The sequence below is a fragment of the Trichomycterus rosablanca genome, chromosome 9, assembly GCF_030014385.1.
Source record: "Trichomycterus rosablanca isolate fTriRos1 chromosome 9, fTriRos1.hap1, whole genome shotgun sequence".
Lineage (NCBI taxonomy): Eukaryota > Metazoa > Chordata > Actinopteri > Siluriformes > Trichomycteridae > Trichomycterus > Trichomycterus rosablanca.
In genome coordinates this window covers 25115636-25247973 of record NC_085996.1, presented here as the reverse complement: position 1 = coordinate 25247973, position 132338 = coordinate 25115636, and the positions used below count along the sequence as shown (strand labels likewise).

General features: G+C 41.1%; 3 protein-coding genes across 5 annotated transcripts; 2 read left to right on the top strand and 1 right to left on the bottom strand.

Annotated features, from left to right (window-relative positions):
* The first annotated feature begins 15235 nt into the window (after positions 1–15235).
* vamp4 (vesicle-associated membrane protein 4) lies at positions 15236–43243 on the top strand. 3 transcript variants are annotated; one of them, XM_063002149.1, is made up of 8 exons: positions 15236–15388; positions 19728–19829; positions 28295–28341; positions 28482–28532; positions 30599–30699; positions 39581–39660; positions 40571–40622; positions 40779–41172. In XM_063002149.1, exons 2-8 carry the CDS (start codon positions 19764–19766, stop codon positions 40916–40918), a joined length of 537 nt encoding a protein of 178 aa, XP_062858219.1. In that variant the 5' UTR covers positions 15236–15388; positions 19728–19763; the 3' UTR covers positions 40919–41172. The 3 variants fall into 3 exon arrangements, with proteins under 3 accessions (XP_062858219.1, XP_062858220.1, XP_062858217.1); XM_063002150.1 differs by lacking the exons at positions 15236–15388; positions 40779–41172 and adding exons at positions 18843–18934; positions 41352–43243; XM_063002147.1 differs by lacking the exon at positions 15236–15388 and adding an exon at positions 18843–18934.
* Positions 43244–52560: 9317 nt separating this feature from the next.
* myoc (myocilin) lies at positions 52561–71690 on the top strand. The gene is made up of 4 exons (XM_063001293.1): positions 52561–53343; positions 61795–61857; positions 62592–62690; positions 70584–71690. Exons 1-4 carry the CDS (start codon positions 52881–52883, stop codon positions 71369–71371), a joined length of 1413 nt encoding a protein of 470 aa, XP_062857363.1. The 5' UTR covers positions 52561–52880; the 3' UTR covers positions 71372–71690.
* Positions 71691–74520: 2830 nt separating this feature from the next.
* Positions 74521–108210, bottom strand: prrc2c (proline-rich coiled-coil 2C). Its single transcript, XM_063002146.1, has 34 exons — positions 107913–108210; positions 98616–98786; positions 97983–98160; positions 97270–97385; positions 95947–96072; positions 95575–95864; positions 94373–94452; positions 93975–94114; positions 93743–93830; positions 92490–92676; positions 91805–92369; positions 90040–90206; positions 89607–89850; positions 89250–89460; positions 86634–89099; positions 86306–86466; positions 86037–86191; positions 85168–85558; positions 84899–84984; positions 84611–84802; positions 84013–84261; positions 83049–83141; positions 82861–82962; positions 81768–81954; positions 81471–81668; positions 81203–81324; positions 79439–79581; positions 79072–79306; positions 78793–78900; positions 78501–78707; positions 77554–77657; positions 77297–77417; positions 76970–77194; positions 74521–76181 (listed from the first exon to the last, which is right to left on the bottom strand). Exons 2-34 carry the CDS (start codon positions 98728–98730, stop codon positions 75921–75923), a joined length of 8313 nt encoding a protein of 2770 aa, XP_062858216.1. The 5' UTR covers positions 98731–98786; positions 107913–108210; the 3' UTR covers positions 74521–75920.
* Positions 108211–132338: the final 24128 nt, after the last annotated feature.

Here is a 132338-nt window from a genome sequence, read left to right as displayed (position 1 = left end):
GGAACCAGAGCTGGATCTCAAATACATTGTATTGAATCTCAGCTCTGCCTGCCGGCTAGGCTGTGCAGCCACATGAACAACGATTGGCCTGTTGTTCAGATATTGTTGGGACTAAGCCGGATGGGGTCTCTCTCCCATGACTGCAATTACGACCTCTGCTGGCTGATTGATGGCGCCTGCACAGAGATGAGAAAAGAGTGCTCTTAGGGTGTGTCTCTCCGTACACAATGCTGAGCTGCACTGCACTCGTCAAAGTGCAGGTGATAAGATGCATACGGCATGCTGCCCACGTGTAGGAGGGGGCATGGGTTAGCTTCGTTCTCCTCAGTCAGAGCAGGGATCGGCATTGGTGGAGAGGAAGCATGACGCAATCGGGCAATTGGACACGCGAAAGAGGGAGAAAAAGGGAGAAAATGCATAAACAAACAAAGACAAATGTCAGAGCAAAATAGTGTTCTCAATTCTTATAAAGTATAACCCTGTTAAAACCCAATTGCTAATAATAATACGAGGGATCTTCAAAAAGTTTCCGCACTTTTATATTTTTGTTGGAAACAGTGAGGGTGGGAGGAGTAGTAATTGGTCGTGTCTGGATTTAACACCATCTGATTTCCACCTTTTCGGACCACTCAAAGAAGCTTTAAGAGGAAGAAGATTTTCATGTGATGATGATATGAAAGCAGCGGTGCATCAGTGGCTACACGCTCAACCAAAAACATTTTTTGCTGATGGCATTAAAATGGTATGACGCTGGGAAAAAATGCATCACAAAGGAAGGTGACTATGTAGAAAAGTGATGTGATTTGTTTTTGAAATTCTTAATAAAGAGTTTTAAAAGTGATCCAGAAGCAATTTGGTGAATAATGCTGTTTCCAGGATGACAGAGCCAAAACCAAAATTTGTGTCAGCCTCAAAACTTTTGGCCAAGACTGTATAGTTGCCTCTACATTTTAATGGTTGATGTTTTTATTATTTAGACATTTAACCTGCACACATTCTTATCTGAAGATCTGGAGAGATTTTGTAAGGCAGAATGATCTCAAATGCTCTGCTCTGCATTCTCAGAATTTGGAGAAGACTAAGTGCTGTATTAGTGGTAAAGGGAAAGTTCTACTCTAAATGTGGCACATGTGGGGCCGCTCAGGTGGCACAGCGGTAAAAACACACGCTGGAACCAGAGCAGGGATATCAAATACATCGTATTGAATCTCAGCTCTGCCTGCCGGCTAGGTTGTGTGGCCACATGAACAACGATTGGCCTGTTGTTCAGATATTGTTGGGACTAAGCCGGATGGGGTCTCTCGCCCATGACTGCAATTACGACCTCTGCTGGCTGATTGATGGCGCCTGCACAGAGATGAGAAAAGAGTGCTCTCAGGGTGTGTCTCTCCATACACAATGCTGAGCTGCACTGCACTCGTCAAAGTGCAGGTGATAAGATGCATACGGCATGCTGCCCACGTGTCGGAGGGGGTGTGGGTTAGCTTCGTTCTTCTCAATCAGAGCAGGGATCGGCATTGATGGAGAGGAAGCATGACGCAATCGGGCAATTGGACACGCTAAAGGGGGAGAAAACAGGGGAGAAAATGCATAAACCAAATATTAAAAAAAAAAAGTGGCACATGTGGTTTTGTTACTGATAAATCTTTTAATGAGCTAATTTTCTTACAAATAAATTACATTTTGTTTAATGTTGGAAATTTCTTATAACCATTTACTCTTGTTTTCCCAGTAAGCACCAATAAATATGGAGGGAACTGTATAAACCGTTATTTGCAGGAATGTATAGTTGCTTTGAAGGTGTTCCTGTTTAGTGATGCATTGTTGAAAGTCTTGCATTTTGTCAAGCAGCTGGTTAACATCTGTTCGACCACTTTTGCTCTCTGCATGGTGCTCTGCTATGTGACAGCTCCCGGTAATTAATTTGACCTTTAAAAAATGCAAATCTTTTGCCAATTACCCTCAAACATGATACAAATTCAAATAGTTTCTGAGTTGGCTCTGAATTCAAAGCGTTCTTCTAAACAATAAGCAGAATAATAAACATAGTCTTCAAGGTCCTTCACTTGTGTTGCTGTATGGAGCATTTTGTGAACACTACATGACCAAACAATTTGTAAACACCCAACTAGACATTACATCTAAAACCTTGGGCATAACTATGGTCTAAATTTTACTAGATTCGGTTTATTGACTATACAAGGATTCATAACATTTTACCACCATCATCTTGAGCACTGATGTGGGGTAACATGGTCTGTGTAATTAATCCAGTTGGTGTTTGATGTGGTTGAGTTCAAGGCATAGCCATGGCCAGTCATGTTCTTTCACACTAAACTCAGCACAACATCTATTTATGGGCCTTGTGCACTGTTCACAGAGGAACTGCTATCTTGAAATGTGTATGTTGTAGAATTACATTTACGGCATTTAGCAGATGCTTTTATCCAAAGAGACTTACAGTCTAAGCAGTCTAAGCTCAAGGGCCCAACAGTGGCAACCTGGCAGTGGGGTTTGAACCAGCAACCTTCTGCTTACTAGTCCAGTACCTGAACCACTAGGCTACAACTGCCCTATAATTAAAATTATTTTTATTTGATCATAAACATTATGTAGTATTGTGAGATTTTGCAATCACACTAATCAATACTGAACTTTAAAAATAATCAAAGAGCCGCTCAGGTGGCGCAGCGGTAAAGCACACGCTGTTCACCGGAGCTGAGATCTCGAATACATCGTATAGAATCTCGGCTCTGCCTTGCCGGCTGAGGCTGAGTGGCTACATGAACAACGATTGGCCTGTTGTTCAGATAAGGGGCGGGACTAAGCCGGATGGGGACTCTCTCTCAGACTAGTGCGATTACGATGGTTGGCTGGCTGGTTGGTGGCGCCTGCACAGAGATGGGGAAGGAGTGCGGTAGAGGGTGTGGCCCTCCGTGCACAGCGCTGTACCGCACTGCACTTGTCAAGTGTAGGTGATAAGATGTTCGATTGCTGTGCACTTGTCAGAGGGGGCGTGGAGCAGCCTCGTCCTCCCCAATCAGGAGCAGGGACAAGCATTAGTGAGAGGATGATTGACGGGTAGAAATCAGATGCGCTAAAAGTGGAAAAACAAAAAAACAAAAAAGGGGTAAAACAAAAAAAATCTAAGAATGTATTCCCTGCTCTACAGTCCAATTACAGTGTACATTTTATCACTTTAGCAACCAAGCCTTTAAGAGAATTGGAGGTTGTTAAATCTTCAAAATATGTGACGAGTACCATATTTTCTCCATGGTTTTGGAATAAAAAGTTTAACAAGGTGTCCACATACTTTTGGCTATATTAAATACTTTCGGCGTATCCTAACAATCTCAGGCCGCTTAACAGAAGGCTGTCTTCTCCTGGCATCAGATGAGCTTTTCCATTCCGCATCCTTTCTTCTCAGCTTCTTTCACTTGTTTACACTAATACACAAACAAATGCACAGAAAGCCTAAATACATTGTCATCCGCACAGCGAAGAGCAGTAACATAGTGAATGAAACACAGCCGACAGCAATTAAACAGGAATAAATAATCAGAAAAGAATTACTGCTTGCAACAGTGGCTGGATCGGGTTTGTTAGTCCAGCTTGAGTTGAAACCTGACTCATTTTTTCCACAGCAATTCTGATCAATCATCAACATTCTAGGAAAGTTTACAACTGTTCAGTTAGATTAAATATTTAGTTCATTAGACAGGTGATCCAACAGCTGGCTGTAAAATTAGTCTAACTAAAAGAAGAGGACCAGAATTAAATAATTAAATCCCTCCATTATTATTCTTCAAGTTTCATTAAAGAATAAGTTTTTATTTTGTGTAATATAATGATGTACCTAATGCAAATTTATTAATAAAACCCTTATTATTACTTTGTATTTACTACACTCCATATCCTTTTGACAAGTGTTGCATGCTGGCATAGTAGGTAGTCTTGGTGCTGCTTTTATTTTTCTTTGTTCATGTAATCAGCAACTAACCTAACTTGAGCTTTAATAGGCCACTTTTGGAGTAGGTTTACATTTTTGGCATTTAGCGGATGCTTTTATCCAAAGTGACTTACAATTATGAGTGAATACAATTTGAGCCATTGAGGGTTAAGGGGCTTGCTCAGGGGCCCAACAGTAGCAACTTGGCAGTGTTAAGGCTTGAACCAGCAATCTTCTCATTGTTACTTCAGTTCCTTAACCACTGAGCTAAGAATGACTATAGAATGTCTGGAAGCTTCTGAACCTATTTCAATGTCAAACTTAGGTGAAAGTCCAGCTGGACTCCGTTGCAGAATCTTGCTTCATCTGTGATGACAGTTATGGCTGGCAGACTTGCCAGCTTCTCTCTGTGGAAACACACTCTTTCTCTGAAACAGTGATGCTAGGCTCAGTTTGGTCCGATATTCTGCTGGCATATGAGACCAGCACACTTTTTTCTTTCTTGAAACTTATCCTGGTGTTGTGGTACTTTTCAGCCATCACAAGTGGGTAGTTAGGGTATTCATAAAGCATTTATGAACTTTACATTCTACCTAAAAGTGCTTTTATCAAGCCACAATATGGTGAACATAATAAAAAGTTGACATGAATAGTTGTTTCATGATACTGTTAGGACAGTCTGTTCCTACTGTGAAATTATTTAAAACTAGACTTTGATCACAAAGGATTTGAGAGGACTAAGCGAGCAGGAAAGAATGATGGTACTGCAGTGAATTACATACCTTGAATCAGAGCCGAAACCATCTCTTAGGGACTTAAAATAACTCTAAATGTCATAGAGCATGGAAAAAACACCTAATGAGAGAAACAGCGAAATGCAGCCCGGCATCTTTATTTAGCTTATCTGAAGTGATGAGCTAAATAAACTTATGATAACATATATTAACATCATTTAACTTTTTTAGACCCTTAATGTTACCCATAGACCACATAAGCACTGTTATATCTTACATCTCCAGTCATTTTATTAACTTTGGTTAATACCCTAAACATGCCATTACACTGACTGGCTGCTGTAAATTGTTCAATAATCTTCCCTTTTGATTTATAAATAATTTACAAGCGCAGTCAGTAATTGTATACCCACAAAGTTTATCAGTGTGTTAGGTTTGGCCTGTATAAAAAACACTGAATGTACATACCAAATAGGTGTATCTAATACAGTGGTGAGGGTATGTGCATATGCATTGTTAGGGGGTCTGCGGCGTCTGATGGACTTACCACCTGTTCTCAGCGTCGCAGATCTTACAGAACAAAGAGCAGCGTGGCTTCTAATAGAGAAGCACGCTGATTAGTGCGAATGACCGGCACCTGCGCGTCCACTATATAAGTGGGCGTCGCCCGATTACCGGCGTCGCACCGTTTGTTCTCTTACCTGGTTAATGGCTGCCTCGCACCAGCCTCTTTCTTTTATAGCTTAGGTGGTTCTCCTGGCGCCGTATGGTGGCAGGATGGGTAGGTCGTAAGGCCGAGGTAACTAGACCTAGCATTTTCAGTCTGGTGCGACTGTCGTGCAGCCCTCGCGCTGCTGTTTATTTAACCAGCGTCCCCTCTTTGTCAGCCGGTTAGCTGCCGGCTAAGTGCTAGCGCCGCAGCACTCGCCCAGCAGCGCTTTGAGCGCTATCCACTCCCCGGGGTATTCAGTAGCGTTATTGGCTCCCGCCTAGCGAGCCGCGCTCTCCCTGGAGCGACCCAGGTTCGATACCGGGCTTCGCTAATTTTTCTCTATTACTCTTGTTACCGGCCGCTTCCCAGCCTTACGCTGGTGACAGTGCCGTTCGGGCTCCCTGCTAGCCCGTCTTTTGTTTTCGCCCTTCTACCAAGTCTCGGTGGTTTTTTCCGAGCGCGTTCACGCTTGGCGCCCCCTCATAGACGCCTGAGTCCCCGCCTCCTCTAAGCCTTGCTGTAGCGAGCTGTGTCGGCGCGGCTCCCGCGAGTGAGCGACCAGGGTTCGCGACTCGCGTTTTCCGTTTTGTGGGTTTTTGTTTTCTCTGTTTATATTTCAGTTAGCCAGGACGATTTCGGCTTTATTCGGGATCCCCGGATTGTTTTTGGTTTATTGCCCTTTGTTCTCTGTTCGTTTCGGTTTACCTTGTGTACCTTTTAAAATAAAATCTGTTATTTTTGAAATCTCTGCATCTTGGGTCCTCTCTCTCTGCATACACGTAACAGTACGGTGCGACCACCATGGACCCAGCAGAGATTCCGCCCATGGCCGATGCCCTCCGGCATCAGGGGGTCGCTTTGGGGAGGCACGAACAGGCCCTCACTGAGCTGACGCAGCAGGTTGCTGAGATCGCCCGGCTGCTGTCAAACCTGGCGGCCAGCCCGACGCTCCCCGGCCCCCCCCCCGTTTCTTTACCTCCTCCGGCTCCTCCTGTAGGAGTGGAAACCTCCATTCCGCCCCCCGAACGTTTTTCAGGGGAGGCGAAGAAATGTCGAGGCTTCCTCCTACAGTGCTCCCTCACGTTCGAGCTCCAGCCCTCCCGCTTCCCTTCGGAGCGCTCCAAGGTGGCCTTTATAACATCCCTGTTAACCGGCAAGGCCCTAGAATGGGCGACAGCTCTTTGGGAGCAGGGTGCCCCTGAGTGCGCTTCCGAGGCCGCCTTCAGGGAGGCCCTGAAGGATACCTTCTTTCACCCCACCGAGGGGAGGGAAGCGGGTCCGCGACTGCTCGAACTGTCCCAGGGGGGACGCTCAGTCGCCGAATACGTCATCGAGTTCCGCACTCTGGCGGCTGAGTGCGGATGGGACGAGGGAGCATTAGTCGCCATTTTCCACCGCGGGCTAGGAGAAAGAATTAAAGACGAGCTGGCTGCTCGAGATCTTCCCACATCTCTCAAAGCCTTCTATCTCCTAGCAACCTCAATTGACACCCGACTCCGACAACGCGTCCGGGAGCGAGGGTCCCACCAACCCTTTTTCCGGCCTCAAGGTCCGCCCCGGGCCGTTTCGGGAGATCAGGGCCCGGAGCCCATGCAACTAGGGTCAACCCGGGGGGGCGCCCAACATCCATCCGGCCCCTCCACGAGAGCTCGCCCTCGGTTAAACGAGTAGGCCGCTCTCGTGGTAGGGAGTCGAGGGCGTGCCACTCCGCCATCCCTGGGCAAGGCCTATTTCTCAGCGCATTGCTACGCTGGGAGTCCGGGTCCACCGATCTCAAAGTCTGTGTCGATTCAGGCGCGGTGGAAAACTTTATTGACCACAACCTGGTACACAGGTGGGGGATTGAGCTTCAGCCACTACGGGTCCCCATTGCGGTTCACGCCGTGGACGACCGGGCGGTGGCCGGGAGTCCAATCACGCATCAAACGTGTCCTCTCACGATGCGTTTGGGGAGTCATGAGGAACGGGTCACCTTTTTAGTGACCCAGGTTCCCCAACTTTTAGTGGTACTGGGGCACTCATGGCTTAAGAAGCACAACCCCCAGATCGACTGGCAGACCGGGTCAATCTTTGCGTGGGGTACTAGGTGCCAAGATGCTTGCCTGTTGCCAGCAAGCTTGTCATCGGCCCCAACAGCGTCCTTAGAGGCGGCCCCTGATCTGACCCGGGTGCCCCCTGTGTACCATGACCTACAGGAGGTATTTAGTAAGTCCCGGGCGCGGGACTTACCCCCACACAGACCTTTTGATTGCGCCATCAATCTGCTTACTGGCACTTCTCCTCCTAGGGGGCGCCTCTTCTCCCTGTCGGGACCGGAGAGGATCGCCATGGAGGAGTATGTCAGAGGGGCGCTCGATCAGGGGTTCATCCGACCCTCGACCTCCCCAGCTGGGGCGGGATTCTTCTTTGTGGGAAAGAAGGATGGGACCCTGCGCCCCTGTATCGATTATCGAGGTCTTAACGCTATAACGGTTAAGGATCGTTATCCGCTGCCGCTGATGGCCACAGCTTTTGAAGCTCTTCAGCGGGCTTCCATTTTTACGAAGCTGGATCTACGCAGCGCGTATAACTTGATCCGTATCCGGCGAGGGGATGAGTGGAAGACTGCGTTCATTACGCCCACGGGACACTATGAATATCTGGTGATGCCCTTTGGGTTAATGAATGCCCCTGCGGTCTTCCAACGCTTTATCAATGAGGCCTTACGGGAGGCCCTTGACCGATACGTCTATGTCTACCTAGACGATATCCTGATTTTTAGCCGATCCATCAAAGAACATGTCAGGCACGTCCGTCAGGTTCTTCAGCTTCTGCTCGACCACCATTTGTTCGTCAAGCTGGAGAAATCCGTGTTTCACGCCCCATCAGTCTCCTTTTTGGGGTTCGTAATCTCTCAGGGCGCCCTGCAGATGGACCCGGCTAAAACTAAAGCAGTGGAGGCTTGGCCGACTCCCAGTTCCGTACGCCAAGTGCAAAGATTTCTGGGCTTTGCTAACTTTTTTAGGCGGTTCATTCGGAACTTTAGCACGGTCGCCGCTCCTTTGACGGTCCTGACGGGCAAGGGTCCGTTCAAGTGGACGGTGCAGGCCCAACAAGCCTTTAACAGGCTTAAATCTCTCTTAACGACTGCTCCGGTCTTGCAGTTATCTGACCCCGAGGAACCCTTCATAGTTGAAGTGGATGCCTCGGACGTCGGAGTAGGGGCAGTATTGTCCCAGAGAGTGGGTCCAGAAAAGAAGCTCCACCCCTGTGCCTTCTTTTCCCACCGTTTGACTCCTGCCGAGCGTAATTACCCGGTAGGAGACAAGGAGCTTTTGGCCATCAAGTTGGCACTTGATGAATGGCGACACTGGCTCGAGGGGGCTAAACATCCCTTCCTTGTTTGGACAGACCACAAAAACCTGTCGTTTATCCAGCAAGCGAAGCGGATGAACTCTCGTCAGGCCCGCTGGTCTCTTTTTTTCAGTCGGTTCCACTTCACCCTGTCCTACAGGCCAGGGTCGAAGAACACTAAGCCGGATGCGTTGTCCAGGCAGTGGGACCTGACTAGACCCGAAGCGGAGCCTGTTCCCATTATTCCCCCGAGCCAAATAGCAGCCCCTGTAACTTGGGGCATATTCAAGACTGTTCGGGACGCCCAAGCAGCTGAGCCCGACCCAGGAGGGGGTCCGCCTGACCGACTGTTCGTACCATCGACAGTTCGCCGTCAGGTGTTTGAGTGGGCTCATGCGTCATCATTTGCGGCACATCCAGGAGTCTCTAAGACCCTGATCCTACTGCGCCGAAAATTCTGGTGGCCACGGATGGAGGGGCAGGTCAAGGACCTAGTCCGAACCTGCGCAGTCTGTGCTACTAACAAGAGCACAAGAGAGCGTCCTCGCGGGCTCCTCCGTCCATTGCCAGTCCCTTCGAGACCGTGGTCCCACCTGGCACTGGACTTTGTCACAGGGTTGCCAAGATCCAGGGGATTTACGGTGGTACTGGTAATCGTAGACCGGTTCACCAAATCTTGCCTCTTCGTTCCGTTGCCCAAGCTCCCGTCTGCCATGGCCACAGCACAGGCTGTTCTGCAACATGTGGTGAGAGCACATGGGGTCCCATCCGACATTGTCTCGGATCGGGGTCCGCAGTTCATCAGCCAGTGTTGGCGAGCCTTTTGCCAACTCCTGGGCGTGACGGCCAGCTTATCCTCGGGGTATCACCCCGAGTCCAACGGGCAATCAGAGCGGGTTATTCAAGACCTAGGCAAGATGCTTCGGTGCCTAACAGCAGGGAATCCAGCCACTTGGGCGGATAAATTATTGTGGGCCGAATTCGCCCACAATACCCTGCACCATGCCGCATTGGGTATGTCACCATTTGAGGCACAGTACGGCTACCCGCCTCCACTGTTTCCTGATCAGGAACAAGAGGTTGCGGTGCCGTCTGTGCAGCAACATGTCCGTCGCTGCCGCGCCGCCTGGCGGAAAGCAAGACAGGCCCTCTTGGTCTCTCAGCGCTCCATGAAGCGCAATGCCGACCGCAGGCGACAGCCGGCTCTGACGTTTCGGCCAGGCCAACGTGTCCTCTTATCGACGAGGGATCTCCCCGTCAAAGGTACCACACACAAGTTGGCACCGAGGTACATTGGCCCGTTTAAGGTAGTCAGACGGATCAACCCGGTGACATATAGGTTGGAGTTGCCTCCCAGGATGAAGGCACACCCAACCTTTCATGTCTCCCAACTGCGCCCGTTCGCGAGCGGGGGAGCTTTACCCCTCCCACAACCTCCCGCCCCTCGTATCATCCAGGGTGCCCCTGCATTTACGGTCCGCCGCCTCCTGGATAGCAGGAGAGTGCAGGGTAGCACCCAATACCTGGTGGATTGGGAAGGTTACGGCCCCGAGGAACGTTCGTGGGTACCGGCTCGACAAATCCTGGACCCCGAACTGATCCGTGAGTTCCGTAGGAACCGGTCTGCGGGTCTTGGGACCTCGGGTGCTGTCCCTAGAGGGGGGGGTCCTGTTAGGGGGTCTGCGGCGTCTGATGGACTTACCACCTGTTCTCAGCGTCGCAGATCTTACAGAACAAAGAGCAGCGTGGCTTCTAATAGAGAAGCACGCTGATTAGTGCGAATGACCGGCACCTGCGCGTCCACTATATAAGTGGGCGTCGCCCGATTACCGGCGTCGCACCGTTTGTTCTCTTACCTGGTTAATGGCTGCCTCGCACCAGCCTCTTTCTTTTATAGCTTAGGTGGTTCTCCTGGCGCCGTATGGTGGCAGGATGGGTAGGTCGTAAGGCCGAGGTAACTAGACCTAGCATTTTCAGTCTGGTGCGACTGTCGTGCAGCCCTCGCGCTGCTGTTTATTTAACCAGCGTCCCCTCTTTGTCAGCCGGTTAGCTGCCGGCTAAGTGCTAGCGCCGCAGCACTCGCCCAGCAGCGCTTTGAGCGCTATCCACTCCCCGGGGTATTCAGTAGCGTTATTGGCTCCCGCCTAGCGAGCCGCGCTCTCCCTGGAGCGACCCAGGTTCGATACCGGGCTTCGCTAATTTTTCTCTATTACTCTTGTTACCGGCCGCTTCCCAGCCTTACGCTGGTGACAGTGCCGTTCGGGCTCCCTGCTAGCCCGTCTTTTGTTTTCGCCCTTCTACCAAGTCTCGGTGGTTTTTTCCGAGCGCGTTCACGCTTGGCGCCCCCTCATAGACGCCTGAGTCCCCGCCTCCTCTAAGCCTCGCTGTAGCGAGCTGTGTCGGCGCGGCTCCCGCGAGTGAGCGACCAGGGTTTGCGACTCGCGTTTTCCGTTTTGTGGGTTTTTGTTTTCTCTGTTTATATTTCAGTTAGCCAGGACGATTTCGGCTTTATTCGGGATCCCCGGATTGTTTTTGGTTTATTGCCCTTTGTTCTCTGTTCGTTTCGGTTTACCTTGTGTACCTTTTAAAATAAAATCTGTTATTTTTGAAATCTCTGCATCTTGGGTCCTCTCTCTCTGCATACACGTAACATGCATAAAGCATAATTTAATAATATGGAACTAAGCTGAATGGCAAAAATCATATAGATTAGTCATAGATCATAGTTATAGATTAAATAGCTTAAATTATGTTGTAAAACAATTATTAATACTATTTAAGTTTATGTACTTCATGGTAGAACCAAGTTTCCTGTCTTTAATGAATTGTTTTTAAGGACTCTAAATCTCATTTCACATCATTCCAGGTATTTCTAACTCTCCTGAGAAACAGCTGGTCATTTCTGCTTTTGCAATTTTTTTGCTAGCATATGAAAAATATTTCAGTATTGTGCAATAAACCCCCCCAAAGAGCTGCCCTACTTATTTTGTGCTTTTTGCTGATGTCTGTCGTCAAACAAATTTACAGCACAACTGGGATCTAGTTTGGATAATTAGTTGTCTAGTTCAGTTTCTGCTAACACATTATGGGCTTAATAAGGCCCAATTTAATAAATATTTTAGCCCCCTTTATTGATATTATGAAGTGACTAAGTAAAACAGTACGTGCTGTGCTCTACAACGGATTGCATCTCTATTCAGGGTGTATATCTGCCTTGTGCCTAGTGTGTCTGGGTTGGGCACTAGAATCTTCAATAACCATTACAAGAATGAAGCAGGTCCTGCATATGGATTACAAATCAATGAATACAAATTAATACATGAATGCATGAAAAGCTATTAAGTTATTTTATTAACTGACATGGAATTAAATATATACTTAGCATGCTGTATTTGCCTATTTCTGCTTTCTTAAATGTTTGCATAATTGTTATTGTTGCAGGTCTTCAAACAAAATGTTATTTAAGACCTAAACTTTAATAAGCACAAAGCCATTATTTAATAAGTACATTTAATACATTTTATTTAGTAAAGGAAAAAGTTATCCAACACCATCTGGCCCTGTGTAATAAAATAACTGACACACTAGTTACTCAATCAACCAATTAACCAAATGTAATTGATAATTGGGTGTGACTTGATTACTGCATTCCTGTTGAATTTTAAAATCACTTAAATAGAAATTCAAATGAATATAAAGTAGGTGGAAAGGTCTCATTAGGTACACTCTAAAAAATAAAACACTGGGTCAACAAAATAAATTAAGGCAACGTTTGGCATTAGTCTTTTTGAGTTATGCCAACTTTTCGTAGAATTACGTTGATCCAACACAATATTTTAAGTTTGGTGGATTAGCTTTTCATAATTTAGTAAAAAGGATTTTTAAAATAACATGAACTTAATAACTGTCAACACGAACAGGTATTTTTAAGTTGGATGAATATGAAAGAAATAAAGTAATGTAGCAACTATGCCGAAATGAAAATAAATTCTGAAAGAGATTGAAAAGAAATTATTAAAAGCAATTATTATTATTATCTCTAAAAGGTAACAAAAAATTTCTATGGCTCTGGAACTCCACTATTATCCCCAAATGGAAAAAAACTTGTAACTGTGACAAACCTGCTGGATGTGGAAAGTAGCAACTAAAATTTCTTCCAATAACACATCAATGGCTCATCCAGTCGCCAAAAAACCCAGATGAACATCTGAGAAACTGTAGCCCTTGCTCACCTCTGAGAATACCTTTGCTAACAAGGGAATCATAAAGGTTAGTCTTACTTTTACCAAAAACCCCTTGATGACCCCAGTCATGTAAAAAATAATGTTGTGTAGACTGAATACTTAAAAATGAGACTTTTGAGAGAGTGAGACAAAACATTTCACACCAAATCATACCAAAAATCAAGCACGGTGGAGGTAGTATGAGAATGCTTTGCTGCTTCAAGTCCTGGGCAACTAGACTAAATAATGAAGTCTCCTCTCTCACAGAAAATTCTGAAAAAGTGTTTGGTCATCAGTCAGTGACCTAAACTATGAGCACTATTAGGTTATAAAACAAAACAATGAACGGGCGGCACGGTGGCTAAATGGGTAGCACTGTCGCCTCACAGCAAGCAGGTCCTGGGTTCGATCCCCAGGTGGGGCAATCCGGGTCCTTTCTGTGTGGAGTTTGCATGTTCTCCCTGTGTCTGCATGGGTTTCCCCCGGGTGCTCCGGTTTCCTCCCACAGTCCAAACACATGCTAATGAGGTGAATTGTTGATATAACCTTGTGAACTGATGAGTCTTGTGTAATGAGTAACTACCTGTCCTGTCATGAATGTAACCAAAGTGTAAAACATGACGTTAAAATCCTAATAAACAAACAAACAAAACAATAAACACAAGCAGTGCTACCACCCATTGGGTTTTTCCCAAGATCTTGGGATTTGGGGAAATTTGCACTGAAGCACATAAAATCTGCATGCAATTTTATGTTTACAGTCACAAATAGGGAAGGACAAAGCATACTACTACTAAATATTATTTAGTAAATAATAACCTTTGGTTGCTTTGGTATTTCTATGGCTACTGTACATTTACTTCTTTATTTACCTACATTTTCTTGGCCGAGAGAACATGGCGTCACATCTGTTGTCATCCATGCATTGTACTTTTGTTTTTTGGTAATTGTTGTGAGGGTGCATGGTGGCTCAGTGGGTATAGCACTGTCGCCTCATAGCAAGAAGGTCCTGGGTTAATGCTGTTTAAAATATAATTGTAATATCTCTAGCAACTTCTATTGATATTAAAGTCTTAAATATCTGGTAGGTGTTTTTAGAAGGCAAGTTGAGATTTGTTTTGAAAACCCCAAATCTCCTAGACTCCTAGACGGACGGCACGGTGGCTAAGTGGGTAGCACTTGCCTCATAGCAAGAAGGTCCTGGGTTTGATCCCCAGGTGTGGCGGTCTGGGTCCTTTCTGTGTGGAATTTGCATGTTCTCCCCGTGTCTGTGTGGGTTTCCTCCGGGAACTCCGCTTTCCTTCCACAGTCCAAAGACATGCAAGTGAGGTGAATTGGAGACACTAAATTGTCGATATAACCCTGTGAACTGATGAGTCTTGTGTAATGAGTAACTATCTGTCCTGTCATGAATGTAACCAAAGTGTAAAACATGACATTATCCTAATAAACAAACAAACAAACAAACAAACAAAACAATGAACACAAGCAGTGCTACCACCCATTGGGGTTTTCCCAAAATCCTCAGATTTGGGAAAATTTGCACCAAGCACCTAAGCTTTGGTTGTCGCTGACCATTTCTACGGCTACTGTACATTTACTTCTTTACTTTCTTTCATTTTCTTGGATGCGAGAACATGACGCCACATCTGTTGTCATCCTTGCATTGTACTTTAGTTTTTTGGTAATGGTGTAACCATGGTGGCTCAGTGGGTAGCACTGTCGCCTCATAGCAGGAAGGTCCTGGGTTCGATTCTGTGTGGAGTTTGTATGTTCTCCCCGTGTCTGTGTGGGTTTCCTCCGGGAACTTCGGTTTCCTCCCACAGTCCAAAGACATGCAAGTGAGGTGAATTAGAGATACTAAATTGTCCATGACTGTGTTTGATGTTAAACTTGTGAACTGATGAATCTTGTGTAATGAGTAACTACTGTTCCTGTCATGAATGTAACCAAAATGTGTAAAACATAACGTTAAAATCCTAATAAATAAATAAATAATAGCTCAGAAGAAACAAAATTCAGGTGGATAGTCAGGAGGAATGTATGTTTTTTTTCAGACATTACTTTTTTATTTAGTTTGTTCAGAAATTGTTTCTTATTCTTTATGATTAATAGACCTGCTTTATTTGTAATATTATGAACCATATAATATTGACCATTAAAACTTTAACTTTATTGGTAAGTGTAATCTAGCTATTAGCACAAATAGCTCAATGCTGTATAATCGCGGTCATAATAGGGGTGATACCGCTAATCCACATCAGTTCACTTCCTGGTCATCTGATGTGAAATCACAGCACTGACAGTTCCAGTTCCTCCTGATCAGACTGATCCTGTATTCACACACCGACAGTCGTCTGATTTAAACACATCATTCATCATCTGAGCTGTAATCATCATTTAACCGACACTCGTCCTACAGAGGAAGAAATTACAGGTACACGATGAGTTTGTATGTGTGATCTAATGTCTCTATACAGGCCTGTTTGTTATAGCTGTGTGTAGTTAGGAACCGTTGCGAGACGCTATCGCTGCTAGAGACTAAACAATATCAACAGGTTTGATATGAGTTTTATTTTCTATAATCAATTTTATCTCGCCTCACAAATATCCGTGTAATTGTTTATTGTTTGTGCTGACTTAAAATGTACTAGCTGAACGGTGAACAATTATGGCTAACGATGTTAGTTAGCTACTCACAGCAAAACCAGCTGACTGAATGCTTGCATGTAAAGCGTCATACTACCATACTAAGTAGTAAGTAAACACACTACACCATTCATTCTTTAGTACTATTCTGGCGTACTACGCAGAAAGCTAGTGTGCTGCTTCAGACGTAGCCTGTGTTTGACATATAGGTATCATGCTAACTAGCTAGTAGCATCTAGCTCCATGTCTACCTGCAGTATCAGCATTTTATAAGCATTTTAACATATTAAATCATTTTATTTGTTATTGAATTACATTAAAATTTTCACTGCATAGTCTCTGTTTAACCAGAAATTGTGTCGTTAGCGAAATAGATGTGCTAACTAGGCTAAAATTGCTTTAGCCAAAGTAGTCTTATTAGCCAGAATTAAAAGTCGTCAGTGGTTCTGTAATTGAATTATTGGAACACGTTTGAAACATGAACAAATATAATTAAAAACATAAAACAAATATTTAAATTTATTGTCGATTTAGATTTCATTCGTTCGTCTAAAAATCAGGCTTCTTTTATGCTTGACAGCCCCTAAGCTCATGCTAAAAAGCTTGCTTGACCGTTGTCAGTGTCACCCATGTTTCCACAGCTCATATTTGTGATAGACCTGTTATGGTGGTTTTTGGGTTACAGTACATCTGAACATCAGAATTTAAATTTTCATCTTAGTCTAAGTTAAATTTGGGCTTTCTTTCTTGTCTTCTGAATCAATACTGTTTTATTCGTTTTATTTAAGTAAAATGAACAAATAATAGTTGATATAGTAGTAGCTGATGTGAATATATACCCAATCATGATCACTCAATCCCTCACTTTTGACTAATTCACCTGCGTATTGTAGAATATTTCAATAAAAATGTAACCTGGATACTGTTATTTCCCCGCTGTCCCAGTTTTGTTTTGCAGGCATTTAATTCTAAATTCAAGAAATGAACAAACCACAGATTCCTCTTTTTACTGCGTTTTACTAAATGTCCCAGCTTTTCTGGGAAATGGTCACAGTACTAGGGTTGAGCGATATTGCCGATATGGCAATACGGTATACGATACGGCTCTTTCAAATGAACTGAGTCGCATCTCTGGGAACCGTTATATATATGTTTTATATGTTCTTTTCATTTTTGCGCTGTTCTTATTGGCTGTAATACACCCATTCTGCTTCACATCAGTACGGGGAATTAATCAGTCATAATAAAAGCTGTTTATTGTCGGAATTCAAATCCGAAATCCGAGTATCGCGAAGAGTGAGCGAGACACACACACACAGAGATAACATTATACTGTATAAACTTGCGTAAGTGTGTTGTTTTTTTGCAAGTTCGGGCTAGTCAGTGAATGTAACTGTATTCAGTACAAAGAGATGCTATATTGACAAGCAAAACCCGATGGAATCGCTGTCTAAGTAGCGCATTCGAATAACCTGCCTTATAATAAGTCATTGACTTATTAGAATCCTCTCTACTGAGGCAGCTGCCTTTTTTAAATACTGCGATATACCGTAATACCGTCATACCACCCAACCCTACACAGTACTCAGTTTTAATTTATTATTTTCTATACTGAAGGTGCCTGTATTCACACAATAATTTCATATTTTACTTTTAAAATGCCTTTAAAAAATATATTTGTAATATGTCTAGCAACTACTATTGATATTCAAGTCTTAAATATCTGCCGTATTGGGTGTTTTTAGAAGGCAAGTTTTGAATTGTTTTGAAAACCCTAAATCTTCCAGAACCTTTCAAATGGTCGATTTTGAAATAATTTTAAATTTTTCTTCAGAGCCATTCTTCTGTTTTATTACAGTACACTTGCTTACCTTACATTGCTTACCATTGGCCATTCAATTAGGTACAACACTCACTGTCTATTTTATCAGCCCCACTTTCTATATAGAAGCACTTTTTAGTTTTACTGACTGTAGTCCAACTATTTCTCTACATACCTTTTTAACCTCCTCTCACCATGTTCTTCAATGGTCAGGACTACGACAGAGCAGGTATTATTGAGGTGGTGGATCATTCTCAGCACTGCAGTGACAATGACATGATGGTGGTGTGTTAGTGTGTGTTGTGCTGGTATGAGTGGATTAGACACAGCAACGCTGCTGGAGTTTTTAAATACTGTGTCCACTGACTGTCCACTCTAGTAGACACTCCTACCTAGTTGGTCCACCTTGTCAGAGATGATTGCTCATCTATCGCTGCTGTTCGAGTTGGTCATCTTCTAGACCTTCATCAGTGGTCACAGGACGCTGCCCACGGGGTGCTGTTGGCTGGATATTGTTGGTTGGTGGACTATTCTCAGTCCAGCAGTGACAGTGAGGTTGTGTCTTATCCACTCATACCAGCACAACACACACTAACACACCACCACCATCTTAGTGTACCTAATAATATAGGCAGATCGGTGTAAGTGTACCTGATAACATAGGCAGTAATCACAAGCTCACTGGACAAAAAAAAGCTGCGTTCACATTATTGGTCATTATCCGGTTTTCTTCCACATTCCAAAAACATGCAGTCAGGTTAATTGGAGACATTGAATTTCCCTATAGGTGAATGGATGTGTGTGTGTGTTTGTATGTGTGTCTGCCCTGCAATGGACTGGCACCCCATCTAGGGTGTTACTGTGTGCCTTGTGCCCATGGAAAAGCTGGGATAGGCTCCAACACCCCAGGCGACCCTAATAGGATAAGCGGTTAAGAAAGTGAGTGAGTGAGCTCCAGAAAAAATGGTCAACAACCTATCACTTATGGCTGAAAGCCACTGCCCAGTGCCTGGTATTATGGTGAGATGGTTTGTGGTTTTACATCACGATTGTGTTCAGTTCATTTGCAAGCAGAACACGAACAGTTGTGCATTTCAGGATGAAAGGTAGGATGCTTAGGTTGGAACATATTCCCTATCTAGCAAAATCACCGGACCCTAATCTTTTCAGAAGGTGAAACACCAAAATAGGCACCAATAACTCTTTGCTGAACTGTGCACACAGTGAGTAAAATATGGTGCTAAAATTAACATCTCAACTCCGTTTTTGGTCCAGGAAGCTTATGTCTATAGTCAGTCTGCTTTTTCCTTTCTTTCTAACAAGCTTGTCCTAAATTCCTTCTCTTACTTCCTCTCTTGTTTCCCTGTTTCTGAATCCCTATCCCTAGCCTCTCTTTTTCTTGTCCTAATTTCTGGATCATTTCACAGTGCTCTTGGCCTGAAGAGAGCCTGTTTCATTTTTCCAACACAACAAGAAGAAAGCAGTCTCAGAGAAAGCACCTTGGATTCAATGGTACATAATATATGGTATTATATTGCAGAAGATGGTTTACAGGGTTTAAAACGTTAATATGTCTAAACATTTACATTATTTCTGCAAATGTCTTTGTTTTTATCAAGTAATTTATTTCAACCAAGATTCTATTGGCTATATTTTACAGCCCACAGGAGACAGAAGTTGCTGTTAGGCAGTGCAGCTGTTCTGGTATTGGCCACTTGTAATTGCTATAATGAACCAGTGGATCTTAAAATATTGCTTAGGTTCTGGGGTTTGAATATTGGGCTGGGCTCACATGGCGTAACATTTACATTTACATTTTCAGCATTTAGCAGACGCTTTTATCCAAAGCGACTTACACAATGAGCAGAGAACACGATGAGCAATTGAGGGTTAAGGGCCTTGCTCAGGGACCCAACAGTGGCAACTTGGTGGTGGCGGGGCTTGAACCGGCAACCTTCTGTTTACTAGTCCAGTACCTTCACTGGCCCGTAACATGAAGCTAGCTATTGGCGGGACACATCACTTTACCATTATTACCAGTCCCAAGCCTAAATTAATAGGAGGGTTGCATCAGGAGACGCGTCTAGCAAAAACACCAAAAAGCCAAATCAAATATGCGAACAAATGATTCACTGTGGTGAGGGACGACTTGAAAGGAATCATTCACAGAAGTGACTTGCGTTCATGGCAAGTTTGGTTCCTAAAAATACAGTCCGGGGACCGTGGTTGTTTGCATATTGATTTATAACTCCTTTGATTTTTTTAGTGTGTTAGCTATAATTATATTCTTTTGTTCTTTTGAAAGAGGGAGCCAGAGAGGGAGGAGCAGATTGATCCCGACATGCCTCCCAAGTTTAAGCGGCACCTGAACGATGATGAAGTGACCGGCTCTATTCGAAGTGAGAGGGTAAGAAATGCCACATCATTTTGCTTAGTGAGCCACCAAAGCAGGTTTTGAAGTGTTTGGTATAGGGATGCAATGATTGCCATTAGTCAACAGTTAACTGACAGTCTTATGGCTGTTGCATCAAAACATCAAGTTTCATGTTAGTTTGTTTTAGATAATAAAAACATCTTAATGTAGCAAAAACTACAGTGGTTAAGAACAGTATCATAGGCATTATTACCAGAACTATTTACTGTTACAAGATGGGACAATAATAGCAGTAATAACCCAAAAACTAAAGCAACTGAAAAGCTGTGGCCATGACATCAAGTTCTGCTGGATCCCTGGACACTGTGGCTTTAAAGGAAATGAAAAAGCAGACTTGACAGCAAAGCAAGCTGTAGCATCCCCACTCCAACAATGTCCTTACCCACCATCTGATCTCAAACCAACCATTCAAGCATACACTGCAGAAGTTTGGCAAAGAGAATGGGAAATGCATGCCAACAACAAACTATACGAGATCCACCCTACCATAAACGCTGATAAAGCTCAATACCCCAAGAAACGATGGGAACAATGTATATACACGAGATGCCACATAGACACACCGAACTGACCCATACACACCTGCTTAAAGGAGACCAGGCCCCCACCTGCCCCCTCTGTAAATCAAGAACTTCTATCAAACATATTTTGGAGGAGAAGGGGATGACGACTTGATCAGGGTTGTCATCACACCTCTACTCATGCCAACAAATGAACACCATTAGAACACAGTTCAAGTACAAGGAAATCTTCACATCAGTACCCTGCTTAAATTCTTGGAATCACTTGCAGTTACAAACACCAAATAAGTTAGACCCTCACAGTCACACAAACACTCTTAACCCACCACCTTGACGTTCACATAATCTATTAGTTAGCCATGATAATAGCCATTGCAGCTGACATGGCGTTAAGAAACAAACAAACAAGATGGGACTATCTAAACATGGTAGCAACAAACAGAGGTGCGGTTGGTATCTCAAAGCTCTTACCGACAACATTATGAGTTCTACCTTCATCCTGGGACATGATGCTGATTAAAAATGTTTTTCAATCAGTCTGAGACCTGTGATTAATGTAAATAATCAGTATGTCTATTGTTAAAGACTCATCACTGCTGTCTTCTGTTTCCTGTTGTGGGAGGATTTTAAAGAGAGTAAAGGCTGTTGTCCATTTTTATAAAACTGCTTCCAAGTTTCCCTGTGATGAGCACAATGGGTCTATTATAAAACAGAATGTCATGCATGCATACTTAATCCGTTCCTCCACCTTCCCGGTTACTGTTAATGACTACCAGTACACATCCTGGAACACACTTCTGCATCCTGATTGTCGTTTTTTCCCCCCTTCTTCCATGTCTCAGATGTTTTCTTCCATACTTGGATTGGACTAATCTGTTTAAAACATGGCTTTGATATGCAGAGACAGAAAGATGGTACATATAGAAACAGGGCTCTAGACTAACGTTTTGCACTGGTTGCACTGGTGCACCTAACTTTTTTTCTTAGGTGCACCAGCACAAAAGTTAGGTGCACCCAAATTTTCGACCGCATCGCATTTAACACCGCAGTTTTACAGGTTCACTTTTTTTTTTTTTTTTTTTTTTTTTTTTTTTTTTTTTTTTTTTTAATCACTGTCCATACAGGCAATATTGACTTGGAAATAACTAACAATATGGTCAACATGGCCTCGTCTGATGATCTGTTTGCTGCTGCCTGCCGCTGAAAGGCAGTGGGGAGAGGGGACACTTGGGCAGTGCATTTATCGCGGCATGTAATGTGTTTTATAGATGCATTGGGCTTTTTCAGCCTTTCAATTCGAAATGTATTAGAACCAGTCACAAATATACTATTGCCGGCCACTGTCTTCTTTACAGTTAATTATAGTATTACAGACTAATTATAGCACACTTATAAAAATTATAAAAATAATAGAGCAAATGTGTATGTATGTGTGTATATCTATTTATATGTGTGTGTATATTTAACATTATATGTATATGTTTGTGTGTGTGTTAGAGTGTAATCTTAAATGCAGTGCATTATATTATCGGCTTTACTGAATCTTTTACACAGATTCCCAAAATCGCTTGCGGTGCACTCACTGTGTATTTTGACATGTATTGTAATATATTTTGGTCTTTTAGTTATTTTTATATTTTACTTAACGAAAATATTGTCGTGTTTTTACTTTCACTATCGCGGCACTTTACCGCTAGCATTAGCCCCTTGCTACTGTAGAGGGTCGGCTCACCTAGCCGCTGTCCGGTGGGGATGCTGCGGGTCTTTTGCTGTGCGGTGGTGGAGGTGTGGGAATAAAGGCACACGACAGGGTAGACTCACTTTAACTGTTTAGTCAGGACTTAAGTGAGCGTTACAACACTTTACACCGCCGAGCTCCAGAACCCGAACTTCCATTCTGGAACATCCGGCGAGTCTCATATACAAAACTAAACTAACTGCAGAACATCCGAACGCACGTGTATAAACCTGGTGCTGCATTCTGATTGGCTGAGCTGAATGTCGCTCACATCACAGCTACAATATTGTCCCGCCCTTCACTATCTCTGATTGGTTTAGACCATGATATTGGCCTAATGTGTGTCGTTTTTTTACTCCCTCGGACGCCTGGTCGCACCGGTGCGACCTGAGATTTTTTTTAGTCGCACCATTGAGAAATTAGGTCGCATGTGCGCACTCTAGAGCCCTGAGAAACAATGAAAATAATTACTGGCTGTAGAGACAGAATGATAAATGAGATGAATTTAGATGAAGCAGATAATTTATTATGTGATATATTTTTATTTTTTTTGGGGGGGGGGGGGGGGGGGGGGGCAGAATTGCTAGGTGACTAACTGCAATAACTTGCTGCAGGGCTTTATCATTACATAATTCCCTTTGACCTATAATGCTAGTAACTAATACACCACTTCTTTTTTTTTAAATTATTAGTCATTCGTGGGCTGAGTGTATTGGTTTGCCGATCTGCTGTGGTGTTTAAAATGTGTAGTTGTTAAAAATGACTTGAGTGAGTAGTCGCCATGTGATATTTTTCCCTTTTTCATCCGATCCTGTCCTGTCCAGTTGGCAGAGGTTGTGATTGCAGCAGGCTAAATGAACCCTGCTTTAGCCCTTGTCCTTCCTCCCTACAGCCAGTTGTGTGTCTTTGTAGGCACCTGGCCGGTAGATAGCATAGCTGGGATTTGAACATTAGAATTTTAGCTAGTGCGTTAGATTGCTGCGCCACATGAGTTTTATGAGTTTTTACATTTTTTACAAAGCCCTGGCGAGTTTCCATTTCCACAGATTCCATTTTAGCAGTCGCTTATACCATTTTGTGATATTATGGTGCACTACGCAATAGTTCTAAGTTGGTGCTCAGGTGGCACAGCGGTAAAGCATGCTAGCACACCAGAGCTGACATTTCTAACTTGTCATTTCTAATCTCAGCTCTGTTATCCGGCAGTCTGGGCGCCTACATGAACAATGTTTGGCTGTTGTTCATACAGGGTGGGAGGACGGATGGAGATTCCTCATAACTGATTCAATTACGACCTCTGCTGGCTAATTGATGGCACCTGCACAGAGACGAGGGATAATGCGTTGATCAGGGTGTGGCTGTCCGTACACAAAGCTGATCGGCATATGAATGCAGTCGGCTAGTGCACACATGTCGTGTCAGTCTCGACTCTCCTCAACCAGGGTGGAGATCAACATCAGTGGAGAGGAAGAATAATGTAATTGGATATGCTAAAGTCGGGAGAAAATGCATAAGCAAAATTTAAAAAAAATTTGTTCTAAGTCGACTAGACACAACTGATTGAGTCTAGTATTATGATTACCGTTACTATGATTAATACACATACTGTATATATATAGGCTAATGCTGAAGCTTAATGCAAGGCATCTCCAGCTTGACACAATAGGCTTAGACTCCTCCTTAGACCACTTTAGAGACTAAACTATCTGCACAAACAAACTATGGTCTTATAACTTTTGGTACAGTGAACAGTTAACCAAGTTTATTCCAGTTATGATCTCTGTCAGGCAGTTGTAGCCTAGCGGTTAAGGTACTGGACTAGTAATCGAAAGGTCACTGGTTCAAGCCCCATCACTGCCAGGTTGCCACTGTTGGGCCCCTGAGCAAGGCCCTTAACTCTCAATTGCTTAGACAATATACTGTCACAGTATTGTAAGTCGCTTTGGATAAAAACCATCTGCTAAATGCTGAAAATGTAAATGCACTACCAGACACTGACATGATATGGCATTAATGAGGCTCTTAGCTCACAGTCTTTAAATCATATGACAAACACTTTTCTCTTGGGTCAATTTGGAGCCTTTAATATGACACTACACAATGGAATGTCTGGCTTGTGTGCAAAGCTTGTTGTGATTGTTTTTCATCAGATTATTTAGATAAACTGGAACTTTCTTGAGAATGAGCTAAAAGATATTGGTTTACAATCTAGAGCTGCAGTGCATCCAAAGAAAAGTGTTCACAGTTTTTCCTTACGGTAATCCAATAAGAAAGACGAAATGATAACGTCTAACCAAACTTTAGCTAATTCTAATAAAAACAACCTTTTTTTATATTGGCCCGCACATCATATACACAAAATACACAAAACGTAACCTGGAGTCTACTCTCTAAGTCTGGGTGCAGTTAGAGAGTTATGTGAGGATGCTAAACCCCTAAATGACTCTTGATCATTTGTACATCCAATCTCCCAATAGCGTGTATTTAATCACAGTAGCACAAGTAAAGCACCACAAAAAAAAGATAAAGTGGAGTAAATGTGAACCAGATGTTCCTTACCAAATCTCTGTGGTCTCAAAGTACAAACAGATCCTGACAAAACAAATACTGTGCTGACAGTATCAGCATGCCAGCTTCAGTATATAAACGTGTTTATTATATTACAAGTGCTAGTCATGTTGCTATAGACTACATTTATAGTGCAAAATTGATTTTGCCTGATATAATACTGTGTAGAGCCGTGTTATGGATACGTCTTTATCAGCTTAGCATTCCTAAATTTCATGGTGAGTGCCTTCAAGTCCATCAACTGGGTTTTTGATTGAAGTTGGTGCTCTGACAAGGTCACTAAAGGACATGCCCTTTTCTATTCCTCCAATAAAATATTGCCACTGCTTCACTGTAGGCATGGTGTGCTTTGGGTTTCGTTTATGTAAGTCTATATTTGTGTTTGTGTTTGTTTCAGTCAAAAAAGCTCAAGTTTGCTCTTACCCAACCATAAAGCCTTTTGCCACATGGCATCAGTGTGGCACATTTTGAAAAGACATTTTTTTCTTGTCTGTTGAGCTTATGAGATTGTCACGTGCACAGACCGATTTCAGGTGTAAAGACCTTCTTGGTAGTTTCTCTAATCAATATCCTTCAGGCTTGGCTATTCGGTTTGGACTGGCCTGATGTAGGCAAGGTGTTGGTGGTGCCATACACTTTCCACTTAATAATACTTTGTCTGTTTAATGTGTCATAAGATGGTTGCCATTAGACCCTTTTTTCCCAATTTTCCTGCCAATCTAGTCATGTCCGATTACCCGATTGCATTACGCTGCCTCTCTATCGATGCTGAGTTCCACTCCTGATTGAGGAGAGCAAAACTGACACACGCCCCCTCCGACATGTCTGTAGTAGCCGACTGCATCTTTTTCACCCACACGAGATGAGTTTATATGTGGATTAGCTTTGTGTACGGAGAGCCACACCCTGATCAACGTATTATTTCTCGACTCTGTGCAGGCGCAATCGATCAGCCAGCAGAGGTCGTAATTGCATTAGTTATGAGGTCCTGGCTAAGGCTGCCACCCTGTATGAACAAAAGCCAATCGTTGTTCGTGTAGCCGCTCAGCCTGTCGGATGGCAGAGCTGAGTTTCGAACCGATGTGTTTAAAATGTCAGCTCTGGTGTGCTAGCATGTTTTACTTAACAATACTTTACGAAAGCTGCATTAGGAGTACATTTCAAAGTTATATAACTATATATAAACTACCAAAAAAACTAAAATTAGAGCTTGTTGTTTGTTTACCTAAACTAATATGTTCAACTTCTAGGGGCTGTCAATAGTGGTTAGCATTAGACCCTTTTCATCATCTCTGTGTCTTGGGTGTTGTTATTTTTGGGTGGTGAACATGTTTTACTCTTTGAGCCAATGACCCAAGTCACACAAGGCTGAAAGCACTTTGTAAGTAGGAAAAATGAACTAGGTTATTGGGTGCTTTACATGCCTTCCTAAAAAGAAAACTGGAAAAATAAATGACTAATAAAACATGTGACATTTTGTCATGGCAGTTAAAGCATTATTTTTTATTGCACCAAAATGGGATTTTACACCCTACCAGCTGACACCTGCCCTATTATTTAGATATACATTTACACGAAGTTGGTAATTGATCAGCATTTTATACTCATACAGGTCATTTTTAGATATGACCTTGAAAGTCATTTGTAAAATTTCCTTCAAAGTGCTTGCTTGAAAAGCTTGACTAAGGCCCTACCTAATTCACAGCTGTGACAATCACATCACGGACCGTGAAATGAGCCGTTTTCCATTATATGCAATTTGCTGTGAAATTCAAAGGTTGTGTTTAACATTTTTTTATTCACGTAACATTCAAGTGCCACAGGTTTACTGGTTAATTTGAGGCGGTCTTAGGATTTTAAACTTTATAAAGTAAGAAATAAACTGTACATAGACAAATTATCGGGAGCATAAGACTTTACTGGCTTGTTCTGTTGAGGTGCAGTACAGACTACAGAGAGATGATCACATGTGTGAAGAACACTTTCATGGAACCCCCAAAGGGACAAAATGCACTCAGTATGTAAACACACACTAGATTGCCAAAAGTATTCACTCACCCATCCAAATCATTAAATTCAGGTGTTCCAATCACTTCCATGGCCACAGGTGTATAAAACCAAGCACCTAGGCATGCAGACTGCTTCTACAACATTAGTGAAAGAATGGATCGCTCTCAGGAGCTCAGTGAATTCCAGCGTGGTACCGTGATAGGATGCCACCTGTGCAACAAGTCCAGTCGTGAAATTTCCTCGCTGCTAAATATTCCACAGTCAACTGTCAGTGGTATTATAACAAAGTGGAAGTGGTTGGGAACGACAGCAACTCAGCCACGAAGTGGTAGGCCACGTAAAATGACAGAGCGGGTCAGCGGATGCTGAGGCGCATAGTGCGCAGAGGTCGCCAACTTTCTGCAGAGTCAATCACGACAGACCTCCAAACTTCATGTGGCCTTCAGATTAGATCAAGAACAGTGTGTAGAGAGCTTCATGGAATGGGTTTCCATGGCCAAGCAGCTGCATCCAAGCCTTACATAACCAAGCGCAATACAAAGCGTCGGATGCAGTGGTGTAAAGCACGCCGCCACTGGACTCTAGAGCAGTGGAGACATGTTCTCTGGAGTGACGAATCACGCTTCTCTGTCTGGCAATCCGATGGATGAGTCTGGGTTTGGCGGTTAACAGGAGAACGGTACCTGTCTGACTGCATTGTGCCAAGTGTAAAGTTTGGTGGAGGGGGGATTATGGTGTGGGATTGTTTTTCAGGAGTTGGGCTCCGTGCCTTAGTTCCAGTGAAAGGAACTCTTAATGCTTCAGCATACCAATAGATTTTGGACAATTTCATGCTCCCAACTTTGTGGGAACAGTTTGGGGATGGTCCCTTCTCGTTCCAACATGACTGCACACCAGTGCACGAAGCAAGGTCCATAAAGACATGGATGAGCGAGTTTGGTGTGGAAGAACTTGACTGGCCTGCACAGAGTCCTGAACTCAACCTGATAGAAAACCTTTGGGATGAATTAGAGTGGAGACAGGCCTTCTCATCCAACATCAGTGCCTGAACTCACAAATGCGCTTCTGGAAGAATGGTCAAAAATTCCCATAAACACACTCCTAAACCTTGTTGAAGCTGTTATAGCTCCAAAGGGTGAGCCGACATCATATTAAACCCTATGGATTAAGAATGGGACGTCACTCAAGTTCATATGCGTGTGAAGGCAGACGAGCGAATACTTTTGGCAATATAGTGTATATCAGACATTGTCAGAACACTACACCACAGAAAAGTCTGTTACTTTAGCAATCTTATGGCAGTTCAGTTAGCAATTGGTCCAACCAATTTTGTGGATGCAGGGTGTGTCAAAACATGGACGAAAATTTTCAACTAGTAATTAAACCATGCTATAAATTTTCGCCTCCATTTATTCTATAGTTCAATTTATCATTATGTAATGAAATGTGGCACAAAATTTCTAAATTCATTTTCTAAATTAAAGTTTTTTAAATCTAATTTCTCAAAAACGAGCTCTTTTAAATTAAGCACATTTTGCCATGAATTTAGTTGGACCCTAAGCTTGACGTTAAATGGGATTTGTTTGTTTTTTCCCCCACAGCGGAACCTACTGGAGGAAGACTCTGATGAAGAGGAAGACTTCTTCTTGTAAGTTCAACTTACAGTTTCACAATGCTTTAAGAACCTACTATTTAGCTTCTCATCCTCAATTCCTTAGAATAACGTTCTTTCTTAGGCTTTGATTATTGAATCAAATTTTTAAATGCTTTATTATTGTTTGATTACAGACGAGGACCGACTGGACCCAGGTTTGGCGGTCAGAATGACAAAATCAGACAGTAAGTTGTACCAATTAAATGTGCACAATGTTTGTGATTATCTATCTTGTAAAACCAGATGGTGTGTTCAATGTGCCAGAACTGTGTTCCTGCAACGTGTACACAAATAGCTTGTTGATATGAGAACTTTCTGAAGCGATTCATTGGTCCCTTATTCTGCACGTGGCTTAAAGCCTGGTCCTGGTGACCTTGCATAACTCGAATAGAGCTCTAACACACACATGCTACTTCAGTGATGACACATTATTGGCAGACTTGCGCGGCTTGTATTCACATTGATGGTAAGAAACAAAAGGTGAAAATTGTTGGGTCTGAAGGGTGGATCAGGGGATTTTAAACACCCTTTTAGTTTTACCCATGACCCGAGTGGTATGCACCTTGTTTTGGTTTACAACCATGTCTGTTCCACTTGTTTTTGCCAAGGGACTGGTATGGTTCAGCCCAATAAACCTTGTTTCAAGTTATGTAACACAGCATGAACCATTTTAACCAGAGTGTGCCACCACTCTTTGCGCAACCACTGTTTTTGTGTCTTTGAGTGGTTTGCCAGCGTAATGGAGCGAGAAGTACAACTGTGGGTGGCATGATTTGCCCATTTACTGCAGATGGTTGACATGCTCTGTGGGCTTTCAGGTAAACTGTGGCTTCTGCACAGGTGTAAGACACAGACGTTGTAGCTAATTCCTAGAAACCTGAATGTGTATTTTTTTGTAGTCATTTATCATTTAAGCTTCACTTGTAAATGAAAAAATTGTACTTGCGTATGCCGAAATCAGGAACACATTGTTTCCTTTCAGTGCTAGCATGATGAAACCTTGGATCCTAAATGTTTTTGTGTAAATCTACCCAGAGCATAAGGACACCCCATCTAATTAGTTGGTTTGAGTATTACATCCAAACCTCTACCCTGCAACTTTACTAGAAAAACACTGGCAGTGGAAGTCATACCAAAAACCTCACTGTGGCATTATCCTTTTGTGTCACCTTTCCAGCTAGTAGGTTCCTCAAAATTCATCTAGAGCTGCCCTGTTCAACTGTAAGTGCAGCCATAAAACTCTAAGAATGGGTTTGCAAAGTGATAAAATGGTTACCAAAATGTGGACTTCGGCTGCAACACTTACAACCAGGGTCCATGCTGCCTCTGCCAGCAACATCAGCAGCAACCGCGTTTTTACTTGTAATTGGCATTCTATGGCTGATCGGCTATTCTTAGGTCTCGTGCATTGCCAGTTGTTAAATGGGAAGGTGTAAAGCACACCACTTTTGAACTATAGAGCATACTATAGAGTATTCGCTAAAGTAGCAAATCACACTCACCATCTTGCAGTCTGATAAATATATTTGTGGTTGGTGGGTGCCAAGAGAACACTACCTGTTTAAATAGTAAGTGGCTACTGTAATGTTAAATGGAAAATGTTGCATTTGGTTCAAAGTAACTTGACGTTTTCAGCTTATAATCATTAGGATCATAATTAGCAACCAGATGGTACTACTCAAATTTCACAACAAAAGTTAATCAGTGGGAAGTGTGACTAGCTCTATAAAAGTAGAACTTTTGACTGGAGAAAGATGGGTGGCTATGAGAGTTTCCTTTCTTGCAAAAAAAAACCCTAGGAGAATGGTAGCAAAACAGCATCTGAAGCAATCATACCATTTCACAATACCATTTATTGAACATGGACTGATGAGACGGTGGTGGCCAATATAGTGACCATGGGTGTTTTTTTTTTTTTTTTTGGCCAACATAGTGCTGTGCTTAATGACAGAACACATTACTACAAACACCTCAACTGTCAAAGTGATGGTGGGTTTATTAGGAAGCTTTAAACAACGATGAACTTGACAAATGTGATGCCATCTGTCCAGCAGGCGAAATTGATTCATGCAACAGGACAGTGATCCTAAGCGCACCAGCAAAATGACTTTTGAATGTCTAAAGAAGAAAAAAGAAATCAAGTTGTTCATATGGCTAATGTCCATACCTGAATCTCATTGTTTTTCCCATGACTCTATGCTATACTGCAAAAACTGACTTGTAAAATACTCTGCTCTTTTGTCTCTGTCAGTGTGCAGTCACAAGTTGATGAAGTGATCGATGTGATGCAGGAGAACATCTCAAAGGTGATAGAACGGGGAGAGCGCCTGGAAGACCTGCAGGATAAATCTGGTGAGACTCTTATTCTTCTGCCACATGGAGTACAGTGGACCCTTGACTTACGAATTTAATTGGTTCTGAAGGGCTGTTCTTCAGTCAAAATGTTCGTTAGTTAAACCTATTTTTCCCATAAGAAATAATGTAATAATGTAATCCGTGCCAGACCTCCCAAACCACCCCCTTACCTAACCTTTCTAATGTCTTAAATGGTCTTTTTTGTTATAAATACAAGTATATTTCCCTTAAATCTTAAATTATAGAATAGACATTCCTGTAATAAACAATAATAAACAACAATACACAGTACAGTACGTGTGCTGTACCACACACCATAATACATTTCCGTCTTTTTTTATAAAATGTATCTACCAGAAACAACAATAACACTCATATTTCTCTATTATTTTCTTCTTTATTTCAACAGTGTTGTATTTTGTAGGTGTAATTGCACGAAAGAAAGTACTTTACTCAGCCGAATTCCTTCTTCTCTCTCACTCACTGTCCCCGCTGTCTGATACACAGTGACAGCTACTGGCAGGAGTAATTATACAACACAACAAATGTAATAGATTTTTACATTTTCTCAGCACTGCGCTTCCTCTGCACATTTTTTGGGGACATTTTAATATTGAATTTTACAAAATATAAAGAAAACATCAGAAAACATTCGCTCACTGAAAACATCAGAAAACATTCGCTCACTGTATATATATATATATACATATATATATATATATATATATACATATATATATATATATATATATATATATATATATATATATATATATATATATATATATATATATATATATATATATATATATATATATATATATATATATATACAGGTCCTTCTCAAAAAATTAGCATATTGTGATAAAGTTCATTATTTTCCATAATGTAATGATAAAAAATAAACTTTCATATATTTTAGATTCATTGCACACCAACTGAAATATTTCAGGTCTTTTATTGTTTTAATACTGATGATTTTGGCATACAGCTCATGAAAACCCAAAATTCCTATCTCAAAAAATTAGCATATCATGAAAAGGTTCTCTAAACGAGCTATTAACCTAATCATCTGAATCAACGAATTAACTCTAAACACCTGCAAAAGATTCCTGAGGCTTTTAAAAACTCCCAGCCTGGTTCATTACTCAAAACTGCAATCATGGGTAAGACTGCCGACCTGACTGCTTTCCAGAAGGCCATCATTGACACCCTCAAGCAAGAGGGTAAGACACAGAAAGAAATTTCTGAACGAATAGGCTGTTCCCAGAGTGCTGTATCAAGGCACCTCAGTGGGAAGTCTGTGGGAAGGAAAAAGTGTGGCAGAAAACGCTGCACAACGAGAAGAGGTGACCGGACCCTGAGGAAGATTGTGGAGAAGGGCCGATTCCAGACCTTGGGGGACCTGCGGAAGCAGTGGACTGAGTCTGGAGTAGAAACATCCAGAGCCACCGTGCACAGGCGTGTGCAGGAAATGGGCTACAGGTGCCGCATTCCCCAGGTCAAGCCACTTTTGAACCAGAAACAGCGGCAGAAGCGCCTGACCTGGGCTACAGAGAAGCAGCACTGGACTGTTGCTCAGTGGTCCAAAGTACTGTTTTCGGAAATCAAGGTGCCAGAGTCTGGAGGAAGACTGGGGAGAAGGAAATGCCTAAATGCCTGAAGTCCAGTGTCAAGTACCCACAGTCAGTGATGGTCTGGGGTGCCATGTCAGCTGCTGGTGTTGGTCCACTGTGTTTTATCAAGGGCAGGGTCAATGCCGCTAGCTATCAGGAGATTTTGGAGCACTTCATGCTTCCATCTGCTGAAAAGCTTTATGGAGATGAAGATTTCATTTTTCAGCACGACCTGGCACCTGCTCACAGTGCCAAAACCACTGGTGAATGGTTTACTGACCATGGTATTACTGTGCTCAATTGGCCTGCCAACTCTCCTGACCTGAACCCCATAGAGAATCTGTGGGATATTGTGAAGAGAAAGTTGAGAGACACAAGACCCAACACTCTGGATGAGCTTAAGGCCGCTATCGAAGCATCCTGGGCCTCCATAACACCTCAGCAGTGCCACAGGCTGATTGCCTCCATGCCACGCCGCATTGAAGCAGTCATTTCTGCAAAAGGATTCCCGACCAAGTATTGAGTGCATAACTGAACATAATTATTTGAAGGTTGACTTTTTTTGTATTAAAAACACTTTTCTTTTATTGGTCGGATGAAATATGCTAATTTTTTGAGATAGGAATTTTGGGTTTTCATGAGCTGTATGCCAAAATCATCAGTATTAAAACAATAAAAGACCTGAAATATTTCAGTTGGTGTGCAATGAATCTAAAATATATGAAAGTTTAATTTTTATCATTACATTATGGAAAATAATGAACTTTATCACAATATGCTAATTTTTTGAGAAGGACCTGTATATATATATATATATATATATATATATATATATATATATATAGAGAGAGAGAGAGAGAGAGAGAGAGAGAGAGAGAGAGAGAGAGAGAGAGAGAGAGAGAGAGAGAGAGAGAGAGAGAGACGGTCGGAGTAAACTTGTTCGTGTTTCACGAATTTCTGTTCGTAATCCCAAATTTGTTCGTACGTTAAGTTGAAAAAGATCGTTCGTAACCCGAAATGTTCGTATGGTAAATCGTTCGTAACTCAAGAGTTCACTGTATATAAAAGCATGATTGCATACCCCAGCAATGTTGATACTAATTGGGGTTACTAACCAGGATACACACACACACAGTCATTAATGCAGAAGTCCCTCCTTCACATTGCTATAGCCATTTTCAGACATGATCCATCCATTAATTATCAATCTTCTGATTTCGACAGATGTTTTACAGAGTTGACATTTAATAGATCAGATCTGATCTGCAGGAGATAAAACCCAGGCAGCTTTAGGACCAGAAACAAACATCTTTGTTGGTTATGTGTTAGTCCAACCATCCTCTTCAAAAGCAGTGCAGTAGTTTTCCAGACAGTGGTATGTGTTAACATTAAGGTAATTGAACCCACTCTCAGATCTGTATATAGGGAAGTGTTTCCCCATTATGGTCTTCTAGGACTGCAAGCTGGTCCAAGTTTTTGTTCTATTTCAGCTACCAACAGACCAGCCCTTAATATCAGCTAACAACACTGGGAGAGAAGGCAAAGATTTATGGACCTGGAAACAAACAGTGCGTCACTCTAAGCATAGACTGCGTAACTCATTTAATAGTACCTTTGGTTTGCAATCCAGACTTTGTGAACTTTATTGTTGAAAGGAACTGTTGTATTTGATGAAAAAGGAGCCAGTGTGTGGAAAGCTGTTAGATTCTCAGAAGAGCAGGCAATAGGGATGTACTACACTAATACTGGCTGTATCAAATCTGTATCAGATTCAAAAAAATATGTTTTCAGTCCGTCCACTGTCCTATATTCTGCTTTATGATATGGCGAAGGTTCATCAGTTCACAAGGTTATATCGAACACAGTCATGGGCAATTTAGTGTCTCCAATTCACCTCACTTGCATGTCTTGGACTGTGGGAGGAAACCGGAGCACCCGGAGTAAATCCACGCAGACACGGGGAGAACATGCAAACTCCACACAGAAAGGACCCGGACCGCCCCACCTGGGGATCGAACCCAGGATCTTCTTGCTGTGAGGTGACAGTGCTACCCACCGTGCCACCGTGCCACCCTCCTTTTAGTGCTAAAATGATGAAACCTAGGATCCTAAATGTGTATGTATATATGTACCTAAAACACCACTACCCTGCAATCTCACTAGACAAACATTCACTGTTCCATCTAGTAGGTGTGAAAAGCTGTTAGATTCTCAGAAGAGCAGGCAATAGGGATGTACTACACTAATACTGGCTGTATCAAATCTGTATCAGATTCTAAAAAATATGTTTTCAGTCCGTCCGTATTTTCTGCTTTAATTGCTTTTGATGTTAGTTATAAGTCACAGTAATCTTACTGAAAATCTAAATGTAGCTTTGAACTGGTCATTTTAAATTGAAGCCACATGATATTGGCAGCAAAAATCCAGAATTATAAGATCCAAAATTTTTTGCATAGTAGTATAATAGTCAAAAATATGAGACAATTTTACAGGACCAGGTGCAAACACACTGAAAATGCTTAAATTATATTGGATAACTCTCTGTCCTTCTTACCTACTTCCAAAATGATGTGAACATCAGAATGAAATCAATGGTATGCTATGACTGGTTATGTTAAATAGGACAAAGTGCCAAATTTCCACCATATTCACCCCTCTGTGGAATGAAAGATTTTCTCTTAAAGATTTCTTTTCTTTTTTTTATCTTTCCACAAACTATTCGGAAAATAGTCTTCAGAGAATTATTAAAGCTGGAGAATAAAATTGGTTGTCTTATTTAGCTACTTGACAGTATTATATTATTTGCCATTTTCCTTGAATATGTCAATCCCTGAATATAAGCTATTCCTGAAATAAAAAAGACATTATTAAACCAAAAATCTATAGCGAAAACTAATATATACATGGCAAATAAAAGTGTGCCAACACTCCTCCACATCAATGTAAAAGACTCCCAAGAAAACGAGGGGCGGCTCAGAGGGTAGCACTATTGCCTCACAGCAAGAAGGTCCTGGGTTCGATCTCCATGCGGGGTGGTCCGGGTCCTTTCTGTGTGGAGTTTGCATGTTTTCCCCATGTCCGCGTGGGTTTCCCCCGGGAGCTTCGGTTTCCTCTCACAGTCCAAAGACATGCAACCAGGTTAATTGGAGATTCGAAATTGTCCATGACTGTGTTTGACATTAAACTTGTGAACTGATGAATCTTGTGTAATGAGTAACTACCGTTTCTGTCATGAATGTAGCCAAATTGTGTAAAACATGACGTTAAAATCCTAATAAATAAATATGTCTTATTAGCTACTTGACAGTATTATATTATTTGCCCTTTTCTTTGAATATGTCAATCCCTAAATATGAAAGCCATCCCTAAAATAAAAAAGACCTTATTAAGCAAAATATCTATAGCGAAAACTAATATATAGCACTAATGGGTAGCACTGTTGCCTCACAGCAAGAAGGTCCTGGGTTCGATCTCCATGTAGGGTGGTCCAGGTCCTTTTCTGTGCGGAGTTTGCATGTTCTCCCATGTCTGCATGGGTTTCCTCCGGGAGCTCCGGTTTCCTCTTACAGTCCAAAGACATGCAAGTGAGGTGAATTGGAGATACAAAATTGTCCATGACTGTTTTTGTCATGAATGTAACCAAAGTGTGTAAAACATGATGTAAAAATCCTATATAATAAATAATAATAAATAAATATGGCAAACGTTTGTTTGCAGCTGTTACTGACAAGGGTGGCACAACCTGTTATGTTTAGGGGGCAATTACTTTTTCCACATTGGTGATATAAAAATGATAATTTAAAGCTGTATTTTGTATTTACTTGTGTTGTCTTTATCTTATATTAAATTAGTTGGAAAGTCTGGGAAGTTTGATTATGAAAGAGTAACAAAAATAAAAGAATCAGTTGAGGTGCAAATACTCTTTCTCAGCACTGTAGCAGTACCAGTCCTGAGAGAGTTTAAAGCTATTGAATAACTTGCCAAATGTCATGTGTTTCTATCATTAGATGATAAACGTCACTGTTAATGCCAAACTAGTGATAGTGACAAAAGCAGTAGCTCAACACCCTACTGCTCTTTAGGCTGCTATAGGTCATGCCAGAATCAGTGATCACCCTACAGATCTCCTGACCAAAGTACTATTGTTTTTGTTATTAAAGCATCATTAGTCAAACCATGTAATCACAGTTGAAAACTAACAAAAACAACATTTCCCATTCAGTACAATTCCGTGCCAGTATGTTGCCTTTGGGAAATTTGTCAAGGTTCTTTCTGCTCCTGCACTCAGTAATGTCCCGACATCGTCTCTTGAAGTTAAACATTGTTATTGCAATCACTGCTAGCTTGTTAACGAAGGTTAAGATGAATCCCAGATAAAGAAAGAGAGCCAAATCGGCAGCCTGGAGCGCTCTGCTTTCCCAGCAGGCCAGTGAATGTCAACAAGCGTCTTCTGGAAGCAAGCAGGGCCAATATAGTGGCAAAGTGGAAAAAGAGCTCAAAGTCTTCATTCTTTCAGACTCTAAACTGTCTGTTCTACAGCTTGTCTATAGTGGATATGCTATTGTTTGCTTAGATTTTTATTGCATCAAAATATAGAGAAGCCAATGTTTTGTTTTTGTTGTAAAGTTGTTTATAGTATATTTTAAAAGCAGCTTATCTATGACAGTTTTTTTTTTTAAAGATATTGCACTGCTTACTGTCCCACATTCTTAAATTTCAATGTCCAATCCCATTTTAAAAATGTAGCCTTCATAACAAATTTCAATCTAAATATTGAATTGTTTCTCATGATTCACTGGAATCATTGAGCTACTATATTTAATTTAATTTAATTTATTTATTTATTAGGATTTTAACGTCATGTTTTACACACTTTGGTTATATTCATGGCAGAAGTGGTAATTACTTGTTACACAAGATTCATCAGTTCACAAGTTAAATGTCAAACACAGTCATGGACAATTTTGAATCTCCAAATGATCTCACTTGCATGTCTTTGGACTGTGGGAGGAAACCAGAGCTCCCATAGCAGACATAGGGAGAACATGCTAACTCCACACAGAAAGGATTTATTAATGTGTGCTTCCCAGACTTTTTGGCCTAATAAGGCCTGATATAAAACATTTTGTCTAAATTAACGGATCCCCTTGAATACATACAGTCCTTAATTTTTTTTTAATTTATGTCTTTAAACCACTGCTGACTCACATTTGTCAAAAGCATCTAGATGACCCCCACGACTTCTGGGATAACATTTGTGGACTGGGCCGCTCAGGTGGCGCAGCGGTAAAGTACGCTAGCTCACCAGAGTTGGGGTTTCGAATACATCGTATCGAATCTCAGCTCTGCCTTTCCGACTAGGCTGGGCGGCTGCATGAACAACGACTGGCTGTTGTTCAGGGTTAGAGGGTAAGAAAGTCGGATCATAGGTCCTCATAACTGGTGCGACTGCACAGGGCTGAGGAATAATGCTGATGGGGGTGTGGCCCTCCGTGCACAGTGCCCGTCAAGTGTATGAACTCGACTCGTGCAGTCGCACCAGTTATGAGGACCTATGATCCGACTTTCTCGGAGGGGGCGCAAGTCAGTTGAGAGGCGTCCTCAGTCAGGGGTGAAGGGTCAAATCAGTATAGAGGACGCATTCAGGGTAATTAGACACGACTAGACTGGGGGATAAAAATTGGGGGGAAAAAGAGGGAAAAAAAAAAACATTTGTGGACTGATAAGTCAAAGCTGGAGCTATTGGAAAAACATTGGTCTCGCCACATTTGATGTACAGCAAGAGCCACATTCCCTAACAAGAACGTCATATGAACAGTCAAACACGGTGGTGGTAGTGTGATGGTATGCAGCTGCTTTGCTTCTGCAGGACCTGATCGACTTTTTATAAATGGTGGAACCATGAATTCTGATTTTTGTCAGAAAATCCTGAAGAAGCGTCTCTGCCTTTAGTTTGTTGCCTAATACTGAAACACTGGGTTACGCAGCAGGACAATGATGTAAAGTTTGGCCACTCTAAAACCTTAATTTTGTTTCTTTTGAGCTACTCAGCTATTCAAAGTCCTAACTTGAATTCCATTGCGATGCTGTGGTAAAATGATCATGCTCGAAAAACCCTTCAGTGTAGCCGAATTAAAACCATTCTGCAAAGAAGAGTGGACCAAAATTCCTCCACAGTAAAAGACTCCTTGCAAATTATGGCAAACGTTTGATTGTGTGATAGATTTTAGATAAATCTTCATCTTCAATTAATGGAATGTCCATTTATCATTTATAACATTATGACCACCTCCTTGTTTCTACACTCACTGTCCATTTTATCAGCTCCACTTACCACGTAGAAGCAATTTGTAGTTCTACAATTACTGATTGTAGTCCATCTGTTTCTCTAAATACTTTTTAGCCTGCTTTCACCCTGTTCTTCAATGGTCTTCCCCCCCGGACCACTACAGAGTAGGTATTATGACACTGACATGGTGACACTGACGTGGTGGTGTGTTAGAGTGTGTTGTGCTGGTATTAGTGGATAAGACACAGCAGCGCTGATGGAGTTCTTAAACACCTCCCTGTCACTGCTGGACTGAGAATAGTCCATCAACCAAAAATATCCAGCCAACAGTGCCCCTTGGGCAGCGTCCTGTGACCACTGATGAAGGTCTAGAAGATAACCAACTCAAACAGCAGCAATAGATGACCGATCGTCTCTGACTTTACATCTACAAGGTGGACCAACTAGGTAGGAGTGTCTAATAGAATGGACAGTGAGTGGACACGGTATTTAAAAACTCCAGCAGCACTGCTGTGTCTGATCCACTCATACCAGCACAACACACACTAACACATCACCACCATGTCAGTGTCACTGCAGGGCTGAGAATGATCCACCATCTTAATAATACCTGCTCTGTGGTGGTCCTGTGGGGGTCCTGACCATCGAAGAACAGGGTGAAAGCAGACTAAAAAGGTATGTGGAGAAACAGATGGACTACAGTCAGTAATTGTAGAATTATGCATATATACTACTTTTTTTTTGTAGAACTATGTATAAATACTACATTTTATAAAAAATTTATATAAATAAAACAAATTTCCTCAGACACAAAACAACTTAAAAAAAAAAAACTTTAATCCCAAAACCTTGTTTTCATAAAATAAAAGGATCTTGTTTGAGATGTGTATTTCATAATTGTATTTTACATGGATAACGATCCATTGTTTTGGTGTTTACATCATCTACCTCTTTTCTTTTATGTAATTACCAGAGAGCCTGTCAGACAATGCATCTGCATTCAGCAGTCGGGCCAAACAGCTACACAGGAGGATGTGGTGGAAAGACATGAAGGTAAGTCTCTCACTATCCCAGAACCACCTGGGAATGACATTTGTACTATGGATGGGGTACATTAATTAGAAGGGGGCATTGGTTAAGGTACTGGCCTAGTAATCTGAAGCTTGCCTAGACTTTACATAGCTTTGACCTCAATCCTATCCATCTGTTTTGGGAATAATAAAAAAAATGCAGACTGCTGACCAGGTCTGTATTGCTGGATGCATCATGGATATGGACATAGGGGCAGTGGTAGCTTAGTGGTTAGGGTATTGGACTAGTAATCAGAAGGTTGCTGGTCCAGTCCCCACTATCATCAAGTTGTCACTTTGATTGCTTGAATTGTATTGTATTTTAAGTTGCTTTAGATTTAAAAAAAGGCTGAATGCCACAAATGTGAATGTAATGTTAAAGGTGTATCCACTTACTTGGCTTTAAAATATATACAAACCCCATTCCTGAAAAAGTTGGGACATTTTGTAAAAGAGTTTATGATTTTTTTTAATTCTCCTGAATCTTTATTTCACTGGTAAACGTGGAAAAAAAGACTTCTAATGTTTTCACTGATCAATTTCATTCTTTTTTGTAAATAGAAACACATTTAGAATTTGATGCCAGCTACACACCACAACAGGTGGTAACAGAAAATCATGACATGACATGTTTACAAACTACAATGACGCTGATCAGTGAAAAGACTGGAAATTGTTTCTTTCTACTTTGTCAGTTAAATAAGGATTCAAAAGAAGAAAACAAGTCACAGATTCTTCTCAACTTTTCTGAAAATGGGGTTTGTAGATTAACCAATACTATATTTAAAATGCACTGTTTTCCCCCATGAAACAGCATTTGTTTTCAGAATGATGTGGTTTTTATATGAACATAATCTGAACGTACATAAATATGAACCTTCTCTTTTCCTCAGATGAAGATGATTGTGGCGTTAGTGGTAGTCATACTGCTACTCATTATAATCAGTAAGTATAAATCTGATCTTGATTAGTTGCCAATCCTTAATTTATTAAATTTCGCAGATAATTTTAAATGCAGAAATATCTGGAGCTTAGAGCTCACTAGATGCTACTTAAACTTTGACTGGAACAGGAATTAATGGTCCGATATGGTCAAAATAGAGGTACATTTGGTTCGAAACTCGGTGTTGCCTCCGGTCGGCTGGGCGCCATCTAGCGGGCATAATTGGCAGTGCCTGCAGCAGATACTAATTGGCCACCGTATCTGCAGGGTGGGGGCGGGACTATGTGTGTGTGTGTAGGTCTTCATACACTGTGTAAGGACCCTGATTGGTGGAAGAGGCGCCTGTGCAGAAAGCAGGGGCGAGAAGAGGAGGGCTGTGCACGTGTCAGAAGAGGTGTGTACAGCGACGTGCTCTCCTCGGATGCAATGTGGTATCTCTGGTGGCAGCGGGAGACAATATTGAGTGTGCTAAATCGGGAAGAATATTTAAGAATTATTAAGTAGCTGGATATTTTTTTATATGGATTACACTGATAACTAAAAAGTTACATTTCCCCCAATTTTAATGTGAGAGCTGATTAACCACAAATAAAAATTTTCTTTCGTTATTAATTTTTTTTATTCTTTTTATTTTGACACATCTATCATGAATGCCAAAGTTTTTGGAGCTGCACTTATTAATGTCGTCTAATACCTCTAATATCTGTCTCTCTTTCTCTTTCTCACTTCAGTTCCAGTCATACTGAAGTATCACTAGTTCTCAGGTGGGAGGTAGGAGGCTTTAACTGTTCTTTTACCCTCCTCCTCCTCCCTTCCTGTCATTTCTCAGAATGTGAAACTGCTGGCCCCGTAATTCATCTAAAGCTTCAGGAGGATCGTCTTCATAAGAAAGCAGCAGAGTGCGTGTGTGTATGCACGTATGTATGAATGTGTTGGAATGTGTGTCTGAGTGAAAGTTTTATGGACCCTTCATTGATTGACAACAACAAGGTCAAGGTGATGGCACAGCATATCACTGTCACGGCGTAAAGTGAGGCGTCACGCACCAGTTTATTCACACGCACACAAACTCTGCTGGACACTCTGCTTTATTCAGAAACTTAAGTTATTTATATACTGTTGTCTAAAATATTTGCACATTCCAAAACCATCTGCATTCTGCATTAATATGAAGTGTTTTCCCACTTCTGGGAAGGCTTTCCAAAAGGTTTTTTGATCTATTTGCCCATTTAGTCAAAATAGTGTTTGTGATTTAAGCCACTGATATTGGATAAAAAAAGGCCTGGCTCGTAACTGACTTTCCAATTCAACCCAGAGTTCCTTTTCCCAAACTGACACCTAAACATAGTAACTAGCAGAGATGTCCACATACCTTCAGACTGATGATCGGTGTTAATATTTTTTGTGTTATTTTGTGTATTTATGACCAATCAGAGGCCAAAACCATTGTACCCATGCCTACCAGCAAGACTACGAAGCATATCCTTACAGGTTCACCCTTTACCTTGATTTTACCCTTGAAATCTTGATTTTACCCTTTTGCACTCTGTATGTAGTCTAATATTCTGTTTCAACATGTACAACTTTGTCTGGAGAAAAAAAGAGATGCTTTTAAATTTCAGCTGCTACTACCATTTTCAAGTTTCAAGTTGTTACGAAAGTCTTCAAAGCAAGGTTAAATGAGCACGGTTAATTGTGGTGAGTTTGATTTTTAGGTGTTCTAAAGGCACTTCAGTTAAAATCTATGTTTCCTTTTATTAACTGGTTTAATTCAGAAAGGTACCTTTGAGGGGCATGCTGGTTTTATGAACCTTTTTGCTGTAAAGCTATGCAAACTTGAATACTTATTTGACTTGTTTTATCGACCAGGGGCGAATTAAAATCTGTATAAAACCATACTGACTGGGATATGAACTCATCTGACACAAAATGCATTTACACCGATCAGCCATAACATTAAAACCACCTCCTTGTTTTATCAGCTCCACTTATCATATAGAAGCACTTTGTAGTTCTACAATTACTGACTGTAGTCCGTCTGTTTCTCTACATACTTTGTTAGCCCACCACAGAGCAGGTATTATTTATTTGGTGGGTCATTCTCAGCACTGCAGTAACAATGACATGGTGGTGGTGTGTTAGTGTGTTGTGCTGGTATAAGTGGATCAGACACAGCAGCGCTGCTGGAGTTTTTAAATACCGTGTCCACTCACTGTCCACTTTATTAGACACTCCTACCTACTTGGTCCACCTTGTAGATGTTAAGTCAAAGGTTATCGCTCATCTATTGCTGCTGTTTGAGTTGGTCATCTTCTAGACCTTCATCGGTGGTCACAGGACGCCACCCACGGGGGGCTGTTGGTTGGATATATTTTTGGTTGGTGGACTATTCTCAGTCCAGCAGTGACAGTGAGGTGTTTAAAAACTCCATCAGTGCTGCTGTGTCTTATCCACTCATACCAGCACAACACACACTAACACACCACCACCATGTCAGTGTCACTGCAGTGCTGAGAATAAACCACACCCAAAATATAAACTACTCTGTAGTGGTCCTGGGAGAGTCCTGACCATTGAAGAACAGGGTGAAAGCAGGCTAAAAAAGTATGTAGAGAAACAGATGGACTTCAGTCAGTAATTGTAGAACTACAAAGTGCTTCTATATGGTAAGTGGAGCTGATAAAATAGACAGTAAGTGTAGAAATAACGAGGTAGTTTTAATGTTATGGCTGATCGGTGTATCTAATCATCTAGATATAGTGTGAGCTTCCCAAAATTCTTTTGGAGTCCATGAGAGAAGCATTGCTTACTGCTCCTCCAAGTTTCGTCTATCACTGATGTGACCCCTAGCCACCCCAGTCTTGTGCATCTTTAAAGTAATTTATGGAATAGCACAGGCACAGGTTGCACCGTACATTGTTCCAAGTGCGACGATCTTTCTAAAAGTGAACTGCACAGGGTGCCAAACGAGGGCGACTGGCTTTATGTATTTTTGATAAAGCACTTGTTGGCTCTCACCCTCCCATGGTAGTTGGTAGCTGTTGTGTGATACGAGAGTACAAGAGTCGTGTGATGAGAGATACATTCCTTATAACTGAATCAATCTGGTTAAATGTGTAATCAAGTCTGTATAGCGTAGGTAAGTGATGGCATGGGCAACATCTGTAGAGACACCTGTACATTTGTATTGCTTCAATTACTATTATTTTGTATTTAATTTATACGTAAATATTTATTACCTACTGGAATTGCTTTGACGAACTGTGAACTACTTTTGTGTTTTGAAATAAATTGGCTGTAAAACTGAATATGTGTGGTCAGTGTGAATTGATCAATCTAGCAGACGCCGCGCAGTTTATCAGATGTTATCATTTACAGTACAGCCATTGTATTTCTAAATTAAACAATAACAAGGCGGGCGGCACGGTGGCTAAGTGGGTAGTACTGTCGCCTCACAGCAAGAAGGTCCTGGGTTCGATCCCAAGGTGGGGCGGTCCGGGTCCTCTCTGTGTGGAGTTTGCATGTTCTCCCCGTGTCTGCGTGGGTTTACTCCGGGTGCTCCGGTTTCCTCCCACAGTCCAAAAACATGCAAGTGAGGTGAGTTGGAGATACAAAATTGTGCAAGACTGTGCTTGATATAACCTTGTGAACTGATGAGTCTTGTGTAATGAGTAACTACCGTTCCTGTCATGAATGTAACCAAAGTGTAAAACATGACAATAACAAGGCAGGTGATAATATACTTTACAATTTGCACCATGCTGTTGTAGTAGACTACAAAATGGAATATGTTCCAGTACAAGACTTAGACATCAAACATGGACTACACAAAGTCTCTGATAAAAAAAATATATGCACTGTCGAGTCACATTATTATGACCATCAGTTAATATCCAGAGTAACCGCCGTGTGCAGCACGGGCAGCAGCTACACAGGCTGGGAGTGACTCAATAAGGTCCTGGTAGGTTGTCACAGGTGTCTGGAGCCATGCTGACTGCAGTGCATTCCACAGCTGCTGGAGGGTGTGTGGGGGAGGATCCATAGAGTGAACACGACGATCGAGGTGGTCCCACAGATGCTCAATTGGGTTCAAGTCTGGGGAATTTGGGGCCAGGGTAATAGTACTAGGAAGTCTTGGTTATGCTCTTCCAACCAATGTTGGACATTTCTAGCCATGTGACATGTCGCATTGTCTTGCTGGAAGATCCAGTCTGTCCCAGGGAAGACAATCGGCATGTGTGGGTGTACATGATCTGCAAGGATGCCCATATTGGTTAAGAGTGCCTAACACAACCTATATGCCCACCAAGCCGGCTCACGAAACGTGACTTCCTTCATGAGCTATGCGCTGCGTCTGTCAAAAGTAGGAAGTGGTCATAATAATGTGACTCGACAGTGTATATACACTGATCAGCCATAACATTAAAATCCTTGTTTCTACACTCACTGTTCATTTTATCAGCTCCACTTACCATAGAGAAGCACTTTGTAGTTCTACAATTACTGACTGTAGTCCATCTGTTTCTCTGCATGCTTTGTTAGCCCCCTTTCATGCTGTTCTTCAATGGTCAGGACTCTCCCACGACACCACAGAGCAGGTATTATTTGGGTGGTGGGTCATTCTCAGCACTGCAGTGACAATGACATGGTGGTGGTGTGTTGTGCTGGTATGAGTGGATCAGACACAGCAGCACTGCTGGAGTTTTTAAACCCCTCACTGTCACTGCTGGACTGAGAATAGTCCACCAACCAAAAATATCCAGCCAACAGCGCCCCGTAGGCAGCATCCTATGACCACTGATGAAGGTCTAGAAGATGACCAACTCAAACAGCAGCAATAGATGAGCGATCGTCTCTGACTTTATATCTACAAGGGGGACCAACTAGGTAGGAGTGTCTAATAGAGTGGGCGGTGAGTGGACACGGTATTTAAAAACTCCAGCAGCGCTGCTGTGTCTGATCCACTCATACCAGCACAATACACACTAACACACCACCACCATGTCAGTGTCACTGCAGTGCTGAGAATGATCCACCACCTAAATAATACCTGCTCTGTGGTGGTCCTGACCATTGAAGAACAGGGTGAAAGCAGGATAAAAAGGTATGTAGAGAAACAGATGGACTACAGTCAATAATTGTAGAACTACAAAGTGCTTCTATATGGTAAATGGAGCTGATAAAATGGACAGTGAGTGTAGAAACAAGGAGGTGGTTTTAATGTTATGGCTGATCGGTGTAGTGGGGTATTGGGGTTTCAGTGACAAATGTACAAAGAACAACATAGAACTTTGTACACCATTACTGTTGTCTTCACATTGTTTGATTGTGCTGTCATTTATGCAGTTTTTCCCTAAAAACACCCACAACACACCCACAAATCTGTCTGATTAATTTATAATCTAAACTAAGCACAGAAATACTTTATCTAAACTAAGTGCTCTGCTGCCTTAAATACTTCACCTAACCTTTCTTTCCTGGCATTTTTAAAGCCCTTTCTTTTGCTAAGTCCCTTGTCACTACTAAACCTGCTTTGATCTGAAGTCTGTCTTTCCCTGCCAGGTCTGTGTGCACGATTTTTCCTTTTAAAAGCTCTTCTTTTATTACATTTGCCCTTTCTCCCAGGTTGACCCCTTTAACTATGTTCTTCATGCCAGTGTTGTTTAGTGCGACTTACAAAAGTTTATTTAATACCTGATCACTAGAATCTATACACCAGTAGATGGTTTTCTTTAATGTATATTGAATGTACAAACCACATTTTCAGAAAAGTTGGATAAAAACAAGATTTGGAACTCAGCTTTAAATCTGAACTTGACATCCATACCTGTTACAAATTCACCTGCTTATTGTGGAATGCTACAATGGTCACTTTTTTATAACTTAAATATTCTATAAACAGAGGTAGCTCAGCAGTTAAGGTATTAGTCTAGCCCTACCGCTCCCAGGTTGCCACTGTTGGGCACCTGAGCAAGGTCCTTAACCCTTATTGCTTAAATTGTATTCAGTCTAATTGTACGTCACTTTAAATAAAAGCGTCTGCTAAATGCTGCAAATGTACTTATGTACAAATAAACTTTTCATTCTTATTTTGCCTGTCCCAACTTTTTTGAGTGTTACAAGCATCAATTTTAAAATATTTTCACACTTACAAAATACAGTATTACATTTATGACATTTAGCAGAAGCTTGTATCCACAGCAACTTACAATTATAACTGAACACAAATTGAGCAACAGAGAGTTAAAGGCCCTGAGGCACCAAAGCATCTAAAGCACGATGCTTCTTTCACCATACTTCACAGCTGAAATTAGAGGTCAGTGTTGGTGTGCAAGTTTTTGTGAAGTACTGGAGTATGCAATGGAAACCCCAATTGATGAGGTTAATGAGGGTTTATGTTCTACAGACTGAGTGTAAGGGTGAGGTTTATTACTATTGTTATTATTACTACATTAGGAGGACACTTTTAGCCAACATGATTTTTAATTGTGACTGCATACATGTCAGCAACTGGATGTTAAAGGCCTTGCTAATGGGCCCAACACTGGCAACTTGTGAACCTCTCAAACAGTAGTTCAGTAGTTTAACCACTAAGCTGCCTCTTAATTAATCAGTTATTAAATTAAGGGGGGTGGCACGGTGGCTCAGTGGGTAGCATTGTCGCCTCACAGCAAGAAGGTCCTGGGTTATGTGGAGTGGTCTGGGTCCTTTCTGTGTGAAGTTTGCATGATCTCCCTGTGTCAGCGTGGGTTTCCTCCAGGAGCTCCGGTTTCCTCCCACAGTCCAAACACATGCAAGTGAGGTGAATTATTCATTCATTCATTAATTTTCTTATCCTCTTATCCACTTAGGATCGCGGGGTGGGGGTGTGTGTGCTGGAGCCTATCCCAGATTTTCAATGGGCGCAAGGCACACAGTAACACCCTGGATGGGACGCCAGTCCATCGCAGGGCAGACACACACATACACACACACACCCATTCACAATTCAGTGTCTCCAATTAACCTGACTGCATGTTTTTGGACTGTGGGAGGAAACTGGAGCTCCTGGAGGAAACCCACACAGACACGGGGAGAACATGCAAACTCCACACAAAAAGGACTCGGACCACCCCGCCTGGGGATCGAACCCAGGACCTTCTTGCTGTGAGGCGACAGTGCTACCCACTAAGCCACCGTGCCGCCCCGTGAGGTGAATTAGAGATACAAAATTGTCCATGACTGTGTTTGACATTAAAACTTGTGATCTGGTGACCTGTTCTGTCAGGAATGTAACCAAAGTATGTAAAACATGATGTTAAAATCCTAATAAATTAATATTAATTTAAGGAACTTAAGATACAGTATTTGAGTAAGTGTGTGTGTGCTTGAATGTTCACAAGTTTGCTTTAATATTTGTTAAAATTGGTCTACGCTACCTCCTTATACTCATGTTTAAAGGATAAAAAGGACCCTATTTGTGTATAAAATGTAGTAACATTGCTCTGTACTAATGGCAGTCTTATATAAAAATAGTCACAGGGCTGCAGGTTTTTTGAATATAAAACAGGCATGAGCCACACCTGATTTATTTGCTTAATCAGTTGATCTTTATGTTACTGAGTAGTAAAATCAAGAAAATTGCCTGGATGGTTGGTGTGAGGTATGATTGAGCATCATTGCTCTATACGAATGTAAGAGTGCTGTGTCCCGTTCTGGAAACAGGGAAGAATGGCTCAATAGCTGGCTTAAATAGAGCAACATTTATTAACTTTAGCAGATTTCCCTAGTGTCGAGCCACGGGACCAATAAAGCGTCCTTTTTTCCCAGCAGTTACATAAGTCAGTTTTGATTTTTATTGCTCTCCTTGTGCAAGTGTGAGAGTGTTTATTCACTTCAAATCAAGCAAGGAACCAAGCAAACATAAACCACAGGAAACCCTTACTGACATGCTGGAGGTACATCATTCACAACACTCTACCAAGAGTTCCTCATCATACGTTCATGCTACTCAAGTTCAATCAGGAGAAAACATTAGCTAACATCTCAATATGCCAAAAGCTAACAAAAGACTTCTGTCAGTCTGTCTCCCACATTCCATGATATTTGTCTCTTGTTTTATGATGATTCCAGACTATTTAAGTGTTGTTCAGTGAGAACACACACACACACACACACACACACACACACACACTTCCAGCTCAGGTCAGTCTGGAAAATATTTAGTATTACTGACAGCTGCTAAAAAAGGAATTCATTTCACCTGTCGTAGGTGTGGGTGTGTTTTTTCAAATGTTTTTTAAACATTTAATAAAACATCTGACTGCCTCATCCTGGTCAGGGTGGTCGAAGTTCTGGTGCCACCCAGAAACACTGGGCACAAGGTAAGAATTTACCCTGGAGAGGGTGCAAATCACTCACTCACCAAATAATGTTTGCATGTTTTTAGAAGTGGGAAGGAGTCCATGTGGGCACAGGGAGAATAGGTAGAACCTCTCACAGACAGTGACCAAATCAACAATCAAACTTGGGTCTTCAAGACCAATGTTGGAACACACTTTATTATCTGTGCCCCAAGCCACACCATGATGGTGTTTTTTTTCATCGTTGGTCAACCAGAAAAATGTACACCAGAAAACTCGAAGGCACAAATCCATCACAGGGCAACTCACTAAAGCATTTACCTACAAATTTACTAAAGGCATTAGAGTAGCCAATCCACCTTCTGTATGTTAAACACATGCAGGCAGAGAGAACATGGCAAACGCCTTACAAACATTGACTGTAGGTGAGGAACTCTATATCCAATGTTGTACTGGCTGTGCCACTGTGCAAATGTTTTCATTGTATTTTTATCACTGTTTTATTCTGGTCAGGGTAGCGGTGAGTGTGAGGCATAAACATACCCCAGGCAGGGCACCAATCCAGCCCAGAACTTCAGTCACCCCCCTCTCCCTTCTCTATTTATATATTCACCAAGTACGTAAATGAGTAAATCTATCTGTTACATATACTGTATGTAAGTTAAAACATTTGTAATGTGCTCTTTAAAAATTGATATGAATGATCTTTGCCATATTTAAGGTCTGAAAACACTGTGTACATTCTGTAAATAAATGCTGTAATTGACAATATTTTACCAGGACTTGAAAAAGGAGTGAAAGTTTACTTAAACACACACCTATAACTCATAAAACCAGACAAAATGATAATTTTGCTATACATATACAATTTATAACTAGCCAATTTGGTCCCAAATGCCACACTGTTGTGCCCTTCTGTACATCTGCAGTTCTCAAGTGGTAGGGGGGTAACCCAAGCTCTTAACAGTGTATGTCTAAAATGTCCTACTGGAAGGTTCCCCCCTATGACGAAGCATCAGCAGCAAACCGATAGGGCCACAAAAACCACACAGCACCAGAATTAGAAAACAGTACAGAGAACTCCATACTCACTATCCTCATCTGACTCTCTTTAAACATTAACACGTTCACAGTAACACAGACAGAAACCGTACACAATTTGTTGTTTACCACCAACATTAACTAGCAACTGGTTAAAGTTAAAATAATTGAAAATAGGGGCAAGCTTTATATTGAATAAATATTTAAATTATTTTCCTAGGCTAGAAGTAAGTCCACAATATGTCTTTATTCAATGTATTAATTTATTTTAGTAGCATCTTCATATAAGCTGGGTCACAGTAGATCTGGAGTCTTTTCTGGAACACTTGGTGCAAGGAAGGGACATACTGTGAAAAGGGCACCACTACATCTTCATACTCACACCTAAAGGCAACAATTTCACAGGGTTAGATGTCTTTAACAAACCTAAACATTTATGTCTAATTAGTGCTCTACAAATAGTATAGTTGCACATTAAGTAGAATGGAGGGTGCAGTCAGGCGTAGCCTTGATGTCACTAAAGTTGGACTTGAAGACCTGGATTGCAATCAACATCCCAGTACATCCAAACAAGTGGTTAACTGGGTTGAGGTCAGGACTCTGTGCAGACTATTGGAATCCCATCTTTAAAAAAACTTGTCAAAACCATGTCTATATGATCCTTACTTTGTGTACAGGTGCACAGTCATGCTGGAACAAATAACAGCCTCCCTCATACCCTAACTGCTACCAAGTTACCACGGCTTCATTAGTCACATCAGGTGTGTATTAGTTAAAACACATTGTTGACTATGTCAAGTCAAGTGAGATACCAAAAAATTAAGAAAAGAGAAAACTACCTTGCATAAACAATCAGAAGAATACAAAAAGATAGAGATACTGCTGGAAGCATAGTTTGTATATTCTAAGTTAAAGAAACACTGGTTACACTAGCTGGATGTGCAAAAAGAAGTTATCATCAGCTGCCTCTAGATTCCTGAGGAGGCAGGTGGTCATAAACCCTTAAATGACTTCAAAAAACCTGCAGCAAGATTTGGTGGCAGCAGGCACTGTGATTTCAGATTGCACAGTAAGGCGCATAATAAACACTGAAGGTCTCCATACACCTCTGCTGACCCAAAGGCACAAGAAAATTTGCTGCCAATATGTTTAAAACCATATAAATAAGCCACAGAAGTTTTGGGGTTCAGTTCTGTGAAGCAATAAAACAAAACTGGAACTTTTCAGGCCACTTGAACGGTGGTATGTATGGAGAAGGAAAAATGAAGGAAATAATGAAAAGAACACCCTGTCTAAAGTGAAGCATGGTGGTGGCTCAGTGATGCTCTGGGGCTGCTTAGCTTCCTCTGGCACTGGAAACCTGCAGCATGGGCGGCACGGTGGCTAAGTGGGTAGCACTGTCGCCTCACAGCAAGAAGGTCCTGGATTCGATCCCCAGGTGGGGCGGTCCGGGTCCTTTCTGTGTGGAGTTTGCATGTTCTCCCTGTGTCCGCGTGGGTTACCTCCGGGTGCTCCGGTTTCCTCCCACAGTCCAAAGACATGCAAGTGAGGTGAATTGGAGATACACAATTGTCCAAGACTGTATTCGATATAACCTTGTGAACTGATGAATCTTGTGTAATGAGTGACTACCGCTCCTGTCATGAATGTAACCGAAGTGTAAAACATGACGTTAAAATCATAATACACAAACAAACAAACAAACAAACCTGCAGCATGTGGAGGGCAAGATGGATTCAATTCAATATCACAAAATCCTAGGAGAAAATGTCATGCCTTCTGTGAGGTAGCTGAAGCTTGGGCAGCATTGGACCTTCCAACAGGACAGTGATACCAACCATACCTCAAAGTCCACCAAGGTTAGGTCTCAAAAGAAGTCCTAAAAGATACTGGAGTTGCCTGATTTGAACCTCACAGGAAATCTCTGGTGGAATTAAAAAAAAGGTGATTGCAGCATGCAAACCCAAGAATATCAGTGAACTGGAGGCCATTACCAATACAGAATGGGCTAAGCTTCCTTAGGAACACTGCTAGAAGTGGGTGTTTGGCTATGCATCACGTTTATGACAGCAAAAGTGTGCTCTACTAGGTACTAAAGATGCTTGACATGACTGCAGTAGTCATTAAAAGTGGCATCTTGTGTTAAATTTAGAGAAACCACTTGTTATATAAGTTGTGTTGAGCTATTTACATTGTTCTAGCTTAAGTGGTTTATTGCAAAAAGCTGAAAGTTTGTAAGTTTGTCTAATAAACCAAATTTGTAATGAGTATTTAATGATTTTGATTGGAACTGTATGTCATATTTGTTCATTCCAAACTGTTCTATAGTTAAACCCAACAAAAAACTGCACAAAAATATAATGAAGTGGTAAACAAAACCCACATACCTCTCATCCACATCTGAAAAACACTTGAAGAAGAAAAAAATGGATGGAATCTTTCTGGCTGAAAAATCCCTCCCTTGCCCGTTCCCTCCTATGTCCCCACCTTCTCTCCCCCTTTAAGACTGTATAAATAACCACTGCCTGGTGTCCCCAGGCTCAGACGATCTTCAAAGCTTACAACGCGAACTGATCCAGGATCACAAAAATCACTCACCAATAAACTTGGACTTGACAGATCTGATGCCAACTTGAAGAACCTGAGAAAAGGCAATGGTAGAAGAGAACTAAGAAGAATAAAAAGACTAAAATAAGCCTACAGACAGGTGCTTATCCATCTGTCTCTATTTTGGAAGAGTAGAGAACAGATCTCTGACAAGCAGAACATCAAAGAGACGTCAACAAGGTACTAAAGAGAAGTGTTAACATTTCTCAGGACAGCATCCTGGTGTAACCAAGACACAGAAAAGGAAAAAGAATCCTGCGCATTTCAGCTATGTGGTTCCTGGCTGTTGTTGTAACCTGCAGTCTGCTTGTGGGCACACAGGCTCAGGGCACTGCCAACCTTAAGAGGTGGAATGACCAAAACAGGCGCTGCCAGTATACCTTTACTGTGGAAAGCCCCACTGAAGCTAGCTGCCCCTCTTCAGGCTTCAGTCCCGAGACGGAAGCCCTCAAGTCCAGGCTTGGGCTTGTGGAGGCTCTAGTAGCTCGTCTGGCTGGAGGTGAGACTCTGGGAACTGAGGCTCAAATGGGACTTCAGGAGGCCTACAGTCAGGCAGTCAGGGAGAGGGACAGGTTGCAGCAAGAGAAAGATAGATCGACTGAACAGATGGAGGAGCTCCAGCAGATGGTTGAGGAACTCCAACAGGAGGTGCTGAGGCTAAGGAACAAACCATGCCCACAGCAGGTTCCACCAGGTGTGCCACTCAGCGATAGCAGGGTCCAACCAGGAACAGGTAATTAGCCATCTCTGGCTTTGATCTTTGGCTAAAGTTTGATTTAAAATAGCTAGATACTAGAACTGCCAATTAAACAAACTATAAGCCCACCTACAGTTGCTTATTCTTCCATTTGCAGTGTTGTATTGATGTAGTTAGGGGATGTTACATCATTTTTGCTTTTTCCAGTGTTCCTGTTTGCTTGTTTGGCAGAACATTGTTCAAAAAACTAATTCTGGTTATTGAATGTTACCCTGCAATGTTCTGCAATTTGTCAGTCAACTGCCCACCAAACAAACTGCATGGTCACTTACAGCTGCTAATTTTGCCATTTGCAGTGTTGTATTGATGTACAGTAGTTAGAAATGAAAAAATAAAAGGAAAATTAAATACACTGAAACACTTTTAGGGGATGTTACAGCAAAAATTTTTTTGCAATGTTATACAGTATATATACATGGACCAGGCATAACATTATGACCACTGACAGGTGAAGTGAATAACCCTGATTATCTCTTCATCACAGCACCTGTTAGTGGGTGGGATATATTAGGCAGCAAGTGAACATTTTATCCTCAAAGTTAATGTGATAGAAGCAGGAAAAAATGGGCAAGCGTAAGGATTTGAGTGAGTTTGACAAGGACCAAATTGTGATGGCTAGACGACTGGGTCAGAGCATCTCCAAAACTGCAGCTCTTGTGTGGTGTTTCCGGTCTGCAGTGGTCAGTGTGGTCCGATCCAACAGATGAGCTACTGTAGCTCAAATTGCTGAAGAAGTTAATGCTGATTCTGATAGAAAGGTGTCAGAATACACAGTGCATCGCAGTTTGTTGCATATGGGGCAGCAAAAGGGGGAACAACACAATATAAGGTCATAATGTTATGCCTGATCGGTTATATAGTAAAAAGTTCCTTTTTGCTTGTTTGGCAGAACATAAAATTAGTACTGGATATTTAATTTTACTCTGCAATGTTCTGCAATTTGTGAGTCAAGAACTTATTAAAAGTAAATTTTTTGTCTCAAAAGTTTCAGTAAGTAAAATTATACTAACAAGTCTGCTGTATTTAAAAACAGTTTATTAAATACATTGAACAAAGTGTGGCACATTACTACCCACCTTTAATTAACAAATAAATTTTTTTTAACTACCAATATATATTTCAATAAAAACTTTGTGTTATCTAAAAAGCATTACAAGTTTTAAATTATGCTGCTACATTTGTTAAGCTCGTTAAAAAAAGCAATTAAATTTTACTAACTGACAAGTTGAAATATGCTTGACAGGAAATGTTGTCAGAACGTAATTAGTTAGTTATGTTGGCACCAAAACACAGGATACAGAACTGCTATTTTTTCCAAAGTTGACGTAAAGGAAAAATATTGTGAGCAACCTGAATGCACATCTTTGTGACATTGTAAATAAGTGAATGTTATATAATGTTGGTACCAACCTATTTATAACTTACAAGAATATAGGCTGTGTGTTTGTTAGGTCGTCTAAGTCATTTAAAATGTCAAGATAACTTAAGCTGTCCAGTCATGATCAACATCTTCAGTTTTATACCCTGAATTGAGTTGCTCTGGTTTGTTTAGAAGATGATGAGGGAGACGGCTTTGTTTGCAGATTCTTTATGTGTCTGCAGGTGTAGTTCAAAGAAGCTTTCATTCTAAGCTGGTAATGACTGGGTTAATACTTATGAATTAAAAACTTAGCCCTCTCAGACTCCATAACACTTGGCCAGTACAGACATTACAAAAGCTAGCATGCATTTATATAATTTATTTATTTTCAATTTAACTTCTTTATCTTATTCATGGTCATGGTGTATCTTTGCACTCCTACTAAATATTATCTTAGGTGTTTTAGCCACTAACAGGTAAATAAAACCAATTACTTTACCGTTTTTAATGCAAATGTTTTGTGGCAAATGTTTAGAGAAGGTTTTTATTGCTGTTTCATAATGACTATGCCCTAGTAAACAAAGCAAGGCCGCTCAGGTGGCGCAGCAGTAAAAACACGCTGGAACCAGAGCTGGGATCTCGAATACATCGTATCGAATCTCAGCTCTGCCTGCCATCTAAGGCTGAGCGGCCACATGAACAACAATTGGCCTGTTGTTCAGATATGGGCGGGACTAAGCCGGATGGGGTCTCTCTCTCATGACTGGTGCAATTACGACCGCTGGCTGATTGATGGTGCCTGCACAGAGATGAGAAAAGAGTGCTCTCATGGTGTGTCTCTCCGTACACAACGCTGAGCTGCACTGCACTCGTCAAAGTGCAGGTGATGAAATGCATACGGCATGCTGCCCACGTGTCAGTGTAGAGAGGAAGCATGACACAATCAGGCAATTGGATGCGCTAAATGGGAGAAAAAGGGGAGAAAATGTATAAACTATATATGTATATATACTGTATATGACCCTGCACTCTGACCCCAGCTTCCAAACAAGCTGGGATACACGAAGAAAGAATTTCGTTGTACTGTACACCTGCATATGTATTGTATATATGACAAATAAAGGCATTCTATTATTATTATTATTATTATTATGTAAGGAAACCAGAGTACAATGAAGAAAGCAACATGGTCACAGGAAGCACATGCCAAACATTTCACCAACCCAAGCCAAGGTTTAAAGCTATGTATTCTTATTTACAATAGAAAAAGAACTTTATTTTTATATATTAAAACATCATATTTGGATTTGGAAATCTTTTTATATATTCTGGTACTGCAGTCCTAAAAACAGACCTGCCCATAATGACTGTGACTTATAATAAATGTTCGTGCCAGTAGTAGTGACTCACTTACCCTTGAGATTACTGCAGCACTAAGAGTCATGCCTGACTGGTAGCATTAGTCACACAAAGATGGGTTCAATTACCGTCAAATAAGGTGCATTTAGTTTCATACTGGTAACTAACCACTGGGATAGCCTATAGCAGGAATTTCTTAGTTATTTACATGTCAGGGCCAACTTATTTATCAAGAGTGTCCAGGTGCAGGGCAGGTGCAGGGCCCCAAACAAATAATCTAGCACTACATACATACATTACTACAATTGTTTTGAAATTGCAGTTATATTTATGGGACATGTGGTGGGATTTTATTTAAGAAATCATTAGTAAGTCCAGCTTACTTATCCTAAAGGTGGGACTACGGACCACTAGAGGTCGCTTTGCGGCCCAGTGATTGACAAACTTGGTTTATGACGTTTGTGATGAGTATACTATAGATAGATAAGTCATCGGTCCCAAAAAGTATCAATCAGATTTGTCAATAAAATGCTTTGACGAGGCAATATTTCATGGGCCTTTATTGTTTGGTTGTAATGAGGGCTGGTCTTAGTGAGGGCTTAATGAGGGCTTGTCTTAGTGTGTTATCCATTCTGGTATATAACCTGGAATCCTTTTCATGTGGACATGCCTCCTTAATATTTTGTTCAGCTGTTTCAGGCACCAATTGATAAAATATGCATGAAGCATAAAGCCATGCAATGCCATTTATCCATATACTAACAAAGTAGTAGAGCAGGTAACATTAAAGGCCTTAGCAGCTAGGTGGTAGTTACAGAATGCCACCCTTCCAAGTTAATTAAATCAAATTTCTGCCCTTCTAGTCAACTGGCACACACAAACATCAGATCAACATGCATAATACCAGGTGTTGGCAAAATGGTTTTAAAGCACACTGCCATTAGACTCAGCAGAGGTATTTTGATAACAGTCATTAAGGTCTGGGCCTTATCATTTTCTGTCCTTAGTTTAACAATGTGTTCAAACGGCCGCTCAGGTGGCGCAGCGGTAAAAACACACGCACGATTTTGAATACATTGCATCAAATGTCAGCTCTGCCTGTCGGCTAGGCTGAGCGGCCACATGAACAACAATTGGCCAGTTGTTCAGATTTGAGTGGGATTAAGCCGGATGGGGTCTCTCTCTCATAACTAATGCAATTACGACCTCTGCTGGCTGATTGATGGCGCCTGCACAGAGATGAGAAAAGAGTGCTCTCAGGGTGTGTCTCTGCGTACACAGTGCTGAGCTGCACTGCACTCGTCAAAGTGTAGGTGATAAGATGCATACGGCATGCTGCCCACGTGTCGGAGGGGGCGTGGGTTAGCTTCATTCTTCTCAATCAGAGCAGGGTTCGGCATTGGTATAGAGGAAGCATGACGCAATCGGGCAATGGGACGCGCTAAAAGACAACACACTAAACATGTACCCATTTATTCACAGCATGGGGCAAGAAGTCTAACTTCTGTGTGTTTTCGGCAGGTTGAAGAAAACCAAAGTGTAATGAGGACACCCACATGTGTCTGTGTAAAACATACAAAGCTTCTAACTTAAGATGATTGGAGACAAGGATCAAACCCAGGTCTCCAGGACCCATGTATATCACACCATGAGTTTTGTTGTGAACGACTAGCACAAAGACCTGACCTTAGTTGTGTTTAGTACCATTAGGATTAACTGAAATGGGATTGTATCAGACCTTATCATTCCAATTGCAAGCCAGGCCTTGGTACCCAGAATCAGTACTGAATATTTACAATGCTCCTGTTGCTAAATGGCTGCAGTGATGTTCCACAATCTTGTGGAAATAAGTCAAGTCAAATTTATTTATATAGAGCTTTTTACAATGGACATTGTCTCAAAGCAACTTTACAGAATCCAGGACCAGCAGACCAAAAATCCCTAAAAACCCCTTTTGAGCAAGCCGAGGGCAACAGTGGCAAGGAAAAACTCCCTTAAAATTACAGAAAGAAACCTTGAGAGGAACCAGACTCAGCAGGGACCCATCCTTCTTGGGTGGAGGATACATTAAATAAATAGGATTTACACAAATCATACAAACACAAAATTAAATTGAACTGAAAGTTGTAACTAGCAAAAAAATAACTGGAGTTCTTCATTGTTCAGTCCAGTCTGTGATAAAGTCTGTTGTAAGTTCTGGACATTTTTGGTGCAAACACACCAGGGTGCCGTCACATCTGATAGGAGCAGCATTGTTGGCACTGTAGCCTCGACTTGCAGTCTTTAACCTCGAGAAGGTAAACACTATTCCGTCAGAACCACCTCGGGGTAAAACAACAGAAGGTGTAGTTACAATGTGAAACTGTTAAAAGTAAAATGTCAGTTTTAGAGAGTAGCTTTAGACTCCGGCACCCCTAATTATTACAGCATGACTAAGTTTGCTTGTTTAGTTTGACAAGACTAATCAAAAGCCTGAGTAAATAAATATGTTTTCAATCCAGACTTGAACATCGAGACTGTCTCTATGTTCCTCCCAAAAAAGTAATTTGTTGTTATGGCAGAAAAGGGAGGATCCATATAAAGACCCCAGATAATAGACCTATGCTTATGTAAAAATTGTCATAACATAATAGATAACTGGGTTTAATAAAGTGTTAATAAAATGTTATCTCTTATGACAATCTTAATTTTTTTTTTTTCCCTTCTTTCTTCCCCCAATTTTTCTCCCCTAATCTAGTCGTGTCCAATCACCCTGAATGTGTCCTCTATACTGATTCGACCCTTCACTGCTGACTGAGTACTCCTCTCAACTGACTTTTTGCCCCCTCCGGTACGCACAGTCAGTACAGACTGCATTTTTTCACCTTCATGAGTCGAGTTCATACACTTGACGAGCACTGTGTATGGAGGGCCACACCCCCATCAGCATTATTCCTCAGCCCTGTGCAGGCGCCATCGGGCAGTCGCACCGGTTATGAGGACCTATGATCCGACTTCCTTACCCTCTAACCCTGAACAACAGCCAATCGTTGTTCATACAGCCGCCCAGCCTAGTCGGAAAGGCAGAGCTGAGATTCGATACAATGTATTCGAAACCCCAACTCTGGTGAGCTAGCGTACTTTACCGCTGCGCCACCTGAGCGGCCGACAATCTTAATTCTTAATTTCTTTCCATTTTTTGTCCATCTCCAGCATCTGCTGAACTCTTCATGTTTACAATTATGCTCTTAAGACCAAGTACTGTCAAGTCTGGTGGCAAATAGATGGAAAAATTCAGGTGGACTTAAACCAGAGGGAGGAAAGATGTAGTGAACTGTGGCAACACTTTTGAGGGGGAGCAGGAAGATTTTTTTGCTCTCAGGGGTCTTCTTAATAAGAAAAACACTAACACATTATCTTTCCTTATTTTTGTCTTTGGTTTTTCAAATGAGAAATGCCCATTGGTCCCAAACGTCCTAAAAACTCAGGGAGAGGACAGGATCTTATGTGATAATCAAGGAATTCATGAGCCAACATGTGGAACAATATTTCTTTTGGCTGTCTGTAATGCATAAACATGTACTAAAAACTTAACTACATGAACATAAAATGTACTAGTTAAACATATGCTGAATATATCTACAGTTCAGATGTTTCTCTCAAAATGTCATCAATACAGCATGTATAATGAATTCATTTGATGTCACAAGATTTGTATCACCTGCGATAGAAATTGTTTAAACTTGAGGGGTATTCAAAAAAGCAAGATTTGTGCTATAGTAAGTTAACTTTGGGGTTTACTCTTTTTTTGCTCTATCTGTCACAAAGGCCGTTCAACATCAAACCAGTATTATAAAACGGATAGTTCCGGTCCTAAAATCTGATTGGCTGAGCCGCGTTCGAAGCCGTTGTAAAATCCCCGATAAACGCACACCTATGACCACCTCACATCATTCCATATTAATACGCCACTGAATAGAAAAAATTAATGTTATTTTCGCCCTCATGTTGCCTAGCAACACTGTTAATCGAACTATTTTGCGTCGCGGAAGAATGGTTTATTGTAAGTTTATACACAATAAATACATTTATGAATTAAACATTGTTGTATTTATTATATTTTATGTTGACCGCCGTTTTATAAAAGCAATAAGCCACTCGAGACCGTGCATTACTGTTATGATTTTAGCACGGGGAAAGAAGTTTTAGACGTCAAAAACGTCATCCCCGTGCTAAAATCACAGTAATGCACGGCCTCTCGTGGCTTATTGCTTTATTTTATCATGGCAACCTAATGGCATCATGTGCAAAGTGGGATTACACCCTGAACAGGCTGCCAGTTAGTTACAGGGCAACATATACACCGATCAGCCATAACATAAAAATCACCTCCTTGTTTCTACACTCGCTGTCCATTTTATCAGCTCCACTTACCATATAGAAGCACTTTGAAGTTCTACAATTACTGACTGTAGTCCATCTATTTCTCTGCATGCTTTTTTAACCTGCTTTCACTATGTTCTTTATTGGTCAGGACCCCCACAGGACCACCACAGAGCAGGTATTATTTAGATGGTGGATCATTCTCAGCACTGCAGTGACACTGACATGGTGGTGGTGTGTTAGTGTGTGTTGTGCTGGTATGAGTGGATCAGACACAACAGCGCTGCTGGAGTTTTAAATTGGCACCTAGTTGGTCCACCTTGTAGATGTAAAGTCAGACTCATCTATTGCTGCTGTTTGAGTTGGTCATCTGCTAGACCTTCATCAGTGGTCACAGGACGCTGCCCACGGGGAGCTGTTGGCTGTATATATTTTTGGTTGGTGGACTATTCTCAGTCCAGCAGTGACAGTGAGGTGTTTAAACTCCATCAGCGCTGCTGTGTCTTATCCACTCATACCAGTACAACACACACTAACACACCACCATCATGTCAGTGTCACTGCAGTGCTGAAAATGACCCACCACCCAAATAATACCTACTCTGTAGTGGTCCTGGGAGAGTCATGTCCATTAAAGAACAGCATGAAAGGAGGCTAACGAAGCATGCAGAAAACAGATGGACTACAGTCAGTAATTGTAGAACTACAAAGTGCTCCTATATGGTAAGTGGAGCTGATAAAATGGACAGTGAGTTTAGAAACAAGGAGGTGGTTTTAATGCTGTGGCTGATATGGCAATTGTCATGTTATACATAGACATGTTTTTATGCAGTCTGTGAATGAAGCTAATCTAAGACAGCTTTCAGGCATTAGCAACAGAGAGTGTATATTAAGGTCCAAAATAAACACTCTAGCCTGGGGAAAACACCATTCAGACTGTAAACATGAAACCTCAAACTTAAAAAGGAATCAACATGTTTCAAGTTGAAAGGTTAGAGCCAGTGATTAACGCTGAACTGCAATGGGGGGGTGTATGTGATGGCAAGCGGCCATCATTACAGCTGGTAATTTACTCAGCACTGTTTATTATTTGCAGTTATATTCCTGTCTGCCATCAAATTTCACCCTGCGCTCATAAACACAAGCCTCTACGTGAGCGGAGGATTAGCAGGACCCAACCTAAACACTGCCATATCACCCCACTGCTGCGTTTTCTTCACTGGCTTCCTGTAGCTGCACACATTCAGTGAACCACTGTTCAAAAACTCACTTACAATATTACTTCTGTAAATGTTCTTATAAACTTACTATATTTTTATTATTTGTTTTGACTTTTTGTTCTCTAGGCATCACCCACTCAAATCTGATGGCCAGACCGGGCAGGACACAAGACACAGGCAGAGTAAGAGGTAAATCTGCTCTCTCCTCCTCTCCTCTGTCTGACATGTCCCCCATGCCAGCTATAACATATTATACCCGTCTGAAAAGACTTTTAACAAGATTGTTACATGATTGTGTGTTTCACTAAAGTTGGACAGGAAGGCCGACCCCCAATCAGTGTTCCAATTCATCCCAAATATGATCAGTTGGGTTGAGGTCAGGGCTCTCCTATCAGAACAAATAACATTTGTTTCACACTCACACACCAATGTGATAATGTCAATAAGAAAGCTAGGACTTGGGAGCTTAGAAGTCAAGGAAGGGACATGGTGGGTGGTGGAGTCACAGCAGATTTCTTCTTTTGGCTGTGTGTTTATACAGTGGATAAAAAAGGATTACACACCCCTGTTAAAATGGCAAGTAATTTTATAATGTAAAAAAAAAAAATAATAATCAAGATAAATCAAGATGTTGACCTTTATTGTGACCTATAATCTATGCAGTTCCATTGAAAAACAAACTAAAATTGTTAAGAAGGGAAAATTCCCCCTTCTAGAGTCTACCAGTGCCTCAGTGGCTTTCCTGCTCAACCTCTATACTAATAATGACAAAAAAATAAGTGGTGAACATTTGTGCAACCAGTTCCATATCTTGCACTGTGGGGATTCATAACAGCTGAGAAAATCAAGGTTAACACATTAATATAAGCTTATCTGGAATATTGCCCTATTATTTGCTAATTGAATAATTTGTTCTCTCTCAGACCCATCTTGGTCTTATGGCAGCCCTGCATACCAGGAGTTAAAGGCTGAAGTTGCTGAGTTTCCTGCCCCAAATACAGATGAAACTACAGATAGTAGAGGTAGGTTAACTATTCCTGTCTTTCTCACACACACGTACATACAATATACACTGACTAGGCATAACATTATGAACATTGACAGGTGAAGTGAATAACACTGATTATCTCTTCATCACGGCACCTGTTAGTGGGTGGGATATATAAGGCAGCAAGTGAACATTTTATCCTTAAAGTTGATGTGTTAGAAGCAGGAAAAATAGGCAAGCGTAAGGATTTGAGCGAGTTTGACAAGGGCCAAATTGTGATGGCTAGACGACTGGGTCAGAGCATCTCCAAAACCGCAGCTCTTGTGTGGTGTTCCTGGTCTGCAGTGGTCAGTATCTATCAAAAGTGGTCCAAGGAAGGAACAGTGGTAAACTGGCGACAGGGTCATGGGCGGCCAAGGCTCATTGATGCACGTGGGGAGCGAAAGCTGGCCCGTGTGGTCCGATCCAACAGACGAGTTGGTTAATAAGTTAATGCTGGTTCTGATAGAAAGGTGTCAGAATACACAGTGCATCGCAGTTTGTTGCGTATGGGGCTGCATAGCCGCAGGGTGCCCATGCTGACTCCTGTCCACCGCCGAAAGCGCCAACAATGGGCACGTGAGCATTGGAACTGGACCACAGAGCAATGGAAGAAGGTGGCCTGGTCTGATGAATCACGTTTTCTTTTACATCACGTGGATGGCCGGGTGCGTCTCTTACCTGGGGAACACATGGCACCAGGATGCACTACGGGAAGAAGGGATGCCGGCGGAGGCAGTGTGATGCTTTGGGCAATGTTCTGCTGGGGTCCTGCCATCCATGTGGATGTTACTTTAACATGTACCACCTACCTAATCATTGTTGCAGACCATGTACACCCTTTCATGGAAACGATATTCCCTGATGGCTGTGGCCTCTTTCAGCAGGACAATGCACCCTGCCACAAAGCAAAAATGGTTCAGGAACGGTCTGAAACTAAGCAGATTTGTCTTTGTGAATGATGCATGAATCAAGCACCATAAAGAAAACTGCTTTCTTCTGCTCTGATGATGTTCCACAACTTTGAGGATTGTGTTTTTTCAGCAGGACAAAGCTTTATGCCACACAGCCAGGTCGGCCATGTATGGATGGAGGACCACTAGATCAAGACTTTGTCATGGCCAGACCAACCTCCAGACCTAAATCCCACTGAAAACCTCTGTAATGTGATAAAGAAGAAGATGGTTGATCACAAGCCATCAAACAAAGCTGCAAGAATTTTTATGCCTGGAGTGGTATAAAGTCATCCAAGAGCAATGTGAAAGATTGGAGAGCATGCCAAGACACATGGAAGCTGTTATTCCACCAACTGTTTAAAAACATTAGAATTGTGTTCTTTAAATATGAATGTTTTCTTTGCATGTTTTGTTTTTGACCAATTGTCAATTTCTGCAAATAAATGCTCTTATTGACAATATTTTTATTAAGAATTCATGAGCAATATCTGCAAAAATGTTAATTATACAGCAACCCATACATATAAATAAAAACAAAACAGAGAAACTCATCATTTTGCAGTGGTCTTTTTAAATCTCTCTCTCTCTCTCTCTCTCTCTCTCTATATATATATATATATATATACAACCCCTGGCAAAAATTATGGAATCACCACTCTTGGAAGATGTTCTTTCAATTGTTTAATTTTGTAGAAAAAAAATAAATCACAGACATGCCACAAAACTATCATTTCTCAAACTGTCAACCCTCTGGCATTAAGAAACAATAAAAAAAGAAACAAATATAATAGTTGTGGTCAGTCACAATTGCTTTTTTTTAGATCAAGTAGAGGAAAAAAATATGGAATCACTCAAATCTGAGGAAAAAATTATGGAATCATTAGAAAACACTGCACCATTATTACTTTGTTGCACCACCTCTGGCTTTTATAATGGTTTAAACTCTCTGAGGCATGGAGTTAACTAATGACAAACAGTATTCTTCATCAATCTGCCTTCAACTGTCTCTTATTGCTGTTGCCAGATCAGCTTTGCAGGTTGGAACCTTGTCATTGACCATTTTCTTCAATTTCCACCAGAGATTTTCAAATGGATTGAGATCCGGACTATTTGCAGGCCATGCCATTGACATTATATGTTTTCTTGAAGGAAAGTTTTCACGTCCTTTGCCCTATGGCAAGATGCATTATCATCTTGAAAAATGAAGTCATCATCACCAAACATCCTTTCAACTGATGGAATAAGAAAAGCGTCCAAAATTTCAATGTGGACTTTGGCATTTATTGAAGACCATCTCCCCTGTGCCTTTACCCGACATGCAGGCCCATATCATCAACAACTGTGGAAATTAACATGTTTTCTTTAGGCAGTTATCTTCATAAATTTCATTGGACAGACACCAAACAAAAGTTCCAGCATCATCACCTTGCCCAATGCAGATTCGCGATTCATCACTGAAGATCACTTTTATCCAGTCACCCACAGTCCACGATTGCTTTTCTTTAGCCTACTTTAACCTTGTTCTTTTCTTTTTAGGTGTTAATGGTGGCTTTTGTTTGGCTTTTCTGTATGTAAATCCCATTTCTTTTAGGTGATTTCTTACAGTTCGGTCACAGACATTGACTCCACTTTCCGGCCACTTGTTTCTCATTTGTTTTGTTGTGCATTTTCTGTTTTCAAGACATATTGCTTTAAGTTTTCTATGTTGATGCTTTGATGTCTTACTTGGTCTACCAGTATGCTTCCCTTTTACAACCTTCCCATTTTGTTTGTACTTGGTCCAGATTTTAAACACAGCTTACTGGGAACAACCAACATCTTTTGCGACATTCCACAATGATTTATCTTCTTGAAGGAGTTTTATAATCCTCTCATTTGTTTCAACTGACATATCTTGTGTTGGAACCATGATTCATGACAATCTGCTTTGTGCAACAGCTCTCCGAGGTGTAAGCACTCTTTTTAAACTGAAGAATAATTAGCAAATCTAATCTGCTGCAGATGTTTTGTTTTTAAACTGCAAATTACAGAGTGATTCCATAATTTTTTCCTCAGATTTGAGTGATTCCATATTTTTTTCCTCTACTTGATCTAAAAAAAGCAATTGTGACTGACCACAACTATTATATTTGTTTCTTTTTTTTATTGTTTCTTAATGCCAGAAGGTTGACATTTTGAAAAATGATAGTTTTGTGGCATGTCTGTGATTTATTTTTTTTCTACAAAATTAAACAATTGACAGAACATCTTCCAAGAGTGGTGATTCCATAATTTTTGCCAGGGGTTGTATATATATACAGTGTATCACAAAAGTGAGTACACCCCTCACATTTCTGCAGATATTTAAGTATATCTTTTCATGGGACAACACTGACAAAATGACACTTTGACACAATGAAAAGTAGTCTGTGTGCAGCTTATATAACAGTGTAAATTTATTCTTCCCTCAAAATAACTCAATATACAGCCATTAATGTCTAAACCACCGGCAACAAAAGTGAGTACACCCCTAAGAGACTACACCCCTAAATGTCCAAATTGAGCACTGCTTGTCATTTTCCCTCCAAAATGTCATGTGATTTGTTAGTGTTACTAGGTCTCAGGTGTGCATAGGGAGCAGGTGTGTTCAATTTAGTAGTACAGCTCTCACACTCTCTCATACTGGTCACTGAAAGCTCCAACATGGCACCTCATGGCAAAGAACTCTCTGAGGATCTTAAAAGACGAATTGTTGCGCTACATGAAGATGGCCAAGGCTACAAGAAGATTGCCAACACCCTGAAACTGAGCTGCAGCACAGTGGCCAAGATCATCCAGCGTTTTAAAAGAGCAGGGTCCACTCAGAACAGACCTCGCGTTGGTCGTCCAAAGAAGCTGAGTGCACGTGCTCAGCGTCACATCCAACTGCTGTCTTTGAAAGATAGGCGCAGGAGTGCTGTCAGCATTGCTGCAGAGATTGAAAAGGTGGGGGGTCAGCCTGTCAGTGCTCAGACCATACGCCGCACACTACATCAAATTGGTCTGCATGGCTGTCACCCCATAAGGAAGCCTCTTCTGAAGTCTCTACACAAGAAAGCCCGCAAACAGTTTGCTGAAGACATGTCAACAAAGGACATGGATTACTGGAACCATGTCCTATGGTCTGATGAGACCAAGATTAATTTGTTTGGTTCAGATGGTCTCAAGCATGTGTGGCGGCAATCAGGTGAGGAGTACAAAGATAAGTGTGTCATGCCTACAGTCAAGCATGGTGGTGGGAATGCCATGGTCTGGGGCTGCATGAGTGCAGCAGGTGTTGGGGAGTTACATTTCATTGAGGGACACATGAACTCCAATATGTACTGTGAAATACTGAAGCAGAGCATGATCCCCTCCCTCCGGAAACTGGGTCGCAGGGCAGTGTTCCAGCATGATAATGACCCCAAACACACCTCTAAGACGACCACTGCTTTATTGAAGAGGCTGAGGGTAAAGGTGATGGACTGGCCAAGCATGTCTCCAGACCTAAACCCAATAGAACATCTTTGGGGCATCCTCAAGCGGAAGGTGGAGGAGCGCAAAGTCTCGAATATCCGCCAGCTCCATGATGTCGTCATGGAGGAGTGGAAAAGCATTCCAGTGGCAACCTGTGAAGCTCTGGTAAACTCCATGCCCAGGAGAGTTAAGGCAGTTCTGGGAAATAATGGTGGCCACACAAAATATTGACACTTCAGGAACTTTCACTTAGGGGTGTACTCACTTTTGTTGCCGGTGGTTTAGACATTAATGGCTGTATATTGAGTTATTTTAAGGGAAGAATAAATTTACACTGTTATATAAGCTGCACACAGACTACTTTTCATTGTGTCAAAGTGTCATTTTGTCAGTGTTGTCCCATGAAAAGATATACTTAAATATCTGCAGAAATGTGAGGGGTGTACTCACTTTTGTGATACACTGTATATATATACCAATCAGCCATAACATTAAAACCACCTCCTTGTTTCTACACTCACTGTCCATTTTATCAGCTCCACTTACCATATAGAAGCACTTTGTAGTTCTACAATTACTGACTGTAGTCCATCTGTTTCTTCATGCTTTGTTAGCCTGCTTTCATGCTGTTCTTTAATGGTCAGGACTCCCCCAGGACCACTACAGAGTAAGTATTATTTAGGTGGTGGATCATTCTCAGCACTGCAGTGACACTGACATGGTGGTGGTGTGTTAGTGTGTGTTGTGCTGGTATGAGTGGATAAGACACAGCAGCGCTGCTGGAGTTTTTAAATACCGTGTCCACTCACTGTCCACTCTATTAGACACTCCTACCTAGTTGGTCCACCTTGTAGATGTAAAGTCAGAGACGACCGCTCATCTATTGCTGCTGTTTGAGTTGGTCATCTTCCAAACCTTCATCAGTGGTCACAGGACGCTGCCTATGGGGCGCTGTTGGCTGGATGTTTTTGGTTGGTGGACTATTCTCAGTCCAGCAGTGACAGTGAGGTGTTTAAAAACTCCATCAGCATTGCTGTGTCTGATCCACTCATACCAGCACAACACACACTAACACACCACCACCATGTCAGTGTCACTGCAGTGCTGAGAATGATCTAACTACAGCTAGACTACAGTCAGTAATTGTAGAACTACAAAGTGCTTCTATATGGTAAGTGGAGCTGATAAAATAGACAGTGAGTGTAGAAACAAGGAGCTGGTTTTAATGTTATGGCTAATTAGTGTATATATAGTGCGTATTCACTTACATAACTGACATACTTTAAAATCTGTCCTTCTGTTTTGCTACATATCAATTTTAAATAACTCAGTTACATAACCTTTACTTATTTTAAGTTAAGGATGCAAAAATAACTAAAGAGATGTTTACATAAATATGCTGCATAGAATAATAATGTTAACATGTTCATGTAATTAGTAACATATAACATTTTTTTTTACATTGGACACAAGAAATGTTGTCATCCCCACCACATGAGCATCAACATACAATTTAGATTTTTAACACCAGGTGCTCCTCTTACACCCCAAATACAGCGTCCGTCAGTCTCCCTGTCTCTGCTGACAACAACAAACCGTTATTTTTACCACTGAGCATGGTGCCTAAACAGTCTAGCTTATAAAAGGACTTGGGTATCTTTAGTAAGGCACTAAAAAGGAAAGGGTAGATATACCCTGATCATTTACACTAGCAAGAATTCAAGGTTGATGTGGCATGTCTTATGTGACTGGTTTTCTTAAAGTGCCCTTGAACTTAGTCACAGTACAAAAAATGTATTTTTTTTTTTTTTCATTTAAAACAGCAAAATATTTAAATATTAAGTACTAAAAACAAAAAAGAAGTCAGGGCATTACTAAACAAGCTTTACAATTATTAACCAATAACACTGGTTGTCAATTACAGATGTGATATATCTAAATTTCAAACAATTAGCTTTTTGCAGCATTGTGGTTTAATGTTTACTCATTCCTTTTAGTAAATTGTCTTTAATTTTCCGAGGTTTCAAGACTTTTTGTCAAGGCTAATTTTTAGCACAGCACTTTAGTGTGGGGTGTAGAAATAGATATGACTGCATTGCGATTTAATAGCTTATTGTTCAATGCCTAACTGTTGTTCCTGCTGTTGTTTAGTCATCCCACAACTATTTTAAAGTGACAGCTGGCTTCTTTAATATCCTTATTATTAGGGATGGCATGTTGTAAAATTCTGCATAGTGCACCTGGTCAGAAAAACTTGACATAAAACACTTTTTGTACTATGTGGATGCTAAAACAAGGTTGCTATAGGTTTGTAGCTTATTCATTCATTTGTTGTTTAAGTATATGTTGTTTATAAGAACTTTAGAAAACTCATTTAGCTTTACCATGATTGCTGCTCATTACATGAAATCTTTTCAAACCAATTTAATCCCTTAATGAGAAAAAAAAACCATGAGCAGCCTGCAAATTAATATAAACACTATAAATTTATATATATTTTTTAATATCTAGATTAATTAATAATTAAATTAACATTGTACATTATACAGTGACTGAATTCTCCTATTAATGTGTTTTTAATACATCTTTGTTATACTTTATTCACATGTACGAGTACAAGGTCAAAATACCTGTGTGTGACTTAAGTGTATTAAATAAAAGAAACTGCTAAATATTTTACCCCAGTATGTTTAAAGAAACACCACTAGCAGTGCACTAATTTGACATTGCTGTAGACCACAATGCAAAGACCAACATTAATTAGTTGCTGGATTTAGTCACCTTAACACAATTTACAGCTTAAATTGAAACTATTTTATTGCTTTTAATGTAGTATCTAGCATAAATTATTCTGGTTTGACCTATGTTTTAGGACCATATCAATTCTGTGTAAAGCAATGTGTACTCACCAGCTAATCCAGAAGTAATCCAGGCCAGTGGACGCCATCAATAGTTTCAGCACAAACCACCATCATAGAAAAGTATCCTGGTTGTGCTCGTCTGTGTTTTTCATTAGCTAAGATTTTCAACAGCAGTTGTATATTGTTTGGGATGCAACAAACATGGTGAATTTTGTGATTTATATTGCAGACTGACAGGAAGACATAGGGCTAGTTCCAAATATTTGTAGATCCTAATATTGTTAGTGCAGGTAAAGACATCAGACTCTACAATGAGTCTCGTTACACTCGAGGCAGCCAGGCCTAATGTTGTTGGACTGATTATTACTTTATATTTGTATATATCAGTTCCCCTCCATCCATCCATCCATCCAGCCATCCAGCCATCCATCCATCCAAGTTTTTAGTTAAAAATAAATATATACACCATTTCCCATAATTAAATTATTTAAAACAACTAGTTCAGAGGGACTAAATAATAATTTCAGCTTTCATGAGCCAAAACATGAAGTGATGAACTTATGGTCTCTTTGTTCTGATCTTTCTGTTCTCTGTCAGGCTGTGGCGAGCTACTGTCGATAGGAGATCCGATTACCCACCGTAAAGCAGACAGCATTGCTGGTAAGTATGGCGTGTGGATGCAGGACCCTGAAGCTGTAACCCCATATAACTCCAACATGGTATGGCGAATAGACACTGTAGGCTCAGAGGTGCGCCAGCTTTATGGATACGACGATATGGAACAACTGTCTCGCGGCTTTCCTTCCAAAGTGCTGCTCTTGCCGGAGGCGGTGGAAAGCACAGGTGCAGCAATGTACCGGGGCTCACTCTACTACCAGAGGCGTCTTAGCCGCACACTGATTCGCTACGATCTAGGATTAGAGACTATCGCGGCCCGTCGAGACCTTCAGCATGCTGGCTTTCACGGACAGTTTCCCTACTCATGGGGCGGCTACACGGACATCGACTTTGCTGTGGACGAGAATGGACTCTGGGTTATCTACAGCACCAGCAAGGCCAAGGGTGCCATTGTGATCTCACAGTTGGACCCACACACCCTTGAGGTGAAACAAAGCTGGGAAACCAACATTCGCAAAACCACCGTGGCTAATGCCTTTATCATCTGTGGCAGGCTGTACACGGTGGCCAGCTACGCTTCACCCGATACCACCATCAACTACAGCTACGACACAAGCACCAAACAAAGCAAGGCCGTTTCAATCCCATTCAAAAACAAGCACCGTTACAACAGCATGGTTGACTATAACCCAGCTTCGAAAAAGCTCTTAGCCTGGGACAACTTCCATATGGTGTCATATGATGTCCGGCTGGGCAAGCAACAGTGAAGGGTTAAGTGATAATGGTAGTTATAGGGTATAAAGAGGTTAGCAGATCAAAGACCAAAATATATATACACATATCAGTATATTGGCTTTGCTAATTATCACAGATGTAAACTGTGACATTAACCAAACAGTTACTAAAAAGTACAAATAAATAGCCAAGAGAACAGCCAAAGCCCATTTTACTACAGACAGGTCATGTTAAGATATGAATGGGATATATGATAGCAAAACATGGTGGTTGGACTATAAAAAAGAGCTCATTTTTGGGCCAGTGAAAAGCTAGATCAACCTCATTCTTTCACTTTAGCTGATGTTTATTCACAACATGAATATATAAATATATATATATAAATATAAATATAAATATATATATATATATATATATATATATATATATATATATATATATATATATATATATATATATATATATATATATATATATATAGTGGTACCTTGAAACTCAACGTCAATTGGTTCTGGGAGTGGCGCTGAGTTTAAAAGGCTAATGCGTTCCATGGTCCCGTGGAACTGCATATATTTTATGCTTATGCAAAATAATGGGGGTGTTTTTGACAGTTATACACTACAAATAACACAAATATAATGTAACAACACTGAACTACAACTGAAAACAGTTAAAAATCAATAAAAATACAATAAAACCTGCACTTTACCTTTATTTCTTAAATGTTCATTATGTTTCTTAATCGTGGAGATGCTTGATCTTGGAATACCGTATTCCATTCAGTGAAGGCGCATTCACATGAAAAGAGGCACATTAGCTTTTGAGCTTCTTTTTAACAATAAGCGTTTTAGACTCTCGAAAAAAAACCTTCTTACAAATTCTCAGCACCCCGAGTAATAACACAAGTTTAAAAGTGAAACAGAAAAATCCAGCTAAACACAGATACAAATGGACACATTCAGAGTGAATTTGATGTTTTTTTTTTTTTTTTTTTTTTTGATAGTTTTACTGCACCACTCAAGCCGAGCGCTGAACAAAGAGACTGTTCATTGTTAATTTGAAATTAAATACATACATTAAAAAAAAAAGAAACTGAACGCGTTAAGTTTAAGGGTACAACAATGAAGGGCATCGAGTTTCAAAGATTTTGAGTTGGGGCGGTCCGGGTCCTTTCTGTGCAGTTCTGTGCGGGTCCTAATTGGATAAGCGGTTAAGAAAGTGAGTGAGTGAGAGAGATTTTGAGTTTAGGGGACGTTGAGTTACAAGGTACCACTGTATATACATTTAATGTGACTAAAACCTTTAAAGACCCTATGTAGTGCACAGACAGTTCAGGATTTTGTTTACTCTGGGAGTCACCACCATAGAAACCACAAAGTTACAAGAAAAGAATAAAATTGCATAAAAAAAAAAAAACTAAACAATCATTGCCAATTGTTTAATTGTTAATATTGTTTAGTATAGTTGGTCACTTCCAGACCCTCATGATTTACTGTGTGTGTTATCAAAAGTAGGGTAGGCTGCAAATAGCTAATTTAAAAGTCTCTCCATTTACTTTCATTACGTTTTAGTTGTCCTCAGATTTAAATGTATGAAAATGTAAAGTCTTAGACAAACAGCAGACTTAATTTTTGTCTTAAATCAGTCTCTAATCCAACACAGGCATTAAAAAAAAAAAAAAAAAAAAAAAAATCACAGGCATGTCTTGTTTTATTACTTATCCAAAAACAGACAGTTCTAATCTCTGTTACTATGTTTACATTTGTGGCATTTAGCTGATGCTTTTTGTGACTGAATACAATTCAAGCAATTGAGGGTCAAGGGCCTTGCTCAAAGGCACCACAGTGGCAATTTGATAGTGGGGCTTGAACAGGTACCTTAACAGCTAAGCTACCACTGCTAAATAAATATTATTTACCATAGTATCAGAATATACCAACACAAATCCAGACTGCATATTTCATTCAGCTACTTTGTTTGCCAATCAAATCTTGGGCTTTTTTTCAGCTACAACTGGCTTGTTAATATGTCATGTATCTCATCTATCAGTTATAACAACGTACAGATCTTTATTAAGCCTGTTTTATGCGTCACGCAAAAATGTCTTCTCCACAACCCAAATGCCCTATTTTAAGAGTTGTATGTATTGTTCTTTACAGTGTTAAAAGTTCAGCTGACGTGTTACTAGAGAAATTATTTTTCTACTTGTCGTTATTGGTGACATCTTGTTTTTGTGTACAGTACCAAAAGGTTTGAGGGAGGTGGTGAAACTAAAAACTAAACACTAAGGTTGTATTCCACCGGAGATTGAACAAAAGTATGCTTGTTTTAATAGATTTACCTATCTTGTGCATGCATTTATTACCCACATTATGAGCTACACTACTATATAGATACACTTTCGGTATACAATCATGACTGAAGCCAATCTCTTGGTACATACGCCAAATAACATTGTGTAAAATTGTCAATGAATGTATGTACAAGGCAGGTAAAACGAATTAAAATGACATGTATTAGTTAAATAAAATTCTATTTTCCATCCCTCACCTTGCTGTATAATTATTCTTTAAGAATTATTTATATACAAATTTAAACACCAATATTAAATAAAGACTCATTAATGAACGTGTCTTGTTTTAATTTAATATATCTTTTAGAATGACATCTATTAATAAATAGAAGTACTGGGACCCAGTGGTTGGTGATCACTGGTTTACAAGATGTGTGCAAACGCCCCCTTATGGAGGCTTTATGTTACAAGTTCATTTTGTGTTTATGCGCCTGTTATAATTCGCTCCTGGCACAGTTTGCGTGCTGATGTTAATGACAGGAGATTTGTAAAGGTAAAAAACAAAATTCTAGTATCAAAGCCTTAATTTGCATTATTTTCTCAGAGTGTATTTATAGCCATTCACATCATCCTCTTTCAATTATACTGTACGTTTAAAATTGTGGCACTTACATTCAAGCTAAAATGTCAAGTTCCACTTAATCATGTTTATCTGAAGAATTTAACGAGTCTTTTTTATAAATAAAAAAAACATGCCAGTGGTGTGACGATCACTCATTTAAAAGGAGTAACTATTAAAAACATTTAAAAATGTACTGTTTTTTTTAACTTACCAACAAAGGTTTTTTTTAGATTTATGTGGTTATAAAATGGGACAAACTTCACATGTATCAGCATATTATTTTATTAGTTTCTGTAACCAAACCAAGAGAATGTAAATAAGACCTTACATATTTTAATACAGCGATTTAACCCCTGTACAAGTAAAACAAACAGAAAAAATCCTCCTCTCCACTCCTTCCTCTCACACCTCATTTGGGAGCTGTTCTGAAACACCTGTATATCTGCAGTCCCCTTTTTCTTGAAAAAGCAGCCTGAGAGGAATGGACTGGAGAGAGTAAAGGCCCAGGAGCTTGAGGCCTGTGGACACCACAACAGAAAAGTCCTTTTTGCATCGGAACTACAGTTCATTTTTTTCCTGCACTTTTTAATTCCTCTCTAGAGGTCGACCCACATTCTGAAATGTTCGTTTTACTTTGCAGCTATAAGTATTAAAATCAAACACTGGTGTTTAACTTAAACCAAAAATGAAGCCACCTCCTCCTTTCTGGCACAGTCAGCAGCATGGCGTGGCTGTGTGAGCGGTGGCAGAGTGAAACACTAAAGAGGCCAAAACTTCTCACATTCATTGATCAGTGACGATCTTAAGCTGACAGGATGTGTCATCACAGGACCAAATCTGAAGTAATTAATAACCGTTTAGATAAGTAAATAAACATGTCCATTACGTTCATCGTGTATGAGAGTCTTTCTTACAATGACTAACCACTGGCTAAAGATTACACTCATCAATGCTTCCATTTCATACACATACTTTGTCAAAAAAAATGGTTTGAAGAAAGGCTTACATTTGGGTAAACTGGGTCAAATAAAACCCACAAATTCAGCAAATTAGGAAACAACTGATTTGCTATTCCTTTTTAAGGGAGAATTATTCATTTGTTTTGTTACAGGATGAAAAAAAAACGAGCAGGGGCCATGCACACAGCTTGACGGTGCAAGGTTTTTTGGGGTCTTCTCCAGAAAGCAGAGCCTGAATATAAGGGATCAGGATTAAAAAAAACAATCTTTTAAACAAAAAGTTTAAACTACAAGAACAAAAGGGGACAGACACTAAATTCAAAAAGTATACGACTGCCCCTCTAACATGTGATTCTACTTCAGGAATGGGTGGGGAAAGGTTTATAAAAATGGTGCATCCAGCAGCAAATTAATCTTTTGTTTTCATACCTTCAGTGTACAAGAGGGATGTACAGTGATTGATGCTTCGCCTTAACGTCCATTAGAAAAAAAGCTAACAATAAATCCCTCACTATAAAGAAGGCATAAGATGGAGAGTCTGGGAGGGTGTGGAGCAAGAGGAGAGCATGCCAAAGGTGGGTTCTGCACATTCTTTTCTATTCTGCCCACCCAGCATTCCCTTTCGGCTCTGACTTCTGGAAGCAAGCCGCCTTCTGTCAAGTCCCACAATCTGCTCATCCAGCCGTCCTGTTGGAGATTGAACTGGTTTACTTGCTCTCCTCTGGTTTGATGGCTTGGGGTTTGATGGGGCCAGTGCGGATAGGCTTGGTCGTAGTAAGTGGTACAGGTTTGTCAGTTTCAGTGCGCTCAGGTAGAGGGCCCTGGTGGTTTGAAGCGACACTATCAATGGGTTTACTAGCTCCTTCCATACGAGTGGCCTTGGTGGCTGAAGTCTTCATCTGTTGCTGCTGCTGCTGCTCAGAGAAGAACTTATGAGTTGATTGGAGTACCTCTGCTCTTTGTTTAGCCTAGGAGAAGGTAGAAAATAAAATATATTCCAGTAAGCAAAAATTAGATACAGACTTAGAAAATCTAAGTCTAATCCAATAACAAAGCAATCGGTATTGGTACTGTAACAGTGATGTTCACCAATAATAATGGTATTATTTATCACAAAAGAAAACTTTGTTGAACTCAGCAGGTCTGTGATGAAACTAAAATTTGGCAAAATCGGGAATTACAGACAAATTAGATCCCTGTAATGCTATGACGAAAATTATTCAAGATCTGTAGCTCTTAAAATGACACCAACCATGAGTGTTATATTTAAATACCTATTAAGGTTTAACATTTATGGTGAGCTCCTGGGAACATCAATGCCTGAGAATCCTGACCTGGGCTCACAAATACAGAAGGTGTAAGGCAGTATGTGAGCCTTGCCCTGGGGAGAGGGGGACACATCAGTGCACCCTTAGTGCTGGTCTCAATCCCCAGTCAAATAGTAGAGTTATGTCAAGGCATACGGTGTAAATCTGCTGCCAAATCAAATATGTAGACGAATGACACGACATGGTAATCTAACTGGGTAACCTGTATCACTGAGTTGACTTATCCTATACCAGTACATGTGTGAGGGACTTATTCAGACAGCCATCAGCCAACCTAAATTTCAGTTGGGCCCTACTATTAAAAATGTCTAACAATTTTGTTTCCACACATGACAATTGTTATGAAATAAGAACATAAACTTGACAACAAACTTAATACTATATAACAAATACAAAGCCCTATAGTTTATGTTAAACTGTCTTTTTACCTTCAGGTCCTGCTCAGCCTTGATTGCAGCCGGTGTGCCACGGGGTGCTAGAGGTGGCCCAGAAGGTCCATGAAGAGGGTGTTGGGGTCTGTGGTGTGCCATAATTCCACCGCTCAGGTTTGAAGACATGGGAGGACCCATGGGGGTTCGCTGCACTCCACCAAGAAAAGAGTTAGTATGAGGCGGGCGTACCAGTGGGGACACCATGTTGGGCTGGGACAACATCTGTGTGGGATGAAAGTGGACATTTAATAGCAAGAACAAAAATATCAGTAAGACAACAACAACAAAAAAGCACTTTTATTGCTTTTACACTCGTTTACTTACCTGGGGGTTAAACTGTCCCGGGAAGTGCTGTGGAATTCGAATGCCTTGTGATCCAGATTGAAACTGTTTGGGATACATGTTTATCTTACTGGACTGACTGCTTGGGCTTGTGGAGCTCACCCTAAACAAAAAGATGATTTGGGATGTAGATTAAGTGTTTGATTGCTGTATACAACCTGAAGAGTCTAATGTCTAGACATATTGGCAGATGTGTATATTTTACTATAAAGACAGTGTGTGAGAGTGAGAGTGTATACCGGTAAGGGCTTGAGGTAGGGGTGGTGCTTCTCACACTAACTGGAGGAGTTCCAGGTTTTATATCCATGCCAGTACCAAACAGTTTTAGGTCCATATCGCACATCTATCACAAAGAGACTGTTAGCTTAACTGAAGCAGGTGATGCACAACTATAATATGTGCCTTTAAATGTTCCACAAATAATAAGCAGTAGCATTTGCATGAGACTTCTTTCTGTTAATATGAAAAACAATTAGTGCTTTGCATATGGAAAAATAACACTGCTATAGACACCATATATTCATATAGGTTTATTTAAAGAGCCATTTAAACTAAGCATGTTTGGGCCACAGTATGAGGCTATTCCTGCTAATTCTGTTCTGGTGAAGCTCAAGTTTTGCTTTGCCACCACACAGGTTAACTCACCCCTAAACATGACTCCCTCCAGCACTTCCACATTGCATTTAATGAATAAAAAAATGGTGAAATATCACTTCATTTTTAACCTTTTATACAAAGCTGTGTAGACAACGACAGATTTAAGCTCCAAGCATACAAATTTATGTCAATTTGCCATATCCTTATTTGCCATCCGTTAACTAACAAGCTATAAAATATAAAAAATACAAATACTGATTATTTCAGTATACTATATAGCAAAAATGCCATAACCAGAAATATTTAAATGTAGTTAACTGCTGATTTTAGTCAGTAGTTAACTACCTTTATACAAAAGCAAAATATCCTTTTATTTTTTTTAAATATTCCTACACACAAATGCACATACACAAAGTTTGTCAGTTATTGATTCATTCTAGAACTTGTTTTGATGCTGTATGACAGGAAGACTAATAAAAGAATTAGCTTCATGTGCATGTGACAAGCTTTATGTGAATGAGAGTAAATTTTGGTATTTACAAGGTTATAAATAATTACAATATTTACATGAACATTTAAGAGCAAGCACCTTGTTGGAAGTTTGCATCAGGTTGTGTGTGTTCTGGCCAATGAGGCCCCGGTAGGGCTGGTTGCTTGGAGGCTGGCGATTCAGATTAGGTGGCTGGGCCTGAGGTGGGTTGGGTGCCAGAGATTGGGGAAGTGCGAGCAGAGGTTGACCTCCACCTGAGCCAAAGTTAGCCAATGACAGCTGGGAGCCTGGCATGGGGACAGTCACCTAGGAAGAGAAATTATGTGACAATCAGAAAATGTAAACAATGCTAGCAGGGACTTCTGAATAATAATCTGCTGTGTGTTTATACCTGTTGCATTGCAGAGCTTGGGCTCTGTGTTGAGCTGTAGTAGCTGTTCTGTGTGTGCTGCTGCACTTGTCCAGAATACAAGTTTGAATGCTGACTCATTCCCTGACGCTGTAATACAACAAAGCAAGTTAAAAACATGCTACTTTGCTATAAAACGCTACAAAATTATTATAGGATTCCTCTATAAAACATTGCTATGGGGAATGTGTTTGCTTTGTAGAATATTTATTTATATGGAAACTACCCCCTATTTTAATGAGATAAGAGTGCATTATTAACCTGCAGTATGTGTGTATCTATAAGCTGGGAGCCTCCCATTCCAGAGGGTTGGTTAAGCTGTGGTTCAAACAGGATAGGTATGTGCTGGGTGTTGGAGGTCTGCTGGAAGGCCAAGTTGGACTGTGGCTTAGCAAGCTCCGGGGGCTGCACGCCAGGGTAGCTGTGCAGTGTTGTCCCTGACAGCATCATGGGAGACGGCTGAGACAAGGTGTTCTGCATAAATGTCTGTTGAGACCTGGGGACAGGAGATGGAAAAAAAAAAAAAAAAAAAAGCACAGACACGTCATTTTAAAATAATTAGGATGTAAATCAGGTTGAAGACCAAGTCTGAAGGTCTGGTAACAAATCAGTCATGTATTTGGCTTACCTGTATGGCTGCATGGATGAGCTAAAAAGGTCCTGAGGCTGAGAGACAGGAGGGCCAGTGCTTAGACCAAGCTGGGCCTGGTGCTGGTGCTGACCTTGCAGTGGAGCATAAATTGGGATAGGAATCTGCTGCACAGCTGTAGGCTACAAAAACCCCAAAAGAAGCAGGTGTTAACACAATATTAACAATATGCACGAACACGTGTTATATTAATAAAATATTTGAACAAATTATAACTTGCAATAAGTGCAACTGTTTGATATTTCAAACTCAATAGCTTACTGCATGGAGTTTAAATCCTGTCAGGGTCTGCTATGGCAAAATGGTCTTAGCAGAGATGCCAGACTAAACCTACCACATATATTGGGCAGCAGCAATGTACAATGTCAGAGGCAGATGATCACAAAGATGACAGTGACAACAACAGTGCAAAAAATGTTAAACCACTTCCGTAGTCTACCAAGAAAACCAAATAGTCACAACTAAATTACTAACTGTATAGTGCCAAAAGATGAGACCCTCATGTTTGGATGGCACTCAACATGTGACTGAGGAAGAGCTGAGTACTCTTGCATGTATAATGTGGCTTGGTCAAAGGCTTCTGTTTGCTTACTTGTTTAGGTTGACATAAAAAAAGAAAATTCATGATAATGTCTTAATCCAGTTTGACCCACAAAAACAGATGCCACCAAAGAAGTAATAGTTTCATGTTGAAGTTCATGAAGACCTACAAACAAGACGTCCTGCTCGTTACAGGAGGCTAGAACACCAAGGTCAGAAGGAGGGATACACAGTTGGACAAGAGGCCTTGGAAACATGAATGATGCAAGTACTATGAATTTATTAATAATATATTTTTCAAGCAACCAAAACAATGTCTTTACACCTGCACCAGAAGGAGTTCACCGAAAACAAATAGTCTACATTCTTTGCACCAAAAGTTGGATAAAACCCCCAGTCAAAACCCCAGTACCTAAAATAAGACCTGTAGAACGTACCCTCCTGTGTTTAAGGAAAACATCAGGAACCGATTTCAGATGCTAGGTGTAACTGACAGAACCAGAGGAGCTAACAGTGGAAAGAATGCACAGAGGATCTCAATGGCTGGCAGGCCAGGTCAGTTTATAGCTTAATACCAAAGGAAGGAGACAACAACAAGTGTGCAAATATCTTTTGTTCCTCTAACTTTTAACAGATCCTGCTTGCACATCTGGCAGCTCTTTTAGTGTTAAGGCTTTAGTCTGGGTTTAAGAATCTTCAGCATAATTTTACTGACGTGAGATATGAGGAAGAATGTATGATTTCACACAGTGAAGTCAAATAACAGAATGAAAGGATGGGACTTGAGCTCAATATGATGAAAAATTCATGACGGCCAACCAATAACTTTTCCATTGAAGATGATGAAGTGGTGGACTGCTTTTGCTTACTTGCCTACTGGATTAATTATTAACAGCAAAAGCACCAGTAGTCAGAAAATAACTGGCAATGGCAGAACATTTATCTAAACATAATGAGAAGAACCAATTAATTGGAAGACAAATCATGCTTGGAAAAAGTTGAAAGTAAAAAAAGAAAGAGGACAGCCAGCATCAACATACATGGATACAATTAGAAGAACAATAAATGAGTCATTAAGAAGCCTAAAGACCAAACAGAAGATTTTCCCCAGAAGTATGAATCAGCTTGACAGCACTTAATAATAGACATTTATGGCACAAAGTATTATGACCATATCTGGTGCAACTGCCAAAAAAAGTTTACCTGTGACAGACCAGGCTGAAAACCTTGCTGCTGGGCCATGGAGGGAGGAGGCAGTCGAGGGTGAGGTGTGCTAAACAGGTGACTAGTGTCCATGTAGAAAGCTGAGATTTGTGCAGCAGAACCTTTACATGCATAAAAAATTTATATTAGTAATTGTAATGCACACTAGTGAAAGAACCAACAAGAAATGAAAGATACTGTAAACAAAAAAATAATAATAATTAAGGAAAGTAAATTGTCACCAAAGGGCAATGACACCAAAATGTACCTGCTGCAGACTGGGAGACAAAGACCTGAGGCGTCTGCTGCTGTGGTAACAGATTAGGTACACAGCCCAACTGGGAGAAGCTGCTGTTGGACATTCCAGAACTTTGTAGCTGTTGTGGCTTCACCTTGCAGATGTTGGGAGGGTCTGAAGCAGATGTAGTCTTGGTGCTTAGAGATGACGTGGTGTACGTAGATGAACCTGGAGAACAGATCAAACGATCAAATATGTATGACTTATACGAATTAGCAGATACCCAGGTCATTTGATTCCTACCCCTGCAGTCATTTCACGGCATACCTGACAGTGAGGTGCTGGGTGTGACCGAGGCCACCGGTATCTGAGGCATTGAGGCACTGGAGAATGAGCTGAAAGGGGGATTGCCTGCTCCACCTCCACTAGTGATGGGAGAAGCAGAGGAAGTCACAGGTGAGCTCTTCTCCCCCAAACTTGGGGAATTCTCCCATGCTTTGCGAGCTGACTCCATCTATTAAGGGGCAAAAATAAGCAAATGGTTAACGAAACATATTGTTGTTAAAGGTATAATTGTATATTATTGCCAAAAGTATTATAGCCAAAGACGACTTCAAAGCTGGGCACAGTCCTAACAAAATTCCTATCAGAGTTGCAAAGGTTGACCGTTTTGTGCGACCAAGATTATTTTTTCTGATACCCCAACCCCATTTCCTTATCTCTACCTTAATTGTCTTTAAAAGTCAAAGTGATGGGTCGATTTGCTTCCTTGACAACTGTGTATGGTGGTTAGTGATAATGTAACAATGAGGGGTGTAGAGTTTCAATTGTTTTTTCTTTATCTTTCCTTATATGGCGTTTTTAAGTGCAAGTGCTTCCAAGAATTTAAGCAGTTTTTGGGAGGGTACTGAGGTGAGCATTTCCTTGTTCCTTTTGCTCATGGTATTCATCTGTTGGCATGAATAGAAAATGTGGTTAATTGAAGTTCTCGATCCACAGAATGGGCGACTGGGGGCCTGATCTCCTTTTAGCAAGTATGTATGGGTCAATCTGGTGTGTCCTATCCGGCATCTTGTGTAGATACATTGTTCCCATCGAATTCCCAAATATGAATCCGCTGCAGCTTGCACAAACCCCGATCTGCTCAAGGAGAGCCAGATCACCACATGTACGTTTCAGGGAGTGGCCAATCTGTGGCTGCTTATCATCACCTGCCAATGTTGGGTTCTCCCACAGAGCAGAATAGTGTACTGAGAGCCCTGCTAAGCTCCACATGATCCCTTCCCTCCCTCAAACACAGCCAGCTGTGTTTCTGTGGATACCAGGCCAGGTCAGTGGCTCTACTAAGATTCATACTCGCAAAAAGATCGTCTTTTTTGTATTTGGTAAACACCAACATAATGAACAAAATGAACGTCACCTTCAATGTGAGGTCCACTGTGGCAGGAGACACTGTGCTGAGACCAGAGCTCTGCTGTAAGGCTTCTCTACGTGGCAGCGGCAGCGAAGGTGGCAGTGCAACCTGAATACATATACAACAAAAAATTTTATATACCGAATCTATCTAATAAAATATAGCAAGGGAGAGAAAATTATAAAAATTCTCACATTAGCAACTATGCTCTCCTCCATCTTGCTTCCTCCGGTGGGCACAGTGTCAGCCAGTGAAGAGGACGGGGTAGTGTAGTCAGTCACAGATTCCTAAAACAAATTACTATTAGTACCACCCATACCTCAACTATTCCAAGTTGATGTACAAACACAACTGTTCAATTAAAATGAAAAGAAAAGTTGAATAGCTGGCTTCATCTATTTAAAATTGAATAAATAAATACAATTATTAAATATACAGGGCCAAAATGGTCATACATTTGTAAGACATGTATCTCTTAGAAGTAGTCTTGGAATTTCAATACAGCGGTGACTTCTCTGTGCATATTTAAATAGCACTAGTCTGACTAAGCCCCAGATGTTGCAATGGAAGAATCTAAGGAGCTCTATGCATCTTAAAAAGCAGATAATCAATTTTCAGAAGTTAGTAATGTCCCTTCAGGAATGAGCCATTTCTAAGCAAGCTGGAAACCACTGTAAGTACAAGGATCATAAAACAAGAAAAAACCCTCAAACTTATGCTTGGGTGACCATTTGTCTGGTTGAACAAAAGTACATCAAGAATCGAAAGTTGCTAACCCAAGTGTCACTGTCTAGTCAAGTGAGTTTTATATCACCATGGGCATAGAGGCCCCTACTCCAAAACTGTCGCCCTAAAATTGTGGATGGACTAAAGAAGTCTGCTGAAGAAGTTTTTGGTCAGATAAAACAAAAATTGTTATTTTGCTACAAAACTTCAAAGCTGACCTCAACCCCATTAAAACAAGTGAACTGTGCACTTCAGATTAGTCATTTGTTTGACTCGGTAGATTATTCAGATTTGTCATAAACACCAACTATAATTTTACACAAGAACTCAATTGTTTGATGAATAAAACGTTGCAAATGTCATTTAAATCCGACAAGCCTATGTAAACATCTGACCTTGTGTTCGGTTTTTGTGTTTCTGCTAGTCCCATACCTTTGAGCTACTTGAATATTCAGCTGAAGGGACTGTGATCATGCCTTCAATGTCTCCTCCCAGTTCAGAAACTTTGTCTTTAGTTGGAGAGTTGGAGTCTCTGTCCCTGCTGCTACCAGGACCGCTCTTTTCCAGCCCCTCTACATCCGACTGCCGGCCATCCTTGGCTTTGCGGTTCTTTAGTGAGCGCTCCTTACCAATGGGGCCTGGTTTATACTCCTTTTGTTCAGGAGCAGCAAGGTCAGGGAGCTGGAGGAGAAATAGTGAGCGAAACCATTACATTTAAGAAAATTTCTGTCTCGTTCACAAGTAAAATACGTAGTGCAAACTATTGTGACTCGAAAATACCAATATTTGTAACAGAATCTAATAATTGATTTTAAAATAAATAGTCTCTCCCAAAACATTTAATGGAATTTGGTTCATTTAATTAACTCTCATGGAGGAAACTCTTGCAGACATGGGGAGAACATGCAAACTCCACACAGAAAGGACCCAAACTGCACAGTGGGCATTTTCTTATGATTGTGCAGTCATGTAGCCCTAACTATAGGCATGTCCTGTGATTCTGTACCAAATCTATGTTTGTATGCCTTACCTTTTGAGGTTTGATGGGTCCAGCACGGGGCTGCTTCTGTCTTTGTTCTTTGGGTTCAGGCAGTTTATTATCTGATGCTTTTTCCAGCAGGGTTGGCACACCATCGCTATCTGTGCTTCCCGCTGAAGATGGAGCACCAAACTGAATACTGTCCATACCAAGCTCAACACTGTCTGTTCCAGGCTTCACACCCTGTACATAAACATAAACATATAAAACTGTGAGCATGCAGTAGCACGTGGCTGAGATTAGCAGATCCTTAAAAAGCTGACAATCAACTACACTCACATCAGAAGTCACAGTTCCAGCAAACGAAGTGAGAGGTTTATTCCAGGCACTGACTGAGGGTGGCTGAGGAGGGCTGATGGGTCCAACTGAAATGAAAGGAAACAGCTTTTACTACAGGGCTATAAAATTAGATATAATTGAATTAGAACAGATGGTGCAAACATAAAGGTTTGCAAAAAGTAATTTACCATTAACATACTTAAAATTTTCACCAATACCACAATACAATATAATCACAAAATAATCATGGACCATTATTAAATGCTTACGTTTTTTGACATCTGGGAGGACAGTGGAGCCAGCCACCTTATTCTCCCATAGCTCAGTACCCAGAGTACTGTGTGTTTGGGTTTTGGTGGAGAAGTCTACAGACGTAGGGGGTAAAGGAGCTACAGCACCCTCTAGTGGCTGGGAGGAGCCAGTGTTCGGGGTCTGAACAGGAAGGCTTTGCTGGGAGATGGAGATGGAAGGCTGTGGTTGAGCCTGCTGAGACTGTTGAGTCTGTTGAGTTGAGGCAGTCTGGGTCTGATGGGTCTGGGCTGCAGACTGCTGCTGGGATGCCGTTGATGCTTGCTGCTGATGCTGCTTTTTGGCAAACCGTGGAGGAAGTTTGGAGCCACCTCCACCCCTGCCCTTCTCTGCACCCTTTTTACTCCAGTTCTGTAGATAACACACATTATATTGTAATAAACAATGATGATTAAATATGTTTCAGATCTGGTAACAAACTGTCAACAGGATGCATATTTTGTAAGATTTAGCAAAAATGGAATTACCAAAATACACAATGACTAAAAAATAACCAGCAAACTACCAGTCAAAGGGGAAAAAAAAACTATTGATTTAGACTACTAGACTAAGTTTAATAACATCCAGATTTAAGATTTGTAAACTCTAAACCTTATTTAAAAAAACACCAAGCTCAAATTCAGATTTCGTAAGGTTGTGGTTCACAGAAGAACTCTAATAGATTTAAAATCAAGTGCTGACTTACACTCAAGTGCTAACTTAAAACAGCCACCCGATGATTTTTATTTTATTAAAATATAATTTTAAGTTGTTTGTAACGCTAAGAAAATTTACGAATATCAAATTCCTGGCTGTAAAACAAACTGATTAGATCATTCCTGTTGCTGACCTGCACAGTCTGTTCCTCTTTCTTTCTTCTTTCCTCATCCTGCAGACGTTTCTGCTGCTTCCGAGATACAACCTCTGTAAAGCCGTCATCATTAGTGTTTGACTGTAGGTCCTCCAGGGTCGTCACTTCAGGATGGTCATCAATGATTACCACGCCTTAAGATAAAAGCAGAATGAGCCACTTGACTTGTACAAGCCCTTAAAGCCAAAAGCATAAAGCTACACCGAAGCATGTCAATAGTATATAATATACTTAATAAAAGGACTTACTGGCATAGTTGTTAAGGTCGAACTGAGAGAGGGCGTTTTCTTTCTCCTTAGGTTTCTTAACAACTTGCTTGGCCTCCTCTTTACGGCGACCTGGGGCTTGGTCTTTACTGGCCCTCTGACCTGTACTGGCCTGGGCAGCATCTGCACTTTGAGCCGTAGCACTACAGAAAAAGTGGTAGTTCAGTATGGAAACCTAACAGGTTTTAACAGTATATAATATAAAACACCTGCATAGATATTCAGTGGTAACAACGCCAAATTCTTACTTTCAATTTAACATATCTAGACGTAAGGTGGTCAAATACCAAAAAGCTAAGGATCCACTCACCCCCTGCGTCCAGATTTGGCCCCAGATCCACCTCGGCGCTCATTCTTCCCACCAGAGTATCCTCTGCCTGTTTTTGCACCACTGTTGCCCCTGCGGTTTTGTCTGTCGCCAGGTCTCTGACTGGAAAAGCTTCTTTTGGATGCAGGAACAGCTTCACGTTTTGGAGTCACACCTCCTTCCGCAATAGGTTTGTTCTGGCCTCCTGCGGGTTGAGGAGGTGCAGAGGAAACAGGGGCTGCTGTTACGGTGGCCACTGCTTCTAGGGCACCTTTTCTCTCCTCACGGTCCCTTCTCTCATTGAAGTCACTGCTTTCAGAGGCTGTCTCCCACTCCTCGTTGGCCTGATCAGAGGAATTCTGATTGGACAAGTCTGGTGATTTGCTGCCAGCAGCAACCACTGTGGTGGTTCTTAACTGTAAAGGTACTGCCTCCATAACAGGAAGCTCAAGAGAAGTGCAGGCAGCAGTGACGGGTGCTGTGGTGGAAACTACAGAGCCTTCCGTTAGAGTAGCTGGTGTTCCTGGTGCTTTAGACACTACTGGGCAAACAGATGTGGGCACTGGGGCAGGTGAGGGTGCCGCAGCAGATGCAGCTTCACCTGCTATAACTGCTGCTTCTCGTTCCTTAAGTCGTCTAAAGCGTGGGGGTTTGTCCTGTCTAGGGGGTCGCGCCGGCCTTGGTCGCCGAGGTCTCTCCCTAGTGCTCTGGCCAGCTTCTCTTGATTTTTTACCTTCATGTTTAGGTAAACGCTGCTCTGCAGGTGCACCATCAGAGCGAGACAGCTCTGCTTCTTCAGGTCTGAAGGTCTCCATGGGTTTAGAGGGCCAAGGCAGGCTTTCTCTTGGCCCAGCTCGGCGGAGGGGACCAGACCTTGTGGCAGCAGGCCGGTCTCTGCCTCCTCCTCGGCGGTTGTATAGTCCACCCCTGCCACGACGCATTGGTTCCCCTTTTAGAAGAAACCCTGGTTTAGGTCGACCCTCCTCCTCACGGGAGTAAGATTTATCTGGTGGATGGCCAGACCCAAACCCTGTGCCACCTCTTGCTGGACGAGATTCGGGCAGTTCACGACGTAGGGGTCTACTAGGCTTTGAAATAGGCTCGCGATCAGAAGCACCAGTGTCACTAGCAGACTCTCTACCTACACTCTCTGAATCAGTGTCTGACCCTCTTCTGCGTCTGCGCTTGGGTAAAACTTCAAAGTCTGAGCTTTCACTGCGAGTTTCACTCTCCTCGCGACAACGGAAACCTGTGGCCCCAGCAGTGCTTAGTAGGTCAGATCGGGCACGAGGCTCTCTATAGGGGTACTCCCCTCTATCCCCACGACTGCGTCCACGGCCCCCTCGTCCTCTCCCGCTGTAGCTGCCTCGGTAACTGCGCCCACGTGAGTAGTATTCTCCCCGACCCCGGCCTTTAAAATTGGCATCAGCTGGTCCTTCGTGCTCCCTTTCCACCTCTCTGTCTCTGTCCCTCTCTCGCTCCCTGTCCCGGTCTCGGTCTCTCTCACGTTCCTCTCTGCGGTGGGACCTGGATGGCAGGTTGGGCTCTTTCCGAGAGGGCAATTTGGGCTCATGCCGTTTCTCATTGGGTGGTGGTTTGCTTGTTTTTTCTTCCTGAATGTTGGCAGTTGCTGTACTTATTGGGACCTGAGGCTCTCTTGCTTTGCTGGTGCCAGTAGCTGCTTTTTCAGCTGGTTCAGTCGTGTTCTCCTTCGGCCCTTCACTGGAGAACTTTTTTCCATCAGACACAGCGGCTGCAGCAGATGAGGGAGTTTTGACAGCTGTTCCTTCTTTTTTAGATCTCTCCCCACGATCGTGACGCTCCTCTTTCTCTCTCCTTTGCTCTCGCTCCTCCTTCATGTCCCGCAGGACAGGTTTCTTTATTGGCCCAGATCTCCTAAGTGATCTCTCTGTTCCGGCTCCTTCTCTCCTGCCACCGCCTGAGCCACGGGAACCCCAGCGCAGATCAGTCTTTTGCTTGTTGGATGCTTGCTGTGGCAGCTTCTCTGCTTTGTGCATGCTGTCAGCAGAGACAGGTGGAGTTGCTCGGTTGATGATTGTAGGCCCCTGACCAAAGGAGCTATCCTTTCTGGAACTGTCCTCCAGTCGCTCTGCAGCTTCGGGGAGATCTATTGCTTTTTGAGATATGCAAACACTATCAAATCTAGGCTCTTCCAGTTTGAGAGAGTGACTTGATCCTTGAGAGATGGTGCTTTTCAAAACAGCCTGCCCAATGGCCTCTACTTCCTCGCCACCTGAAAGTGCAGCTACTTCAGAATCAAAGGAAGAGATGACTGGAGTCCTGTCTGTATGCAGGAGGCCTGGTACCTCCTCTGAGACATGACTGAAAGCAGATAGGGGCTCAGATGTGTCTCTGAAGAAATCGCTCTTGTTCCTAGGCTCCAATGGGCTGTGCTCCTGAGGATACACTGCCGATAGTCCTCGCTCGAGGTCCAAACCAGCATCCAGTCTGGCAACACAGAAAAAAAGTCTTATTTGCTATACAATACAAGCAATTAATGGCTAATGCCTTGCTCAAGGGCCCAACAGTGGTGGGCCTTAAACCAAAAACCTTCGAAACACTAATCCAAAAATACACTCTTGTATTTAGTCTCCTTACCTTGGCTCCTTGCAGTCCTCCTGAGCTTTAGGTGGCGTGACGGAGGGTAAAGGCTCAGTCTGAGGGTAAGGGTCTGAACCCCACACCATTCGTGGCTCACTGGGTATTCCATGTTCTCTTATTGGTCGTGTTAGGTGGTCAAACGAATCAGAACCAGAACTGCTGTTATCTGTAGGCTCCCTGCGGACCAGTTGCTTCGGAGGCAATCGCCCTGTTAATGCAATTAAATCAATGTAAGGACAACCAATCCACAAATGTTTTACTGGGAAATTATATATTTTATACTGATAAAATATATGCAAAGCTATAATAGAGCTCAAACTAAACAAAACAATACATTAAATTAGTGTAGTCTACCTGGATGCATGGGAGGCATATCAATAGGTGGTCGTCCAGACATCATGCGTGGATCCATGTATGACTGCATCATGAGCCAGCGTGGGTCAAAGCCCATAGAAGCCAGATGCTGATGGTGAGGCCCCAAAGGCTGATATAAAGAGCGATGCTGAGGGGGTACTGAACTGCCCGACGGGGACACTGACCCTGCACCAGTCTGTTGTTGTTGCTGCTGCTGCTGCCACTGCTGTTGCTTTAACTGCTCCTGAAAAAAACAACAAAGTCCATTATTTTGGATTTCATACAGCTCCAACACCTCTCTGGAGGCTCTCTAAACATAGATTTTTAATTAGACCTAGCAGATGTGGCTTCTTTTCAAAGCATCCCTTACAACAACACAAAATAATCATAAAGCAGTGGTAAGAACGAATTTTTCAAGATTTCAAGTACATACCTGCTGTCTAAGGAAGCGGGGTGGCAGAGATTTCTGGAATTGTTTGGAGTATCCAGATGGGAGAGAAGGGCGAATGGTGGCACCTGCCTCCACCTCATTCTCCAGCTGTGAAGGAGGAATGTCTTCGCCGCCTGAGTGATCAAGCCGAGGCAACTGAGGCTCTTCAACTGCAAAAGAGAATACAGCAGCATTGAGTTGATTGTCTTAACCATGGCTTATTAACTGCAAATAATTTGAGCCATGTGAATGTAGTGTCTACTACAGAATCAATAATAAGTGTTAGATAAGTAATTAGTTGAGATTTTTTGTTAAAAAGGCCCAGATATATACAGTATTTCACATAGGTAAAAGTTTGTGACTATCTTTTTGTATGCCATTGGACAAATTACTTAGCAAACAGTTCCTTCTCGGTCTAGTGAATTTAAAAATACAAAGGATGTAATTGATGCATGTCACTGTTCATTTAATACTGCCAAGTACTAACAAGGTAATTTCAAATTATAATAAGTCTGTTCATACTTTTGTTTGTTTTTATAACGCCATGTCATATTTATGATACTCGAGGCAGGAATCAGTGCTTTATGCTAGTTTTATTTGTTTTGCATTATATATGTTTTCAGTTTTATATTATTAAGGAAGTTCATGATTATTTCTGTATTATCCTGTATGAGTTTCTTTTAATGGTTTGGGCATATGTAGTTTTTGTCTTTTGCTGTTGTACTTTTGAGCATTCATTCAGGATGTGTTTTATGGTAGTCTGTAAATATTTAAATTAGCTGCGGGACTTCAGACCTCTTACACACATCAGCGCCACTGAGAAACAAACCTAGTACAGGAAATTCAATACCACAATGCACAGCACATTGCCCATTGATAAAATATTCATGCGCACTAGTAGGTGCATACTGCATACCAAAAAGGCAGTCTGCAACAGTAATCAAGTAATACTTCAACATAGCTAAATTAAATCATGGCCACATATTTACTTATTTACATTCTGATTTTGATCAGAAGTCCCAATATGAAAGTAAGAGGCCTGTTCAAGCCTCACCACTGCCAGTTAGCCACTGTTGGGCCCTTGAGCAAGTCCCTTAACCCTCAATTGTTTAGACTGTGTGCATAAAAGCGTCTGCTAAATGCCGAAAATGTAAATGTAAATAGTACTAAAATTCTAGTTTGAGTTTAAATCTGTGCCACTAGCCAATAGCAGTGATACTTTTGGATTAGCCATTATGGATCTTCCTCCACATTTCAACACAGCAGAAGCACCAACTATAGCAATGTACTGATTGGCATGTTATAAAAAAAATGGGGTTCACTCAGTGGAAGGCTAAAGTTCCCTACTACTTGTGCCTAATGAATAGCCAACAACCAAACCAGTCGCATAAACCGCTGTGTACATGTCACTAAAACTGGTCATCCAGTGTAATTATGAAACACTAATTTAAATGTGAAAAAGGGGCCAGAATTACTTCAAATTCCAATTTGGCCAAAGGTGGAATGTCATGTTCCAGCTAAATGGCGAACTGCTGGCTCAAACTATTCATGTCATACAATATCGTATAAAGTTAATGTGAGAGCTTAGACTGCTGAATTGAGACTCACATACCTGGGTGCACAAGCACCAGATCTGTCTATCTGATGATGTAATAAAATTGATGCATTTATATTTAGTTTTTGGTTTTGTGTCAGTATGGACACAAACGCTGGATCAAACCTAATTGTATAAACATTTTACCAACAGTGCAATCCATCTGTTCTTTACCTCTGCACTCTTCACTGCTGAAGTACTCTCTTATTGGTTGTCTCTCCACCAGCACCTCTTCCATCACAAGAGCATCCACCTCAGATCCATGTGATTCTGAAACAGTCCTGTGGACAGGAGGGCTGGGTTGCCTGGAAACAAATTGTGGTTCCTCCTCCACACTTGGCTCTGGTACTTCTTGAGTAGGGATAGGCACCGGAGGAAGAAGTTGCTGTGCAGGAGCAGCCTGAGTGGGTGAGATTTCAGCAGGCAGGCTGGGCACAGTTTCAGTCTCATCTGACTCGCCACCTTGAGCAGGTGCACTCTGTTTTGGGGCCTCTGACGTGACAGCAGGACGGAGTTTTTCATTGAGGCGTTTAAGTTTCTCAGCACAGGCGGCCAACCTTTGCTCCTCCATCCGCCTTTCCTCTTCCTCGCGGCGCCTCCGGGCACGCTCCACTGCCTCAGAAAGCTCAGACTGCTTTTTCCGCTTCTGTCGCCAGGCCTCAGAATCGTCCTCACCACCAGCGTGGACTGTGGAGGGTTTCGCTGTACGAGCAGCACCAGTTCCGGCAGACCTCCCAGTCTATAAAGAAAACAACAGTGCCATCAGCCTAAGCATTTGGTAGGAAGTTCTACTAAGAAAATCATTCATTCTAAATGACATTTACACTGGCACTAAAACAATTTAAAGCTATGAGAATACCTGGTATTCTTGGGATGGTGCTGTCTTGTTACTATATTGTGTCACACTGCCTGAGGAGGGAGCTTTAGGGTCTCCAGTGTCTGCCCACGAGTTTTTGCTCCCACGCCTTTCTTCTCCTCCCTCTTTCCAACTTTCCTGGGAATCAGCAGCGCGAGATCTCATGCGTTCCACTTTATTTACCCAATCCCTGTGGACAAAATACTCCTTTAAATACAAACTTGTTGATTTTAATGAAATCTAAAGAACAGTTAGAGGTCAATTTGTTTGTTAGCAGAACAAATAGCAACATAAGACTAACAAGAATTACAGCAACCTTTTGGCACATCAGATTAATATTTACTCATTAATCAGTTGTTTTAGTGTTTGAACAATGGTGTTAGCAAACATATCGAATTTATCATGTCTATGTCTAGTTCTCATCATGTATGAATAACTATCAAGTATAATACCACCAATATAAGAGTGCATTATTTTACCCATGCCAGAAATATTCTCCACACAGAAAGGACACGGACTGCCCCACCTGGGGATCGAACCCAGGACCTTCCTGCTGTGAGGCGACAGTGCTACCCACTTGACCACCATTCCACTTGACCAAAACTAGTTAAGCAATCAAAACCGTAAGTAGCCAGCAGTCCATTACATCTGAATAGGCTTAGTGTAAACATCAGGTAGCTCATTTCTGTCTTTATAACAGGGCATCGGGCAAAATATCTAAACCATGTTTGGATAATAACCTGTTAAATGTTTTTTCTTCACAGTTTTAATAAGATTACTAACTCCGTCTGCTCCTTTAAAGGGGAATACACCTAACAGCAGGCATGCACATCCGGAAGCGGAGATTGACGATTTTTACTTATTCAGCACAGCACTGAATTTTTCTTAGTAGCACTTAGGTGTGTGACAGATTTGCAGCTCAGCTGACTTGTCTGGTTATTGGTTTAATTATAAACTAAAGTAAATTAATTTATCATTATTTGTTTATTAAAATTCATAGAACCCATTTAATCCTATGTATTGATGTTTAATGTATAGTTATCCAAGTTTATGTACATGAAATAAAATTATGTTGCTGAATTAGAACACCTTAAAGACACAGTGACTATAAAAAAAAAAAGGTTTAAGCATGGTCATATCTAGACCTGGCATAGTCAAAAACAGTTACTGATATGGCTGAAGTACAAGTCCACTAAAGGTCAGCATTTTTTATGTAATTGATGTAATTATATTAGGCACAGAAAATAAGTACTCACCAATTGTCTCCCTTCTCCTTGGCTGCATGATTCTCCTCGTCATCACTGAAGTTTAGTTTCTCTGTGTAGTCAACTTCCATTTGAGCACCTGATGACAATATGGCAAATATTATTAGTAGCACTGCTAAATAAAGATTAAACAACCATCAATGGCTTTATATTTGAACAAAAAAAAAAAAAATGTATTCTACATTTGACTACCAGTTTTGCTACAACACTGAAAGCGTCTTACCAGCCCAGCCCTCATCAGCCTCAGTGTCTAGACTGTCGAGCTCTTTTAACTCAGACGCACTAACAATGGAGGGCCGATCGGGATCCTGTAGCCAGGACTGCTGCAGAGCCTGGGATGGCCTGCCTCCAGACCGTGGTCCCCTGGAGGAGAAGGAAAAAAATCAACAGAGGGCACCAGAATAAGAAAATGTTTAGATGGTTATGAAACGGTGTTGCAACAAGATGTACAAATGAAAATCAAAGCTGCATATGTTTAATGTGGGATAATGTAAAAATTGCATTAAAAAAGTCACTGAGGACTCATGCATTAATTAGCACTTTGATTAAAGAGACTTTAAAATCGGTTGTTTTGACATTAGTATGTAATATTTCCATTGCATGTCTACTCAGATTACTCACTTTGAGCCATCTTGCTGCCCAGGGTATCTGAAGTTTCCTTGTACAGGTGCAAATGACATACGGGGGTATGCATGAAACATCTGCAGATAAGAAAATTCATAAAGAACTTCAATTACAAAATGTCATTTTAAATATTAAAACTGCACTAAAACTTTAGAGAAATGTGTAGCAAGCCAGACAATACAAACCAAATTCAGAAATGACCACCAGTCAGCATCATCAAGTTCATTATTAACTGCAAACAAATTGCTGATTCAACAATTTTTAATAACTACTAGCCAGTTCCTTTTTTAATAGTCAAATCATTCAAGACAGTTCAATTGTGTGTGTTGAAGTTCAACTTGAGTCAAACCACAAACACTGGCAGAGATAAATGTTTTAGACTTTCAGGGATTTAATTAAAGACACTGCACTGCAGGGAAAAGGGGTCAGTCTTTAAATACATAACTTGCATCTTAAAAGATAAAATCTTTAATTAAAACGTCTTTCATTGCAAAGACTCTTTGTAGGACTGCTTTTATTATCAAAAAAATTGGCATAACCTTACGGGCCACATTTACTATCAGAAACCTTAAGCTAGGCAATGTTTTTCATAATGTGCAACTGCCCAAATTCAGTGAGTGTGTCTGCTGTTGCCTTAAGTTCCTGTTCTAGGGGAAGCCCATCCAAACACAAGGTTTGATGCAATTTGCATTTCAAAATACTTTTTGCTCACCAAGGTTATAAATAGTACTTGTTTAAATTATTATACATGTTCCTTTCAGTTCAAACCAGTCTGTCCATTCTCTAACCAGAAATGTGCAAAAACATCCACTAAGCAGCAGTTCTGCAGGCATAAATACCTTTTTATTTAAAAAGCCCAGGTCAATAGTTGACACCAACCACAACACAAATAACATTTTACTACGTTCTAACCATTACTTAACAATAATAGTTAATAATTGGTCCTGTGTCTGTGATCATGTGCATTGTGCTAACTGGATGAGCAGGTGCACAAGGGTTTATAATAAAGTGTTAAGTGTATATGCCTGTGTTAATTTGAGTGCCAAAATTTGCAATGCTAAACCTTTTTGCTCACTTGCAGATAATAAAACTATAATAATATGTTCACTAGTGGTCAAAAACACAGAACTATATTGTTCTGTTTAAAAGCTGATGTTTTTTATCATGTCTTAAATTCACACCACTATATGACGACTTACGTAAGGTGGCATCATGCCTCTGAACTGAGCATGGAACTGAGAGGCTTCTCCTCCAGGTGGCTGTCCGCCATTGATCTTATGCTGGGGGGCTGAGACAGGAAGCCTGTCTCTAGGATCTCTCTTCTCTTTGTTGTCCACAGTAGAAGATTTCCCTGCAATATCGGTGTCATCTGTGGGGGATGGGGTACCTCGACCTGGCCCAGCCTCCTCAGAAGCCTTGTTGTCCATCTCCGAGGGGCTGGGGGCCACATTTAAATTTCTACCCCCACCTTCCCGCCAGCTGCCAACATCTATAAAAAAAAAATTTTCCAGAAGATTTTAGTATCAAAAACAGTGGTGTATAAATATGGATTATAGGACTGCAATTCATACTTTGAGGTCTGAGGCTGGGGCCTGGTCCATAAGGCTCCTCTTCCTGCTCGCCTGCTTTCTCCGCCTCACCTGCTGCCTGCAGGCTGGGGAACTCCTGGTGGAATTGGCTGTTTATCCGTAAAGATCCTATCCCAAGATGGAAAAGATCAATATTTTTCTTTTGTTTACTTGAGACTTAATCTATGTAATCAATATAAAGGGTCAAATTTGTGTCAGAAAATAGATTGGTAAGCCAGAGTGTCACAAATATTGTAATAAGAGCAAAAAGTACATCATTTCCTTAGGCAACATTAACAGCTGTTTTTTTACTGGCAGTTATAGTCTTTGAGAAGAAATGGACATGATTTTGCCTAATGTATGCTAGGGGAACTTACGTCAGCTTTTCAAGTCACATACGAATTTTGGGTAGATGTTTGTGCCTCCCGGTGATCAGTGACTAAATTCAGCATGTGCTTTTCCATGCCGTTTGCATAGTGCATAGAGACAGAAATTAAAATGGACCAGATTTCTTTAGTCAGACATCAAGTTGCCAGTGATTGTTAGAATGTTTAAATGAGCAAGTTAATCAATCATGTACTAATAACAACTTGCTGGCCCAGTGATGAACATCCAGTGATCACATGCATTTTTTTATTTAGATGTTTTAAGCTGTGCTTACAGTGGTTGTTCTTTAGATGTGCTCCATTTTTTTGCCTTAATTACAGATTGCAGGGCTTTAAGTATTTAGAACATTCAGTTAGTATATGTTTGCTAGAAACCGGTATATTTCACAGAGTAGAGAAGCTTTCCCTTTTACAAGATGTGTGTGTTAGACCACCTGATCAATAAGCTTTTCTGGCTGTGTTACATTGGGGACATATTTCATGAAGTCTATGAATGAATGAATTAATTATCCAAAAAGAACGCAAAAATTCTAATAGGATTCCCTGCAACATCTAAGTTACAGGGTTCCAAAAACCACTCCGTCATTTAAATGGTGTGTTAAAAGCCACACTCAAGAAGTAGGAACCTTCATTACAGCCATGGCAACAAATATTAAAGTCACACCTATAAAAACAAATTTCGAATAAACCACACACCATAACGCTGGAACCATGGGTACTGAACGTCATGTAAATATTTTTTTACATTTTAAAGCTTCAGTATGATGTTATAAATTACATTTTTAAATATAATTTAACAACTATTTTGGTGACTTTTTTGCTTTTCCCTATGTTTATTACAATTACCACTATACAGTCCAAATGACATAAGTGTAGGTATTACTGTACTCTTCAAGAACACTCATGCATTTCTAAAAACAACATGCGTGTTACGACTAACCATCAAGTGGTCCAGGCTGCTTGTTGTTGGCCCAGGAGCGACTGCTGGTCAGAGGGGCTTCAGCCACCTGTGTGACAACTGGCTTTGGCTGTGGGGGAGGAGGGGTCTCCTGCTGACTGTAAACACAAAATAGGAGGCAACACTCAGCATCAATTGTACATATCACATGAACAAAGGTATATACAAACCCTATTTTATAAAATGTAATAAAAAAAATGAATGTGATCTCATATTTACAAACTTCAATTAAGTTAATCAGTAAACACATTGGAAATCCTTTCTTTCTACTTTTCTCAGTGAAATAAGATTCAGGAGAATTAACAGACTTTTCTTCGAGTGTGTTTTACAAAGTGTCCCAACATTTCTTTAAATGGAGGTTAATAAAATCCAAAAAAGAAGTGGTAGAGCAAAAACATTTAGTTATTCAGCTACATTATACTGGTAGTGAGAGAAATTGTCAACTGGCTATTAAAGTGTGCCAAGTTGTTAAAAAAAAAACCTTTGGAGGGTCAAAGGCGCATATCAGAACGTACAGTAATAGCAAGCCACACCTCCATGTGTCATGGGCTGTTAATGGCCCATTAATGGCCCACAGGCTGAAGGTTCCAAGGCTGAAAACTTTGTCAGGTACCACTTTTTCACCAGGTTGTCCAGGTTTCCCATTTAACCAATGAGGCAATAATTTGCAATAACTGTCATGCTTCATGTTTTACCGTTCGTCTCCAGCCTGGTCCTGTTTTGAAGCCCAGCCACTGCCATCCTTAGGAACGATGCTGACGTTGGGGTCATTGCCTTTGTTCTCAGCTTTCAGACTGGGCAGATTTGCCGGCGGGGGCATACGCCGACTGACCGCAACTTTGCCCAAACTCTGGAGGCCATGTCTGGCAGCAACTGAAAAGGCATTATAATCAGAGAGACAGAAGGAGAGAGAGCAAGCGAGTACGGAGGATGATTAGGATTACATTCAAATCAAGCTACACAGTCAATAACAACAAGCTTAAGTTATTGAATAACAAAAGGATAGCCTAGGGAAAGCAATACTGTAATGATAAGTACAATCAGGGACAGTCATATTCTATTGTTCTCATTTAAACCTCAGAGGAATGCAAGTAGTGACTCAAGGTGACCAAGGTCTAATCTGAAGTGCTGAAAAAAAGCTGGCACTGAATAAACGAACAGCAAAAAACCCTCCCATCCAGCTCCTCACATTCTTCTCAAATGAGCAATGCTTCCAATAACAATAAGTGGATTTCAAAGCAAATAAGCATCAGTGCATGGCAGTGCATCTGACCAATGTCAATTTAAGTAAGATATTTATTGTGATGTTTCATTGCCTGGGAACATACCTGCAGTTTTCTGGCTTTCCAAAGACTTGCCCTTGTAAGTGTTGAAGAGGCTAAGGGTTGCATACTTTGTTTTGCCATCCTTTGCCTTGGTGCTCTGCCCTGACTTCTCTGACATTTCGCTGGAAACTCATTGAGTCTGGTCCTCCGGTCTCACCCCTCAGAACCAGGCTTCTGCACATAGGAAACAAAAGGGTTAAAAATACCTTAAGGTCACAGGTACAGACCTCAGCTTTCCCTGCATGGACATCAAGTGTTGTGACAATGACTTTTATTTGAACACTTACTGGTTCCCTAATCAGTAATTAGACCAGATTTAGATTCAAAGTTCAGTTGTGAGCGCAACTGCTGTACAGATAATGGTTATGTACAGTATATGAACACAGTGCTGCATGGAATTTGGCAAATTGGTGTAGAAAGTTTCATAATTGTCAACATTTTTATAAGTTCCAATAATGTACACATTGGATAACAAAGAAAATTCAGTGCTTAACTTTTAAACCGATGTGCAGAGCTCTACAATTTGACATTTAAGTGCAGACTTTATGAAGTGTAGCAAGGTTTAATGCAAGTATGAAACATTTGTGTAAGCATGTTTAACAGAAACAAGGCATGCCAAGTTTTCAGCACCTGCACATTAGGGAAGTTTCATAGTCTGTCTGTGTGTGTGTGTGTGTGTGTCTGTGTGTGTCTGTGTCTGTCTGTCTGTGTCTGTCTGTGTGTCTGTGTACACCGTGTTTACTCTTGTGAGTTACATTTATGACAAGAAAGGTTTATGTGGGTGCTTTGTATTCGTTAGGTAGTCTCTGATATTGTGTATTCCTAATTTTGTGATTGTAATGAAGTTCAAAAGTTTTTCTGCTTTTCCAAGATTAAAAATGTCTTTCATTGTTTCAGCTATTGAGAATTCTTGTCTTTCCCTTTGGTATTTAGGGCACTCAGTTAGTATGTGTTTAATCGTGATGGGTAATTGGTTATCTAGCTAGACGCAAAGACTAACAAAGGTGTTCTCAAAAAGCCTGACCAGCAAAAGGAAAAGATGTGCTGTCAGGCAACCAGCTGTTCGATCACAACATAGAAACACAATCAGCCCTATTTAAGCTGGGAAATAACCAGTTCACTCCCATGAGCTCACAACAAAAGTACTGAGAAACACTAACTTAGGACAAGAAAATCAACAGTTTTCTCCCCAAATCAGACAGATTAATTTTATGCAAGAACTTTAAAACAAAACAACAAAAACAAGATTATTATAACTATTTACACAAAAAGAAAGTAATTACTTCCTAAAGCACAATCACACAAATAATGGGGAACTGTGGTCGTGGGTGATACAAATTCAGCAAGCTAGCACACCCTGTGGAGTGTTTGAACTCACAAGGTTGAATCTCAGCACAGCCACCAACCTAGCCAGGTATCTACACAAACACATTGGCCACAATTAAGGGGGAAAAGTATCTTCCCAGAAAAACAAACAAAATAAAACGTGATAAAAACCAATATATAACTCAGTAAGAGACCACTCCATTTTTTTTTATTAATGATCAAAAATGTTTCACTCAAACACATACCTATAAAGAATAAAACTGGAAAAAATTGAGATTACTGCAAAATGTATGTTATCAGAGCTGCAAATAATTGTTTTTAAATGCAGTGTTTTAATATAGGAAACCCAAGAAGCTATGGAGCTTTCATTTAGTTCTTTTTTAGAACTCATTTTCAATTTACTTCTGGGAAAAAGCAGTGTGCACTTAGACTACAAATTTTAAAATCTTAAAATAATAATGCAATAAGTCAATGAAGCAATTCATGTCGCAATGCAAACTGAGAATAATGAATCAGTCAGTTCACTCAAAATTGATGTCTCAAATACAGTAAAGACAGACAAATAAGCTTATACCATGTTACTCTGGTGCACTGAAACACTAAATTAACAAACTTATACACAACATATACACATAAACAGCTTAAATATAAAACCAACTCTTTAAATAGTTATGCTAGTGTTGATATATAAAAGCCAATGGTTAACTAATTAATAACTTAGTTTTAGGAAAAAAAGACTTTGGGCTATATTAACCAACTACAATAACCAGACAATAAGAATTATTACTATAGAACACTCATACCATGACAGGATTTAGTTCACATTCAGAAAGAACATATGAAAACAAGAACTGTAAAACAACTATCAATTAGTACAGCTGTAAGTCACACAAAAGCAGTCAGTAATTCACAATCCTTCCTTTATTTTATCTCTGCATTTAACTGGGTTTCACTGGTGCTGTGCAGCTGAAGGGCCTACACTAGTGGTCAGGGAATTCACTGAGTATTTGTAAATACTACAGATTCTAAATAAACACATTCAATATTAAAAATCCAAGAACCTGGGCATTCATTTTATTTTCACCAGCCACTTCATCCTGGTCAGGGTCATGACAAGTCTGGTTCCACTGGACAGAGAACACTGGACACAAGGCAGGAATACCCTGGACAGAGCACCATCCATTGCAGGCGTTTAGCCATCCCCCCATTAGTTATAGCCAATTATGTCTGTGTAGACACCCAACAAGCCAATAGCACCATTGAGATATTGAAAGGGTGGACTAGCATTATAGACCGCTGTGCCACCTGAGCTCTATTTTGTTTGAATATATAATAAAAATATGCCTTTATCTAGCTGTATTGCTTGTTACTACCCACAACCTTACTTGATTTGCAAGCTAATGTGTAGAAATCTTCCTTACCATATGTAGTAGCTGAATTCTAGTGCTTCATATTATATAGTACAACTGGTTGCTTAGCACAGTATGCAATGTCCGACCAAACATTTTTTTTCTACAAAAACATTTAACAGGCAAAAAATAAAAGTGGTTCAGGCACCTGGGTGATGCAGCCACCTAAATTGTTAACCCACTACTACCATGTCTAAGTATCAGCGACACAAGGTCTGATGTTCTACAGAACTAATTGGCCATGTCTGAAGAAGATTGGCTGTGTTACAGAGGGCATTTAATAATCTGAGGTTCTATGCCAGCATGGACATCATGCATGATGCAGAGGATGATAATGTGTTGCTTTTTTTTTTTAATTAAGAAACTAAGAAAAGTTCAAGGTGAAATAAGGATATACATGTAACTTTGAATTGCACTTTTCAGTGGTGGCCTTCAAATGTAGAAACATTGTGGTGCTGTAACTACACTGAGTAGCAAATGAGATCTAGCACTTAGTATGTTTAAGTGTGTACGGAGGGCACAGAATAGCTTGTTCAATCTAGATTACATTAGGTCTTTAGCAAGTGCTTTTTTGCCCTTTATACTTGGACATACTTTTTAGCATTGGAAGTTGCTTTTAAAATGTTGAGCTGCTTTAGAAAGTAAAAGTGTAACTTAAAAATTTGACACAAAAGACCAAAATGACAATAATAATAAACCACAAGGTTAAATGAAGTGTTAAATAAATGTGTTAGTGACATATACAACTACTTACAATACATGGTACAGCTATAGTCACAACTCAGTAAACAGAGAAAGAATAACTGATAAGCTGTTTTTTAAAAGTTGATATTTGAGTTAGAATGAAAAACATCTATTTCTCTTGACAAATGCCCATGTGCACTATTATTAAACCCCAGACTTAATCCTTGGTGGAACATCCTTTTGCCTTGATAACTTAATGTCGGTAAGTGCTAACAAGCAACCGACACCTCTTGTGGAATATGTTAATGTTTGACGGCTTTCTTTAAATCCCACCAAAGATTCTCTATGGCATTGGAATCAGGAGACAAAAAACACCAATCCAGGATATTCAAGGACTGATTCCTTATCCAGGATTTGTTTGACTTGGAAGTGATCACCAAGGTTCGATTTTACCACAAAACGTTCCTCCTCACAATACCTTGATATATTTGTAAATACATGATGCAATCAAGACTACCAGTTACTGCAGCAAAAAAAAAAAAAACATCCCATCACTGACCCACCTCCTTGCTTGACTGTGGTAAGAATTCCTCTGGTCACCTTTCATGTGCCATACATCTCAGTTTTATTGACACTTCATAGAACTGTCCCCCAGAACACAGGCCTATCTGCAGGCCTTTCTGGCATTTTCCAGGCAACCCTTTCTGAGCCTCTTGGTCAAGAGTAGCAAAAGTTGTGGAGTCAGGCAAGTTACCACTGACCCATTTGCCCCAGCCTTCACAGTTTATCATGTAAGTCATGTGGGTTTTCGTCATTGTCCTGATGAGATTGCTAAAGCCTTTGGATGGCAATACTGCCAGTGGTGTCTTTAGGAATGTTAAAGGTCAAGCACCTTCTTATACCCATTGTCCTTTTAGTGCAATGAAATGATCTATCTATTGAGATGACACATTAAAACAATAAAAGAGTTCTGGTTGCTGAGTTCACAATGCCATTTAAATTTAACAGTTAATGCTTGAGTATTTAAGTAAGCAATTTATTGACCTATAGAGTAAGAACGTCAATTTGAAACACCCCCGACCCACCTTCTGTGCACAGGCACCAGCTCTGTTTTAAGCTGCATTGGGAGTTTCTATTGTCAGCTGCACTAATGTTGTCTAAAGCTTTAAGATAACGACTGCATTTCTATTATTCGATTAGCATGTGTAGTGAGCACTTGTATTAAACTGTTCTGTTTGAAAGGTACATTCTAAATGCTGAACAGTTTCTGGTTATGGTGTTTATGTTCATCTTACTCTTTTACATTACCACAGTTCAACTTTGCACTTTTATATTAAATAAAGCAAAGACATGATAATCATGTCTCATTTAATGAGACATTTTATAATTGTTAATTAATGGTTACCATCCATCTCTACCTGCTACTCTAAAAGCCAATCACAAATGAGTGCCAATATATCCCTGAATGAGGATTCAAGCAATTGTCCATATTGAGTTAGTTCCCTTAGGGGACAAACCAAAGTCAATAGCTCTTTTCTAGATTGAGCATGGTTTTTTTATAATATAGCTGCACTTTAGACCAAAGACACTGGCCAGAGGGCATGCAACATGATGTTTATCTTTTGGTTTACGATTCCAATAAGTAGGATCCGATAAAAACAATGCAGTCAATTGTAGTACTTACTCAGGCATAACGAGATAAATGCAAGATCACATGTGTCTTTTCTGAATTGTGTAAAAGGTAAAAATTAAATAGATGTTTCTTCCTTCTGGTGATGTAATGTTAATCTAAAACCCTCCTGACTCTGGCAATTACAGCTATGAATACAGATGAGATTGACATACCACTTAGAATTGCAATGCTGATCAGCTGATGTATCTCTGTAAGATAGAGATACTGCATTCGAGACATTTACCTCTGTTATAGCCAATATTTGCTATCTGCTAGCATAATTTAACTTGTTCTGTTTGATGCACAAGTACCTATAATTAGGATTTTTAAGAAAACTTTCATTACACAGTCCATTCAATTTTTTCAATATTTCAATAAGTCAGCCAGCACTTCTTAAACAATTGTAACCATGTAGCATCAAAGCTGTCATAGATGGATGGATATGAGGATGGATGGATATTTGGATGGATATGAGGATGGATGGATATTTGGATGGATGGATAGATATGAGAATGGATGGATGGATATTTGGATGGATGGATGGATATGAGGATGGATGGATGGATATAAGAATGGATGGATGGATATATAGATATGAGGATGGATGGATGGATGGATGGATGGATATCCAGAGGAAAATTCTTGGCCTTAAGTAGTTGAACAAAAAGAACAAGAAAAAAAACCTATACAAATAAATACACAACATTTAAGTAAGGTTTATACGTATAAATATAAAATAGAAAGTCAGATATGGGTATGAATAAATATAGTAGCAATAGTATAATTAGACAATGTATACATGTATGTATGTAAAGGTCAATATTTGTGTCAATGGGTGTGTTCGAAAAGCTAGTGTGCTGTCTACATAGGCAGCATTTTACGTCATCCTGTGTGCGCTCCCGAGAAGGAGGCTGTTCGAAATCCTAAATGCCTTAAAATCCTCACTTCTGAGGTATCTTCATATTTCAATGTTATTTTGGCTCAAGAACAAGTGAGCATCCGACGCTGCCTTAGTGATCAAGGCAATCCCAGAATTCATTGCGGGTCGGGCGCTCGTCTCTTACAGAAAAATAAACATGGCTGACGGGGCAGAGAAACGAATGGAGTTATTTTCAAACGTAAATAAAATATTACTGATTTTTAACTTGTATAAACTTGTACCGAGTGTTTTTATTTGCAAGTTCGGGCTTGTCAGGAAATTTAACCGTTATCGGTACATGAAGGAAGATGTTATATTGACGTTAGCGTGCTGTGCTACCTCATCCATTGGTTTTAATGGCAAGATGCTAAACGCGAAATGCTAAACCCGATGGAATCGCTGTCTAAGTAGTGCGTTCGAATAACCTGCCTTATAAGTCATTGACTTATTAGAATCCTCTCTACTAAGGCAGCTGCCTATGTAGACAGTAAGACAGCAAGGCAGCTCCCTAGATTTTCGAACACACCCAATATGTGTTAACATTTAATTTAATTAAACATTTTACAATGGATTTAGGAGACATTAAGCAGACAGGTAGGACAATGATTTTAGGGGTTGAAAATACTCATGTGAAAGTCAAACTGCAAGTCAAAGTGCTATTAATCTACTTTAGTTATTTTAGCTTTACACAATCAAATAAAGTCTTGCACAATATGATGCAGTATTAATATTGCAATGTATGAAAGAGACTGCCTGTGACTTCAGAGGTCAACAATTCTGACCTTTAAAAAAAATGCTCCTCCTTGTGAAGTTGTCTTCAAAACCACACCCCAAACATACAAGGATGCACAAGAGATGCACAGAACAAAGAGACAGGCAAGTACTAATGTGTACCCTAAAAGTGGAATTTTCTATTGTGTTGTTTTGTGAAAGCAAGCCTTGATTTGTTTAGACAGGACAAGCAGCAATGTGGCTAAGGTCCTCCGCCAATGTGAGACAATTTCTACAGCTTATCGCATGGGAAAGTCTACAAATAATATACAGATCCACTCACTTAAAATTTTTAACTTAGTTATTTTAAATGGGTCTCCAATTTTTGGTTTTGGGAACTACAAATTCTCATGTTTGCAGCATGAGTCTTTTTTCCCTCATCAGACTTTGGTTCAACTGAGCTGACTGTTTTTTTCAATCTACAGTTTCAAATAAATTGCTTTTGCTCAAAGGCTGCAAAAAAGTCACCAGTTAAAGTATGATATTGCAATAATTTGCAAAGAACATTATTGGGGAAAAAATAATGATACTAACAAACCGGATGCATAATTTATATAACTACACTTCATTGATCTAATCTCTATGTTGAGAGCCTGACATGGCTGATAGCACCACAAGGATTAAAACCCAAGATTTAGTAGTGATGACTTGATTATTTAATGTCATTTAAGATTATATCCAGGCGATTAAACGTGTTTTGTGGATCTGAACATGTTGCTAATGCCTCATTTTATAACACTAATACAAATAAATAAAATATAAGTGGCATCGGACAGTAATTGTTAGAAACATACAGGCTTTTTGAAATCATATGCAAGGCAGTTAACATTACCAGTGATACTGGGAGTATAGAGGCCACCCAGGGAGTCATGCCACCATATTTTTTCATATCCTATTCCTTTGCCAAAGGTCAAATGCAATGCATTTATGGCAATGTCATGTTCTGTTCACCCTTAATAACTTAATACAATTGTTTTGTTGTACAGCAAATCGCCACATTGGATTGACTTTAAATGAAAGCCTGGATTTGTTTATTTATTAGGATTTTAACATCTTGTTTTACACTTTTTGATTACATACAGGACAAACGGTAGTTACTATTACACGATTCATCAGTTCACAAGGTTAATGTCAAACACAGTCATGGAAAATTTTATCATGGTATTTCCAATTAACCTCACCTGCATGTCTTCGGACTGTGGGAGGAAACCGAAGCTACCGGAGGTAACCCACACAGAAATGGGGAGAACATGCAAACTCCACACAGAAAAGACCCAGACCGCCCCACCTAGGGATCGAACCCAGGACCTAATTTATTTATTTTTGGGGGATTTTTACACAATGTTAAACACATGTGTGTCATTTAATGGCAGGAACTGGGTATTATATATCTGTCTATCATTTGGTCCATTTTATATTTTCATTTTTATAATTGCGAGGTATGTTAATACCGTTCTTGTGTTGTCTTGTGTAAGGATTTCTTTTATGGTTTCAGGCATGTGCACTTGTTGTCTTTCCTTTGTGTATTTAGGGCATTCTATCAAAATGTGTTTTATAGTTGTAATTGTTTGGCAGGTTTCACATGTTGGTGGGTTTTCTCGAATCCAGGACCTAATAAAGGCCTGTAAACTGATACGATTTCAGATTTAAAAGACCACCAAGACCCCAACTTGGCTTATAGACCATTCAGTTCTGCTGCTGCATCACAATCTGATGTGAATGGAATCTGTTCAAAATGTATGGAGCACCGTTACCTTACATTGCAGTGATTGCATTTCCACGTTGTACAGTTTCGTGTCTGAGCAAACCGTGTTCCATACATTAATCTACATCAGGATTTAAATGCATTATGGTTTCTCCAGTGTGCGACAACTGGTTTAGCATCAAATGGGTGAGAGCGAAGAAGTGTGTAGTGTATAAGTGTACGGAACACCGTGAAGATAATTATTTCACAGGATTAAAAAGGTTAAGAAATAACAGGTTTTTTCACTGACTTATCTTTATAAATATTTAAGTCTTAACAACGACATAGAAGCATATGATAAAAAAACAACGCATTCTGTAGGTTTTGCTTGCTTTCGTTTTACATTTCCATCACGAGGTACCCAGGGTGAATGCGATGCTTTAATGCCAACTGGGAAAATGCTGCTAGCATATCCTCGATTGAGGGTGGATGATAGCGGCCTCTGGTCCCCATTTCACCAAGTTATCCCCAAATCTGCCCCTGCTTAAACCATCCAACCCAAACGTGATGTACCGGACCATATTACATTATAAACAGCAAAACAAACCTTGTGGTCTATTTTCACTCATTAAAGCACAATTTGATCCCCCAGGGTACCACCATTAGCTGGACTCGGCTCTCTCCGGCACAGTTGCTTGGAGCTACATTAGCCTGCTTGCTAGCTAGCTTTACCCACAAGGCTAACAGCCGCATGCTCACTCATACGCTTTAGCCAATATTCACATCATTCCAATAAACCGCACACATGTTGAACACACACTTTTATCAGACCTACCTCTTTCCGCCGGTCCCGTCTGTGAATAAAAAGGCCGCTTTGGAGATTTCAGAGCGAGTATGTGTGAGTGTGCTGCTCCGCACTCAATGTGTGGATTACAAAAGCCCACTACGCTATGCTACACACTGGTTAGCTTTAACATTAGCTATACAACACATAACCTCTTCAGTAAACGAGGCAGTTGCCTCTTCTCTCGCTTAACGCGACCGGTATAATGAGAGAATGCACCGGACCGGTACCGGATTTACGTGCAGTTCTTTCCTTTTGCCCACACTGTGTAGTGTGAAACGGGTCTTCTTCAGTATAGAGAGAGAGAGAGGCCCCACTCTACTCTGTTCCGCCGCCGCGGCCTGTCGCGCACTCAAAGAGGCACAGCGCCAATCCACGAGCCCCTGACGTCATTACGTAGTGAAGGGGCGTCACCAAACGTACGCGGGATACTGACACATATACAGTATATCTACACCTAATATACTGTACTGTATTTTGTATATATTTGTATATAACCCTCTCTTTCAGCCAATTGAATCATATATAATTAACCTAATTATATTACTAGCTAAATATTATATTCACAAAACCAAAATGCTTTTATAAATTCAGATTTACAGAATTCATACTTGCATATACTGATCAGCCATAACATTAAAACCACCTCCTTGTTTCTACACGCATTGCTCCACTTACCATATAGAAGCACTTTGTAGTTCTACAATTACTGACTGTAGTCCATCTGTTTCTCTGCATTCTTTGTCAGCCCCCTTTCATGCAGTTCTTCAATGGTCAGGACTCTCCCAGGACCACTACAGAGCAGGTATTATTTGGGTGGTGGATCATTCTCAGCACTGCAGTGACACTGACATGGTGGTGGTGTGTTAGTGTGTGTTGTGCTGGTATGAGTGGATAAGACACAGCAGCGCTGATGGAGTTTTTAAACACCTGTGTCACTGCTGGACTGAGAATAGTCCACCAACCAAAAATATATCCAGCCAACAGTGCCCCGTGGGCAGTGTCCTGTGACAGCTGATGAAGGTCTCGAAGATGACCAACTCGAACAGCAGCAATAGATGAGCGATTGTCTCTGACTTTACATCTACAAGGTGGACCAGCTAGGTAGGAGTGTCTAATAGAGTGGACAGTGAGTGGACACAGTAGCATTGCTGTGTCTTATCCACTTATACCAGCACAACACACACTAACACACCACCACCATGGTAGTGTCACTGCAGTGCTGAGAATCATCCACCACTCTGTAGTGGTCCTGTGGGGGTCCTGACCATTAAAGAACTAAAAAGGTATGTAGAGAAATAGATGGACTACAGTCAGTAATTGTAGAACCACAAAATGCTTCTACTTGGTAAGTGAGTGTAGAAACAAGGAGGTGGTTTTAATGCTATGGCTGATTAGTGCATTTATATATATACAGTGTATCACAAAAGTGAGTACACCCCTCACATTTCTGCAAATATTTCATTATATCTTTTCATGGGACAACACTATAGAAATAAAACTTGGATATAACTTAGAGTAGTCAGTGTACAACTTGTATAGCAGTGTAGATTTACTGTCTTCTGAAAATAACTCAACACACAGCCATTAATGTCTAAATGGCTGGCAACATAAGTGAGTACACCCCACAGTGAACATGTCCAAATTGTGCCCAAAGTGTCAATATTTTGTGTGACCACCATTATTATCCAGCACTGCCTTAACCCTCCTGGGCATGGAATTCACCAGAGCTGCACAGGTTGCTACTGGAATCCTCTTCCACTCCTCCATGATGACATCACGGAGCTGGTGGATGTTAGACACCTTGAACTCCTCCACCTTCCACTTGAGGATGCGCCACAGGTGCTCAATTGGGTTTAGTCCATCACCTTTACCTTTAGCTTCCTCAGCAAGGCAGTTGTCATCTTGGAGGTTGTGTTTGGGGTCGTTATCCTGTTGGAAAACTGCCATGAGGCCCAGTTTTCGAAGGGAGGGGATCATGCTCTGTTTCAGAATGTCACAGTACATGTTGGAATTCATGTTTCCCTCAATGAACTGCAGCTCCCCAGTGCCAGCAACACTCATGCAGCCCAAGACCATGATGCTACCACCACCATGCTTGACTGTAGGCAAGATACAGTTGTCTTGGTACTTCTCACCAGGGCGCCGCCACACATGCTGGACACCATCTGAGCCAAACAAGTTTATCTTGGTCTCGTCAGACCACAGGGCATTCCAGTAATCCATGTTCTTGGACTGCTTGTCTTCAGCAAACTGTTTGCGGACTTTCTTGTGCGTCAGCTTCCTTCTGGGATGACGACCATGCAGACCGAGTTGATGCAGTGTGCGGCGTATGGTCTAAGCACTGACAGGCTGACCTCCCACGTCTTCAACCTCTGCAGCAATGCTGGCAGCACTCATGTGTCTATTTTTTAAAGCCAACCTCTGGATATGACGCCGAACACGTGGACTCGACTTCTTTGGTCGACCCTGGCGAAGCCTGTTCCGAGTGGAACCCGTCCTGGAAAACCGCTGTATGACCTTGGCCACCATGCTGTAGCTCAGTTTCAGGGTGTTAACAATCTTCTTATAGCCCAGGCCATCTTTGTGGAGAGCAACAATTCTATTTCTCACAACCTCAGAGAGTTCTTTGCCATGAGGTGCCATGTTGCATATCCAGTGGCCAGTATGAGAGAATTGTACCCAAAACACCAAATTTAACAGCCCTGCTCCCCATTTACACCTGGGACCTTGACACATGACACCAGGGAGGGACAACGACACATTTGGGCACAATTTGGACATGTTCACTGTGGGGTGTACTCACTTATGTTGCCAGCTATTTAGACATTAATGGCTGTGTGTTGAGTTATTTTCAGAAGACAGTAAATCTACACTGCTATACAAGTTGTACACTGACTACTCTAAGTTATATCCAAGTTTCATGTCTATAGTGTTGTCCCATGAAAAGATATAATGAAATATTTGCAGAAATTTGAGGGGTGTACTCACTTTTGTGATACACTGTATATACCTGCAAGGACTGTTCGTACCGTAGCCTACTGTATTAAAAAAGTCGAAATGAAACAATTTCAGGAGTTGGAACAATGGTGTTGTTAACGTTACTGTATGTAGTAACTTTCCAGCAATCGTTGTGCAATATTCTCTTCAGAAATACTGCTGAATAGAATAGACAGAGAGAAAACACACACACACATACTACCTACAGTGCCACCGTGTCACTTCATCAGACATCAATCAATCATGTGTAAATGCCCAGATGGTCGATAGCACAGCTGAGATTAATTATTTATTATTTATTTATTAGGATTTTAACGTCATGTTTAACACACTTTGGTTACATTCATGACAGAACAGTTTGTTACTCGTTACACAAGATTCATCAGTTCACAAGTTTAATGTCATGGACAGTTATGGACAATGTTTGTATCTCCAATTCACCTCACTTGCATGTGTTTCGACTGTGGGAGGAAACCGGAGCTTCCAGAGAAAACCCACACAGAAAGGACCTGGACTGCACCACCTGGACCTTCTTGATGTGGCAAGAGTGCTACCCACTAAGATGATAGCGCCGCCCCAGCTGAGATTTAAACCTGGATGATGAGCTAGTGTAATAGACCACTGGGCCATCCAAGTGCCAAAGAAATAGCATTGATGAACACAATAAACTGGTTAATACTTTTCCTTTTTAATTAAGTAAGTTGCATTTCATGCAAATAAGAAAGTGTAATCTTGAAATAAGGAAATAATTTGCGTACGTACTCTGAGTACATTAAATTACCACCTTAGCTTCAATAAAATTAACAATTAAAATAATTCAATGCCACAATTGTAGCAACAGAAAGGGTAATTAGTATATTAAAGCATTTCAAAGCAAAAGAATAGTAAGTCTCCGGGAGTGACTGAGAAACTAAAACTGTTCAGAATTTATATACCGCCTGTTTATACGTTTTTACATCACTGATTTTGTTTTATATTTTTTGTACCATTTTGTTAACAGATAGCCTTGGCTCTGCTACTTCTTCACTTTCTCAGCACCTGCCTGTTGGTAAATTACTTAACTTGCACACGTTGCACAATATATGCAAGTAACGCAATGAACAACGCTAATTACGCAAAGTAAGTATTGTAAACATAAATTAAACAAATATGCACATTAAAAATTCACATTAAACCTGCCCATATGTCAGCAGGTGTAGTGAAATATTAGTCAAGTTATCATGCAGGGAATAAAAGAAGAACTAAAGCTACATTTCACTAAGATCCTTCTGCTGTGCTTCTGGTAGCTTCACAAGTGGCAGTGGAACTAAATAAAACACCTCAATTAAGTGATTGAGAGGTGTGTCCCAATACTTTGTCCATATACATTTACATTTTCGGCATTTAGCAGACACCTTTATCCAAAGCGACTTACAGTAGTGACAGTATACAGTGTGAGCAATTGAGGGTTTGGTCAAGGGCCCAACAGCTGCAACATGGCAGTGGTGGGGCTTGAACCAGTGACCTTCTGATTACTAGTCCAGTACCTTAACCGCTAGGCTACAACTGCCCTATATAATGAATGTCTGACTGTTTGGTATTCCAGATTCATAAAGTCATCATTCTATATGAATCTCAGTACATTTATGAGTATTTGATGAAGATATTGCATATTGTACACTGTACATTGTAAACTCCATTTTCAAAAAAAGTTGGGACATTTTGTAAAATGCAACAAAAACAAGAATCTGTGATGTTATTTTTCTTGAACCTTTTTTTAATCAACAAAATACTTTTTAAAAATGTTTTTACTGATCTGAAATAAAAAAAAACTTTAAATTTAATGCCTGCAACACACAAAATAAGAATGAAAAGTTTATAGAACATTCAGTTTTTGAAACATTTTCCAAGAAGCAGGTGAACTGGTAACACATGAGGTTATCATGATACGGTTTTGAATAAGGATCCACTAAAGGCTCAGTTTTTGCAATCAAGATAAGTTGAGCCAAAACAATGCTTAATTACATAAAATACATGTGTAATTGAAAAATAAATTAATACATTTGCTTGATGTATTTCTGTTAAAACCAGTTCCCAAACTGTGATACGAATACCAATGATGGTATGCAAAACACACTTTAGTGACACTTAAGATAACCTTAAGAATTTACTGTATGTTCCCCCACACCAAACACATCAAACTATGTCTTTATGGATCTTGCAGGGGCATAGTCAGGCAGGCAATAGTATTATCACATTTATATTGCAAGATTTAACACAACTTGCTAGTCTGTTGTGACAGATATTTCATTGTGTCTATAAAAAGTCACCATTCAAATGAGCAGATATGAGTGTTAAGCAGTAGCATTGTGACAAGTCAGGGTGTCATGTGCTTTAAATCAACATGTCTACAGAACAATCATTGAATTACTCAGCTCAACACCCTGATTGGCTTGCCACAATCATATTCTAATCAAACATTTCTAAAGTGTGGTTATGCATTGGCTTTATTGTTTCAATCAGTTTGGAGGCAGACATTATTTGCATTCACAAGAAAAATTACATTTAGACAACACCAACAATGATTTGCTATTTAAAAAACACACAAAGTAAAGCATTTCTTGTTTACTTTTATTTGTTTTTATTTTGAGTTTTAACCACCATTTAAATCCTAGTCAGATTTGCAATGGACCTGGTTTTCCCACAAACACTGGGTGCGAGGCAGGAATTGACCCTAAACAGGGCACCAAAGGGAAGGAAATTATTCATTGAAATGAGTGAAAACTGAGATAACTAAAAATAAATAAAATCTAAAGGGTGAAACATGTCTCTGATTGGGTAAAAGCTTCAGGACATAGTTGGAATACAACGGCACTTGACCAGTGTGACCCTAAGTGCCCGTGACTTACTTTTTTAGGCAAAAGTGGTCGAGCTTGAGATCTTGAATCCGTATCAGAGGGGCGGCACGGTGGCCCTGTCGCTTCACAGCAAGAAGGGTTCGATTCCCAGGTGGAGCAGTCCGGGTCCTTTCTGTGTGGAGTTTGCATGTTCTTCCCATGTCTGTGTGGGTTTCCTCCGGGAGCTCCGGTTTCCTCCCACAGACCAAAGACATGCAAGTGAGGTGAATTGTCCATGACTGTGTTTGACAAACACAGTGTTTGACTGTGTTGATGAATCTTGTGTAATGAGTATCTACCTGTTCTGTCATAATGTAAAAAAGTGTGTAAAACATGACGTTAAAATCATAATAAATAAATACATATCAAAAGCATAAAAGACTGTGCATGTGAAATATGGTGTATGTAAAGCCGTGTCTACAGGATTTGTATGCAACACCAAGTACACTCGTTTTGTTAAAAAACATGAAAACCTTCATTGCTTTCTAAAGGCAATTGTTTTTAAGAAAGATAAAATATGTACACCTTAAAAATATACTTTATATTTCAGTGGCTGCAGTCATTTTTAAGATCTGATTTCCAGGCAGCGTTCATACTTTCAGTGCTACTTGCACCAAAATTTGAATATCACAGCTTTAAGGGGTTTGCCAGCCAACAGGAACCACTAGCATGCAGTCTTTTTCTATTCGGTATGCTAGAACACTTGACTGTTTCAGAAAGTGTTGTTTTCCCACTCACCAACTGTATAAAACCTAAGGACCTAAATGTAACATAAGTCCTGGCTGCCCCGGGAGGAGAGGCTGTGCCAGCACTGCTGTAACGGATATAGGGCTATGACGGACAGGAGGGGCGGACACACGCAGAGATTTAAGATACAAACTATATTTAATATTAAAAATAAAGACAAAACAAAGGAATACAAACAAACATACAGGACTAACAGGGAAAACAAAGCTAATAGGGCTAAACAGGCTAACGGGGCTAAACAGGCAAACGGACTAATCAGAACTAAACTAAATGCTAACTTATCTAAACATACAAAGACTAAGCTAAACAGGAACTAAACAGGACTGAATAGGGACTAACAGAACTAAAGCTAATTAACAAAAGGCTAACACAGAGAGCTAACAAACAAAGGGCTAGGGCTAATACAGGGAGCTAACGAACAAAGGGCTAAATAAACTAAACAGACAGGAACATGAACTAACTAGACAGGAACATTTGACAAATAAGACATGAACAGAACAGAACAGAACAGAACAGAACAGAACAGAACAGAACAGAACAGAACAGAACAGAACAGAACAGAACAGAACAGAACAGAACAGAACAGAACAGAACGGATGGGACGGAACAGAGCAAGGCAGAATAGTTCAGACAGAACTTCAGGTATCAGAGGCACAAACCAAACAGAGTCACCAAGAACAGTCTCCAACCAGCCTTGCCCAGAGCCTCTCTTAAATACTGGCAGCCAGGGCTAATTAGCCCCAACTAGACTGAATGTGCTCATGGAGAGGAGGGCGTGGCACACAGGAGTTTCAGAGCACACTGAGGCTCCAAGCGTGACAACTGCACTCTCAGTAAAGTAGAGACAGAGTACTTCCTCACCCAATGTACCAAACACCACCACATCCGGGCCCAATTCTTCCCAAATTTAACACCATCATCCCCAATTTCAACTCCCTCCCAGACCCCGACAAACTGCCCCACCCACTGGGGGAACACCGAGAGAGCTGCACACTAGCGGCACTCTACACTAGTGGTGGTAAATTCGGTTCATTTTATGGACTCGGGTTAATCTGAGTCACTCAGTAATGTGATCCGGTTCACTTGAGTCACTTGTACTGACATCTTGATTGCGATTGATTTACTACATGAAAATGCATCCAAATATCACTTGTCTTCCGTCCACTCATCTTCTGTAAATACATCCTTCTCTCTTAATTCTCTTGGCACCTCACACGTCTCTTGTCAGTGACAAGTTGACACTTTTTTAAAGTGGAATCTTGATCATGGGGGAGAGGGGGGTGGACTCACCTAATAATCAGATGGATATATTAATGGATCAAGGGTTCAAGGGGGATGGTCAAACAAATTGCCATGGTAACCTCACCCAGTCAGGCAGCCACAGTGGCACCAAAAGCAGTCAATAAATTACAATGGGGGCTATGATACTCCTTAAGTGGTACAGTCCTAAAGTAGCCTGTAAGCATTTGCATTTTAATAATAATATAACTATATTTTGTTGTTGTTTTGCTTACAAGAAACTATGCTGCATTACTAATCTATACCACTACTACTGATAATAATAATAATAATAATAAAAGCATGTACATAAAATCAGCCACATAACGAATGCCAGTGTGTTTAACTGCTTGTTTATTGGAAAATTTAACTTATTACTTAGATTCACAGACTGGAGAGAAGTCGGTTCAGCCAAATCATCTGAGTCTGCCGTGTTTTGGTAAGTCTGCTCACTCGCCCTATGTGCTTAACAGCAGCCAGTCAGAGGACTCATAGGATCCGGGTTAACTGAGATTTCGGACTCGTGATTCCTGATTCAGTACAAAGATTCGAATCATTAACCCGGGTGATTCAGGAACCGCCCAGCTCTACTCTACACACACCAGCCACCAGGTGAGGGACAGTGGGTCACCACGTCACACACACACACACACACATAACAAATTTTTATTTACCACATTACTGTGAATGTTACCATTTTTATTGTTACTATTTGCACTAGTGATGTCACCCCTGAATCTGAAGCTTCGAGGCGTGTGTCAAAACAACGACACGCGTTACTTCGAATCACTGTGTCGATGCTTGATTCGGTCTACAATGATCACGTGACTGATGCCCGAAGCTTCATTTCGGCAAACAACCACGTGACTGCTTCAGGGATCGATTCAAAAGCAGCAAATCGTGGTGCGCGCTTCGAGGGGAGAGAGACGAGAGAGAGACACTACACACACACACACACACAGACACCACACAAACACACAGACACCACACAAACACACACAAACACTACACACACACACACACACAGACACCACACAAACACCACACAAACACACACAAACACTACACACACACACACACACAGACACCACACAAACACACACAGACACCACACAACACACACAAACACAACACACACACACAAACACACAGACACCACACAAACACTACACACACAGACACCACACAAACACACACAGACACCACACAACACACACAGACACTACACACTCACACACAAACACACACAGACACCACACAAACACACAGACACCACACAAACACTACACACACACACACAGACACTACACACACACACACAGACACCACACAAACACACAGACACCACACAAACACACACAAACACTACACACACACACACAGACACCACACAAACACACACAAACACTACACACACACACACACACACAGACACCACACAAACACACACAGACACCACACAACACACACAAACACAACACACACACACACAAACACAGACACCACACAAACACACACAAACACTACACACACACACACACACAGACACCACACAAACACACACAGACACCACACAACACACACAAACACAACACACACAGACACCACACAAACACACACAAACACTACACACACACACACACACACAGACACCACACAAACACACACAGACACCACACAACACACACAAACACAACACACACACACACACACAGACACTACACACACACACACAAACACCACACAAACACACACAAACACTACACACACACACACAGACACAGACACCACACAAACACTACACACACACACACACAGACACTACACACACACACACACACACACAGACATCACACAAACACACAGACACCACACAAACACTACACACACACACACAGACACTACACACACACACACAGACACCACACAAACACACAGACACCACACAAACACACACAAACACTACACACACACACACAGACACCACACAAACACACACAAACACTACACACACACACACACACAGACACCACACAAACACACACAGACACCACACAACACACACAAACACAACACACACACACACAAACACACAGACACCACACAAACACACACAAACACTACACACACACACACACACACACACAGACAGACACCACACAAACACCACACAAACACACACAAACACTACACACACACACACACACACACAGACACCACACAAACACACACAGACACCACACAACACACACAAACACAACACACACACACACACACAAACACCACACAAACACACACTAACACTACACACACACACACAGACACACACAGACACCACACAACACACACAAACACAACACACACACACAAACACACAGACACCACACAAACACACACAAACACTACACACACACACACAGACACCACACAAACACACACAGACACCACACAACACACACAGACACTACACACTCACACACAAACACACACAGACACCACACAAACACTACACACACAGACACCACACAAACACACACAGACATTACACAAACACACACAAACACTACACACTCACACACACAGACACCACACAAACACAGACACCACACAAACACACACAGACACCACACAACACACACAAACACAACACACACACACAAACACACACAGACACCACACGAACACACACAAACACTACACACACACACCACACAAACACACACAGACACCACACAACACACACAAACACACACAGACACCACACAAACACACACAGACTCTACACAAACACTACACAAACACACACAGACTCTACACAAACACTACACACTCACACACACAGACACCACACAAACACACACAGACACCACACAACACACACAAACACACAGACACCACACAAACACACACAGACTCTACACAAACACTACACAAACACACACAGACTCTACACAAACACACACAGACACCACACAAACACACACAGACACTACACAAACACACACAGACTCTACACACACAGACACTACACAAACACACACAGACTCTACACAAACACTACACAAACACTATACAGACACCACACAAACACACACAGACACTACACAAACACACACAGACTCTACACACACAGACACTACACAAACACACACAGATTCTACACAAACACACACAAACACTACACAAACACTATACAGACACCACACAAACACACACAGACTCTACACAAACACTACACAAACACACACAGACTCTACACAAACACACACAGACACCACACAAACAAACAAAGACACTACACAAACACACAGACACTACACAAACACACACAGACTCTACACAAACACACACAGACTCTACACAAACACACACAGACTCTACACAAACACACACAGACACCACACAACACACACAAACACAACACACACACACAAACACACAGACACCACACAAACACACACAAACACTACACACACACACACAGACACCACACAAACACACACAGACACCACACAACACACACAGACACTACACACTCACACACAAACACACACAGACACCACACAAACACTACACACACAGACACCACACAAACACACACAGACATTACACAAACACACACAAACACTACACACTCACACACACAGACACCACACAAACACAGACACCACACAAACACACACAGACACCACACAACACACACAAACACAACACACACACACAAACACACACAGACACCACACGAACACACAAACACTACACACACACAGACACCACACAAACACACACAGACACCACACAACACACACAAACACACACAGACACCACACAAACACACACAGACTCTACACAAACACTACACAAACACACACAGACTCTACACAAACACTACACACTCACACACACAGACACCACACAAACACACACAGACACCACACAACACACACAAACACACAGACACCACACAAACACACACAGACTCTACACAAACACTACACAAACACACACAGACTCTACACAAACACACACAGACACCACACAAACACACACAGACACTACACAAACACACACAGACTCTACACACACAGACACTACACAAACACACACAGACTCTACACAAACACTACACAAACACTATACAGACACCACACAAACACACACAGACACTACACAAACACACACAGACTCTACACACACAGACACTACACAAACACACACAGATTCTACACAAACACACACAAACACTACACAAACACTATACAGACACCACACAAACACACACAGACTCTACACAAACACTACACAAACACACACAGACTCTACACAAACACACACAGACACCACACAAACAAACAAAGACACTACACAAACACACAGACACTACACAAACACACACAGACTCTACACAAACACACACAGACTCTACACAAACACACACAAACACTACACAAACACACACAGACACTACACAAACACTACACAAACACTACACAAACACACACAGACTCTACACAAACACACACAGACTCTACACAAACACACATTACACAAACACTACACAAACACACACAGACACTACACAAACACACAGACACTACACAAACACTACACAAACACACACAGACACTACACAAACACACACAGACACTACACAAACACACATTACACAAACACTACACAAACACACACAGACACTACACAAACACACAGACACTACACAAACACTACACAAACACACACAGACACTACACAAACACACACAGACTCTACACAAACACACACAGACTCTACACAAACACACACAGACACTACACAAACACACACAGACTCTACACAAACACACACAGACACTACACAAACAGACACTACACAAACACTACACAAACACACAAACAGACACTACACAAACACTACACAAACACACACACAGACACTACACAAACACACATAAACACTACACAAACAGACTACAAAAACATTGCACAAACACACACAGACACTACACAAACACACATTGCACAAACACACACAGACACCACACAAACACACACAGACACCACACAAACACACACAGACACTACACAAACACACACAGACACTACACAAACACACACAGACACTACACAAAAACTACACAAACACACACAGACACCACACAAACACACACAGACTCTACACAAACACACACAGACTCTACACAAACACACACAGACTCTACACAAACACACAGACTCTACAAAAACATTGCACAAACACACACAGACACTACACAAACACACATTGCACAAACACACACAGACTACACAAACACACACAGACACCACACAAACACACACAGACACTACACAAACACACACAGACACTACACAAACACTACACAAACACACACATACTCTACACAAACACACAGACACTACACAAAAACTACACAAACACACACATACTCTACACAAACACACAGACTCTACACAAACACACACAGACACACACATGCTCTACACAAACACACACAGACACTACACAAAAACTACACAAACACACACAAACACTACACAAAAACTACACAAACACACACATACTCTACACAAACACACACAAAAACTACACAAACACACACAAACACTACACAAAAACTACACAAACACACACATACTCTACACATGTAGCCAGCCTCCCCTGAAATCAATCACCATTAATTATAGCACTTCAAAAAGAACTGTAGCTACACGGTAGCTGATTATCTGAGTACAGTGACTGACATCAAACACAGAACCACACTGACTAAGTACAGACTCTGTGCTCACAAACTGGCCATCAAAACGGGCTACAAGAACTCCTGGCTCCCCACAGAACAAAGAGTGTGTACACAGTGCAACACCAACACCACAGAGACTGAGCTGCACTTCTTAACTGAGTGTCCAAAATACGCTGACATACGGGAGGTGTAATACAAAAAATTTCAGAAACGTCACCCCTAAATTCTGCTCCCTCATCAACAGCCAAAAACTGATCATCATGCTGGGAGAGGAGAAGAAGAGCAGCACTGTAGCAGCTCAGTACGTATCTGCCTGCAACAGTTGGAGAGACACGGACTGATTCACCCAAACACAGAACAGCCCTGATGGACCCACACAGACATAATGGAATACAACGGCACTTGACCAGTGTGACCCTAAGTGCCCGTGACTTACTTTTTTAGGCAAAAGTGGTCGAGCTTGAGATCTTGAATCCGTATCAGAGGGGCGGCACGGTGGCCCTGTCGCTTCACAGCAAGAAGGGTTCGATTCCCAGGTGGAGCAGTCCGGGTCCTTTCTGTGTGGAGTTTGCATGTTCTTCCCATGTCTGTGTGGGTTTCCTCCGGGAGCTCCGGTTTCCTCCCACAGACCAAAGACATGCAAGTGAGGTGAATTGTCCATGACTGTGTTTGACAAACACAGTGTTTGACTGTGTTGATGAATCTTGTGTAATGAGTATCTACCTGTTCTGTCATAATGTAAAAAAGTGTGTAAAACATGACGTTAAAATCATAATAAATAAATACATATCAAAAGCATAAAAGACTGTGCATGTGAAATATGGTGTATGTAAAGCCGTGTCTACAGGATTTGTATGCAACACCAAGTACACTCGTTTTGTTAAAAAACATGAAAACCTTCATTGCTTTCTAAAGGCAATTGTTTTTAAGAAAGATAAAATATGTACACCTTAAAAATATACTTTATATTTCAGTGGCTGCAGTCATTTTTAAGATCTGATTTCCAGGCAGCGTTCATACTTTCAGTGCTACTTGCACCAAAATTTGAATATCACAGCTTTAAGGGGTTTGCCAGCCAACAGGAACCACTAGCATGCAGTCTTTTTCTATTCGGTATGCTAGAACACTTGACTGTTTCAGAAAGTGTTGTTTTCCCACTCACCAACTGTATAAAACCTAAGGACCTAAATGTAACATAAGTCCTGGCTGCCCCGGGAGGAGAGGCTGTGCCAGCACTGCTGTAACGGATATAGGGCTATGACGGACAGGAGGGGCGGACACACGCAGAGATTTAAGATACAAACTATATTTAATATTAAAAATAAAGACAAAACAAAGGAATACAAACAAACATACAGGACTAACAGGGAAAACAAAGCTAATAGGGCTAAACAGGCTAACGGGGCTAAACAGGCAAACGGACTAATCAGAACTAAACTAAATGCTAACTTATCTAAACATACAAAGACTAAGCTAAACAGGAACTAAACAGGACTGAATAGGGACTAACAGAACTAAAGCTAATTAACAAAAGGCTAACACAGAGAGCTAACAAACAAAGGGCTAGGGCTAATACAGGGAGCTAACGAACAAAGGGCTAAATAAACTAAACAGACAGGAACATGAACTAACTAGACAGGAACATTTGACAAATAAGACATGAACAGAACAGAACAGAACAGAACAGAACAGAACAGAACAGAACAGAACAGAACAGAACAGAACAGAACAGAACAGAACAGAACAGAACAGAACAGAACAGAACAGAACAGAACAGAACAGAACGGATGGGACGGAACAGAGCAAGGCAGAATAGTTCAGACAGAACTTCAGGTATCAGAGGCACAAACCAAACAGAGTCACCAAGAACAGTCTCCAACCAGCCTTGCCCAGAGCCTCTCTTAAATACTGGCAGCCAGGGCTAATTAGCCCCAACTAGACTGAATGTGCTCATGGAGAGGAGGGCGTGGCACACAGGAGTTTCAGAGCACACTGAGGCTCCAAGCGTGACAACTGCACTCTCAGTAAAGTAGAGACAGAGTACTTCCTCACCCAATGTACCAAACACCACCACATCCGGGCCCAATTCTTCCCAAATTTAACACCATCATCCCCAATTTCAACTCCCTCCCAGACCCCGACAAACTGCCCCACCCACTGGGGGAACACCGAGAGAGCTGCACACTAGCGGCACTCTACACTAGTGGTGGTAAATTCGGTTCATTTTATGGACTCGGGTTAATCTGAGTCACTCAGTAATGTGATCCGGTTCACTTGAGTCACTTGTACTGACATCTTGATTGCGATTGATTTACTACATGAAAATGCATCCAAATATCACTTGTCTTCCGTCCACTCATCTTCTGTAAATACATCCTTCTCTCTTAATTCTCTTGGCACCTCACACGTCTCTTGTCAGTGACAAGTTGACACTTTTTTAAAGTGGAATCTTGATCATGGGGGAGAGGGGGGTGGACTCACCTAATAATCAGATGGATATATTAATGGATCAAGGGTTCAAGGGGGATGGTCAAACAAATTGCCATGGTAACCTCACCCAGTCAGGCAGCCACAGTGGCACCAAAAGCAGTCAATAAATTACAATGGGGGCTATGATACTCCTTAAGTGGTACAGTCCTAAAGTAGCCTGTAAGCATTTGCATTTTAATAATAATATAACTATATTTTGTTGTTGTTTTGCTTACAAGAAACTATGCTGCATTACTAATCTATACCACTACTACTGATAATAATAATAATAATAATAAAAGCATGTACATAAAATCAGCCACATAACGAATGCCAGTGTGTTTAACTGCTTGTTTATTGGAAAATTTAACTTATTACTTAGATTCACAGACTGGAGAGAAGTCGGTTCAGCCAAATCATCTGAGTCTGCCGTGTTTTGGTAAGTCTGCTCACTCGCCCTATGTGCTTAACAGCAGCCAGTCAGAGGACTCATAGGATCCGGGTTAACTGAGATTTCGGACTCGTGATTCCTGATTCAGTACAAAGATTCGAATCATTAACCCGGGTGATTCAGGAACCGCCCAGCTCTACTCTACACACACCAGCCACCAGGTGAGGGACAGTGGGTCACCACGTCACACACACACACACACACATAACAAATTTTTATTTACCACATTACTGTGAATGTTACCATTTTTATTGTTACTATTTGCACTAGTGATGTCACCCCTGAATCTGAAGCTTCGAGGCGTGTGTCAAAACAACGACACGCGTTACTTCGAATCACTGTGTCGATGCTTGATTCGGTCTACAATGATCACGTGACTGATGCCCGAAGCTTCATTTCGGCAAACAACCACGTGACTGCTTCAGGGATCGATTCAAAAGCAGCAAATCGTGGTGCGCGCTTCGAGGGGAGAGAGACGAGAGAGAGACACTACACACACACACACACACAGACACCACACAAACACACAGACACCACACAAACACACACAAACACTACACACACACACACACACAGACACCACACAAACACCACACAAACACACACAAACACTACACACACACACACACACAGACACCACACAAACACACACAGACACCACACAACACACACAAACACAACACACACACACAAACACACAGACACCACACAAACACTACACACACAGACACCACACAAACACACACAGACACCACACAACACACACAGACACTACACACTCACACACAAACACACACAGACACCACACAAACACACAGACACCACACAAACACTACACACACACACACAGACACTACACACACACACACAGACACCACACAAACACACAGACACCACACAAACACACACAAACACTACACACACACACACAGACACCACACAAACACACACAAACACTACACACACACACACACACACAGACACCACACAAACACACACAGACACCACACAACACACACAAACACAACACACACACACACAAACACAGACACCACACAAACACACACAAACACTACACACACACACACACACAGACACCACACAAACACACACAGACACCACACAACACACACAAACACAACACACACAGACACCACACAAACACACACAAACACTACACACACACACACACACACAGACACCACACAAACACACACAGACACCACACAACACACACAAACACAACACACACACACACACACAGACACTACACACACACACACAAACACCACACAAACACACACAAACACTACACACACACACACAGACACAGACACCACACAAACACTACACACACACACACACAGACACTACACACACACACACACACACACAGACATCACACAAACACACAGACACCACACAAACACTACACACACACACACAGACACTACACACACACACACAGACACCACACAAACACACAGACACCACACAAACACACACAAACACTACACACACACACACAGACACCACACAAACACACACAAACACTACACACACACACACACACAGACACCACACAAACACACACAGACACCACACAACACACACAAACACAACACACACACACACAAACACACAGACACCACACAAACACACACAAACACTACACACACACACACACACACACACAGACAGACACCACACAAACACCACACAAACACACACAAACACTACACACACACACACACACACACAGACACCACACAAACACACACAGACACCACACAACACACACAAACACAACACACACACACACACACAAACACCACACAAACACACACTAACACTACACACACACACACAGACACACACAGACACCACACAACACACACAAACACAACACACACACACAAACACACAGACACCACACAAACACACACAAACACTACACACACACACACAGACACCACACAAACACACACAGACACCACACAACACACACAGACACTACACACTCACACACAAACACACACAGACACCACACAAACACTACACACACAGACACCACACAAACACACACAGACATTACACAAACACACACAAACACTACACACTCACACACACAGACACCACACAAACACAGACACCACACAAACACACACAGACACCACACAACACACACAAACACAACACACACACACAAACACACACAGACACCACACGAACACACACAAACACTACACACACACACCACACAAACACACACAGACACCACACAACACACACAAACACACACAGACACCACACAAACACACACAGACTCTACACAAACACTACACAAACACACACAGACTCTACACAAACACTACACACTCACACACACAGACACCACACAAACACACACAGACACCACACAACACACACAAACACACAGACACCACACAAACACACACAGACTCTACACAAACACTACACAAACACACACAGACTCTACACAAACACACACAGACACCACACAAACACACACAGACACTACACAAACACACACAGACTCTACACACACAGACACTACACAAACACACACAGACTCTACACAAACACTACACAAACACTATACAGACACCACACAAACACACACAGACACTACACAAACACACACAGACTCTACACACACAGACACTACACAAACACACACAGATTCTACACAAACACACACAAACACTACACAAACACTATACAGACACCACACAAACACACACAGACTCTACACAAACACTACACAAACACACACAGACTCTACACAAACACACACAGACACCACACAAACAAACAAAGACACTACACAAACACACAGACACTACACAAACACACACAGACTCTACACAAACACACACAGACTCTACACAAACACACACAGACTCTACACAAACACACACAGACACCACACAACACACACAAACACAACACACACACACAAACACACAGACACCACACAAACACACACAAACACTACACACACACACACAGACACCACACAAACACACACAGACACCACACAACACACACAGACACTACACACTCACACACAAACACACACAGACACCACACAAACACTACACACACAGACACCACACAAACACACACAGACATTACACAAACACACACAAACACTACACACTCACACACACAGACACCACACAAACACAGACACCACACAAACACACACAGACACCACACAACACACACAAACACAACACACACACACAAACACACACAGACACCACACGAACACACACAAACACTACACACACACAGACACCACACAAACACACACAGACACCACACAACACACACAAACACACACAGACACCACACAAACACACACAGACTCTACACAAACACTACACAAACACACACAGACTCTACACAAACACTACACACTCACACACACAGACACCACACAAACACACACAGACACCACACAACACACACAAACACACAGACACCACACAAACACACACAGACTCTACACAAACACTACACAAACACACACAGACTCTACACAAACACACACAGACACCACACAAACACACACAGACACTACACAAACACACACAGACTCTACACACACAGACACTACACAAACACACACAGACTCTACACAAACACTACACAAACACTATACAGACACCACACAAACACACACAGACACTACACAAACACACACAGACTCTACACACACAGACACTACACAAACACACACAGATTCTACACAAACACACACAAACACTACACAAACACTATACAGACACCACACAAACACACACAGACTCTACACAAACACTACACAAACACACACAGACTCTACACAAACACACACAGACACCACACAAACAAACAAAGACACTACACAAACACACAGACACTACACAAACACACACAGACTCTACACAAACACACACAGACTCTACACAAACACACACAAACACTACACAAACACACACAGACACTACACAAACACTACACAAACACTACACAAACACACACAGACTCTACACAAACACACACAGACTCTACACAAACACACATTACACAAACACTACACAAACACACACAGACACTACACAAACACACAGACACTACACAAACACTACACAAACACACACAGACACTACACAAACACACACAGACACTACACAAACACACATTACACAAACACTACACAAACACACACAGACACTACACAAACACACAGACACTACACAAACACTACACAAACACACACAGACACTACACAAACACACACAGACTCTACACAAACACACACAGACTCTACACAAACACACACAGACACTACACAAACACACACAGACTCTACACAAACACACACAGACACTACACAAACAGACACTACACAAACACTACACAAACACACAAACAGACACTACACAAACACTACACAAACACACACACAGACACTACACAAACACACATAAACACTACACAAACAGACTACAAAAACATTGCACAAACACACACAGACACTACACAAACACACATTGCACAAACACACACAGACACCACACAAACACACACAGACACCACACAAACACACACAGACACTACACAAACACACACAGACACTACACAAACACACACAGACACTACACAAAAACTACACAAACACACACAGACACCACACAAACACACACAGACTCTACACAAACACACACAGACTCTACACAAACACACACAGACTCTACACAAACACACAGACTCTACAAAAACATTGCACAAACACACACAGACACTACACAAACACACATTGCACAAACACACACAGACTACACAAACACACACAGACACCACACAAACACACACAGACACTACACAAACACACACAGACACTACACAAACACTACACAAACACACACATACTCTACACAAACACACAGACACTACACAAAAACTACACAAACACACACATACTCTACACAAACACACAGACTCTACACAAACACACACAGACACACACATGCTCTACACAAACACACACAGACACTACACAAAAACTACACAAACACACACAAACACTACACAAAAACTACACAAACACACACATACTCTACACAAACACACACAAAAACTACACAAACACACACAAACACTACACAAAAACTACACAAACACACACATACTCTACACATGTAGCCAGCCTCCCCTGAAATCAATCACCATTAATTATAGCACTTCAAAAAGAACTGTAGCTACACGGTAGCTGATTATCTGAGTACAGTGACTGACATCAAACACAGAACCACACTGACTAAGTACAGACTCTGTGCTCACAAACTGGCCATCAAAACGGGCTACAAGAACTCCTGGCTCCCCACAGAACAAAGAGTGTGTACACAGTGCAACACCAACACCACAGAGACTGAGCTGCACTTCTTAACTGAGTGTCCAAAATACGCTGACATACGGGAGGTGTAATACAAAAAATTTCAGAAACGTCACCCCTAAATTCTGCTCCCTCATCAACAGCCAAAAACTGATCATCATGCTGGGAGAGGAGAAGAAGAGCAGCACTGTAGCAGCTCAGTACGTATCTGCCTGCAACAGTTGGAGAGACACGGACTGATTCACCCAAACACAGAACAGCCCTGATGGACCCACACAGACATAATGTTTGATATGCACATCTGTTTTTATTCTATTTTTATGTTTCATTTTTAATTTTATACTTTCCTAAAATTCTTTCTTCAGTCATGCTAATAAAGCTCCTTGAATTGAATTGAATTGAATTGAATTGCGAGAGAGCGAGAGAGAGAGAGAGAGAGAGAGAGAGAGTTACTAATACACAGAAAAATAGCGAGTAAGAATGGAACCAGTGAAAAAAAGAGGCCGTTCTGAAGTTTCAAGTCTCAAGTTTGCATTATCATATTAATACGACTGCGTATTAGGGCCACTGTAAAAAAATATTTTAAAGTTTTGATTTCGAGAATAAAGTCGTATAAGTTTCGATTTCGAGATTAAAGTCAAAATATTATGAGAATAAAGTCGAAATGATTATGAGAATAAAGTGGAAATATTATGGCGGAGTGTGCAGCTGTCGTAGGCTTGTCAGTTCAGAGAAGCTCGGGTCACTGTGGTTAAACCATAACCCGTGATTTGTATTGTTAGTATTGTACACTTCCATCCACATGACATGATGACTATACATGTCAATGCAATTATTTATAGCGAGTCCATAAGGCTCGGCTGAAGTACTGGCGAAGACGCAGAATATATTACTATATACTATATTAATATATAAGTTTAATGTCTTGCAATATGATACATTACATTATTTAGCCATCAAAGTATTCTGCCCAACCATGAACGTGTGTACACTTCAGCAATGACATTTTGAAGACATGCAGAACAAACCATTTAGTTTTATCAGTTGCTTTTATTTAAACATCAAATGTCATGTATTTTAATGCACTGGAACATACAGGTCCTTCTCAAAAAATTAGCATATTGTGATAAAGTTCATTATTTTCCATAATGTAATGATAAAAATTAAACTTTCATATATTTTTTATTCATTGCACACCAACTGAAATATTTCAGGTCTTTTATTGTTTTAATACTGATGATTTTGGCATACAGCTCATGAAAACCCAAAATTCCTATCTCAAAAAATTAGCATATTTCATCCGACCAATAAAAGAAAAGTGTTTTTAATACAAAAAAAGTAAACCTTCAAATAATTATGTTCAGTTATGCACTCAATACTTGGTCGGGAATCCTTTTGCAGAAATGACTGCTTCAATGCGGCGTGGCATGGAGGCAATCAGCCTGTGGCACTGCTGAGGTGTTATGGAGGCCCAGGATGCTTCGATAGCGGCCTTAAGCTCATCCAGAGTGTTGGGTCTTGTGTCTCTCAACTTTCTCTTCACAATATCCCACAGATTCTCTATGGGGTTCAGGTCAGGAGAGTTGGCAGGCCAATTGAGCACAGTAATACCATGGTCAGTAAACCATTCACCAGTGGTTTTGGCACTGTGAGCAGGTGCCAGGTCGTGCTGAAAAATGAAATCTTCATCTCCATAAAGCTTTTCAGCAGATGGAAGCATGAAGTGCTCCAAAATCTCCTGATAGCTAGCTGCATTGACCCTGCCCTTGATAAAACACAGTGGACCAACACCAGCAGCTGACATGGCACCCCAGACCATCACTGACTGTGGGTACTTGACACTGGACTTCAGGCATTTTGGCATTTCCTTCTCCCCAGTCTTCCTCCAGACTCTGGCACCTTGATTTCCGAATGACATGCAAAATTTGCTTTAATCCGAAAACAGTACTTTGGACCACTGAGCAACAGTCCAGTGCTGCTGTTTCTGGTTCAAAAGTGGCTTGACCTGGGGAATGCGGCACCTGTAGCCCATTTCCTGCACACGCCTGTGCACGGTGGCTCTGGATGTTTCTACTCCAGACTCAGTCCACTGCTTCCGCAGGTCCCCCAAGGTCTGGAATCGGCCCTTCTCCACAATCTTCCTCAGGGTCCGGTCACCTCTTCTCGTTGTGCAGCGTTTTCTGCCACACTTTTTCCTTCCCACAGACTTCCCACTGAGGTGCCTTGATACAGCACTCTGGGAACAGCCTATTCGTTCAGAAATTTCTTTCTGTGTCTTACCCTCTTGCTTGAGGGTGTCAATGATGGCCTTCTGGACAGCAGTCAGGTCGGCAGTCTTACCCATGATTGCAGTTTTGAGTAATGAACCAGGCTGGGAGTTTTTAAAAGCCTCAGGAATCTTTTGCAGGTGTTTAGAGTTAATTCGTTGATTCAG

Coding starts and splice junctions, on each gene's coding strand:
- myoc (XM_063001293.1), top strand. CDS start 52,881: ATGTGGTTCCTGGCTGTTGTTGTAACCTGCAGTCTGCTTGTGGGCACA. Junction 53,344..61,794: donor CAGGGTCCAACCAGGAACAG/GTAATTAGCCAT, acceptor TTTGTTCTCTAG/GCATCACCCACTCAAATCTG. Junction 61,858..62,591: donor AGACACAGGCAGAGTAAGAG/GTAAATCTGCTC, acceptor GTTCTCTCTCAG/ACCCATCTTGGTCTTATGGC.
- vamp4 (XM_063002147.1), top strand. Junction 28,342..28,481: donor GAAGAGGAAGACTTCTTCTT/GTAAGTTCAACT, acceptor GTTTGATTACAG/ACGAGGACCGACTGGACCCA. Junction 28,533..30,598: donor CAGAATGACAAAATCAGACA/GTAAGTTGTACC, acceptor TGTCTCTGTCAG/TGTGCAGTCACAAGTTGATG.
- prrc2c (XM_063002146.1), bottom strand. CDS start 98,730: ATGTCAGAGAAGTCAGGGCAGAGCACCAAGGCAAAGGATGGCAAAACA. Junction 84,985..85,167: donor CCTCCCAGATGTCAAAAAAC/GTAAGCATTTAA, acceptor CTTTCATTTCAG/TTGGACCCATCAGCCCTCCT. Junction 84,803..84,898: donor CTGGAACTGTGACTTCTGAT/GTGAGTGTAGTT, acceptor GTTTATGTACAG/GGTGTGAAGCCTGGAACAGA.